Source organism: Rutilus rutilus, assembly GCF_951802725.1.
Source record: "Rutilus rutilus genome assembly, chromosome: 10".
NCBI classification, from domain to species: Eukaryota; Metazoa; Chordata; class Actinopteri; order Cypriniformes; family Leuciscidae; genus Rutilus; species Rutilus rutilus.
In genome coordinates, this window is record NC_140215.1 from 18,940,377 (window position 1) to 19,057,923 (window position 117,547).

General features: G+C 38.2%; 1 protein-coding gene across 4 annotated transcripts; it reads left to right on the plus strand.

Annotated features, from left to right (window-relative positions):
- The first annotated feature begins 53,905 nt into the window (after positions 1-53,905).
- On the plus strand, positions 53,906-112,831 carry tmeff2a (transmembrane protein with EGF-like and two follistatin-like domains 2a). Of its 4 annotated transcripts, none has more exons than XM_084420502.1 (10): positions 53,906-54,560; positions 61,976-62,085; positions 82,386-82,515; positions 87,928-87,954; positions 103,727-103,826; positions 109,693-109,841; positions 110,174-110,233; positions 110,352-110,475; positions 110,923-111,081; positions 111,925-112,831. In XM_084420502.1, exons 1-10 carry the CDS (start codon positions 54,377-54,379, stop codon positions 112,019-112,021), a joined length of 1,140 nt encoding a protein of 379 aa, XP_084276628.1. In that variant the 5' UTR covers positions 53,906-54,376; the 3' UTR covers positions 112,022-112,831. The 4 variants fall into 4 exon arrangements, with proteins under 4 accessions (XP_084276628.1, XP_084276626.1, XP_084276627.1 ...); XM_084420500.1 differs by having other exon boundaries at positions 54,241-54,560; positions 82,386-82,536; positions 111,925-112,134; XM_084420501.1 differs by having other exon boundaries at positions 54,241-54,560; positions 82,386-82,536; positions 103,730-103,826; positions 111,925-112,134.
- Positions 112,832-117,547: the final 4,716 nt, after the last annotated feature.

The following is a 117,547-nucleotide window of genomic DNA, read 5'->3' on the forward strand; positions in this document are numbered from 1 at the left end:
AATATCTGCCTAGGAAATCGCCTAGTCTTAATCTGCATTGCTATTTGTACTCGTTGTGAATACGCAGGCCACAAGAAGTAATTGTTTTTTTTATTTTTTTATTTTTTATCACTTTTACTCATGACATGCTAGCTCGGAACAAAGGATTCCATTCATTATGCTAAGCTAGCGGTGGCGCTTCCAAACTAAAACAATGCATGCACAAAAATGCGTTTGCCCACCTATCTAAATGTAGGCAAGACTGTGAATAAGCCCTATTTCAAAAACGGTGGAGTGTTCCTTTAATTGTTTCGTTGCTTTTTCTGTGAATTTTTTAATTCTGTGCTTTTTGCTCAGAATTTCTAAGCAATATAATTGATGCTACTATTTGGGTGCATATACTGTAAGAGGAAGGGCCATGGACTCTGTTTAGACTTTATATTACATTGAGATTAGATTTTAGACTACTTTTTTTAAACTAACTTGAGCTAGACAGATGTAGTGTGAATTTCTATTTCATGCCAACTTGCCAACAAGTTGCAGCTTAATAATAAGTATTAAAATACTACTGATGGCCTCTGAGTAATTTTGGAAACTGACTGATTTGAATGAAATTACGCCTTACGGTCTTTGAAGATGTGACGGTGTCACGATGGCACTACGGTCATAGTGCTAATGAAACTGTTATTTACGTCTTAATAGTCAAATTATCATGCAAGATTTGCACCCAACAACTAACAAGAAATCCAAAAAAAAGACAATAGTGGGAAGCACTTAATTTGTTATTTGTGATTCAGTGTACATGGGTTGGTTCAAGAGAGGCCAGAATAATATTGGTTTCGACTCGTTTTTTATGTTTTCCACTGTGCTGTTAACATAATTACACACAAAGAATAAGTATGACACCATTTTAGATTCATTGTTGAATGCGTACTATAATTTTATGCAGACCTGCTATCCGAAGCATTTTTTCTAACTTAATTGTGCAATAGATGCAATTGTAGAATCAGTGGTTGTAGCTTCTTTTTGTTGTTTGCAGAAACATAATACTGCTACAAATTTTGTTTTCCTATTTATCACAGAAATTAATCCAATTAGTCACGCACAAGACCTTGTGTTTAATGACTGATAATAGATCCCCATTGAATTGTAAGTAATCATTAGGCAGACCCTAATGAGGATTATGGGACGTTTGTGAGCAGAAGCTGCAGGGGTGGAGAGCACAGTGCCGTTGCTGCTTGACTGCCATTACTCAGCACAGCAGGAGGATTCTGCAAGGGCTTTGATAGAAAAATATTATTTCCTGGGTTAATTTATCGAATGGCCAGTTTCATTGAACTAAATCTCATCTCAAGAACTTTGTTTCATTCATCAAAGCACAGTAAGCCCTTGCTTAAAGAATGTCCTTGGAAAACATAAGCTAGAAATCTTTAAAATATGTCCTCTAGATAGTAATCAATGTAGTACCGTTCCATGAAATAAAAATAAAAAGAGAATTGTTTACATGAAAGTCTGACTGTTGGAATGACAAGTAGTTAGGGATGGTTTACTGACGGAGTCTTTGCCAAGTACGTTTGTTTTATGCACGTTTCTCACCTCCTTATTTTTAGCAGCACTAAAACTTGACTTTTAACCCTCACACAAGGGTTTCAATTTTAATTGCTCTGTCAAGAATTCTGAGGAGGAGGACCTAGATGCAGAATAATCAAGGGGTGTTATTTATTGACAACAAGTAACTGCACAAGATAGGTGAGGTAGGAATACAGTCCAAACAATAGGGCAGGGCACACAACTGGAGAACAGGTAGGTCGAAGGCACGACTGGAGAGCAGGTTGGTCGATGATGAGACTGCAAAGGCGTGAGGGCCAAAGATGGAGACAAGGCAGCGGCTCAGAGAATGAGGCTTGACAGTTGGTGATGAGACTGGACATAGCACCAGGCTTGCTGTCAGACCAGGAGAGTCAACGACCAGGGTGCAACAGGACGCAGGGCAGGAACCAACACGAGACCAGACTGAAAAGGCCAAGACAACAAGTAATAAAAAGCAAAATAAAACTGAAAGAGGCAAGAAAGATAAAGAAACAAAATACTTAAAAACTGGATCTAGCAAAATATAAACAAAATCTAGATATAAATAACTGAAACTTGCTTTCTTTTATTTACAGAACACAGAAGAAGATATTTTGCAGAACGTTGGTGTCCGATGAACATCAAATCCTATTGACTTATTGTATGAAAAACACTGACATTTCTAGCATATATTTGTGTTCCACTAAGAGGGTGCTTCTCAAACGGAAAGCTGCATCCTAGTGAGGCTACGTTCTTTGTAGTCCAGTCTTTTGGAGGCTTCTAGGCTAGAGTCCTCCTCAGAATTAAACACTAATGAGATGGTCTAGTAAGTGTGCATGGCTACGTCACACATGTTCCCACCCCCACAGTCATGGCACAAAAATATTAAAACTCAATTTTGGAAAAATAATTTTGTATAAAAATTTAACTGGCTTTCTATTAATGCAATGCAGTGAATGACAACCGTCTGTGATCTCCCAGTGGTTTACATTATTGGAAGTTTAATGTTAAGTGATTCATTTACACCAGAACAAAAGATAACTTCATCTCCGGAAACATTATTTTTCTCTTACATTTCATTATGAATTCAGACAAGCTCAGTGTCGACTCATTTTCCGGCAGTTCTTTTTCTTGAATTGGAATGTGTGCAATGGATTGCGGGTGACTGAAGGATACGAAGGATACACTTGATGCATCCTTCAAAATTATAATTATACTATACTTATAATATACTAATATCAATGTACTAGTAGTAAACTTCTAAGTGTACTTTTTCAATGCTGCTTGGGACAAAATTCCGATTTCGTCACTGTGGCGCGATGAAGGCTGTCCCAATTCAATTCTGCATCCTTCGAAGGCCGTATTCGAAGGCCGGTTGCGTCATCACGACGCGACGAAGGCTACCCTGATTCAAAAGCGACGCCAAATGCACCCTTCGTTTCCCTGTGAAAGGAAGGATACATAAAAGGATCCTAAGCGGCCTATCCCAGTGGTTCCCAATCCTGGTCCTGGGGACCCACAGCTCTGCACATTTTATATGTCTCCTTTATCAGACACACCCAGTTCAGTTCATTAGAGCTCTTTCCTAACGAGCTGATGATCTGAATCAGGTGTGTTAAATGAGGGAGACACACAAACTGTGCAGAGCTGTGGGTCCCCAGGACCAGGATTGGGAACCACTGGCCTATCCTACCCTATCCTACCCCATAAGTCATTGCGCGCCGGTGACGACAGCATTTACTAAGATTACTAAGAAAATTAATACACACATCTTTGCTGAAATGTATTGTGCTGTTGTTGTTAACAAGCCATGGTTCATTTGCTCTGCCCTTAGGATTGCAAGTGTCCTGGGACAGGTGAGGGTGTGAGTGGGAAACCCACTGCTGAAACTTGGCCCTGGTTTGTCCTCATGGATGAGGTGTTGGGACAGAGGCATTGCACCAACTCCCCTGTCGTCATTACCTCAATCCCCGAGGACACACCAGGGCCGAGTTCAGCAGTGGGTGCCCACGGTGAGGAGGAGCCAGGGGCAGCAGCAGCACCAACTAGAGAGGGAGGCAGAGGCGAGGAGAGCACAAGAAAGAAGGGAGAGGATGGACAGGCTGTTTTCTCTTCTTGAGAGAATGATTGAAAAATATATATTTTTTTTCTACATATTCTTGTTTAACTTTTTTTCACTTTTATTTTTTAAAAGGAAAGAAAAAATCTGTACATTATTTTTATGCAACTTTAAATGTGTAAATAAAAGATAATGAATTGTTCTGGACATTGTTTATTTTTGTAATGACAGTCATAATTTCTACATGAAACAAATTCTTCTATACCTTTTTTTATTTTATTTTTTATAAAATTGCTAAATGAAAATCATTTGTTCTACGGGCTACATTAAAGTACTTGTTCCAACTATTAACAACATAGGTTAAACATATAAAAAATCAACATAAACATTTAAATTTACAGTACATAAAATAAGAAAAAAATGATGTAGACTTTTATTCAGCTGAGCAGGGAGACCCTGGTGGTGCTGCTGGACTGGGATGGGCTGCCACAATAGAGAACCTGGTAAGGCCTCTCTGCTGGTGGGACATCATGGTCTCCAGAGTGTTTGAGTGCATATTTCCACTATCCACTAAGATGTCTACCAGCAGGTTTGCAGGGCTGACTCAATCGACGGCTGCCATGTCACTAAGCTTTTTTTGTTTTGTTTTTTTCAAAAAGAGTATATTTCTGAAAAAAGTACTAAAACCTTAGTTAAGCAAAATTATCTTGCATACTCTAATGTACTTAAAGTATCAAGAGTAAAACTAGAGGTATGAATTATGCAGTAAAAAAAAAAAAAAAACTCCTTTTCAGGGTTTTTATGATAGTTTTGCATTTATATTATGCTACTACTGCATTTTACTTCTGAATATTTTCAAGGTTGTTACATTTAAACTATATACTTTTGTGTAGTTTAATGTAAAATCATATGTGAAGGAAAAAAAGTACTTCAGTAGGTTACTTCACATTTGCACGTGAATACTAATGAAATATGCAGTTCCGAAAATAACAAAATGTAGGTCTATTGTCACAATATTAACAAATTGTTGCTAACTACAGCTGGGTCCCATATCAAAGGGTGCATCTGAAGCGTTCGGACCGGTCTAGCCTACGGAGGATTGTTCTTGTCGCCTGGCAACTGTGACAGCTGCCGATGACGAGCTGGAGAAATACTGGACTTTTATATATTCAATTGGGTTTTATATTCAAACAGGGCAAAACCGAAAATACATGACCTGGCAGCGCAGTGGCTGAAACATCCTCACCATGTCCTCCAGTAAAATATAAAACATAAAATTGGCAATAGCCAATTCTGGGTCCATAGCTGTTAACTCAATTATATCAAATTAATTATCAGGATGGCAGCTGTCCTCTCGTACCGTTGCTTGGCGCCAGGAGCGGTGATCAGAAACACTTGGTTGCGCAATTAGGAAATCCTACGAAGGCTATATGGTGCGTCCTTCGAAGGATGCAGCCTTCACATTGGGACACAGCTGATGTTTCTCATATGTACTGCATCTGTACAAGTGAACGTATAGGTATACTCAAGTCAACTAAAGTCACATTGGCAGGATGGAGAAAAAAAACCTTGGGAGAAACCAGTCTCAGTCGGGGCCAGATCTCCTCTGATAGTTTACTAGTCTAATATTTGTAGTACATTTTATAGTTCATGAAAGTACACTTCTCAGCAAACTACCAGTTTAGTAGTTTTATACTTTAAGTATGTAAGTTTTCTTTAAGTGAAAATAACATCATATAGTTTACTATTTATATATTATTTTTGCACTTTAAGTTAGGTATTATTTTTTTTATGCTTGAAATATACCTTTAACTGTATTAACTATTTCCAAAAAAAAAAAAAAAAACGATGATCAAAACATAGATAAAGTAGATCAAGTCCATCAACACCCCCAGATCATCACAATCGTTTCCTCTTCATGGGTTCGACATTTCATTTGGTTGGGCAGGTTTGATTTATATGCTGTTTAATGTTTTATTATTATATTGTTTTACATTTGCGCAATCTTCTACCACGTTTCTGCTTCTTCTTCACCCGTGTTTTGATCTGCAGATTCTGAACTCTTTCAGAAGATGTCTAATAGTGCAAAGTATTTAATAGGCTACTCAAGATTAAACACAACTGCAATCCAAGTATACTTAGAATACTTAATTATACTTGTAAGTACTGTGTACACTCTATCATACGCATAACAAATTATCATACGCCTGTTTAACCGAAGTTAATTTGGGTGTGTTTCTCCATCCCCAACGTCCCTGACGAGAACGTCGGTCTCCTCTGCCTTGAACCGCTCCTGTCGTGCGCCTGGCAAATCCGCCGTTATAATTGGAATCCGCTTTAGAACAAGCGCGCCTGCTCTTAAAGGGAATGTGAGATGTCGCTCTGATTGGTTTATTTCACGTTACGCCCAAACCACACCTATGAATAATGAAGCTACTTCAGACCAACCCCTTTTAGATTTGCGCCAGGCGCAAGAGTCATTTATCCCACCGGGAAAATAGCAACAGCGCCAAGACCCGCCCACAAAGTTACTTGCGCTTTGCGCTTTGACACTTGCGTTTCAGATCGTTAAAATAGGGCCCTTAAACTTCTTATAAGGTACATGAGGGTGAATGAATGATGACTGAATAAAATATTTATAGGGCACTATCCGTTAAACATTAAAGTATTAGGTTGATACTTCAGGACTTTATTAATCTAATGAGAAATGATTTTAAAAACTTTTTTTTTTTAACTTGATAACATGCTCCAACTGTCCAATTAGTATTTCTTATTGGGGTGTCAAGTCAATCTGAACGGAATATGAAGGTCAAGCAAACTTTAAACTGAATTGCACCGACACCAATGCTGGTCCAAACCAAACGCAGTGGTTAAAATCACTGGGCCGGATGGAGTGAATTTATAGGGAACAGGTGAGCGATCTCTCTCTGGGCATCCCACACATACATGAAATGAGCATCTTGTTAGAACTGACTTCCATGTCTTTTTGCAACATATAGGGAACATTTTTAGACTGCAGGAAGTCACTCATGAGTAGTCTATTTCCCCTACACAGCATGTTTATATTATAATGTACTTGCCAGACATCGTGTAATTAACAAACAAATGAAGTTATTTGACATTCATTTCCTGTGCCTGTGCGAATGACGTGTAGATTGTACTCTTTGACATTCTAAAATCAATGACTGTTCCTCCAGTGACATAACTTCAGAGTGTGATATGACGAACCACTACATGTGATATAGTGAAGCAGAGCTGTGAGTTCTAACATGTTGGTCCTTTTATTTATTTTTGGCCGCTGCTACTGTCATTCAGTCTGTAACACCCACTGAGGATCCAGGGTTTCAGGAACAAAACAACAGTTACCACACATCCTCTACCCAAGACAAAGCCCAGGAAGCACATATTATGCTTAAAATGTAGGTATAATTATCTAGGATGGGTACATTTTCTTGTCTTTATTTCAGTATTACACAGTCGCAGGAAGAATATGTGAACATTGTGGAGTGGAAGCAGAGCTGCATGATTTTTTGCCATGTGTTTAGCTCCAAGATTACTCTGATACCATTCCATCATGAGCATAACACAATCACATGCAACTGCATGCCAGCAAGAATTCACCATGTGGATCAGTGTTAATAGATACAGTGTTAATAGACTGTTAGTAGTCAGAATTAAGAAGAAAAAAATAATTTATCTAAATATTATTGAAAAACCAGTCATCAATATATAAACATATAAACAATATATAAACATTGCAAATATTTATAATAAAAACTGTCCTAAGCATACAATGCCACTGTTGTAGTGTGAGAATTCACATGCATAAAAATTGGTAGCAACCTAGTTTGTCCATTTACATTTACAGCATTTTAACATCAAACAAAGAATACTGTTTTGATCAAAATGATTGCTATAATTTAAAACAATTGCATTGTTTTGATCCATAATAAAAATCACACAATGTTGTTAGATGTTAAATTGACAAACTAAGCTGTGAACACATACTTTTTCCCAACTAAATGTTTTTAAAGTGGGTTATACTGTACTTATAAGTGTTATTTCAACAGCTTTATGCATACTTTGGCAAATTAGTTTGAAATGTTGTAAATATAACAGATGTCTTTACGTTATTAATGGAGACATTCAGGCGGTGATGGTGTTGACTCATGGCGCACATATGAGTGAGGATGCAACAGCATTTAACATGGGTGAATAACACAATCCCGTAGGAGTGCAAGCCTACATAACATTCTTCAATTAACGCTCTGAATGCTGCAACATGGATGAGTAATATCAGAGCAGAGATATTGATGTTGACAAGTCCCCAGGATTCTGCTGTTTACGTCAACAAAATGATACAGTGTGATACTTGTTAAATTAGAAAGATAACACACTGGAGTTTAATCATTAAAGCAAGATACTGTGATCATGACAATAATCGGTGATGATTATCTGACAAACTTTTAAGCTTTAGAACTATTTGCTTTGTCTATTTTCATATTGTTAAAGGAATAGTTTACCAAAAAATATGAACATTTGACTTTCTTATTCCCTGGAACACAAAAATAAGACATTTTAAAGTACAGTTATACTCCATGGGAACCATCTGGGTTTTGTGAACTTGATCAACTGACCTGAACCAGCTAATCAAGCTCTTAATAGGCATAGGCTGCATCCGAAAACGTAGGCAGCCGACTTGTTGCCCCACTGCCCTATCAGGCAATGACTTTCCAGGCAGTGTTTGCACATGAAGGTTCCTCACGAAACTGATTTCAGACAGACTTCTGAGGCAGTGTTACGGTTTAATGATCTACATCAAAATAGAGCAAGCTTTGGTTAAAACTCAGTGAATATTTAATGACTACAACAGTAATTTCTCACAAGAAATGAAATCATCAAAATCAAAATTTACATTAACACACAAACTGATGACCAGCCGCAACTTTCAGACACCATCTTTATTCTTCTAGCTCAACTGTCACAGAATGGAAAGCACAGGATTGTGGGATTTCATAGGCAGCAAAAGGTACATCTATGCTGCCTTCAAAAATGTATCAGATAAAGGTATCTCAGCAGACAGGAAGTGAAGCTAACATAGAATTCGGAAGTGCCTTGATGCCTTCCGACCTTGGAATGCATCCATCGAAGGCAGCATTCATCAGTTTTCAGATGCAGCCATACTTCCAGGCAGGTGTGTTCAGGCAAGTTGGAGCAAAACTCTGCAGGACACTGGCCCTCCAGGACCGAGTTTGGAAACCCCTGTACTAAAGCAAGGCAGTATTTGACTCTTGTAAGCGTATCCATAGCAGACAGGTGGCGGGAGTGGCCTTGGACGGCAATATGCTCAGTGCATTATGGGTGTTGAAGTTTTCCTACCTATTTGCCAAAAGGTAAGACAACAGTCTTTTTCTCTGTTTTCTCTAGTCAGGTAGCACCAATTTGACTTTTTTCCCCATCTCTGTACTCTGTAAGCAGCCAAGTTTTATTGAAAGCCCATTTTGCCAGCAGTGAAGTATACCCCTTTGAAAGAACAACTCACTGACTCAATTTGGTTGCAGTGGTTAACAGCTCACTGGAAAGGAATGGTTATCATCAGTATAGTGACTTAAACTTTGGTCTGTTTCTCACACCAGCTAATGTAAAGCTTCAGAAGATTTGGAATATTGTGTAAAGATGCGGTCACATTTGACATTGTTTGGAGAATTTTCACTGGTAAATTCCAGTCTAGTCCATGCAATCAGGAATTTTGTGTGAGGGGGAAAGATTTCACAATGAGTTTGCCGCTTTGACCAACAGAAAGCTGCTTTGAAATTGACATCTATGAGCTTTGCTTCATACACACATTTGCTGCTAGTACACTAGACAATGGATAGCTTTTGAGATAATTATTCCTTTTTGAGTCGCTTTCTAAAGCCAATTTAATGGGAAATGATTTAATGAAAAAGAGCAAATTCTTCAAAATATATTATTTTGTGTTCCGCAGAGGGAAAAAAAGTCATGCAGGTTTGGAACAACATGAGGTAAATATGAGTAGTGTACTCATATGTGTATTTAATTTAATTTACCTGCTGTTAGATCCAAATTTTCTAATTCTTCATTAAGGATACATTTATTCCCAAAGTGTAGCTTGAATATAGTCTGATCATAGGTTGTTTGTACTTACAGAACACCTAATTACTGGTTAATTAAGGATCGGGTAATTTTTTGAAAGTGAGACGGATGCATTGGGACATGACAGCTTGACAGCTGCAAAACTGCAAGATACCACAAAATTAGAGTGATATAAAGTCAAATCAACAATATATATATATATATATATATATATATATTGTTGATATATATATATATATATATATATATATATATATATAAATTTAATATAAAAATAAAAATTTCTTTAGGTTTCAGTCTTTGTAAGCATATAACTTAATAAACAGAGTATTGATGTTGCATTTATTAGATGTATTATTACCGTAGTCTTTACGCTGAAATTCCAGTAAAATGTTTGGTAACACTTTACAATAAGGTCCCATTCATTAGCATTAGTTATTTGCATTAGTTAACTTGAGCTAACAATGAGCAATTTTATATTTTTACAGCATTTATTCATATTAGTTAATAAAAATACAATATTACCAAATGTTTATTCTAATGAGTTTCTTCCAGAAACTCATTCCCCCTGCTCTTTTACTCAAATATCTCTGCTGATTGTAGTTAAAATAAAATAAAAATATAAAAACATAGATATTGAAAATGCCCAAGGCTCTGATGTCTGCACTTCTTGTGACACTAGTCTGTTCTTGATCCAGTGCCCTCTAGAACCCTCTTTGAGTTCCAGAAATACTGAGAGAATCCATTACCATCTTACGCATGCCTCGGGGTTTCACATTACTCACATAGTTTCACTGGCACGCACATAAACAAACACTGGCATACACACACAGCATAATACCAATAGCTTACCATGCCCGGTGTTCAGTCAGCTGGACCACAGACAGGGTTTTCAACGGGTTAGTGTCTCTGCACATCCGATCAGTGGTGTCTTTGGCCCTGAGGCTTCGCTTTTTTTAACAGGAGCTTTACCAGAGTTAACAGACCCACTGACTGCAAAGACACCGCACTGGCCTTAAAGATGAATTCTCAGTCTGTCTGTGTGTATCATCTGAATCAACATCTGAAGGATGGGGAGGTTCAGAGAGACATTTGCTTAGAGCTTCCATCTGCTATCAGCCACTCCAGGCTGTTTAAGATTACGATACAGACTGAAAATCACTAAAACAATCATGAGCCATATTAATAGTTCAACAGATGTTTTCACAATCCATTAACTGTTGCAGACTTTTAGAAGTTTTACACTACAGTGAGCTAAGATTTGTAGAATCAAATATATATAATATAAATAAACTGCTAAATCAATAGATACTTTTTATTTTTATTTTTATTTTTATTTTTTTAAATCTTATGTGAAAAACATTAGGTATGCAGCCCGGGTTGGTTTGCACACACATATTTTCAATCCAAATGAATCCAATCTGATTTCAGATTCTGAAAGTTTTTATATGAACCCTAAACTTCACACATTCCTTTACATGTGCATTACATGTATTGCAAACAAAACTTGAGCGTACATGCAGTGCCCAGTCACCACATTCAGAACCGGAGAAAACTGCCAAGCATAATGCCGTTGAGTCATAATGGTGATTTTGCTTTGATGACATACTTAAAATGAAAGCTGATATGTCAGAAGAGACATATGGTTGGCAAAGATTTAGTAAATGGTGAATCCACTTAAAAATCCACTGACCAGTTTGTATAAAGTAAGTAAATAAACATCTGCACATTCATAAGATGTGAAACATGCAAACATACACATCACAGCACTTTGCATGTATTGGTAAACATACACATCATGACATTTTGCATATACACTCACCTAAAGGATTATTAGGAACACCTGTTCAATTTCTCATTAATGCAATTATCTAATCAACCAATCACATGGCAGTTGCTTCAATGCATTTAGGGGTGTGGTCCTGGTCAAGACAATCTCCTGAACTCCAAACTGAATGTCAGAATGGGAAAGAAAGGTGATTTAAGCGATTTTGAGCGTGGCATGGTTGTTGGTGCCAGACGGGCCAGTCTGAGTATTTCACAATCTACTCAGTTACTGGGATTTTCACGCACAACCATTTCTTGGGTTTACAAAGAATGGTGTGAAAAGGGAAAAACATCCAGTATGCGGCAGTCCTGTGGGCGAAAATGCCTTGTTGATGCTAGAGGTCAGAGGAGAATGGGCCGACTGATTCAAGCTGATAGAAGAGCAACTTTGACTGAAATAACCACTCGTTACAACCGAGGTATGCAGCAAAGCATTTGTGAAGCCACAACACGCACAACCTTGAGGCGGATGGGCTACAACAGCAGAAGACCCCACCGGGTACCACTCATCTCCACTACAAATAGGAAAAAGAGACTACAATTTGCACAAGCTCACCAAAATTGGACAGTTGAAGACTGGAAAAATGTTGCCTGGTCTGATGAGTCTCGATTTCTGTTGAGACATTCAGATGGTAGAGTCAGAATTTGGCGTAAACAGAATGAGAACATGGATCCATCATGCCTTATTACCACTGTGCAGGCTGGTGGTGGTGGTGTAATGGTGTGGGGGATGTTTTCTTGGCACACTTTAGGCCCCTTAGTGCCAATTGGGCATCGTTTAAATGCCACGGCCTACCTGAGCATTGTTTCTGACCATGTCCATCCCTTTATGACCACCATGTACCCATCCTCTGATGGCTACTTCCAGCAGGATAATGCACCATGCCACAAATCTCCATCAACTGCAAGATGCTATCCTATCAATATGGGCCAACATTTCTAAAGAATGCTTTCAGCACCTTGTTGAATCAATGCCACGTAGAATTAAGGCAGTTCTGAAGGCGAAAGGGGGTCAAACACAGTATTAGTATGGTGTTCCTAATAATCCTTTAGGTGAGTGTATTTGCAAGGTATTTTTGAGTGCGAAAATAGTTGGATTCAAGTGTTTACATAATTTCATTTTACACAAGAACTTTTAATCGGATGTAAATTTTATTCGGATTGAGCTCAGTTATATGGATTGAGGTGTTAACATGAAGGCTTTTCAGTCCGTTTGAGCCACCAATCCGATTATAAACTGATAATTTGGGTATTTTGAAGAAAGTCATACAGGTTTGAAATGACACGAGGATGAGTAAATGATGTATGATGATGAAATAAATTTCATTTTTGAATTATCCCTTTAAGAGTCCAAAAAAGCAACATATACAAGATAGTTAAGTCATGTCAAGGCATCTTTAATTATATAGCACTTTATCCCATTCAGATTGTTTCAAAGCAGCTAAATAATGATGTCGTTCAATGCCGCTGTAAAGCAGCTCTAAAACAGACAATAGTAAACAGTCAATATTCAGTTGAAATCAGTACAAAGTTAATTCAGTTTGGTTCAATAACTGTGGAATGTTAATTAATTATGGAATTAGTTCAATTTATCTATAAAGCCGCTCTGGAGAAAAGAGTAATGCCATCATTCAGCTCAGCTCTGCTCTCATCCGAAAGTGTCAGTGCAGGTAAATCAATCAATATTGCAGAATATTGAGTGTCCCCAACTAAGCAAGCCAAAAGGCAACAGTGACACGAACCCCAAACTCAATCAGTGACAGAAATGTAGAGGAAACAAAACCTTGGGATTAACCAGGCTCAGTCTTCTGGCCAGACGAACGAACATGGAGTGGTTTAATTCCAGGCTGCATCAACATTCAGATTGTAGATTAATCATTCAGAAAATGTTCTGATGGTTTGCTCATTTGGCCAGAGCCAAGTGTAAATGTGTCAATCTCTTGAAAAGAAAGAACAGTGTTCATTTCAGGCCACAAAATTAGCACAGGATCAACACTTCGGCCCTGAGGAACCCCTTTTGATGTCCCTTTGATTTTGAGCTCAGACTGTTATCTAGGCCATTGTGCCCGTTACAGTCCTTTGCTTTGGTCTCCAAAGGCTCTATGGCTTTGTTCCTGAGACATGATTAGAATTAGGATACTTCCATGTTTAGAGATTTTTCACAATCAGCAAATAACCACATTTTATTGTATTCTATTATAAACTGTACTTTAACAAATATATTTTTAATTAATAAATGTTATACACATTATGATACATATCAGCTCTATTTAATACTTTCTGAATTACATTAGTCTTACTCGTTCAGTTTGTGCATGATGAATACTGAGAGAACACTTGAAGATACAGGGTCACCAGTTGTTTTGATTTATACCCTCTATTGAAAATCAAACATAAACAGAGACGGATTGATGCCTAAACTTTGTGCTGTTTTTTTTTTTTTGTTTGTTTTTTTTGTCTTCAAGCTGTAACAATTATTACAGTTCCTTTTGATTTATGTGGTTTAGTTTTTAGCTTAAAGAGAATCTATTGAATGTTAAACAGTGAGAGCTTAATTACCTGTGTTCATCGAGAGGCTTTTGAGTGTTGAGAAGCAAAGAGGTAAAAGTGAGGCAAAAATGTCATGGTTCATATGGCATATCTTATATAAGAATAGAGACGACAGTTAAAGGATAGAAATGCTGATTTTTTTTTAGCCAGTAGTAAATGTACTCCCAGTTGAAATAGCACCGTGTCTCCAGAAAGTAATTCAGACCACATGTGCATTAATAAAAATGACAGATGTAGGAACATCATGGACCGTTACCTTCCCTGCATTATAAACATCAAAGACACATGTTTTTAAACGTCTGATGAATTTCAGCTTTTGGCAGCAGACAGAAGAAGAATGGATTTTAAGCACGTTCTCCAGTTCAGACTTTATTTAATACTGGTGCATTTCCACAATAACAACATTGTTCTGAGTCACAGTGAAGGGGCTTGAGATCTGTCTCATCCAAAAACCTGAATTAGTTTCAATGAATTCTGAATTCTGAATTTTCAGCAAGTTTCAATGAGAAAACAAGAACAATTTAATTAACCTTAGTCAGGGTAGTGCCATATTGACAGGAATGGAAACTGTAAGGCTCACGAAGGCTTTGAGGAATAGAAGTACAGTGTGTTCAATGGATTTCCTAGTGAAAAATAAATATACTAAAATGTATTCTAAATACATTTATTTTATGCTAAGTATACTACAAATGCATTTACATATTTATGTACTTAATATACACTCACCTAAAGGATTATTAGGAACACCATACTAATACTGTGTTTGACCCCCTTTCGCCTTCAGAACTGCCTTAATTCTACGTGGCATTGATTCAACAAGGTGCTGAAAGCATTCTTTAGAAATGTTGGCCCATATTGATAGGATAGCATCTTGCAGTTGATGGAGATTTGTGGGATGCACATCCTAAAGTTTAATTATAATATTTATATGTGTCTGTCTCAAGCGATATGTCGTAAATATTTTAATCGTTTTGTAGTTTACTGTTGTATAACATCAATGAAATGCAATTACCCTACCTACTTGTCTATTGTAGACACCTTTTTGTTACACATATTTGGCGAAAGTACTGAATATAATGCATTGTTTACAATATTGTTATTTATTTTGTTTCTAAGAAATGCCTTATACGGTATTGGCAGAGATGTACAGTAACTGTTAGTTATTTGTGTGTGTGCCTATGAGACGGAGGAGCAGAAGTGTGTGTTTAAACAACAAGAGTATACTAGAAACCCCAAGCTGAGGACAAGAAACCCTGAGCTGAAGAAAAGAAGCCCAGAGCTGAGGACAAGAAATTCCAAGCTGAAGACAAGAAACCCCAAGCTGAAGACAAGAAGCACAGAGCTGAGGACAAGAAACCCCAAGTGGAGAGCTGAGGACAAGAAACACCAACCTGAGGACAAGAAGACCAGAGCTGAGGACAAGAAACCCCAAGCTGAGGACAAGAAGCCCAGAGCTGAGGACAAGAAACCCCAAGTGGAAGACAAGAAACCCAGAGCTGAGGACAAGAAACCCCAAGTTGAATACAAGAAGCCCAGAGCTGAGGACAAGAAACCCCAAGTTGAATACAAGAAGCCCAGAGCTTAGGACAAGAAACCCCAAGTGGAAGACAAGAAACCCAGAGCTGAGGACAAGAAACCCCAAGTTGAATACAAGAAGCCCAGAGCTTAGGACAAGAAAACCCAAGCTGAGGACAAGAAGCCCAGAGCTGAGGACAAGAAATCCCAAGCTGAGGACAAGAAGCCCAGAGCTGAGGACAAGAAACACCAAGCTGAGGACAAGAAGCCCAGGGCTAAGGACAAGAAACCCCAAGTGGAAGACAAGAAGCCCAGAGCTGAGGACAAGAAATCCCAAGCTGAGGACAAGAAGCCCAGAGCTGAGGACAAGAAACCCCAAGTGGAAGACAAGAAACCCAGAGCTGAGGACAAGAAACCCCAAGCTGAGGACAAGAAACCCCAAGGTGAATACAAGAAGCCCAGAGCTAAGGACAAGAAAACCCAAGCTGAGGACAAGAAACCCCAAGCTGAGGGCAAGAAGCCCAGAGCTGAGGGCAAGAAACCCCAAGTGGAAGACAAGAAACCCAGAGCTGAGGACAAGAAACCCCAAGTGGAAGACAAGAAACCCAGAGCTGAGGACAAGAAACCCCAAGTTGAATACAAGAAGCCCAGAGCTTAGGACAAGAAACCCCAAGCTGAGGACAAGAAGCCCAGAGCTGAGGACAAGAAACCCCAAGCTGAGGACAAGAAGCCCAGAGCTGAGGACAAGAAACACCAAGCTGAGGACAAGAAGCCCAGGGCTAAGGACAAGAAACCCCAAGTGGAAGACAAGAAGCCCAGAGCTGAGGACAAGAAACCCCAAGCTGAGGACAAGAAGCCCAGAGCTGAGGACAAGAAACCCCAAGCTGAGGACAAGAAGCCCAGAGCTGAGGACAAGAAACCCCAAGTGGAAGACAAGAAACCCAGAGCTGAGGACAAGAAACCCCAAGCTGAGGACAAGAAACCCCAAGCTGAGGGCAAGAAGCCCAGAGCTGAGGGCAAGAAACCCCAAGTGGAAGACAAGAAACCCAGAGCTGAGGACAAGAAACCCCAAGTGGAAGACAAGAAACCCAGAGCTGAGGACAAGAAATCCCAAGTTGAATACAAGAGGCCCAGAGCTTAGGACAAGAAAACCCAAGCTAAGGACAAGAAGCCCAGAGCTGAGGACAATAAACCCCAAGCTGAGGACAAGAAGCCCAGAGCTGAAGACTAGAAACCCCAAGGTGAAGACAAGAAGCCCAGAGCTGAGGACAAGAAACACTAAGCTGAGGACAAGAAGCCCAGAGCTAAGGACAAGAAACCCCAAGTGGAAGACAAGAAGCCCAGAGCTGAGGACAAGAAACCCCAAGCTAAGGACAATAAACCCCACGCTGAGTACAATAAGCCCAGAGCTGAGGTCAAGAAATCCCAACCTGAGGACAAGAAGCCCAGAGCTGAGGACAAGAAATCCCAACCTTAGGACAAGAAGCCCAGAGCTGACTACACCTTTGACTCAAATCTTAATTAAAGTTTTATTTGCCTTTATATTTTTGTTTATTATAAAAATATAATATGTAACCAATTAAAATAATTGTAATTGATTACAAAAACTGACTAACAAGGCTTGATTTATAGTGTTTTTAAAGACGGTATACAAGAACATACCACAGAGAAGTCTTCTGACCGAATTGTAAGTCATTTAAAATGCTTATAATTTAGGTCAGACTTGACTTACTTTACCTAACCTGAGAATAATAATAAAAAATAAAAAAAACGTTAAAGATGCACTATACAAAACAATACATATGAAATAAATGTATTTTAAATACATGTCCTCAGCTTGGTGTTTCTTGTCCTCAGCTCTGGGCTTCTTGTCCTCAGCTTGGGGTTTCTTGTCCTCAGCTCTGGGCTTCTTGTCCTCAGCTTGGGTTTTCTTGTCCTAAGCTCTGGGCTTCTTGTATTACCTTTAAAATGATCCTGACCAATCCTCAAAAATTACACAAACATTTGTCAAATAAATTTAGAAATGTTAACTGCATTAAAAATAACAACATAAAATGTATTAAAATAATTTCAATTCATGCGTCACATTTAAATCCACAGCATAATGCGTGACTTCAAACTGCCAAATCATTTCATTGCGTTTTACATCAGGAGCAGTTGTGCAGTACTTTGAGAGTTGAATCGCGTGGAGACAATCGACAGAGAAATGTTACGGATGGTTTTATTTCATCCGCACACACTGAGACACAAGCAATTTTGCATGTTCACATTCTCTCACCAACAAACGGAACTGTCTGTTTTTAGTGTGGCACAAGAATAAAACTAATGTTATGCCGGTTTATGCAATTGCTTTCTGCAGCATTAATGAAAGATCATGTCAGGAGGGAAGCAAAACATTCTGCAGATGACATTTAATGTTGTGTCTGCTGGCTTTATTTCTTCAACAGCTTCAAGTTTAACGCACTTTCGTGTTCTATACAGGCCGTTTTGCGTTTATTTTCACACACCGCTTGCGAAGACAGAGCTGCTTGTTGTCCCAGCCAACCCAACACTACGCCACAACTTCTCCATTCAGCCAGGTTCGTCATCCATAACTCCATCAAGGTCAGCCAGGAACCTTGGAGTTGTGATTGATGAACAATTGAACTTCACAGACCACATTGCTAGAACTGCCCGGTCCTTCAGATTTGCCTTATACAACATTAGGAGGATCAGGTCCTTCCTATCAGAGCATGCAAAACAACTCCTTGTCCAAGCGCTTGTTCTATCCAGACTGGACTATTGTAATGCTCTCCTGGCTGGTCTTCCAGCTTGCACTATCAAACGTCTGCAACTGATCCAAAATGCTGCAGCTAGAGGTCTTTAACGAGTGAGAGAACACGTCACTCCTCTCCTCACAAAATTGCACTGGTTGCCAGTTGCTGCTCGCATCAAATTCAAGTCGCTGACGTTTCCTTACAGAACAACCACTGGCTCTGCTCCCTTTTACCTAAACTCATTACATCAGACTTACGTGCCATCCAGAAACTTGCGCTCTGCAAGTGAACGTCGTCTTGTGGTGCCATCTCAAAGAGGCACAAAATCTATTTCTCGGACCTTTACCTTGACTGTTCCCTGCTTGTGGAATTCAACCAGAACTCAACCAGAGCTGCTGAGTCCGTAGACATTTTCAAAAAACGGCTAAAGACACATCTTTTTTGGCAACACTTGATCCATTAATACTAACATTTTCTCTTCTATTCTATATCTATTTATAAAAAATAAAATAAAAATAAAAAAAGTACATGTACTGCATTAGATTAAACTGAGAAGGGTCATAGCACTTGCATACTGTTGTCCTATAGTTAGTTTAACTGCTTCTATTGTTCTCATTTGTAAGTTGCTTTGGATAAAAGCATCTGCTAAATGAATAAATGTAAATGTAAATAATAGCTGTTGTCCTCAACAGATGGCCAAGGTCACATGTAAAAGTGTGAGGCTGGTACAGCTATGGTTGTTTGACCAGAAATGCTTCCATAAGCATTTGACTCTGGGTGTGAATCAGGCTGGAGATCTCTCTGGGAGAAAGATGCTTATGTTTTTTCGACACAGCAGAGTGAACTCTTGCACTCCTGTGTGATGCTGAAGCTAAGTGGCTAACAACAGGGCTGGGACTTTGGGACTCAGTGTGAGCATAAAACCACAGAAACTCACAGTTACGCTTCAGAGCACAAGGCTTCACTTTCCTTCATCATCCAACTGTTTCCCAAATATAAGGGGGATGAGAAAACAAAAAGTCATGACTCTAGGAGAAGGAGAAAGAACGGATGGTTACAATATACAATTTCACTTGGCTCACAGGAGATGTTCCAAGACATGAAGTCAAACATGCCAGGGCTTCTGTACCAAGTTGATTTTCACATACAATTCAGTGCAGTGATACAATATTTCTCATCTGCTGCTGTTGATGAGTAATAATCATGTGTTTCTTTGCTCTGACTGTTTTCCCTTTGTTTTGTTGAAGTTAGTTGAAAACTTTGCATTATTCATTTTAATTTGTTTAAATAGTACTTGCATCTTTGAAAATGTAAAAAAAAAATTAAAATAGCCTAGTTAAATAATTAAAAGGAGTGGTCAATAAAGTTGTTAATTCTGACATCACGCACCACAGTTTCTGGGTCCAGACGTTCCTTCAAATCCTAAAAGCAAATAACAGACAGTGCTAATAAACACTCGCAGTTTGCTGTAGTGCTACAGAAAAATCATGATCCCAACCTTTATCTTCATGCCGAAATTTAAGTTGGCCAGACAGTAATTCATCCTTTCTGAATCATTAAAGGATTAGATCACTTTAAAATGAAAATTACCCCATGATTTACTCACCCTGCTTAAAGCCACCCTAGGTGTATATGGCTTTCTTCTTTTTAGACGAATACAATCTGAGTTATGTAAAAAAATATCCTGGCTCTTCCAAGTTTTATAATGGCAGTGGATTGCAACCAACAGATTGAAGCTCAAAAACGTGCATCCATCCGTCATAAACGAACTTCACACAGCTCCGGGGGGTTAATAAAGGCCTTCTGAAGCAAAATGATGTCTTTGTGTAAGAAAAATATTCATATTTAACAAGTAAAAATCTAGCTTCTGGCCAAACGGCCATACGCAGTCTACTTACGCCTAATGCGCAACAACCATTGATCAATAGATCAATATTACAATATCATATTAATAAGAGCTGGATGATTTGTGTTGCTAAATGCCATGTAATTTATTTTAAAATATATTTCATGGTGTGTAGACCTCTTCGAAAAGTACCATGTCCAAATTTGTCCAATGTCACAGATTTGCAGCCCCAATGGATGTTCAAAGTCTTGTTTTATAATGTGCTGGGGAGTGAAGCAGTGTGGTCGATGATGATATGCATTCTAAAGTGCTTTCACTTTTAATAAAGATACAAATCAAAGGGGGATAAAAGAGTTCAAGAGAGCTCAGGAAAACAGAAATGGCCATGGTGTCCTTGAAGCTAGAGGTAGGTGCTTAGCGTCTTGTCATGACCTCATAGGAAAGGTACAGCACATTGCTGTGTTTATTAACTTCATGTGCCTCATTACATTCTATGAGAAGCATTTATTTTCTTCTTCTTTTTCTTTTTTTATGGCTACATAAGAAAAAAAAATTTAGCCTTGATGGCAGTTATATATGAGACAGGATATTTAATAAAAGGGTATGCTATAGAATCCAAGCTTTAAAGATTCCAACTGCCTAACAAACACCAAATTCCACTGACTGTTGAGTTTTGTTGGATCAGTTGTTGTTTGTGAGGGTGAACCGGACTTAAAGGCAGGGTAGGTAGGTTTTTTCTAAAAAACTTTTTCCCAAATTTGTTTAAACTGTCTTTATATACCAATACATAATTAAAATGTAAGTACTCTGAAAAGGAGAGTATAAAAATCGAGTGTCTGTAGTCCTCTCAGGGCTGCAATAAACACAGCTACTTATTTCCATTCGGAACGAATGAAATGATTGGCTGGGCGACTGTCTCTCTCCCTCGCTACCATGGAAATTCACCTTCATCACAGTTTAACTGATGGTAATGGGAAACCGTGTATCAATGCAACCTGTTTTTAGCTTTGCCTTATGTTACTAGCTCGTTACCGAATCAAACTCAATATATTTTAAACTTTACCAGTATTGATATGCTAGCTTGATAGTGAGTACTAACAGCCATGTTAGTTGTTTATATTCATAATGATAAAGTTAGGTATTTTATTACATGTGATTCTGACATGATGTCACTACATGCACTGCGCTCCTCTCCGCTCGGCGCTGGCAAACCGTCCTCCAAGCTGAGTGGTCGGCATCGCGCGTTCATGTGTTTTGGGGGCGTGGCTTTGGAAGGAGCCCAGAAGGGAGGGGGTGGGAGTGAATGGAAATAAGTAGCTGTGTTTATTGCAGCCCTGAGAGGACTACAGACACTCGATTTTTATACTCTCTTTGTCAGAGTACTTACATTTGAATTATGTATTGGTATATAAAGACAGTTTAAACAAATTTGGGAAAAAGTTTTTGAAAAAACCTGCCTACCCTGCCTAAGTCTGAATGAAATCACCCCTGAACAACATAAAACAAATCTCTGTTATCATTTATCTGTTGCCTGTTATTTTATTTAACCTCTGAGATCAATATATAACCATCTCCCATACACAATGACAAAAGGATAATTCACGACAGTATGAAGATTTTTTTTTATTATTATTCAATTATTCATACAAACAGGTTTACAGAAATGGAGCGAGCGACAAGTATTTGTGATGATTATCAGGGCCAGTATATAAAACACAAAAGCTGTGTTTACATTTACAAGTCTTCACATTTAGTTTTGCACATGTAAGCAGCTTTCTCTACCTTGAACGAGATTATAACGTTATTCCCAGATGCTGATGTACAGATCAAACGTTAAATCTGAGGTAGCAGAAATATATTTCTCTCGGTTGTTCAGTTTTCTTAATTGTATAGCAGCGCTGTGCTAGACTGGGGGTTCCCTCTGGATTCTCCCTCCTTCAGACTCTTAATGTAGCTTAATGGACTAATACAGTGATATAAAAGTCCAAACTCACACCTTATTGGTAATGTAGGCTATACTATATAGGCTACAGGCAAGCAGGTGGACTAAGGAGTTTCATGCTAAGTGTTTCCCAGTGAAATACTGGCATAAAGTTGGCTTGACATCGAACGTTTGATATTTGCAACTTTAGGGACCATCTCTAAAGTTACATATATGACAAGGGTACACAGGATTCTAACTTCAATAGCATTTGAAGAGAATGACTTACAGTCATAAAACCAACTGTAAAGTGTTCATGTGTCAGGGATGATGCACACCTTTTAGAATTTTGATATTTAACAAAATAAACTGCCAAATCATGTGTAATTATTGCTATTTTTTGACTACCGCATGATCTAATAATTATTTTCATGTCAGCAATCTAAAAGGTGTGCATCATGCTTGACACCTGAACACTTTACAGTTCGTTTTATGACTGGAAGTCATTCTCTTCAAATGCTATTTAAGTTAGAAACCGGAATACCAATGTTGTATGTAACTTTAGAGACTAATATCTAATAAACTAATATCAAATATCAAAAGTTCAATGTCAAGCCAACTTTACGTTTATATTCTGAGTCCATCTTTATGCCTGTAGCCTATATAGTATAGCCTGCATTCCCAATAAGGTACGAGTTTGGTCTTTTATATCACTGTGTTAGTCCATTAAGCTACATTAAAAGTCTGCAGGGGAATCCCGATGGAATCCCCAGTCTAGCACAGCACTGCTATAAAGTTAAGAAAACTGAACAACTGAGATAAATATATTTCTACTACCTCAGATTTAACGTTTGATCTGTACATCAGCATCGGGGAATAACGTTATAATCTTAAACGTTGTAACCGTGAAGCTGCACTTGCTCCTCCTGATGTCGACATCATGAATCGGCAATCTATTGATATTCCTGCAGGTCCCGGATGTATAATGTTGAATTGAACCACTGAATTTGTGGAAGCGAATTTGTAAAGTGAAATAAAGTGGACTAAAAATTGCCTGTCGAACATTATAGGTTGTATTTTTAATAAGAATGAACATTTTATGAGTGAAATCTGAAAGGTGAATATGGATTATCAATCAATCAATCACATTTATTTATATAGCACATTTAAAAACAACACACGTTGGCCAAAGTGCTTTACATACAGGCTACAGCCCAGCACATATAATCTAAGATTATAAAACAAAGTATAAAACAATTAAAAAATGTTAATTACAATCAAATGCAAGAGAGAAGAGATGAGTTTTTAAATATGGATCTAACATGGAGGGGTAAACTGTTCCATAAACGAGGAGCTGCAACAGAGAAGGCCCTGTCTCCTTTTGATTTAAGTCGAGACTTAGGAATGGTTAGCTGAAACCTTTGTGCAGATCTTAAAGGCCTAGAGGATGTATGTTGCTGAAGAAGTTCACTAATGTAACTTGGTGCCATCCCATTTAAGCCCTTAAAAACAAATAATAGCATCTTATACTTAATCCTAAATTTGACTGGAAGCCAATGAAGGGATGCTAGTACAGGTGTTATACTCTCATATTTCCTAGTCCCGGTTAAAAGTCTGGCAGCAGCATTTTGAACCAACTGCAGACGTGAAAGTGATGCATGAGAAATACCATAATACACTGAATTACAATAGTCCAATCTGGACGTAATAAAAGCATGCATAACAACTTCCAAATCATTAAAAGACAAAAAAAGGTTTCAATTTCGCTATATTCCTTAATTGGAAGAAGCTACCTCTAACCACTGAATTTATAGGCTTATCAAACTTCGATTTAAAAAGGCCTAATTGATTAATTATATGTTTGGTAGAACTCCAAACACTATTATTGAATTTTTAATAATGAAAATGTGTGTAAAATGTTTTTAATTAAAATATTCACAGCTTAAATATTCAACCATGTTAAATTTCAGCCAATCAAAATGCAGTCCCTAAAAATACAATGCATTAAAATGCAAGCACGGGTAATGCAATGCATATTTTGTTCAATTGGTGCAATTCATCAAGCTTTATTCTTTCAAAAACATTTGTCATTATTTTACTTCCATGCTCTTTTGGAAACAGATTGACAAGTTTCCCAGCTAAAGCTCGGTGCACTCTCTATGATTCACAATTGTGCCATCTGAAGCAAATGGTTTCTTTCATCATGTGAAGAAATTGTCAGTCTTTGCTTGCTTTGTGACATGCTAACCTAACTGCATTTGTGATGAATCCTTGCCTCTGACAAAGTGTCATCATGTAGCTGTGTGTATGTGTGAGAGAAAGAGACATTCACTGTTCATCTATATGATATACAACGCATATTATGTATTGTTTATACAGTAAAAATTACCTTTAGTTTGCTCTAAAAAATAAGTTTGTGCTTGTGCTGTTTCATTTTAATTGGATAACAAATCATTTTAATACGGACAATGGTGACTTACTTAAAACGTCCTGCTGTCCATGTCCAGTGTCGCAGATGCATATCATACAGTCTGACATTAAAGACTGTTGATGTCGCACCAGCTCATGTGTGACCCTGGATCACAAAACCAAGTCACAAGTCGCACGGGTATATTTGTGTCAATAGCCAACAATACTAGCCTTGGTTTCCCCATGCTGTCTTGCGTGCAGCGTGATTTTATTCACGCTGCTAGGCAGCCTGGATTCCATGGACCAGATTTTCGCCTCAGCGAGGGGACCAATCACAGAACGGGGAGGGAGCAGCAAGACAATGACGACGTCTATGCGACACACCGAAGCAGTTTGTTTATATCTATACATGCCTTCTACCCTCATGTTTGTCTTGCACAAACGGCAATAGTCGCTGAACGCCATCGTGTACACATAAATCTCTGACCCATCGTCTTCTTCCTCGTCGAATTTCTGTCGCTCTACATACGTCATCTGGTATAATTGAAATGATTGGCTATGAGCTACGTACAGGCGCATTTGATAGACATTCGTAGCGCCCAATAAACGGCTCTGGGCATTCGTAAACCACGCCTCAAATACGAGAAAATGAACATGTGGTTCCCAGACCACGTCTCAATGAGACTAGGTCTGACGTTAGCCAGGCTGCAACAATACATTGTATGGGTCAAAATTATCGAATTTTCTTTTTTGCCAAAAATCATTAGGATATTAAGAAAAGATCATGTTCCATGAAGATATTTTGTACATTTCCTACCGTAAATATATAAAACATTTATTTTTGTGAGTGAATGCAGCACAATTGCGAACATAAATGGACAACTTTAAAGGCGATTTTCTCAATGTTTAGATTTTTAGAAGTCAGATTCCAGATTTTCAAATAGTTGTATCTCGACCAAATATTATCCTATCCTAACAAACCATACATCAATGGAAAGCTTATTTATCAGCTTTCAGATGATGTATAGATCTCAATTTAAAAAAAAAAAAAGACCCATGTGACTGGTTTTGTGGTCCAGGGTCACATATCATATCATACGGTCTGAAAAGCAAAAAGCATCATTTAAGCTGTTCTGCAGACGATAATGGAAAGAATACATGCTGATCCCTGAACTTCATTGCTCATAGTTCCAGACTAACTGATTTTTGAGCTGCTTAACAAATTGAAAGTCGTGCTGCCCTTGAAGGTGCCTTTTTTTCAATGAGTATATAAGAATATAATCATATTCTGTAAATTAACATTAAAGTTCACACACACATGCAGTTTCTATAATCTAAATCTGCTACTAAAGAGTGCTACGTATTGATTACATTGGCTATGGGTCAGTCATGTCTGTGCCTTTTCAGGCTGACTTTCATCTCAAGTAATTCTGTGCCAATTCTGGAGTGTTTTAATGACAAGTATATAAATAGTCAAGAATGAGGACAAGTCTCAAAGTTCTTGTTATTTTTTTTTCTTTAGAGAGATACTGTGAAACTATAGCGATGAACAGACAGTATGGCAGGTTTAATCAAGACGTGTTGTTTTATGTATGAAGTAATACAGCATTCTGAATTTTTCTAATGGTACAAAATGGGTCAATATAAGTTATTTAGACAAGCTTAAGATACTCTGCAATCCAGTTAATGTTAAACAGTGGAACCAGATAATCAAATTCTGAGCACATATTTACTTGCTCACTTTTTTAATATTCCAAATGTATTTAATATGAAGCTTTATAAAGAGCAGTTTGAATCCATTCATTTACAATTTCTTTCTTTAGATGAAATATAAATTCAAGTCATGCACAATTCATTTGCTAATGACACTAGTTGCAGCTAATAGCCCAGTTGATTTCTAGCTCTTTTATGGGTGTAATGTAACACGTTTAATTATTAAACTTACAAATTTAGGTCATAGGTTACTGGATAAGAGGATCTGTCTGAAATAAGGCAAAGGAAGACTCATTAATTATGGCTTAAGCAATTAAACGTTTTTGTCTTTTTCTTTTTTTAAGTGTGAATGTAATTTTCCCACTATGCTTAATTTGACAGAATCAATGTTAAAATGCACACTTGATTTACATCCCACACTATCATTATGTAGGTGACTTGGGTCAAGGCATTTGCAAGTTGTTTAAAATGAATAAATCAGTGGGATTTCAGTCCTTGATAGCTCATTTAGTAAATCAACATTGAGTTCAGGTGTAAGATGGATGTGTTGGATGAATCAGGTGTAGTTTTAAGAACTATGGAAACCAAACAAGGAGAGAGAGAGAGAGAGAGAGAGAGAGAGAGAGAGAGAGAGAGAGAGAGAGAGAGAGAGAGAGAGAGAGAGAGAGAGAGAGAGAGAGAGAGAGAGAGAGAGAGAGAGAGAGAGAGAGAGAGAGAGAGAGAGAGATGTATAAATAATATCAAATGTATAAATAATAAATAAAATATTTATTAATAAAATAAAACATAAAATAGTAAAAAAAATAAAAAATAATAATAATAATATTAATGCATCTCAATGTTGAGTTTTGAACAATACATTTTGGTTGCCATTTGATGTGTAATGTAGTCGAATTCTCAAGCAAAACCAGTAGAGAACATCTGCACTACATATCATTATCTCTCTCTTCTCATCCCACATCTTTCTTTTCCTACATTCTTTACCATCTCTTTTTTGCTATCACCCCGATTCCTTATTCCTTCTCTTCGGGATGAAGGAGACGGATTAGGCGTGCAGCCCAGGTGGGGAGGCATTCATCTTTTCCGGCCCAAATGCCAGCTGGAGAGGTGCCCTACAAGCGCTTGAGTATATCAAAGGGGTCCTTTCTGAGGCACCTAGCATGGCGAATATGGATGACAGGGAAAGAGTTTCTCAAACTAGTGCACGAGAAGAGCTCAGCAAGCAACAAATAAATTGTATTATTTCACAGAGGGAATCGATGTGGAAAGCATATAAACTCAGATCTAGTACTTCAAGTGTGTGTCAATTCTATAAAGAATTCAGGTATTTATTCTTATCAATTTTCATACTTATCAGGAGAAGAAACTGTTAGACAAATTAACACCATGCGTGCTAATGTGAATTATTAGACAAGAGGCCATTATTATTCAAGGGACCACTTGATGAGTAAAACGATTTCCGCAAATGTGCTCAAGAAGCTATTTTACAGCCATTACACCAGGGATCCAGAAGAGAGAGGCATTATCAGCCTCTTGCCCAGGGCAACACAAACTCTCTATTAAAGCCCCCCCACCTCTTTTGATCCTACAGCAGATTTCCAGGGGTGCATTGAGCCAATCTGGCAGATGCAAGAAAGCCAGATGCCAAAACTGTGTGTGGATCATCTCATTGAAAGATTTTTGACTTTGAATGCAGATTTCCAGCTTTGTTAATCCACACGGCTTGGGTTCTGGCTTTGGCTAAGGATCTTTGATGATGGAAATGTACACCAATCAGGGCTAAAAACAGCACACAAATCTGGAGCTGAAAACTATGGCGCTCTCCAAATGCAAGAGATTGGCTAGAACGGATCGTGATTCTGTCAGACTTCAGAGTGAGTAAGATTCAGATTTATAAATGCAGTAATTACTGCTTCAATAGCCGAAACTGTTCAGAGATGAACTCATAGAACTAATTAAAAGAGGGTCTGAGTATGTCTTTCTCAGTATTTCAAGATACAGATGTAATGGCATGGCATGATCTGTAAGTATTCAGATCACAGTTCACATGTTGACTACTATCTATGACCCACTGGAGAGCACTGTCAGTGAATTAGTATGTGTTAGGTATGACTAGTATCATATGCTTCCAGACATTGGATTACTGGAGCCTTTAGGTTATTTGAGTAGTATCTATGTGACATAATTCAAGATTTGGAGACAATGTATGAAAATATCTGATTATTTTTCAACAGAACAGCTACTTGGTGTACTTCACTGAACGTCTTACTATTTTTTGCATATTTATATCTATTTTTTATAATGGTAAATTGCTTAATTATTTATAAATATTATTTTAAGAAGACTTATTATACATCCAACATTATTCATTTTATTCATCAAAATGAAAAATTATTCATTATTCATTATATTTATTTAGCTATATATTGTAACAAAATTTTGGCTCCTTTCCCAGAAAAAAAAAAACAAGCAAAAGTTTGCATACACAAACTGCATAGGACTCAAGAACAGTGAGTCATTTAAATTGGCAAGACAGCAGTAACTCTGCTATGCAGGTGTGAGTCAGTTCAGTTTTCATCTATCTATCTATCTATCTATCTATCTATCTATCTATCTATCTATCTATCTATCTATCTATCTATCTATCTATCTATCTATCTATTTATCTGTGTTGTTTGTGTGCTACTTTGTTTTCCCTTTTACTCTACAATGAAAGACAAACGAGGTTTCTCCTCTGTTCTTATCGTCTGTACCACAACTATCCTGAAATTGACCTTCTGGTCCACCTGGGAAATATATTGGCTTGCTGGAGGGTGCAGGCCTTAATACAAGCCCAGCGTAAGAGCTGTCAGCCAGCCTGATTACATTCATATACACAAACACCTGCTGCCATCACACACAAACTCTCCACCATCTCATCTCTGGGTTTCTGCTTCTGATTAGAACTGTACACAACTGAGCATGAGATATGTATATAGACAACTCCAATAAAAACAAATAATTGAGGCCTTGCACACATGCAGTGGCGCACTTGCATATCCATACATATTCTAAATATAAATGTTGATTATAGCCATGCAATTTATTACCCAGCACAAGAAGAAAAGTCCCACTCACACACACACACACACACACACACACACACAAACATACTGTACAATCTCTCTCTCTCTCTCTCTCTCTCTCTCTCTCTCTCTCAGACAAACCCGCCGTCTCCCGAGCAGAGACTGTCTGCCCCACTTTCAAATGGGCAATTTTTCATCAGGCCCCCTGAAAATTTCTCTATTCTTACCACAGGAAAGCTAATGCACATCATCTATCTCAGAGCAGCCAGCAGGAGCCAGAGAATCCATGCTTATATATGGTCTCATTAGCCAAGCAACTGATACCTCAACAAACTAAATATGTTGGTCGGTGTGATCTTACAGCAGCTGGCAGACTTTGAGGATGGTTACTCTTACAAAGAGACATAAAAAATTGTGGAACCTAAACAACAGACAACATTTTGGACAATAGGCAATTTTTTCACAGACATACCTGGAATTATTGTGACTGAGAGATTTGTGGAATATCATTTTCATGTGCAAACTGAAATGCATATGACAAATCCAACGCTATCTCACGATCAATTCATACGAGTGAGTAAAAGGTGGCTAATTCGTACTTTTGTCTAAACCCCAGTGATGGGTTTAGGGGCGGGGTCAGTGGTAGGTCATTCGTACAAATTCATATTGGGCAACTCGCAAAATTCGTACAGTGCGGTTGTATGAATTTGTACGAATTAGCCAACTCATAAAATTTGTACGAATTGCCGTGAGATCGGGTTGAACAAATCCTGTGTTAATCTGAGTGCAGAGCATATTTGTAGAACATAGGCTACTTGCAGCAAGAGTGTGTTTAGTTGAACTTATTGTTGACTGAATAGCTATTCAAAAATTAAACAATATCACTTAAGCATAAATAGGCTATCTCTTTAGGGGCCAAACACACATATTGTATTTTTGTATTTAAAAAATGCTGGGCAATGGAATAAAAAAAAAAAAATGCAACTAGAGAAAGTTTTTTTTACTTCTTTTAATTTGAGTGATTCCCTTTAAAACATCATATCATGTGTGCGAGACGTTGCATAAATAATGAACGCTGTAAGCACACGCGTCAAGCCATTTCTGCAATCGGCCCCGCCCCCACCTCATGTAACTTGCCCTGGAAAGACAACAGGGCAGCGTTCAGCCCCGACAAAACGTTGCACAACGTTTTTTAAACAGAAACGGTGATGCGTTGAACACACTGTTCTGATGACGCAAGAGTTGCAACTATGGCAGCTGAGAAGGCCATTCTTTGTGTTCTTTGTGAAGAATTTTCTGAGCCTGATGAAGTCGGTATAAATATGTGTTTAATAGACCTACTACAAAATATGCCCGATGTTACAGTTACTGCACTTGCCCCCCAGAACAAAAGAGAACATCCCAATCGAGTGAAGGGATTTGTGGAAACTGAAATGGAAGCACACATCTTACCTAATTCAGACTAAACCACATCTATTTAGCCTCACATACTGACTTTATTTGTAGTTCATACTGTTTTAATACCCTGTATTTTCTTTCTCATTTTTAGGAAAAGCACTTAATTCCCAGATAGCAGACCAACATTGAATCTACATTGAATCAATGTTAATGCATTAACCAAAAGATCATTGAATCAATGTTGAAATTTAACATTGATTTTTCATCAGGTTTGCACCCTGAAATAATGTTATTTCAACTATGAAAAATCAATCAATATAGTCATAAAAGCAATATTATTTCAACCATAATTAAATTTAAGCTGACCAAAAATCAACATTGATTCAATGTTTGTCTTTTCAACACTGAATTATCAACATTGATTCAATATTATTTTAACATTGAATTTTCAACATTGTTCCAATATTATTTTAGCATTGAGTTTTTAACATTGATACAATATTATTTACCATCAAATTTTCAACCTCAACCAAAATGATGATTCTGATGGAATTTCAACATTTAATCAATGTCTTCTAATATCCTCAGTTGTTGCGTATACCGATCTGCATCGAACACATTTGTAAATTACTTTCCTTGAACCCATTGTGCGAGTTCACTTTAATGCGAGTGCTTTATATACATGTTGCTGCTGATTGGACTGCAGTTCTGACACACCCACCAAACAAGAGAAAACGTATCTCAAACCCCGTTGCACACAGGGGGGAAGTAAGTCGACCGGAAGTTGAAGTCGGCCGCGTGTCGCCATCTTGTAGCAGAACTTCACCTGCAGTTAGCATCCCATTGACTCCCATTCATTTTGGCGTCACTTTGACAGCAAATAACTTTACATCTGAGGCGTTTAAAGACTCCATTTGTCCATTATTTATTTCTAAAGAAACACGACAATGTATAAAATGCTCCATTACCTTGTAGCTTATGTTATGGCCCCGTAGAAGCAGTTTTTGTAAAAGTAGGCTAACGATTGCGTCATAACCACGCGACTCTCTGTCGCACAGTAGAGAGATTACCGTATGGACGGGAGGAGAAGCTCGCGGGCAATCGGGGGGACGTGGAGGCAAAATGACAATATAATTAATCAGAATACCTAGCAAAAGTTGCTCCTGCTCCAAGCTTATGGACAGCTCATACTCACACTCTCCGTCTCTGCAAGATTCGGAAGGGAATGATTCAGATTTTTCTTGGCACAGCTACTAGAAGACAGACGGGTTGCTCACGTGGTCCGTGTAAAGCTTTGCTCGGTTTGAGTCTGCGCGTCAGGAAAGGAAGTGCTAAGAAATCGCTAAAAATGGGCTTCACTTGTCTCAATTGAGTTCCAATGGGGTCGCTGTGTCCATTTCTTTTACTGTCTATGGTTGCACACCGGTGCACGCCGTTTCCAAGAAACATGACGTTCAACCCGGAAACCGTAACAAAACGTTGCGCACCGTTTTGAACTTGAACGTGCCCCAGCTGTCTGGCGCTGAGAAGCTAAAAAGAAAAAAAATGAATCCCCTGCATCACTTTTAGGAGGTGTGTTCAGTTCAGATGAAGATGATGGGTGAGATTATGTGTTTAACGTTTATAATTAACAATAATTAGTTAATTATTTTAATGTGCTATGGATTGCATTTTGAACCATGGTAAAAATATTGATAGGACTGTCTGTCAATACTCGAAGTGGAGCATTACAGTGACAAAAATCCATGAACTTTCTAAATATGCAAATTGATGTTCACCGCGATTTCAAAATAAAAGTTTAAAACCTCGCTATGAGTTTGCATGTTTTGATGTCCACATGTTCTTGTTCGAGAAATGACAGTGGCTGTAGCATTTCTATCGCAAAGAACTGGACAAATATCAAAGATTAAGTGGACTTTTTAATTTAATTAAATGCTGTTTGGCCAAAAACAAGGATGGTGTATCATGATGTAAAGTGGAACAACAACACTCACCAAGACGTTGGCGCCCTCTGCAGGCATTTGTTATAATACATCATGTACATAAGTTGATTGTTTATATTATATACATCATGCATTTTAACAGTGTGGTTCAATAAAACCATAAAATTACTTGCTTTTGATACTTTCTTTAAATCAATTATTATGCCTCATTGTTAATATGCATTAAGTAATTTTAAATCACAACAACACAATTCTTCTTAGGGCACCCATTTGGCCAGCAGCGGCCCTGCGCAATTGGATTCCAAAAACACATTCTGGTCCTTTATGCATGCCATCATTTTAGTGTGCACCTATAAGTAAATAAATACCTCGACAGGACATTTGAGAATTACAGTATCTCTGATCTACCCACAGCAAAGCTGTGAGGCTTTTTAAAGAGGAAATTGGAGCTCCTACATTTTAAAAGCATATAAATCTGTCTCTTCTAAAGCTTTAACTAAGTCTGTTCTAGAATGACCAAAGATACCCTATTTCAAGATTTTAAAAAAAAGAAGAAAAAAAAAGCATTACAAAGTCAAATGGATAGCAGACATTCCAGCCGTCTCGCTCCTGCATCTTAAAGATTAAGACCCGAGAGTCAGTAGGTTGAAACGCAGGTTAGAACTGTCATTAAGCAAGTAATGAAATGATAATTTGCTGCTTGACTTATACCCTGTAGCTTAATTGAATAATCATAGGTTGCGTCCTAAATCACATACTCTCTTGAGTAGGTACTTACTTTGAATAAGTAATTACTTTACAACCACTAAAAAAGTATGTTCTATATAGTATGAATGTGTGTAGTATGAATGTAATCTAGACATACCTCATTTGCTATCATCACGTGACCTACCAGCGTCATATTCCCTCACGGGATTGTAAAGTGTCCACCGTATGCAAACTTCAGAATCTTGCTGGAAGTAGTAGGTACTCTTTTATGAGTGCTGTGAATCCGGACATATTACTTTTGTCACTATAGTAGGGGTGTTTCAGAACGGTTCAGTATGTGCTATGTTTAGGGAAAAAAAGGACTACTGTCAAATAAAAATAAAGAAAATAAGAATAAATAATCAAACTACAGTACAAGCACAAATAAATACAACAGAGCAAAGATACAAATAAAATAAACAGTGCTTTTCCAGAGTCTAACAGTAATACAGAAATCAAATGTAGAACACCATTGCATATAATCGTCACTCTTTAGATTAAATAGAGATTAATCATTGTTAAAGTTACAAAAGCTATTCAGTCAAGAGCTGAGTGTGATTCCGTTGTTTTTTGTTGTCTGATTATCATTAAAAACAGACAGCAGGAATATTAGGGTGCTTTCACTTAATGCAGACATAATGCACAGATCCAGTACACAAATGCTGATACACATGCGTTGTCTTTCTCGACTGTTTACATGCACTCATCTACTATGTTTGCTAGGATACTCAGCAAGACGGCATATTGATGATTTTTGTGTGAATTTGTCCGTTCAAGTACAAGACTTGAAAGAGAACCTATATTTGCACACTGTCTGAGACGCGGTTTAAAGTTTGCGCGCTTCAGTGCACACACACAAATCTTCTCACAGCATGCGCGCATTTTTTCTAATTTTTTCTAATTTTCTACCACTTTCTTCTAAAGAGTATTGTGAAGATTTGTTGTGGATTTTTGTGCTTTGCCGAATGGATGGATAGAGAAAGTGCTGGAAAAAACTAATGGCTGATTTGAGTATGTGGGATTTTCCTATTCATGAATCAGAGCTTTAACACCTGTCCCCTGGGGTGGCACACTTTTATACAAGCTAATGCACAGAAGGTCAAGTTGATCTACTAATCTAATGTTTCTGCTTTTGTCTCCTGCTAATCGTTCGATATTGCATAATCACATAAACATACACATTTTTAGTTGGGTGGACAAGTCTTATAAATCGTAACCCTCGGTGAGAGGACACACGCCCACAGAGCTCTCACTGCTGGAGCCCAATTACATCTCCCCAGCACATTAGCCAGCATTAGTGTGCATTAGCTGGGGAGCTAAGCCTCCAGTTCATCTCCTGGACTCTCGACCTCCTACCTACCAGAACAGCGATTAGCATGCCGGCTAATGTGTACTAATGTGAATGCTCCCCTATAGTGAAGCTGTCTCACTCACGTTCAGTGTAAAATTAAGACCCTCACTGAGCCTGTCAGGCTGATTTGAAATCTTGAAAGCAAAGCCACTTTTTCAGGAATAAGAGATAAAAACCAAGAAAGAGTGCTAACAAGAGCTGTTAGGACTGTTGATGAGAAGATTTTAAGTTATATAAACTTTAGCACAACTTATTAGGAGTTTTGTTTGGTGCTTTATTTGGGCAGAATTTTCTTGCTGTCACTTAAGCGTACAAAAGTAGTGTACTGTCATGTCAAATTTTATTGTAAAAATCAGCAAATTTAGCCTTCATTTCGTTTAATAACAGTGATTTCAAATAGATTTGCAGCACTTGAATGGCCACCACTGTCAGATATATAATATAGTGTTAAAAACATAATAAGATTTTGCACAGCGTTTTAACTAAGTGCAATAGTCCTTTTCCCCCCTCATGTTTGCAACTATAATTAAGCAACTGCAATTATATAAATTAAGGTAATTACCTGACAATCAGTCTACCAAGAGTTGATATATCTTGCAACTGGTAGCAAGTAAATTATGGAAAGATTATCTTGATGGAGGAAGGCAGGAAAAAGGCTGACTTTGTTTTCATAAATATGTGAACCCATATAAAACTAATGAAAGTATATTTAAATCAATATTTAAATATCCTTTTTTAAAGATGCATATATATTTGCTTTTCAGAGTTTATACATTGCCGTTTAAAAGTTAAGGTTTATTACGATTTTTTCAAATAAATTATTTTATTCAGAAAGGATATATTACATTTATCAAAAGTGACAGTAAATACATATTATAATGTTACAGATGATTTTTACTTTAAAAAAAGGCTGATCTTTTGAACTTTCTATTCATAAAAAAAAAGATCTGTTTCCCCAAATGCTGATTTGATTTTATTATCAATGTTGTACTACCTTAGCCTAGAAATCTAGACGCACCCTAGCGGCAGCAAAATTATTTTGCAGCCAGGGTGGGTCTAGAGTAGACACTCTCAATAGACCTTTTTGCTGCAAAAACCTAAATTGGGTCAGGCCAATCACGTCGTGTATAGAGTAGGCGGGGGCGGGCTTAACATATGACGACAGAGTTGCGACGGTTACCTGCCACTTGAAAACAAAGAATGGCTGCTGCGGATGGAGAACAACGGTCTTTCGAATCGGCTTTGGCCGCAACTCTGGAGGAGTTGGAGTTAAGTTTTTCTTTGAGAAAAGAACAAAGAACGGCACTTATAAGTCATTCTTAAAAAAACGAAGATGTGTTCGTAGTTTTGTCGACCAGATTTAAAAGTTGAATCTATCAACTAAGCTCCGCTGTTGGGAAAACGCTCTGGTTGGTTGAAGCGCTGTCCTATTGTGTGCAGAGGGAATTTGAAAGACAGCCGTTTATCCCGCCCATCAGATTGACCGTGTCTATGGTGAGTTGCCAGACTAAACATCTTGATGTACGTCTGGCTTGCCAGGCTAGTACTACCTAATATTGGTAGTGCAACATTGATAATAAAATAAAATCAGCATATTAGAATGATTTCGGAAGGATCATGTGACACTCAAGAATGCTGAAAATTCAGCCTTGCCATCTCAGGAATAAATTACATTATATTAAATTAATTGAAAACAGTTATTTTAAATTGTAGTAATATATCACTATATTACAGGACAAAGCACTTGGCAGTTCAGGAGACTACTTTCAAAAACCTTCAAAAAATCTTACTGACCCTAATCTTTTGAACAGTAGTGAATATATTTTAGTTGTGAGTTCAAGGACAGGTCATATTAGAGGTAGTGAGCAATCTATTGTCATCATTACAACAAAACAAAAAATACATTTGTGTTAAGAACATTCTGATTATATGATAGATTTCTATGTTGATTATTATATATATATATATATATATATATTCAAAACAGATGATAGCTAAAGTTGTGGGACATGTTTTATCTCATGTCATGTATCTCATGTAAGAATTAGTGTTGATATAACACTGTGAGAAACTTGCTTTAAAAGTGCTGATAGTGATGGGCTTCCCTCCTGCTGTTACTCACTGAAACTCATCTGTCACTTTGCTCAAAGTGAGCCTCCCTTTGATCGAGCACCGTTTTGAGTGACGTAGAACTGCTGGGCATGCAAACAATGTGCCTGTTACATGAAATGGATTGAAAATTTAATTAACCACTGCGTGGCTTCCTCTAATTAATTATGCTTCAAAGACGAGACATGAAGCACCGTATCATGATGGGCTTTCAGAAAATGTGACTACAGTTTCATGACAGGGAGAACGGCAAACTGTAAATTACAGGCACTGTATTGTTTACTGCTGTAAACACATACTATTGAGTGCTTGAGCGTGTCATTCTCCAGTCCCTTAGATTGCTGATATACTGCAATAATGTTATTTATAACCAACAAACTTACCAAAACACTTCTTCTAGCATTGGAAATCATCAACTAGAGTCATTCAGTTGCACTCATCTCCACTTCTTCTATTTAACTGAATACCAGCCAACAATATGCTGTTTGGTAGTTTATGTTAGCTTTGATTTATGAAGCACATCTTTCATAAATGTCAACTGCTGTCCATTCCCTTTCGTCTGGCTACGGTGATAAGCTAGTCGGGCTTGACTTGACATTCTCAGTTGAATGCAGGAGCACAGGTCACTTCCTCTTTTAATTTGTTAGTGCTGGAATTGTTTTGAACGGTTCGAGATTGAACTGCCAAACTGGATTTGTGGCTAAACCCTGGCTAAACCTTTGACTTGGTATTTGGCTCTGAGCCTCTTAGCATGTAAATGCAACAACTTACAAAAGGAACAAAACAGATAATGTGAAGGAAAAGGTATATTGTACAGGAAGTACAAAGATTTAACACAGTCTTGACAAGTTCGCTTTTTTGTCGTTGATTCTTATGGCAGGATATTGTTACTATGTGAGCACATGAAGCGCTTTACCAAAGCGTGTTATTGAAAAATGCATCTTGAAATGAGATAAAAATAGACAGTAAATCTGTAGTTACTGTTTTGATTTCTATATGTACTGCACATAAATATAATAATATTTGTTATTATATATTGTAATTTATTGTTGTAATCATAAACTGGTGGTGTATATAGTTTTAACATTTACTGCACATTTGTGTAATTAATTTAAAATCTGCATGTTAAACAACATGCAAAACACATGCAAAATAAACAGTGGGAGGCTTATTCACCGTGGATTCCCTTGGGAATTTCTAAAGGGTTTTTAGAATAACAGTTCCCTTTCAAATGGGAACTCACGCTGCGTCCCCTAGAGGGTTCTATGGGGAATGCTTCGGCATGACCGGTGTCTGAAGCATGAGTCCAAACACGACAATGAACTTGACATTGGCAGGCTGCAGCCTATGACGTCACTACTGGTGCGACCGTCAGTATAAAAGGGCACCTGTGAAATATGTCATTCTCTTTCTTATCTTCAGCAGGGGCCATGGGTGGCCAGTGCCACCCCTGATTGAAGCTTGGCCACCCCTCTGTCCACCCCTGTTGCACAAGCATTTTGATGGCTTTAACAGCTGTCTTTTCTCCGTTCAAAGAACTATGACACTGGCACAAATGCCATGTACACACTCCAGCTGAACAAAGTTGTCACTTCACCTATTAATATGGAAAAATAACAAGCCCCAGGGATGCCTATAATAAGTGGACATGGCAACGCTGAAAATTAGCGCTCGGTGAAGGAGCTTTACAAGCATAAACAAAATATTGCAGAGCGCAATGGTCAAACATGTACTTCAAGCGCATGTTTACATAGAAAAAGAATAGAAAAGTAGCGCAGTGGAATGGAAATGGACATGCTGTGGGATTTTTAATAACTTTTAAAAAACTTGAAACATTATTTTGCAATGTTTACTGACAACTACAAGCGTTTTGATCGGTTATAGGCTACTCAAGAAGCTCTACCTGTTATATTATGGATTGATCGCTTCCGAGTTGTTAGGCTTTGCGAAGCCTCCTTGGTAAGGTGTCCTGAGCGTAGGACGCCGATAGGCCTCCTCTCACTTTAGAGAGTCACCATATTCCGGCCTCTATCCCCAGAACTGGGCAGGCAGTAGTGCTGAGTTTGGGCTCTATTACCCCTTTTCCACCAGCATGAACCGGGTGCTAGTTCGGAGTTGGTTCGACTGACGAGCTTTCTAAGAACTGGTTTGCCTTTCCACAGACCAGAGAGCCACCACAGAGCCAGATCTTACGTCATTGTATACATCTCATGTTGCCCAGCAACGCTAGCGCGGCAGCGCCATACACAAACACACCAGGCTTGTTCGAGATGGTTCGGCTTCTTGCAAAGAGATCGCCGCATGACATCAAAGCACTGCGAAAGCAATCCAAAAGCACAAGGAGTCGTATGCTCTCCAAACACTCCCACAGCTCCGATCGGTCCGTGCTGCCCGATGCATCTCGAACAAGCCTTCCATCAACAATGGCAGTCGTAGCGTTGCTATTGATGCTCATGGTTTTGCGAACCTACATCGGCATCCAGACACGGCGAATCCAACGCGTTCATGTAGCTCTCCGTAACTTGCATAGACGGAGATTACAATCAAGCTGCTATTAGCTCGATTAGCTGCTATTTAAAATATGGCGGTCGCAAGTTTCTGTTCGTCTTGTTTTGTCACGGTAACCCCGCCCCCAGCCCCTGATGCAAGCGGTTCTTACTTCTAGACCAGCATTGTTTTGGTGCTACTTAAGAACCACTTTTCCTGGTTCAGAGCTTGTGCTTTGGGTATCGAAAGACAAAGAACTGATTTGAAACTAGGCTCTGGCTCTGAACCAGCACTCAAACTGCCTTGGTGGAAAAGGGGTATATGTGAGCCTTCTTGGCCACTGCTTTCAGAAGGAAACATCGTTAGTCCTCCTCTCGCAATTGAGTTCTCTTATGAAGCTTCCACTCACTTAGAGCTCCGCCTGAATAGCGTATCTGGGTTGTTAGGTTTTGTGAAGCCTGTCATCCTTCTGAGGCCTCCGCTTTCTAGAGCTCTGCGGGGATAGCATTTCCGAGTTGTTAGGCTCTCTGTGAGCCTCCTTGGGAAGCTGTCTCGAGTGTAGGGCATAGTAGGTCCTGCTTTAGAAAGTCATTATGCAGAGGCCTCCGTCCTTAGAGCTCAGCCAGGCAGTAGTGTCAAGTTGTTAGCCTCTCTGTGAGCCTCCTTGACTACTCAACTCCTCAGAGCTCTGCCTGGGCAGTGGTATCAAGTTTCTAGGCACTATGTGCGCCTCCCTGATGGGTAGTATTAGCGTTGGGCATAGTAGGCCTCCTCTCGCTTTGAAGAGTTGTCATGCTGAAGCCTCTGTCCTTAGAGTTTGACTAGGCAGTAGTGCCATTGTTAGGCTTTCCTGAGCCTGTTTCGCTACTGCCTTTAATTAAGCGTTGCTAGGCTCCTCTCGCTATGAAGAGTCATCCTTTGAGGCCTATGCTCCTTTGAGGCCAATGGGTTAAACCCCTACTCTTTTTTCGAAGGACATCCTGGGATTTTTAATGGCCACAGAGAGTCAGGACCTCGGTTTAACATCTCATCCGAAGGACGGTGCTTTTTGACTGTATAGTGTCCCTATCACTATACTGGGACGTTAGGACTCATACAGATCACAGGGTGAGCACCCCCTGCTGGCCTCATTAACACTTCTTCCAGCAGCTACCTAGTTTTCCCAGGAGGTCCAGGTACTAACCAGGCTCAACCCTGCTTAGCTTCAGTGGGAAACCAGTCTTGGATTACAGGGTGAAAAGGCTGCTGGCCATATCACCCTGTTAGGCTTTAGGGAGTCGTCATGCTGATGCCTCTGTTCTTTGAGCTCAGCTAGGCAGTGGTACTGAGTGGCAGGTTCTCTGTGAACCTCCTTGGTACTCTTGGGTTGGGAACGTCACTAGGCCTCCTCTCACTATAGAGAGTTGTTCTGTTAAAGGCCTACGCTCCCCTGAGCTCCGCCCGATATTGTGTCAAGCTGTTGGCCGAACGTCTCCTTCAGATAAGAAAGAGAATGACGTATTTCACAGGTGCCCTTTTATACTCACTGTCGCACCAGTAGTGACGTCATAGGCTGCTGCCTGCCAATGTCAAGTTCATTGTCATGTTTGGACTCATGCTTCAGACATGGGTCATGCTGTAGGCATTCCCCATAGCACCCTCTAGGAGACGCAGTGTCTCGTTCCACTTCTCAGGGAATCATGGTTACATGCATAACCTGTGATGGTTTCTTTTATTGTGTAAAATAAGGTCTTTCTAAGGTTTACAACATAAATGACACACAGTCATTCCTGAATTTTAAAGCTGCAAATAAGTTACTGCATAAGGACTAATAAAGTTATCTGTTTTGTCAAGTATGCAAACTTACATTCTTGTGCTCCCGTCCCAAATGGAACCCTAAGCTCTTGCATTCTTCTTCCAAGTCCACACTTTCATAACTTACTGCTGCTTTGACTGTCAGGTAGAAGTCTGCTGTGGAGGGTGTATATCGAGGGCATCGAGGGCATATATCACTCACGAAGGCACCCTTCTGAAACCTAAAATGACAAACGGGACATGCTACAGTCTTGTGGACTTTACAGACATGTGCACGCAGTGGCCATTGCAAGTCCAGAAGACGCAAGCGCACATGAAGTGTGCAATTTGGGACAGGGCTGTGGTAGTTGTAGTCCTTAGACGATGATTTATTTAGGGTTTTAGGACTACAAAGTACACAGTTCTATGTGTTCTCAGTGAATTCCCCTCATACAGGACTGTGGAACAGCTCAGAATGACTGTTTGTTTCTCATGTTATCACCCACTGATTCTATGTGTTCACGTTTTTATCTTCATGTCATTTGCTGGGGCTTTCATTGATATCCCTGGTGGTTTTCAGCTCACACCTCCAGGGCCTGCAAAAATAAGCCTGTATGATCAATAGCGCTCTTCATTCGTTTGCAGCTTGTGTGAAATTCACACAGGTCTAAGCAGATAATGACATTTAAAAACAAAAACTAGAAAAAACTCTCAACCAGAGATTGCTTAGTTTGACAGTAAAATTTAGATCCAAAGTAATGTGAGAAACAGAATAAATTGTAATTATAAGTGTCCATCTCTAAAATTCCTAAAAAATAAATAAAAAAATAAATGTAGATTATTGGTTTGAGTCTTATGTTCCCCGCATACACTGGTGCATGGATACATTATTTGGATGCATTGTTCTCATCTTGTGATGTCAAGATGTATTTGTTCCTCTATGACCACCTATTTGATTGTCATCCTTGTCCTCTTGTATCATGTACCATGTGTTGAGATCTGAGTGTGTAGAGAATTGTAAAGCTTCATGTGTCTTAACATTTAAATTACATTTTACATGATCCGGGTTTTTTTTTTTTTTTTTACTTGGACAACAGACTAACAAAGAGCAGACATAACGCTGACACTACTAACACTCTGATGAGAGTTAGTAGACATGTAGGTGCAACGTTACTTATAATAAATAGAATGTGTTAAAGGGACCATCAAAATAAAGTGAAACCGATAGTTCTTTTATCTCTGTCATCCTGCCTCAGTGTGTGTTGGATTTACTTTGACAACATTTCACCATATGTTGTAGATTTAATTTATTACCCTGATCACAGAGGGCCACCACCGATATGCATGGTTTTCTAGAGGGGTTTTCTTTGTAAATTACTCCTGGCACTCAGTAGTAATAACAAGTCATTGAGATATTTATTGGGAAATCCTTAGAATGTTTAATGGAAATAAAGGACATCCCATCAAATTAGGGTTGACTGAACCAAGACCAAGGGGTGGTTAGCATGGGGCCAGTTAGCCCCTGCTGGTAGATTATGTAATTACACTGTTCTCCAAGCTTCTTCTTTGACAGCCATATTCAACCTTTTGCAACCCACAAGGCAAAAAAAAGATATACTTATTTATGTGCATACATACATACTTGCATGTATACATTCATACATAGAGATTAATGAAAAAATATGGCTTTTCTACTTCAAAGTGCTATAGGAAGTCTAACATTTTCTTCTATTGAATATGCTTATTTCCTATTCTGAACAGATATTTTAATTTCATCAGGCTCTTAATGATTTATGTAATCTTTTTGGGATATCAGAAAGCCAGGTTTTCCCTATCAATCATTATTAGAAAAGAACACATTTTTGGTCCATAATTCATAAAGGTCCAGACTTTAAAGCTCTTGATTATATTTTGTACTTTTGCCCTTATAAAATGTACCATATTTCTTGTAATTGTGGCATTTGTTAAAGCTAAAATTAATTACAGTTATCACCATGCTGAGAACCGTAACTTATCATTAAAGCTCTGAACGCATGATATGATGCATATTAAATAATTCCTTATATGTTTCCTTTATGTATGGGGCTGTACCATCACCATACATGCTTATACACCTCTATGAGCAACAGGTCAGAAATGATAAGCTCAGGTGTAACATCCCACATTCTCTGTGATGGCAGTGGCCAAACTCTTTCAGTGACCTCTCTGTACTTGGACAGCTTTGACTGCCGCCACAACATCACCTGCTGTTTCGCAGAGGAGTGCTAATTAAATTTGGAATCCAATTACAGCAATGGTAATGAAATTTCCAAATGGGGAAACTCTTAATCTGTTCATTGAGGTGTTTAATTACTAGTGAGTGTGTGAGTTAGAGATAGACTGCACCGCTGCATTCCAAGACGGCCGTCGTAGAGAAACACGAAGAAACGTGCCTGTATAGGTCTGTGTCCAACATTTGACTGGATCCACACAAAGAGCTTTAGCAGACCTTTTTCACACCAAGGGTTTGGTATTTGATGCCAGGCTTTGAATATCTGCAAAAACGAGAAACTGGAGAAGCTTGGTATAAAAATTAAAAAAAGGATTAAAAAGGAGGTAGTCTAGTCTTAAGACTTTAGAGTTTAGTGATCAACTGTTATGAAAGATTTTATCTTTGCGTTTCTTTCTAATTTTTTTTCTTTCTTTTTTTTTTTCTCACCTTAAAATATGTGCTGCTAAAATGAACCACGCTGAAATCCCTTCTTTTAACCCCAAACTATATATAGTCAAAATTGTGTCAAATTTTATTCTACATTTTTCACAAGGTGATCTTTTTGTCTAACACTGTCAGATCAGATCAGGTATAATGTCTTTAATAATCCACTCAGAAGGTAATACAAAACAAGATAATCAAATGAAACCAACCGAAATGCGTAAACCTGACCAGACAATGGGTGATACAAACACAGCAACTTAAATAGCAAGGCAAACGAGGGTAATTAATGACACATCTGAACTGAAAACCAATCATATCTGTTAACATGACACCTAAAGAGTGGCGGGAAAACTGAACAAAGGAAGACAGGAAATGTGAAAACAACCTAAAAGTCCATGATAATGAAACTAAGAATGAGTGTCTGTGACACACTAGTAATTCATCAGTTATAGCATATTTGAACGTTTTATGAAATAAACGCTTTCAGATGTAGCTATTTTTATTTTATTTATTGTTTTATTAATAGGAAATTTTATATCTTAAAGCATAAATCCTTTTGAAATGTAAGTTCTGTGGTTTTCATGGCTCTGTTGGATATTGAGAAGAAGCCATAAACTGGTACTAAATAGCCCTATTAAAGGCAGTTTAGCGGCCCTCATATTGCTGTGTTGTTCGTGGTTGGCAGTCTTTGATTGTTCTCATGAAATGCTTGCTGTTTAGTGCACAATCCACAACACCTATTTGTAGTATGACATTTTAACTGCTGCTTTTACACCAGACCCTTAATAAAAGAGTTGTGCTGAATGCAAGCAGAGGCCATTTTCTTTTGTTCACATTAAGCTATTAAATGCTCCATGGTTACTATGAGATATGTCCTTGTTTAGACGTAGGCTATAAAGAAACATATTTAGTCCTGGTACTGATACACAGAGCAAACGTAAAGCTGATTCACAAGTTTTTGTAGGTTCTCTGAATAAATGCACTCACTAAATGCCTTAAATGTTAAACATATGTTTCATATAGAGTGGGAGGATCTAGGAGCAAAAAACATGAGTTAAAAAGTTCAGATCGGGGGCAGTGATGCTGTCGGTTTACATAATGTGTGTGGGGGCATGTTCAGCTCGATAAAACGAGCACATTTTTAAGAATATGGATATTACACAATATCTTACACATGTGAATATAGCCTTGCATATCATCTGTGTAAAAACTCCACTATTTTTACTTCAGTGAAATTGCATGTACTGATTAACTTAAATGAACAACTTACTAACCAATGCAATTTAATATATATTTTAATATCATTCAAACTTGATGCAACTTACAAGTGATGATAGGTATACTGTTTTATTTTGTGTTCACAAATGCTGTTGCAGTTCCTTTAATGTCCACAGGAGGCAGAATGGGATGCTTAAAGACTTCTGCAATAAACCCATGAGGCTGTGCAGGGGTTGATGGGTAAAGCCTGTGGAGCACAAAGGTTCGGGCAGATAAGGCTGTTGTGTGTCCCCATGGTGAATCAATATTTTTCATCGTAGCAGCTTAGCCAGAAAAAGGAGAAGGAAGCGTTGGATTTCACAGCCAGAGAGCGTGACATTTCTGCAGGCAGCTTGCTCAGCCTCACAAAGTATCAGAAAGCTCTATGTCGCTCAGATTTCGAAACGAACACTTTGCTGTGGTGGTTTTTCCCGCACCATGGATGAGTTACACTTGCTGTAAATTACACTCAGAAGGTGGCAAATAAAGAAAATAAAAACAGAAAAGTAAACATTTCAGCAACTATAAATTGACAGATTTAAAAAATGTGAAAGAGCCTGTAGCTTTTTCATAAATCTCACAGTATAATGATATAGCTTTTTAATTCAGATTCTTTCAAATGACAGGAACTTCAAATGACAGATTTAATGTAAATTCGGACCACGAATCTGAAGTAATTTACCTCAAAGAACATTGATCTTCTTAATCATGTGTATAAATCACCTCTAACTCTGTGGTAAGTTAAAATACCACAAATACCATAAATTACATTTCTGCTTAAGAACTTTCTATGTATAGTATCTTAATCTTAAAAATGAAATAAAAAAATATATATTCTAAGCCTTTTGTTTTTAAAAAGCATTTTTAAATTGTGGTCTCTGTTTGGGTATTAAGCTAATATACACTCACCAGCCACTGTATACACCTTGCTAGGACCGAGTTGGACCCCCTTTTGCTTTCAAAACTGCCTTAATTCTTCATGGCATAGATTCAACAAGGTGCTGGAAACATTCCTAACATATGAAACTATTAATGTCTGGTAAAATAATTAGCTAATCAGACATCTATACATCTCTGTCTAGAAGCTGACTCTTACTGTGAATTTCTAACATTGTCTTTTATGTTAAATTGACTGTTAACATATCAGTTTAAACCATATATGAATGAATATAAAATACATATTATTTTTTAATTCAGTTCTTAATAATAATGCATTCTTCTTGTCTTTGACTGAGTCTTTTGAACGTTAATAGATGTCAATGCCTGTCAACTCTAATTATGAAAGTCTTCTATCCTTCACACATTTGCTTTGCTATATGTCCACTACAAATGTGTTATCCAATTCATTAAGAAACTCAGAAATTTTGCCTTTCATCCAAGTGTCTTTTTTAAGGCTGCAGTGCTGTGACATTAACACAAATTTTTAGGTTCAAAACCTGAGTCGTCTTTGCTTTAAATACCTCTTGTACTGTAGAATCCATAATTGCAGCAATTATGCCACTTTATGACACATCATAGTAATTAGCTTATTTCAATCAATGATTAAAAATATAACGAAATATAATTTGCATCTCTGCTTTAGATAAGAACAGTTGTATTTAAAGTTATGATTATGATAACTCACCATCATGGCTGGAAATTGATGCATTTATAATGTGATTATTGATCATAATACTCTAAAAGCCAGATGAGGTCATGACGTCTTAGTGAGGGACTTTCTGATCAATAGATGACAAGCAAAAATAGATGCTGTGCAGTTTTAACGAGGTTATATCAAGTTATTGTTTACATGTCGGTAGTCCACAAATAGCAGTCATTCAGATAACAGCTTGCTAGTCAATATCTCTCATCTTCAGTTGCACTCATGCACAATAAACTGCAATGGATAAAACTCTTTTTCTGCATCCTTATTTGGAGTTTGACAGCCAGCTGTCACCATACATTCATTGTGCCTAATACTTATCTCGATCCAAACTTATCATAGTGTTCCCCAATAACTTGATGGGACCATCTCTGTGCTCGTATTTCACACTGTCATCTCGTATCCAGTGTGAAACAAGCACCTTCTCTGTCAGTCTCCGCCACAGCAGGACTTCAGGGCCCCTAGCCGACAGCTTGAAGTGGCAGTCTGCCAGAGGTCCTGTTATTTTTTACTGCTGTCGATAAGGCTCTAAACTGGCAGTAACCCATGACTACAGCTGATTGGCAAAACTCACCCATGGCCAAGTTATGGTGTGACAGTCCAATAATTAAAGAGCTCATGAAACTGGCCATGTTCAAGCTCGTGATCAGATAATGTGGTGCATCAGTGTAGATGTGAAGTTGCATGGTGGTGTGCCAACTGATGCTTTGATGTGATCATTTTGTAAATAGGTGAAGGCAAACATCTTTCTGATTCAATATGGTGGCAGACAGAATCATGCTACACTAGCATTCACATTTATTTACATTTGTCCCTAATTTTTCAGATTTTATTTTTGCGGTATATATGAGGTGTTTACATGAAAATATAGCTGCCTTTATATTTTAGGAACAGGGTCTCTCGCAAAGGGATAATCATATTTGGGGCATCAAAATATATGAAAACCCCCTAATTTAAATCTTTAAAATCTTTTAATCTTTTAATCTTTGTTTTTCTGGTAGTTTATTTAAAATGCTTTGGATGCCAACCTGCCCGTACACAAACTACTCCACATTTGTCATCTGCATTTTTTAATAGCCAAATATGTGACCATTACACCACTTATTGACAAATCTTCTCTGAAAGAAGTAAACATAATATTTTTTTAGCTAATTAATCAACTAATTGCTTATATTAGTTGCATCATTAATATCAAACATTTCTTAAATTTAACAACCTTGGGAAATTTGAGAAATTTAGCAACAGTCAGGTTTGCTCGTTGCGCAGTTCAAATCAAATACAGAAGCAAATCAATATCTCTAACAAGCCATATAATTTTCTTAGCATTTGTCTAAGATGTCCAAGAAGGATGATAGCAATCAATTTGTTACTGCTGAGAAAATCCACAGCTGTACTGAAATCTGTGTGTGATATCCAGCAGCAAAGAACAAAAACATCTGCTCATCCATATATTATGAGGGAGTGAGGTTTAAAAAACCTGTTCAGCTGGTAAGCAGGAGTTCAGCTGTGAAAATCAATCAATTCATAAATATCTCTAAATTATTCACTTCTCTATATGGATTATAGATTGCATGCGTGTGGCAGAATTATGTAATAAGTCATTTAAAATTGTCCTTATTGAGCTATTGATCTAAGGGGAATCTTGGGTATCAAAATATCAGATTAAGAATTTGCCTTTTTAATGTAATTTCAGAACATACATTCCTAAATGATCCCATGCAAAGCAAATCAATATCCATAATTTATTCATGTGATATGCCTGTCATGATTTTTTTGTTTGTTTCATATACAGATAAAGAGAAGAGCTACTCAGCAGGATGACAGAAGCACCAGCAGAACTTAAGGGAGCGTTTTAAAATGCCTGCATCATTAACGGATCCCATGCTGCTAGAAGACTCAAACACCACAAGCTCCCTCCAGAGATGTGACCTTCTCACTGGTCCCCAGGCAGCCTTCCTCATTAACCTGCTCACCATACTCCTCCAGCGTAGACTTACATAGAATGAAAGTTATGAAACCGTCTCGGGTTACGTTTGCAACCCTTGTTCCCTGAGAAGGGAACGAGACACTGCGTCGACAAATCTTTGGGGACGCTCCCTAAGCGTACGTCTCTGAAGTATGAATTAAACTATTCCAATCCTGATTGGTGTTGCGTCATGACATAACGTGACGGCATACCCGGAAGTATAAAGTGACGCCGGCACACACACGCGTTAACCTCGTGATGAAGCAGACGTAACCCGAGAGGTTCCCTTTTGAGGGAACTCGCACTGCGTCGTTGGGGAAAGAATGCCCACTATGCCACGCACGAAATATGCCTGCCCTAGTGTGACACTGTATCTGGCACAAGCTAAGACGAGAGCACTCGTGCACCTGGCGTATTGGGGAAGTGCAAACTATAAAACCTAATAAAGGTGTGTGGGGTAGCCCAACCAGATGCCTCACAGATCTCCTAGAGGGGCACTCCCGAGTAGAGGGTCCTAGAGGAAGCCATGCCCCTAGCGGAATGAGCCCTCACGGCCAAAGGTGAAGGCAGATTGCGCACCTTGTAGGCCGAGGTAATAGCCTGTACTATCCAATTGCTAATTGCTTGTTTGGATGCAGGAAGCCCTTTCTTAGGTGACCCAAAACACACCAACAGTTGGTCCGACCTCCTCCAAGAAGAGGACAGTGCTCTGACAGGACAGAGCACATGGAGCCTCTCTTCTTCTGCCGACACATGTGGTGGAAGATGAAAAGCCTGCAGAACCGTAGACCGTGCCATACTGAAGGGCACCTTGGGCACATAGCCAGTTCACGGATGCAAGATGGCCTTAACTCCTCCCGGGGCAAACTCCAAGCAAGCTGGTGATATTGCCAGGGCCTGGAGATCTCCGACCCTCTTAAGTGAGGTAATGGCTAGGAGAAAAGCCATCTTAAGCGTCAGGTCCTTAGCTGATGCCGACTGAAGTGGTTAGAAGGGGGCCAGGGATAACCTTTCAAGAACCACCGCCATCCCTTAGAGGTCCTACCACTCCGGTTAGGACCTCTTTCCCGAAGCCTTCTTCGCCTGAAGGACGGCCCTCAGGTTGCCCTTCTGGTCAGAGGACTTCGAGTGAGAGCGTTTCCTCTGTTGCCAGGCTCCCGAGGGAGGGGCTCTAGAGGCAACACTCTCCTTCTGTTCTTGGTGGTATGAGGAGCTCAATGACGGCTGAGGCTGACCGCTTTGTACAGCCTTTTTTGATTTGGGTCTTGAGCGGCGAGGGAGATATTGCTGGAACGCCGCAGATTGCTTCCTCACCTCCTGAAACCTGTCGACGACAGTATTAACTGCGTCACCGAACAGGCCAGAAGGCGAGAGCGGCGCATCCAGAAGAAATGGCTTGTCTTTTTCCTTAATACCGGATAAGTTCAGCCACAGATGTCTCTCCGTGGCTACCAAAGCTGCCATGGAGCGGCTGATGGCACGGGCCGTCTCCTTAGTAGCCCGGAGAGACAAATCTGTGGCTCTACGCAACTCCGCAATATCCTCTGGAGTTGGTCCCTCGCCCTCATCCAAATATTTTAGGAGGTCGGCCTGGTATGCCTGCAAGATAGCCATAGAATGCAGACATGAACCAGCCCGACCTGCCGCCATATAAGCCTTGTCAACCAATGCTGAGGTTTCTCAGAATGGTTTGCTGGGCGGTTTCCTCATAGGCGGAAACATGAACCAGTGAGTCTATTTCACGTTCATCCTCCTCAATGCTGAGCACATCCACTTCCTCAGAAGCAGACAGCTCGAGCATCGGGCCCTCGTCACGGGCAGAAGAAGCCGCAGCGCGGGCTTCTGCACCATGAACAGGGACCTCGGAACCTTCAGATGAAGAATGAGAAGGTGCCGCAGCAGTCTCATTCTCATCTGCAAGGCCCCTTTACGAACCCCACGATCTGGGTCTGGGCCCAAACCGCGGGGAACGCGAGCCTGGCCATCATCATCGAAAATAGCCAGGCGAGAGCGCAGCAGTCTAATAGGGAGTGCTTCACAGTCACCACAAGCAGCCCCCTCAAGAGCTGCCCGGGCGTGCTGCACTTCCAAACAATTCACACATGGTTGATGTGTGTCCCCACCCGTTAGGAATCTAAGGAAGGGGTGCACACATCTTCTGAATTGTTCACTCGCCATTATAATAACTCTTTTTCTGATACGTGATAAACAATACCAAATAGAACAGACAACAACAGAGAGCGCTTGCTGAAGAGCGAAAGCTAACGTGTGTGTGTGCCTGCGTCACTCCGGGTATGCCGTCGCTTTACGTCATGACGCAACACCAATCAGGATTGGAATAGTTTCATTCATACTTCAGAGACGTATGCTTAGGGAGCGTCCCCAAAGAGTCGTTTCTAACGACGCAGTGCGAGTTCCCTCGAAAAGGAACATGAAGTTCCAGTTGCCATGTCAACTCTCCAGGTATGTTCCACAGGGGATTTTTCCTGTCCGGGTTAGAGATGACATGTTAGATGTGATGTAAATGATTTACTGTATAAAATGTTATGGATCAAACTGGGAGGAATTGAACAGTGACCAACAAACTACAGTAAGTGTGTCTATACCCGTGAGCGGAAGAATATACTGAGAATATACTGCACTTGAAATAAGTCCAGGTTAAAGAGTCTAGAGAGAACAAAGACAAGCTTCTGTAAATGTAATTTATCATTTTATCTTTGACATCATTACTAGTTCATACACTTAATTAAACCAGCATTATACCGAGTATATTTCTTTGAAAATGTAGAATTCTTATAGTGTTCATTGATTTCGAATATTTTTGCTATATCAAATAACTAAAAGCAGCTGAGGGAGACGTGCCAAGACTCCTTTTAAACTGGTTTTTAATTTCATATGGCTCTGGAGTTGAGTCCTGACCTCTTTATTCCTATCAATGAAATAATAGTCTAGTCCTGTAAAACTCCACTCATTGCCTTTGGTTTGAATATCTTTAAAAAAATATTTTCTTCCTTTTTCTGAACAGGTCCTTATAGAGGACATTAACTTTTCCACGTCTCCTACAAATCTGAATGATTAAGTAATGTTTCATAGTCTTAATTACAAGGTCAAATCCATCATGTGATACATGATACCGCACTGAGAAAACTACAGAAATCCTATGGCAAGGGTGTGTTGTTTTATCTGTCAAGAGTGTCTGTCGGTGATAGCCCAGAGCTAGCTGCTCTCCAGCGGAGCTCTGAACCATGCTAATAATACTGAGCTGGTATGAAGCCAGACTCCAGGAAAAATGTGGGAATGATCAGGTAGAAGAGAAATGAACAGTCGAGAGTATATCGTAATTTTTTTTCTTGAGGACATGCCCAGAAGTCCACATTTAAACTGCTGAAGCAACAGGTTTCAGACCGTTTCCAAATGTGCTCTTCTCATAAAGAGAAAATACAAAAGTGACTATTCAAAGAAGTGTTATTTGGGGGTTATTATATAGGCATATATATATATATATATATATATATATATATATATATATGTGTGTGCATTTTTTTTGCCTTGCTGCTATGAATTTGACAGGTGATTCATGTCGGCATGTTGTCGGCATTTATTAGTGTTGCACTCAAACAGAGCTTAAAATTAGTTACATTTCTAAAGATTTTAATTTCATAAAGGCCAGTGATTGAAAAGGCGAATTAAAAATTCCAAACAAGGACCAAAAACACAATAAAATAGTCCATAAAAAGTGTGCAGTAGCCTACAAGCTCTTATAACATTCCAAATTGGTATTGGTATTGGTATTGGTATTGGGGGGGGGGGGAATAGTGGCTGGCAGGCTTGGTTTGATATTTTAAAGACATAATTTACAGCTTCAAACCCAAATTTTATTGCATTTTGTTCTGAATTAAAAAGTTTTGCTGAATCCCTCTGTAAATTAAATCAAAACAAAAAAGCAGTTAAAACATACCAGATTTTAAATAAGGTTTTGAATCACCAAATTGAGATATAATCTTTTGATGAGCTTTCCTACCCCTTACTTAAGTAAAAAGGTATTTATTTATTTATGATTATTTGTCTATGTATTATTATTATTTAATCTTTGATATAAGTGTTATTGTATTTTATTATTATTTTTTGTTGTTGTTGTTTTATCTGGTTTTTTTTTTTGTTATTATAAATCCCTCGTAACAGATTGTTTGTTCCTATTCATTGATATCTTTTGTTGGAATTTAATACTATGTTTTCAAATGTTACTGGCAAAATGTTAATAAAAATATATATATATTTTAAAGACATATTAAGTGTGCAAATATTTGTCTGCCCTGGGGGTTCAAAGTCGTTGACTTTGCCCTCTCTCTAACATATTTACATAGGCTAACATATTTCTCTTTAACTTCTCTCTGTATTTATATATTTTTAATATTATTAAAATTAAGTTAGCGAACTAATAGCCTAAACAAGATAAAGAAGATTTCGACCATTTCGCCTTTGGTCGGATATCATATTGTCCTATATTAACAACGGTTGCCGTGCAAAACGCAGCCTACATTGACTTTCTCTGATCATTTGAGTCAGTATGAGAAGGAGAAAACGCAGTCTAACCAGCTGTAGCCTAGCCTACTTCATGCAAGTCGGAAACATGCAACTTGCAAGTGGTGGTTGCGGTCGAAAGTGATGTTTTATTATCGTCGGTACGCCTCGCGAAAGTAGATTTTCTGATACGAAATGATACGTCATTAAATGGCTTCATTGCTCAGCTCGCGACCATTAAAAAAGCCTCTGCTTATTTATTTCCACCGCCGTGAACATCTGCGAGAGTCGTGAACTCTCATCGTCCCTCGGTTTTCTCATCTTATGCTGTAGGCTATAGGCTAGTCTTTTGTTTAGGACATGGGGATCATTTCACAACACTGCAAGTTTCCAATCGATTTCTGCTGCCACCGTGCTCGAGCAGCAGTGCTCAATTATAGGCTACTGGGAAGACTTTCCCTGAATGGCCCTTCGCCCACGCGTTTGCAAACCAAATCTCTGTTAAAGTAGACCACAGGGTACACTATTCTGCACTGGCCGTCGATAAGCTCGAGCTGGACCATCGCCTCGCTCCTGACACTCCTGCATCCCTATCGACCAATCAGAGCCGCGGCACCGTCCCGCCCCTCCCGATCCCTTCAGAACACGTGATGCGGAGCGGTCTGGAAACCTGCCGCTCGCCTTCAGTGCGTTATTGTGGTTCACAGGTACAGAGGAATGGCCCTCCGCGCTACTCTGATAAACTCACGGCTCTCCGCGAGCGCACGGACTGAGGACGGAGGACAGTCTCTCTAACCGGCGCTTCAGTGGATGTTGTAACTTCGGCATGTCACTCGAATGGGATATATGATTTTTGCCCCATTTGTGTCTCTCAAAAACACCCCTTGCGTCTTTTTTATTTTTGCCTTGCTTTCTGAACACCTCGCTTACCCACTCTCCTCCCGAAACCATCCCCTCCCCTGTCATCGCACCCAGACCTCTCTCATTCCGCATCTGCACCTTCTCGCTTCGGGCGGATCCTTGCTCTGGTCATCCAGAAACAACTGCTTCATGGGGCACACTCCTTTCGTCGGAAAATGTCCCCCTCTTGGCTTCTAAGCGCACAGGCAAAGTTGACAACATTAGGACCAGGGCGCGTCTGTGAGCAGTGTCGGGGGAACTGAGATGGGTGTCTCGGTGGCGGCGGCCCTACATGAGCCCCGAAGTCCGCACCAGTGGAGCCGGATAGTGGGACACTGGGTTTGGATTGCAGTCTTATCTTTTCTCGCCACTTTCCCTGTGCAACAACTTGGCGCTTTCCCATCCTCTCTCAGCGACTGTCAGACTCCAACTGGATGGAATTGCTCAGGTAAGGTGTTCATATAGTCGGCTGCTCCTTGGGTTGGAGGGAATACGGTTTGAAGTTCCCTTGACAACGGAAGACGGCTGTTTAATCGTACAAGTAGCATAAGTTATGGACCTAAATTGATCCTAATGTGTGGTGATGCACGCTTTTGCATTTCACTGCTGCTGTAAAAAAAAAAAAGAAAAAAAAAGATGTTTTAAAAAAGACCTGTTTTAGTGATGGTCAGGATCGTATTTGGTGTGTTACCGTATAGTTATTTCCTAATCGTCTTTTTAACCCTCACGTGAATGTAAATAATGATTTTTCATGAAAACAAAAAATGTATCGCTAGCCTACAGTGTCTGACACCACATTTCCTACATTAATTGACCTGTTTTTCAAGTTCAGTACGTTTAAAAGAAAACGGATGGTTTGTAGCCTATGTCAAAGTTTTCACCCATGAAGAGCAAGAAACATGTAAATAGGCTAATTAGCCAGAAAAAGTGGTAAATACTTGTCATTCTGTCTTCATATGTGAATCAAGTTTCTGTGGATGATAATAGGTTTCCGCCTTGAATGTGGGCTACGTGTAAGAAATCATTTAGAAGTCAAGTCATACTTTTCTTGGTAACAATTCCATCAAGCCAGCATAATAATCTCCGTGCATCAGTCCGTTGTAGACTCGGATATTAAGTGGGATTTGATTTGGATTGCGCCGACCTCTCACCCTCACTGTCAGAGCGCCGTTCAGATGATTGCGGATGCACGTGAAATAATCATCATGCGCGCCCTGAGGCGCGAGAGACGCGCGGAACTCACCGCATATTTCTGCGCAGTTTCCCGCTGTGGCGCCTGACTATCAATCAGCAGGTCACCGTGGGCAATTAGGTGTCGTTCCAAAACGTCTATCCTTACCTATTGCCTGCACTTTGGTTATACAACTCATGGCAATGGCATGCATGAGACGTGGGAAACTCCACCACAGGCATGCCTGAAGGCCACTTCAGTGTTTCCATGATTTACAAAAAGGTGTTGATAATGGGCTAGGCTGTATGATGTATTTTCCTAAATCCTTACTACAAATGCAATCATACAACCATTGCAGACTACGAAATATAACACTAATTGCCAGAATCAAGCACCTAATGGTCTATTCATTTTCAAACAGGTGTGACCATTGTTTGAATTGATAGTTTTTAATAACTTATCTGATTGTCATGAGTGTCTAAAAGCTTTTACTGACTGTTTTTTCAAACAGCTGTCAGTCACATTTGACCAGAATTTCTTTCTTCTGTGGAACACAAAATGAAAGTCAGTGAAAAAAAAAAAAAAAAAAAAACGATTCTTCAAAATCAATTTTGTGTCTTCTGACAAAAATGTTGAGGGTGAGTAAATTATAGTATTTTCATTTTTAGGTGAACTATCACTTTAATTAATTGCTGAATTAAGTGGATAGTGCAAAGAGCAAACAGAATGCCAATATAAATTGGCATTATTGCATTTATCAGGTCTGAAGAGAGGAATCCGTGGTATAAAACCTGAAGTTCCAACTGACTGAATATAGTTTAACTCACCAGCACTTAATTATGCGCTGAACACAGCAATAATGTCCAGCAAAACAAATGCAAGCCAGCTGTTTAGTCAACAATCCTAACTTGCGGCGGTTGGCAATGGACACAAGCGATGTGAATACTCTTGCAAAGTAAGGGCCTTTTTACTGAAATATCTTCCCTGTGCATGATTAGAATTCTGTAAGCTTTAATTTTATGTACCGACTAAAAACCCACAACCTTTTATTAATTTCAAGAGACACAACAACATTAACTGCCAGTTTTTAGTATTAAACTCTTAAAGGGATAGCCTAGTTCATTAAAAGTTTCAATATAATGTTTACTCATCATTTACTCCCCCTCATGTCTTTCCAAACCTGTACATGACTTTCTTTCTTCTGTGGAACAAAAAAAAAAGATTGTCAGTGTTTTTTATCCATACAATGAACGTCCAATGTTGAGGACTACAATTTTGAAGAACCCCATGGTTCTTTCAAAATATATTCTTTTGTGTTCCACAAAACAAAGAAAAAGAAAGAAATCATAGTGCAGAATGAAATGAGGGTGAGTAAATTATGAAGGAATTTTCTTTTTTTCAACTGTTTTTTTTTTAACATTTGCTGTATGTCTGTTTTTGTTTTCAAATTATCAAAGTATTTTCAAATTACTTACAAAGTGTCGAGATTTTTCAAAATGCACTCCATCTCTAAATAATGGTGTTGCGTACTAGTAGAGGATTCAGAACAGAATCTGTAGAGAAATTCTCTACCATTCTTAGAGATTTGTATTACATCTCAAACACAAGCTAAAAACATGTTTAACTGATAACAATGTCCTGGGGTTTGAATTCCAGCTCTGTACTGGCCAGACAACTGGTCTGATGTCTCACTCACGGAGTTGTTTATACTTCACCTTTAGAATATTTGTGTCTCTACCAACTTGCTCCTTTAAATTATTCACCTCAGTGCAAGGCCGAAATAACAATCTGCATCTCCCCTGATACTCCCCCGTTTTGCACATCGTGAGACGTAACATTGGCTCACACTTCTAGTATGTTTTGATAAAATTACAACACTCTTGAGGAGAGCGAGTAGACCTGCAATACCAGGTGTTTGAGCTAAACAACATTTCTTATTTCACTGCAGATGAAAGAAACAAGCAGCTGAAGGTGGCAACACTTTTAATTAGGATTGTTAGAGCTCCATTACTGATGAAGTGGATGTTGTTGGCTATAATATTGGAGGTGAAAATATTAATTAGTATAGTCTAGTGTTATTCATAAGTATGTTATGAAGTTCTGTACATTCTCTAAACTGAATGCATTAATCTGCCCTTCACCTTGTCACTATAAAGCTACAGCTGTAACTCACAACCCATTTGTTTTATATTGCCATCCATTAGCCACTAAATAGCTTTTATGCAAAAGTGGCCAAGCCATAGGGCAAATTATGCTGCTCCAAACACCTATCCAAAAGCAGTTACCAAGGTTATACTGATTATAAAGTTCTTTAAGGAAAGTTTTGCTTCAGAATCTTAAAATGACTTGTTTGTGGGAAACCCAACTTCTGGGGAAATATGCAAATCTGGCCTTATATGGGATGCATAGGATTCCACAATAAAATGAAAGTAGCGAAAGACCGTTTCTTCCATATTGTGACGCATTCCAGTGTAACGGATTATCAAAAAATATTTAAATAAAAACTAGGGCAGGGACTTGGTTCTATGAGAGATGTGGGTGTCGAATATAGATGTCTAAACAGTCTAAATGATTGGAGAAGTCCGGCATACAAGGTATGACATTTTGATTTTGATAGTTTAAAAAATATATAATATCATATATTAACATAAATATGAAACATATATATGGATGAATTGTTCACAATAAGATAGCATGCATTAGCCTATATAACATTCATTTACAAAATAGATTGGGTGCACAATCTTAAATCATTTAATGTGAAGTGTGTATTTTTATTTTTTTTATATTAAAATAGTTTCGTCTATAGTTAATCTGTCACTATTATGTTCTGTCCTGTCTGCACCTGTTCTTGTTTGTCCCTGATTAGTTCATCCTCCACCTGTGCCTGGTTAGTTCCCTCATTTCAGCCTGTGTATTTATACTCCCTGTTCTGTTTAGTCCTTTGTCAGTTATTGTTTGATGTAATGCTGTTCTTCACGTGAGTCACCAGTAAACTCTATTTTTTATCATATCCAGTGTTCCTTATTTTCCTGCATCGGCTAAACGTTACATAATCAGTGCTTACAGACAATGTAGCCCAATTCCAATTTAAATTCCCAAAAAACAACCAATGGCATGAGTTTGGGACAGGACTATTTGTGTTTGTGACCAATGTCAGAATGAAGTATTTGAAAATGTAGTCATTATTTTGCCAGTTCTGCTTAGTGACATTATAGTGGCACAGATATTTATTGATGGTTTTAACCACTTTATTATTACTTATTTTGTATCTTATAATACTATACTATAAACTCTATAAACCTTCCTTAAGTCTATATCATGTACTTGTGTTTTGTACTAAATGTCAGTATAAGGCTGTTTGTTGGGGGCTTAAATTATTTGCCTGGCTTGTGACGGTTCCAAAAAAATAAAAATAACATAAATCGCCTCCGCAAATCATTGTTGCGAAAAGTCATGCATCAACTGATCTTATTTACGGCCGTGTGTCACGCAAGCTGTTTGCACAGCACATTTTTGCTATACATACCTTGAACTTCATAAGATTTTGAACTTACAGGAAGTCTATTTTAGATTCAGGAAGAGTTGCTTTACTTGTTTTTTTGTGGGCCGTCAGATAGTAGAGCATCTTAGGATGAAAGATGTAATTTCCTGTTTGGCTGCTCTAATCATTGCTCTGTGACTTCAAGGAATGACTTTGAGGAATTTTTATTGAAATTTGCAGGATGTTTCTTGTTGTCCACACACATACTGTGCTTTCTTCGCAAAGAATAGAAAAACAGATGTTATCTATTCGTGTTGACAACCAGGCTACTGAAAGATTGTCCTGCCAGAGAGACTTTAAAGAGAGCAGAACAAAATTCCTTTCCGCTCATGGTAACTCGTCCCTGCTCAAAAAGCATTTTTAACAGACTTCCAAAAGCTTATTTACAGTTAATCATATTATCTGACTGATGTTTGGTTAAGTTTAAAATCTGGTTAAGCATTTAAAGGCCTCTCAGTGTCCTTGATGAATAAATTAGCGTAATAAAATTTCAAGGATGCCACTGCCTGTTTCCAGAACTCATTTCCTCTAGTGTAACCTTCTAACTTTCTTCAGTCTCTGTTTGAACTTTGACATCCCAACCTTATATGGCTTTGAACCTTTTGGTGGTCCAGACCAGGAGTAGGGGGTACATATATAAGCAGCTTCTTTTAAAGGGATAGTTCACCAAAATTTACTCACCCTCATGTTTTTCCAAACCAGTGTGACTTATTTCTTTTGTAAAACACAAAGAAGATATTTTGAAGAATGTTTCAACTGATTTTTTTTTTTTCTTTTTTCTTTCATACAATAATGAATGTTTGACTGGACAAAAAGCACTGAGACATTATTTTGTGCGAAAGACATTTTGTATAATGCTAAATGATATAACGTATAATGTATCCAGTAAAAGGAACACATTTCTTTTTCTTTTATCAAAGAAAGGGTGCTTCAGATATACTTGTGGGGCTGTGAAGGTTCATGTGACAAAAAAGGTTGGTAAACAAGTCCAGACTGTTGAATCGCTCTCACTATAATCAGTGTTTATTGTGTTAGACGGATTATCTTCTCAAGTGCGGTTGGTGGTTGACTCTTTTGTGTGTGCTTTTTACGTTTTCTGAAACGGTGGCACCTCATGTATTGTTTTTTAACGGAATTTGCTTTCTCAGTGTAGCCAGGATGCACTGCTTCAGATTAATTAAAATGAATGGAGGGATTTTGTGTCTGGTGAGAGAGAAGCTCCTGTGACTCTGTTCTTCTCCGATCCATTACACCATTTCCCCATCCTGCTCCTGTTGCCTCGTTGAATGCTGCACGTCTCAGACATGCACTATCGTGAGGTCAAGCTGTATCATGACACAGCTATGGAAGGGCAGCCAAGCAATAGAGGTGTGACAAAATGCTTTGCATCTGTATGACTTCGCAGAGGTAGTGCTCGCATCAATAATGCAAGCAGATGCATCATGCTCGCTCAGACCGACGAGGTAGAGTACTTGCCACATTAGATTTGTGTGCCAAGTGCAGCTTCCAGAACAATTGTTTGATAATAAAGTTGCATGAACACAAAAGAAAATATATATATAAAATAAATAAATATATATAGATACAACTTTTTTTGTTTTGAAGAAAGTCATACTGGTTTGGAATGGTAAATGACCACTTTTATTTGGAGTGGTAAACCATCCTTTTAAAGCACCAAGAGAGCCAAGACTTCTACTGATTCCGCCTTACAAATGGTCTGTGATCCCCCGGAATGCGAGGAACATTTTTTTTGTAAAAAGTATTAGACTCAAATTAAGGCATGAATTCTTATTTTATCAGTAAGCTGAGGGATTGATGATGGTTTTGACTAATTAGCTTTGGCAAATACTCTGACTTGTATTTGTTGCTTCAGTAAGCTGAATTGATTGAATGTCAGTTTATCACAGCTCCTTAAGAACAGATTGTGAACAAGATGAATTTAAATGAAACATTCCTGTTGCAAAACATTCGTATGAACAGCTTCCCTGATTTTACATGAGAGATTAGTGCACATATCAAGAGCCAAAATCATTTCTCAAGGTCTTCAGAACTGAGGCACATAATGTGAAAATTGCAACTGACGACTGTTCTTTTTTTCCTCCCAGTAGCGTTTGAGGTCCATTGATAATTTCCTTAGTTGAAATGCAAATAAGTGCACTAGGTTACGTAAGACATTTTTATGCACTGTATGTGGCCCTTTAGCAGGGGCCTAAAGTAGCTGCACACCCTCTGGTGTTGTCGTTACAATGAGCAATGTTCTGGTTCGTTCTAGCTTCCAGGGCTCACCGGATAACACAGGGTAAAAATACTGTGTAGCACTTGCAAGAAGCTTATTTGCTTTGACAGCAAAAATCCCAGGGCACACGAGCAGACCCACTGTTTTGTGTCGTGTAGTTTATTATGATGATGTATGGCTCTTTGAGTCGGAATATATGCGGGTAATATGGAATGGTTCATGAGATATTATTCTTTGCGTAATGTTTGTCATTTTTATGATATTAAGCAAATGATAGAGATGCTTATTCCTTACATAATTATAAAAGGTATCAGAATGACGTAGTGCGGGTAAATGGGTAAAGTCATTATTTTGAGAGCTTATTGTTAAATGAACAGCAGTCAGCTTCTGTATGCTGAATAGTAAAATTAGGTTTGGACTCAGCGGTGGTCTGTTTTTAGAAACAACTCATCTTAATTGTAATCATCTTAAGGAATCCTTGTGGACTTAAACTGTCTGCGAGCTCTTGATTTTTGATGAAGTGCAATTTTTCGGAGTCTGTCCAGCTCCTCAGCAAATTGAGAATATTTCACAGAGCCTGTACTCAGCTTATTATAAAAGCTGAATAAGGTTCCCATGCACCTATTCCAAGAAGTTCACCGTGTGCTGAATCATTATTCCTCCATGAACACTTGTTTCATTCCCGATAAGAAAATGTCTCAAGAGCAAAATATGGTCTTGGCAAATGGAGTTGCTCATCACTACTTGATGAACCCTTCAGAAGTCCTGCCAGCCATCCTGCTGGGATGACGTGTTCGCTCCGATAGTTCTGCTGAATTATTTTTATCAGAAGTGTCTGAACAAAAAGTGTTTTGACACTGCTGTGTTTATGCAGAAACTCATGATGTTTTCTGTCTCTTTGGGTTGTTGCAGGGGATGATGACCGGGACACAGATCTCTTCCTTTGTGACACCAACACTTGCAAGTTTGATGGCGAGTGTCTCAGAATCGGGGACATAATAACATGTATATGCAACTTCAAGGTAAGACCACTTTCACTATGAACCAGCATCACTAATCCAGGTTTAGTGTGTTGTGAAGGGTCAGGGGTTGTATGACAGATTTCTTTTATCACTGCGTCAGTATCCCATATTGTTACAATATTTTGGATTATATATTTAAAATCTATTTTGAATTGAATTGAATTTTCAGCAAAATATTGTAACAGTATGTGATACTGTCACAAAACCATGGTAATGCCTATCACAGTTAATTAAATACTTTATAAATAAAATCAGTTTTCTTTTTCTTGATAAACTTTTACAAGACCTATCATTCATGGCAACAACATATCACTTTAAGTAGAAACAAAACACTTAAAACTATAAAAGGATTAGTTCATTTCAGAATTAAAATTTCCTGATAATTTACTCACCCCACGTCATCCAAGATGTTCATGTCTTTCTTTCTTCAGTCGAAAAGAAATTAAGGTATTTGAGGAAAACATTCCAGGATTTTTCTCCATATTTTCTCCATAGTGGACTTCAATGGGTCAACGGTTTGAAGGTCCAAATTGCAGTTTCAATGCAGCTTTTAAGGGCTTTACACGATTCCAGCCGAGGAATAAGGATCGTATCTAGTGAAACGATCGGTCAAAAAAAAAAAAAAAAACTAATAATAATAATAATAATAATTATATATATATATACACTTTTAACCACAAATGCTCGTCTTACACTAACTCTGCGATGCGCCACGCATTACGTACTCACGTTGAAAGGTCCCAACTGAGAGGCGAATTTTAAAGGCTGAGCGGCGGTATATCAGTCTTTACCGGGTTACAGTAAAATAATGACGTGGTTACAAGGTGTGTATAATTTAAACTACTTAGTTCACAGTAGCAGCTGTTCAGTTTGCATACTGCTGCTCTCTTTCTTGATTAAAGCTCCAGGTGAAGGGGTTGCCAGTTATCGCAAAAATATTAAAACAAGCCCCTTAAAAATGCAGTATAATAAGCAGACATGGCAAAACTGTACCGGGGAACACATTTAAGCCATATCCTACACAATTAAAAGTAAGTAATTTATTATGAGTAGAATAGTTCAATATAAAATGTTTAGATATTATAAACTGATTGATGAAGTAAAACAATAACATGAGATTAATAAATAATTCAGCAACACTTTATTTAAAGTTTAATTGCAGCTACGAGTTGTATTTAATAACAATCAGTTGGGGTCAGTTCATCTAAAAGTTGAGGGGTTTTCATTTACTATATTTAGCTATCAATATAGTTTACCAAATAAATAATTTATTTCATTTCTAAAGTATTTGGGTTTATATATAAAGCCCTTTTTGTTGTTTTTCCAGAATAACTACATATTTAAATAAATATATCATGAAATATACCATTACGGTGAAATAAAAATTAGTTATACCGTGAAACAGAATTTTGGTCATACCGCCCAGCCCTAATGCCAGGGACACACTTAACGACTAGCTGAAACATTCTAAGACTGAACTGATCTCACTTACCGAATGTGATGTCGGTGGACTGAACGCAACTGTTTTCAAGTGACTATGATCAGTTGGAAGTATCAAATTACATTCATAATCAACCTTACAGTCGTTAAGTGTGTCCCCGGCTTTACATAAAGCAGTCTTAATGTCATCATGAACTCAAAATTGACTCTTCTATTTTTTATGGAATGTTTGCAGTGTTTATAATGAATGGTTTATCTGTGAACATAATTTGTTTTTTTTTAAATACGTGCCACTGTAATCTTTAATCATACACATTTACGTACAATCCCCCTCTCAACAACATTTCTTCTTTGATGATGTGTATGCCAAGTGCCAGGGTTGTCCAATGGCCAGATTTCTTTAATTAAAATTGATGTTTGAATCCTCTCAGAGCTTGTCTTTTTTTTTAAAAATTAAAACCTTAGGAATTTTTTTTTTTGAAAACACAATTTAGATGCAAGTCTTTGATGCCATGATAACTGCGATTTCAACTATCCTTCAGTATATCTGCCTTTCGCTGTTCTCTGTCTAACCTAGGGGACTACTAGAAAGTGGCCCACTTTATCTGCTTTGGCTGTGAGATCACAGTGAAATGAAGACAGAGAGAGTCGTTTCTAATAACATCTGAGTTTGGTCTAAATGAAAATGCATTAGAGTCCCTCCAAGGCACTGAGCACATAGGCACTCAATGAGTCTGTTATTTTTATCCCATTTCACGAAGGAACATTAGTTTCTTTGGAGAGATAAATGGCATTACCTGTTTGTCCAACCCCTCCTCTTCTTTTTTGGTCCAAATAGGCCTCAGACTTCTCAGACTCATGATGGTATTCTGTTTTTAGGACAAACCCCATTCTGTGTCTGGCCTCAGTGGGTCACATTGTTTTAATTTGTTTTCAAGTGAGGGACTAATGCCATCGGCGAGAAAAGGATAAGCTTGATTTAGGCATCCTGGACTGTGTGCCACATGTGTGCAAGTGAAGCTCTGACGTCAGCTAGCCTAAACCTAATAATGGTCCATGTCTTTATTCCATTAAGTGAAATAATTCATCAAAGAAGGATCGTCGAGTGGCTTGTGATGGGTATGAAGCCCAAGGGAAGTCTACAGTCAGGGAGGTAGTGTTGCTGAAGAGAGGAAGAAGGTTTGATCTGCCGATGAATAGAGGTCATTCAGCCCCTGATGTCCATTGAGTGATGTTTATTCACCTCACACCAGCTCTCAGAGGCGCCTAGCACATCACTCATACTGTGATGTTTACTTAAGATTGGCTCTTTAATGGTTTTTTAAGTATTCATTATGTCTGAATGTTTGGTTGAATTTTACTTTCAAGTGTGTCGTTATGAACCGTACAACTGAGAAAAGAAAAACCCCTCATTCTTTAAGGGAGATGGACCACTTTTACACTAATAAGTCTAAATTATTCTGTCCATCTGCATTATAATTCACTTACCAATGTGGCCACAGTGAAGCAGTAACTATTACATGGTGCTCATAATTGGGTTGGATTTAGTGATTTATTTATTTTTTTCTTTATGGGATGAAATGCAATCACTTTGGTCTTGTCTTGCATGTGCTGGAAAGTTTTTATTTATTTATCTATATAGGAGTAGTATATATGTAGTATATAGTTAGTTCAATGTTTTTGAAAGAAGTCTCTTTACATTTATTTTGCGTTTATTCATCTAGCAGATGCAACGAGAAATACAACAGTGCTCAGCAAGGCTGAATTTATTTGATCAAAGATAGAATAATAATATTGTGAAATATTATTACAATAAAAAAATCATTTTTATTGTATTTTTTTATTGTATTTTAATATGTAATTTATTCCTGTGATGGAAAAGCTGCATTTTCAGCATCATTACTCCAGTCTTCAGTGTCACATGATCCTTCAGAAATATGCTGATTTGCTGCTCAAGAAACATTTCATTATATCAGTGATGAAAACAGTTTTAACAGCTTAATATTTTGTGTGGAAACTGATTTTTATTTTTTATTTTTTTATTTTATGTTTTCTGTTTTTATTATGATCCATACATTTTTGAATAAGCATGTTGAAGTTTAAAAAAAGAAGTGTGAAATGTAAAATTGAATCTAGCCAAGAAAATGAATCAAATGCACCGAAGTATCCCTGCGGCTGACTGAAAGCAGAAACTGAGAGCAATGCAAAAATTAAAGTCAGTTCATTTACGTAAGTACTTGTAATACTTGTAAAAACTTTCTTCAGCACCTTATTGCATTGTGAGAGGTTAGTTAACCCCAATATCAATTTAGCCGTTTTTATGTGATTTTACCTGCTGGAAAATATGCAGTAAAGCAGTACAGTTTATGTAATGCAGTTTGTAGTATGTCTTTGGACCATGAATAAAACTTTGAAACCCAGGGGCACAGCATGAATCTCATAAATAGTTTTCCGAAACAAGTTTGACGTGGCAAAGCAACGTGACTATTAAAATTACTATTAAACATGCACGTCTCTGAAAACCGAAGCAGGAGTTCTGGAACAGTGATTTTAGGTTTTGTTCAGGATGTTTTCAAGTGTTTTGACTCCTTAAGTTTAGGGTCTTCTACAAGTTCTATAAAAACTTTATAGAACTGTATTCTATAATAACATTGAAATTTGCAGCCAGAATGGCATAATTACATTTTCTACCAGAATGAGCTTACAGAGTCATGCTAACCAGCCAAACTTTGAGCTCTTGGTCTCTTATATTCTTTTTGGCAAATCCTAGATCATTAAAGATTAACAAAACAGAAAATTGTTGTTCCAACAATGAAATGTTGTTCCAAGCCTGTATGACTTTTCTTCTGTGAAGATATTTTGAACAATGTTTCAAATGTTTTTGAATGTTTCAACTTACATAACAACATTGGGGTGAATAAATGAAGACAAAATGTTCTCTTTTTTAATATTTTGAAACTGTGCCATAGTTCTGTACAGACAACATTTTAGTGAAATCCAATTTCAAAAAGCCAGCAGAAAAAGAACTGCTTTTTTCCCTGTCAGATTTTTCCCTCTTTCTAGCAAATCTTTGATTGTCCTCATCTGGACATGTACCATCATGTCATAACGGATCGTGTTGTGATTCTGCATGTTCAGTCATGCCCGTGCTGATGACTCGCTGTGTTATGACACCTCTGATCCAAAGCTCTGATGCTCAGTCATTCATGTGCACTTTCATTGCCTACTCATGTGATTCATTAATGGGGGGTTATTGCTTAGCTCACAGACTGCCTGGGCTTTTTGTGATTCATTAATGGGGGGTTATTGCTTAGCTCACAGACTGCCTGGGCTTTTTGTTTTTTGGCTTGTTTGCAAGCTAGTTTATGGAATTGTCCCTTGCCTGTTGATGATGTGTGGTCTTGATTCAGTTTAACTGGATTGATCAGTTATCATAGCCATCTTCTCTCTGCTTGGCCCGTCTCTCAAGCACTGTTTCTGGTTGATACACTATCCCTCCGGCCATCATTGGATAACTGAGGTGTTGCCATTTTCAGATGGATGTGAACCGGTTGACGTAGCAAACAGCTTCTAGTTTGAGTTCTAGCCAAGGTGCTGCGCTCAAGTGAACTTACCCATGAAAAACTGCGTCTCCTTCAGTTCTCCTTTAGCGTGAACTCTGGGAATGAACTCGCAAGGCGCGCAGACAGTGGCAGAAGGTGGACGACTTCCCTCCGGGCCTTCTGCTGCCCATCATAAGAGCCATTTTCAGCCAGACCTCTTTGCATATATTACCATGCATTTGTGATCCTTTTATTCTTCAGTCATATGGTTTCACCGTAGCTGGAGACAGATTAAAAGTGGGGCTTTATTCCCTGGTGCCATTAGACAGTCCAACAAGACTATGACCATGAATCATATTGTACAGGTGCAATACCAAAATGTGCTTGGAGTGCCTGTAACTGCAAATTCCAGTGTCTTCTCATGTTTGTGTGGAGAAATAGGCCATGAGACGTTTTGTGTTACAGTGATTTCACTACAGGTAAAATGGTGTTTTTCAGCATGAGCACCCTATTTTCCTTACTTTGCAAGCACACAGTGTACATTAGATGACAATAAAAGGGTTAATGATGAAGGGATGACTTTGAATATAGTAATAAAAAGATTTTTCTTGGTGACTTCATATTTCTTTTAAATCTGGCATCTGTGGTACACCATCTGGAGCGCACACATGTTTGCTTCTTGTTTCTTGATTTTTCATCCATTTTGTATTACTGGAGTAAATCGAATAGAGTATCAGTGTACAGTCTGCTACTTTAATGTTTAGTATAACAATTGTTTTGGTGTTTTTAAACATTTTTAGGATTTTTCTAATGAGCAAATTGTATTATGACTGTTTTTTTCCCATTATTATTATATCCATTGTTGCAGAGTCTCCACCAAAGAACAAACAATAAAAAAAAAAAAATATATATATATATATATATATATATATATATATTGTTTTTCAGAATGGTCTTTGATTTAAAACTAAGGTCTGTTTTATGCAATAAAAGTTAATCAAACAACATTCCTTTTATAATGTAGGCTATTCCTTTTATAATGCATACCATAACAGTAAAATCATTATTGTATGACTAATGTAGAATTCAGGTTATGTGCAGTCACAGGTGTGTGGATTAATTGGCCATTTTATATTTTATTGTGGTTCCTCCAGTCAGAACTCAGAGTCAGAAATTAGCATTTTAGAAATGTGTTTAAAAGTAAAGTGTGTAATTTCTAACCCGTGGAAGATGGAGGTAGTGTTTGAAACCTGTTTAAAAATCATTGGTTTGGCAATTGCGTTTGGTGCCACTAGTGGTGTAGAAATCACACTCTTCTGCTTTAAATGACTTGCAGAAATGCATTTGAATCATTTTGGGTGACGAGCATTTCATGACAATCCATACATGAGTATTTTTTCATTCAGCCTATTTTTCTTTTTTTCTTTGCTCCTTTTTTCATGTCTTTCACCCCTAATAGCTTCTCTCCATGAGCTGCCACAGGAGATAACTTTCACCAATATATCAAAAATGAAGCAATTAAAATCCGGATGGAAGTTATTTCAGGGTGGAATTAGGTCCAGTTTCCTGTTTAAGTCAGTCTGGTGGGATTGGAAAATGCAGTCACACCGGCAGCATCCTGACTATGTTAGATGCGGGATGTGTCATACATCCATGTACACCGAGTCCCTCGGCTGGCATGTGCCAGACATGAGATTGGTTGGTGGTTTGGCAGCTGGAGAGTCGGGGGTGTGGGGATTCTACAGAGGTAGGTGATATTCGCTTGAGCCTGGTGCCACTCAGGATAGCAGCATCTGTATCAGTCCCCGCGTGGCTCCCCTCAGCCTGTCAGACGCTATTACCGAAGAGCCGTCTCCCCTGACAGGGCCCGGGAGCTCCTCGCTGGGAAGAGCGTTGCTCTAATCAAGAGCAGACTGCCAAGCGGTTACGGAGTGAGGCATGAGCCTTTCTGCCCTCCCCATAGCCTCCCCCCACCCTCATCAGAGGCAAACAGCTCGCACATGGGCATCCTGGGAATGGGGAATGTCACTCAGTCACACAATGGCAGGCATGTCTCTGTGTGAGGGGGCGCAAAAAATACATCATCTGGTGAGACATGCACCAGATTCTTTCTTTTTTTTTTCTTGTTTGTGCCTCTCCAGGATATCGTGGCTGATCTGCTTCTATTTTTTCCCTCCCATGACCCTGTTGGCCACCGTCCCTGAGAGCTGTCACAGATAATGTGCTTCTTTAAGAAAGCAAGCGTCGAATCCAAACGCACTTAGACATAGTTGATCTCTTACTTTCCCCAGATGAAACTGGAGTTAAATGAATATTCCAGGTTCAGTACAAGTTAAACTCAGCATTTGTGGAGTAATGTTGATGGCCACAAAAAAACTATTTTGTCTTTTGTCTTTAAAAATGTAAAGGTTATGGTGAAGCACTTAACTACAGTGAAGTAGATGGGGCCCATTGTTTCAGAGGATTTAAAAGCAAAAATGTGAAGCTTAAAATTGCTCTGAAAGCATTTACATCAATTTTCTATTAAACTTGTGTATTATTTGACATTTTCTAATTATCAACATCTGCTGATAACATTTTCAGTTTTGGAGAGCTGAATCGTTGTTATTTCTAATTAGCACTTCTCCGATGGTCACTGTCTATTTCGTGCACGCAATGTGGATAAGCTACAACGGGTAAACTAGGGCCAGGTTGACGATATCGGTTTCTCGTTTTTTATCAATCTTCATTTTGATGAGCCAAGATCGTTTTAGTCTTTGCTGTTTTCAGATGATCCATTAACAAAGCTTCACTGAACATTATTTGAAGTGCATCTACCATCCATTATTCACATAAAACATTGTGCTTTGTTATTTTGAAATGAAACAAAGTCTGAGCTTTCAAATTCAGTTAATGAAAACTTTGCCTTTCCATTATTAGTAGCAGAAATGCAAATGCTAATACTTTCTCTTATACCATTGGCATTTAACAAATACACATTTAACATTAACGTGTTTGAATATCTAAAGTATTTAAAAGCGAATACATTTGTTGCCTGCCTAGTGTCTAAAAACATGTGTACCTGCTCTTTATTTGAGAAAATGTGACTTACCAGACTACACTGTTGGTTACAAACTTTTGTGTGTGTGTGTTTTTAATAAATTCTTTTTTTGTGAGAAATTCTATAATAGGATTACATAATCAGTAAGATGCTTTCTAAAGTATGAATCAGAATTATTTTTCAGATTCATTTTTTTAATCAAGTTCAAATATTTTTTCATGTTGATTCATTTTTTTTCATTATGGAGAAACAGGTCAAAATAATTTTTTGTGGTAACCAACATAATGCCAAAAGTGCTGTTGCCTGAGCTTACCTTGAACTGTAATTTTCTTTTGAATTCATAATTTCAGATAGCTATCTCAAACCTTTTCTCACAAGGCATTTCAAAGTCCCTCCTCAACTGATACGAGCAACATTTTTGGAATGATGAGAGAACAAAACGCATGTGAGTGAACGTTCACCCTCGCGTCCTTGTGCGAGACTCTCCCGTTCACATTCCTTCACTGGTTTAAGGTCAACTCATCCCTTTGGTATGGGACTAATGATCTGACAGAAAGGCCCAGTTTTCCGTCGACATTCCCTGGAGCTTTTACTCTGTCACAAACGCTGTGCCAGACATCCATCACTCCACAGACCCAGCTGACAGGGCCACTCGAAGACGCTATCTCTGTCTTTTGTCACGAACCACAGGTGTTCCAGTGCCTGGAACATTAAGTCTTCTTAGTGCAAGTGCCACTCGTGACATCTGAGATTTTCAGATTTCAAGGTTCGGACAGCCTTGTGTTTTCCAAGGAAACGGTGGTTGGAGTAGTACCATGGATGTCACTGGAATTCAAACAGACGATGCCCTGACTTGTTTCTCCGTTCCTCAGGGCTTCGACTCCATCTTTGACAGATTTGTTCTCCTGATAAGGATCAGCTGATGTTACTGATGTTACGTTATCTTAATGGAAGAGAAAAAAAACAGACCGGGCAGACTTCTTGTCTGTGACTGTCTCTGTACATGTCAGATTGAGCTGTGCGCGCGTGTGCACGCGATGTCTGTTTGCTGTCACAGCCGCTCACTCATGGTGCACTTTGAGCATCGTTCTGGCCTCTCATGTTTCTCGAGTTGTGCTGTTTCAGCCCTCATAATGTGCCCAAGGGTGAAAAGAAATGCTACATAATGCTTAATGAATCAAATGGGTTATATCATGTTCCACAATGCATAATTAACTCGCTATGCCTGTTTCATCTCAAGCTGTTGTGTACCCACTGGAAAATAGACAAGTACACACATTTGCTTTTCTTACTCCGTATCAGATCAAGACTCCTTTAGCACTTCTCAGTCTGTTGGACCATATGGGATATTTTGCATCTGCACTCAAGAAACTCCGCTGTTTTAAATATGACACTCAAATTTCACAATTCCTCGTGGATATCCTTACATTGAGTTTCATTCCCTCACAGTGTTGTACAATAAACACATATGACAACCTCACTTCATTATTTGTGCGGGTACACTTAACCAAGATAGTCTCACAATCCTGGACATCCCAAAAAGTCTCAGTTTAGAAGATTCAGATCTTTGAATATTATCGTGTTGATACAAAGCACGAAAGTAAGTGACTTGTGGATGTTATTTTTTCACCTTGGCAGCGTACAACTTGAATTCACTTTTTTAATAATATTTCTATGATGCTTTTATCCTGTTGTTGGGACAAGAAGTAACCATTGAGAACATGAAAATAGCCACACAAAAAAAAGCTGCCATGATATTAAATTTGCTCTGTAGCAAAATACATTTTGCAGCAACAAAAAAATGTTTGGGTTCCAAACACCATGAGAGTGATTTAGTGATGACAATTTTCATTCTTACCCTAAATAACCCTGGGTAAACTAATGGAGTCCTCCAAAACCATCTGAATGTGGGACCAGAATGACTTCTGTATACAGCACAAGAGTGACATTTTGGTGGTGCAGGATACAAGTCGCTAGACTGCCGTTTTCTTATGGGAGTGTGTTGTCTTAACATGTCAGCCACTGTACGGTAGTTTTCAGTGCTGTTAGCGCTTCCTCGTACAGAACTGTAGACGCAGTATGCAGTCAGTCTTATCACCGCTCCGATCGCTTCTGCTGTTCACTGTGTCTGACTTTAATTGCCTGTCTTGGTTCAGTCTAGCCTTACTGCTTGAGAAGTTTCTTTGTGTAAGCTCAGGCAGTACAAGCGGTGCCTAGCATAGATGGATTGACTTGTCAGAAAGAGAACAGCTGATTTGTGCCACTGAATTGATGAATAGATCAACTAATAGATGGACTGACTGATGCGGGAATGAATGCCTGGATTTGGGAAAAAAACTGATGGATGGGTGAAAAACAAGGACATAATGGGCTGCCACTTGCTAGCTCTAATACTCACTCTAATAATGCTGCAACACTTTTCTGTTGGCTTCCTGCCTGTGATTTAGTGTGACATCAATTCTAGGTATAGTGTAAATGAAATGTTAAAACAGGGTAGCGCAGGTGTCTCTGAGTGATGTTTGTAGGGACTTTTTCGATGTTGCAAAGAAACACAGGCTTCAAAATAAGTAAAAGATAATGAGGGAAATTGGAGCAAAACAAGACCTATTTTAGCCAGAGCACAGCCCCACAGCAGCCCCTGCAGGACAAAACAGGAACTTCAGCACCACCAATGGAGGTTAAAATCAGAGGTATCAAAACACACAATGCATTACAATAAAGACTTTTAGTTCCCTTGAGCAACAAAGGCAAAATATTGTAAATATAATACATAAAGAATATTGTATACAGGAAAACCTGCTCACATATACACAAATAGCTTTGAAACACTGTCAAATCTTGGTGGTAGACTAAGAGACAAAATTCACAATGAGTATATGTTAGAGAGTATTTGGACCACTTGAGAGAAAATGTAACCCCCAATATGCCTAGTGGAGCACCGTCTTATTAAAAGTGCCAATCACCTGTTTGTTTAGTCTATGCACATTAACTGGATCGGTCTAAAGTAGCCTTTAGTGTAATTTGAGGTTAAGAGGCACAATTTATGATATCATTATTGTCATATTCCATTGCTATTTTGAAATACATTATTCTAGGTCAAGGTCAAAGTTTATTTATATAGCACCTTTTAACCACACGAATGTTGACCAAAGTGCTTCACATGTAAAGCAAAAATATAAACATTGTAAAACAGAACATGTCAAAAATTCAAACCAAAAACCTAAACAAATAAAAACAGAAAATGTATAATAAGCAAAAGATTATAACCTGGTCATAACCTGGAACATCACAAAAACTGCAATCCCATAGCATTTAAAAAATGCATACAAAATAAAACCGAGTTACTAATAAGCTTGAGAAAAAAGGTAGGTTTTAATTGATGCTTTAAAAACGTTTAATGTAGGAGAAGCTCTAATCATTAAAGGTAGTGTGTCCCAAAGTTTTGGAGCATAGACTGAAAAAGACCTATCTCCTTTTGTTGTCAAACGAGCTTTCGGGACATTTAATAGCAGCTGAGATGAAGATCTAAGTGATCTCTGAGGAGAATAAAAACAAATAGGGGCAAGTCCATGTAGAGCTGTAAATGCGTAAATTAAAACCATAATATCAATTCTTTGTTTCACAGGGAGCCAATGGAGAGAGGCCTGGATGGGTGAGATATGTTCCCTCTTTTTTGTCCCAGTCAGGAAACGAGCTGCAGCATTTTGGACAATCTGTAATTGTGAGAGTGATGACTGAGTAATTCCAGCATACAAGGCATTACAGTAATCAAGTCTTGAAAATAACAGAATAACAGTATCCAAATCCCTAAAAGTCAGAAGGTGCTTTAACTTTCGAAGTCGCTTTAGCTGGAAAAAGCTGGCCCTGACCACTGAATATTATTTGTCAAACTTCAGGTCTGAATCAAAAATGACCCCCAGATTTTTTTTTTTTTTACATAAGAGTGATTGTTTGATTGAAAATTCCCCAAGCAAACATTTGTCAATCTGCGGTTTGGAGCCAAACAGGACAGCCTCTTTTTGGAGAAAATTTTCATCCATCCATTCTCTAATATCCTTTAAACATGCAAGCAGGGAAGAAACAGAATCACTATCAGAGTCTAATGGTAAATAGAGCTGGGTATCATCTGCATAGATGTGATGGGAGATCTTTTTATGCTCAAAGATCGAGCGCAGTGGGAGCATGTAAAGAGAAAATAAAACTGGACCCAGGATCGAACCCTGTGGCACCCCATTCTCCAATTTTACAGATATACTCCTATTTGAAAGATAAGACTCAAACCACTCTAAGGCAGTATCACAGATGCCAACCTCGTGATTTAATCTTTTTAACAAAATACAGTGGTCTAAGGTGTCAAAAGCTGCGCTTAAATCCAACAGAACAAGGACTGCACAGTTTCCAGAGTCAACTGATAACAAAATATAATTTGTCACTCTTAAGGCGAGACACGGCAGGCAAAAACATTGATTTTTCATGCAGTGGTCAGTTTTGAGATTTTGGGCTAGTTTACTAAACAGACGGACATGCCGAGTTCCGTCTGTTTACTGAAGTCTGTCGTGACCGGTATCGTTGTAAAGCTCTGAGTCTCCTGCACAACGCTATGTAACCCAAATATGGGCATTTCCTTTCTATCATTAACCAATCGTGAATGTCCAAAGGGGGATTTAAAGCTAATGATGAAATCTAATTTAGAGCTATTTAAATATTTAAATGCCGTTTTCTCTAAAATGAGTTTTTTGTCATTCTCCAGTACAAACATCTCAGCCTATGTAGCACCTATGTACACCAAACTTTCCAGTTATACACTTAGCAGTATTCTGACGATATTTTCAGAGGGATCTGTTAATAAATCATTCCTGGCCTGGTTTATGTGACTTTTTTTATTTTTTAAATAAGGTGGAAATCAATTTTTTTAAGGACAGTGGACAGTATATTTTGATTTCCTAGGTAATGAAAGCATATATCCTGAAATCCCTTAGATATATATATATTTTTTCTTTTCATCTTGTGTGTAAACAAATGAAAAAAGAATTTTGCACCTGGCTTTATCATATGTTCAGATCTATCTACCGAAAATAAATGCAAAATCGTGCATATTTAATGAGATAATGCCTAATTTGCATAATTAAAAAAAAATTTCTAAAACGTGTAATACATTTTTTTATATACTTGTGTAAGTATATAAGGTGTATTCACACCAGGAAAGTCCGATAGTTCACTTTCTTTGGTCCGGACCGGATACAATGTTGATTTTTTTTTTTTTGGTACGGTTCGCTTTCACACTGCTCTTTTTGCAAGTGAACCAAAATTTGTAAACAAAACCACACGTGTGCTAAGGTCGTCCATTCATTGGACAGGAATTCTCAAGCAGGGAAAAGCAGGAAGTGCAAAAACAGGCTCAGCATGGAGATATTTTGTAATGCAATATTTGTTCTTTTACTGATTTGGTGTTATTCTCTACAAACGCAATATGAAGAAACTAATGAGCATCATATGATACAATGTCATCTATACGATGTTGTAATTAGGATTTTAAGAAGATGACGATGTGCTGCAAGACGGTTCCGGCGGAGAGAACATGCTTTTAAACCATTTAAGCGCGATAAGACAAACGAGAACGCTCTGTCTGTGAATGTCCTGATGCACACACAACGGGCAGAAAGACGCACAACAGTATCGTGTGCACAGACAGCGCGCCGGAATTCTCTTTCTCTTTCGCGCTTGAACAAACAAAAACACACACCATTATGCCAAAATGTCTGTTTTGTTAAGTATCCTCATAAGAGCAGTCAAATAAATTCTTAAAGGTGCAGTGCTTTTTGCAGTTGGGTCGGTTCTTGTTCACACCATAAACGAACCGTACCGAGACCACCTATTCAGCTGGATCTCAGTTCGGTTGTTTGGTCCGCACCCGAGTACGATTGCTGTATTCACAAAAGATCCGCACCAAGGGGGGAAACGAACTTGAGTTCGATTCAGTCGAACCAAACAAGGCAGGTGTGAATACACCCTCAGTCTCTCTAGACCCCTCCTTTCCGAGAGCCTACTGTGCTCTGATTGGTCCCAGTCTGTTGTGATTGGTCGACCGCTTATAGCACGAGTCAGAGACAAAACGATCATTACCATATCACAATTTCTGTTCCAGAGGCTTCCTCAGCGCATGATACACAGTATACGAACAGGAATGATGGCATCAGTTTTTCCATATCAATTCCAGCGTGAGTCTTCATCCTTTTGAAGTGCATGCAAAGTGGATTTGCAGCACTGAAAAGAGCGTCTCCTCTGCATTCGTTGGCAACACGAACCAAACTCTTCCAGGCCTCAGCAACTACAGTATTTGAAGGCGGGTCAAAGTAGACATTGTTCGCAGGCAGTCAATTAAGATCATAGCCTGACATTATGCAAATCTGTTACATTGTTACGTAGGTACATAACAGGACGTGAGACTGGAATTGCTGATGACTCGTTTCGGCAGTCGAGAATTTATTCTTTCTTTTAGGAGACAATAACTTTATTTGTCGTGCACTTTGAACTTTGCAGACCTTTTACAGTCACAAACAACTATATTATGCACTGCATGAAAGGTAGTATTTGAAAAAGCATAATAGGGGCACTTTAATCATTATAAACCAGTTTAAAAAGATGAGTTTTTAATTATTTCTTAAAGTTGGTAGTAATATTTCAGACTTCCCCTACTGAAGCAAATAGGAGCTGTACTTGCCTGTTATCTACATACACCTGCCTGTGGTGTTACAGAGATGCCAGTTCAGTAAACTGACTTGACTTAAAGGTACTTAAGAGCCAAATTGTGTAGTGAGTCATTTTGTTTTTTTGGGTGAAGACATTTGTCGGCCTCCACCATGAATGTTTGTGGGGCTGGCCTCTGTTGGGAGGCTCAATGCGTTAGATTGCTTTCGAACACATGCTGTCTGGCCTTATGTTCGTCACTTACATGTTTCTTTATCTCTGTGGTCTTTTTGCTCCTTCCTATGCCTGTCCCTCTCTCACCGTGTCCCTTACAGTTTCCTTTTCTCCCCCACTTTGTCTTAAGTTAACCCTAGAATGCAGGAACCAAAAAACCTACACGAATACTTAAAGAAAAATGACCTGTATTGGAATTAAAGGGACACTCCACCCATTTGCATTAAGCTTTGCATTGTTAGAAACCCAGTCATACTATTGAATGGTCGTGCAACACTCTCTCATTTTCCCCTGAGACGGGAGAAATCCGTTATTTACCTTTTACACTTCCTCCTACAATGACGCAAAAATCGTCATTTTGCGTCATTGTAGGAGGAAGTGTAAGAGGGGGGGATTTCTGTTGAGACTACAAGCACTCGTTCCTCATCTTTCCCAGGGGGCGGGACCCGCTCACGCTACAGACCTATTACAGATCAGTGGGTGGGACTTTACTCTCTGAAACTGAAAGCAATATCCTCCATCTTGTTTGAAGCTAAGCTAACAGGCGCTGTGGAGACAGATGTAAAGTTATGACAATAGCGGATGAGAGTGCTCAATATGATATAGAAGAGGATTTCGGAAGTCTGATGCTTGAATCAGGTGTTTGTGGCTACCTTTACAAGCCGCATTATAGCGAAGAGCCGCCGAGGCAGAAGACCTGCCTGCCGCGGACGAGGAGCCCGGACTGACTCGAGTTAGGGCGGACTGGTGGCGCCGGTGATCTCACTATGCAACTACGAACACAGAGATAGAGACCGTCTGCGGCAAAGAATTTCAACGATGACAATTTCTCCTGGACGAAATCTCTGAATCAGACGAAGACACGGACGTTTGTGTTGAGAACTATCCTAGTTTCGCACCGCATATGTTCTGACTGAACATCCAGGTACCATGCAATAATTCACCTTTTCGAAAGAAATACAAACGAGGAGTAATGAGTTCGCCAACTAACTAGACATTTTGTGTGAATGTGAAATGAATTTCAAGCTCTGGTGGTAGCTAGCCTTGTAGACGGAAGAGTGATTTCTCTTATAGGCAGATATGCGCTTTCTGGATTGGTGGGAGTGGCTTGCGGAGCTGTGCAATGTGGTGCATTGTGGGAGTTGTTGTCTTTCATACAAATGCGTCCTGAAGTTATTTTTTGTCTTTCCTCGGTCACGAAGGCACCAAATTCAAAATTTATTTTACATTTCGACTACATATATGACCCACTTTAAATAAAAAACAATGTTCAAATGGGTGGAATGTCCCTTTAATGGTTTTCTTCAAAAACATAAGTGTCCTATTAATTAAATAATTAAAATAATAGAAGATACACAAAAGTTTTAATATATCAAACATGTTTATTTGTTCACTTTCCTTTTATATACTGTATATGCATTACAAAATATGAAATTTATTATTTTTAAAGTGCAGTTGTACTTTTTCCAAACAAACTCTAAACTAATTTAGGCATATTTGGTTAGATTAAAACAAAATATTAAAGAAATCTCAGCATGCCAGGTCAGTTTGAACCCCTTTATGGATAGGGTTAAACTGGTATTTGTAATATTATTTACATTTTATTTTTGAAAACACACTGTTTTGTAATGTAATTTTTTACCTGTTCACTGGACTTTGTTATTTTTCTAATCTACAACCGCTAATAAAGCAGAAGTCTCACACTTCTGTATTGAAACCGAAGGTGGATGAGGAGGCAGACGGATTGGCAGTATCTTTTGGTTTATACACCACAGTTGTGAACCATGATTTTCTACTTGCTAGTTAGTTGCAGGTGATATTTATAATTTAGGGGGTTGGGTCAAACTCTTTCTAGAGCTCATCTGATTGGACAAAAATCTGTGTAGTGCAGGATGAGTCATCTTTATCTTTATTCCATATTTGTTCCATCCCGTTTCGGTCCATTGCTTTTTAAATGCAAGAACACCAGTGTGAACGGCGCATTAGGGGCTGATGTGTAGTTTGCGTAATTCAGTTGTCTGCAAACAAGAAAAGGCTTGTCTAATGCTATTTTTTATCATGGGTAACTTTTGAAAAGATCAAACATTTGCTGCAGTGGAATGGGACAGGTATATGTGTATTAAATCTATCATAATGCTTTTCAGTTTTTTCGAGGTCCTTTCATTCATCAGAATGCTACTTCAATCCTACTCCTCTGACCTGCAAGTGAAAAGCTGTTTTTTGTTGTAGCTGAAGTGTCTGTCTGCTCATTTAACTGTTAGTGTGTCAGAGAACTGAGAACTGAGAACTGTAGTGTGTCAGAGACTCATTGCTTGCCCTCAATTTATTTCAATGAACTTCATCATAGCTATAACTATTAACTATTATACTATCATAGCTATAACTTTTCTATCATAGCAAATAACTATTCTATCAACTTCTCTATCATTGAATTTTTCCTAAAAAATGAACTGCTAATGCACTCCTTCCCCTCAAGAGGTAAAGTTAAAAGGACTAAACCGCAGGGGCTCTGCAAAACAGGCGTTTCTCGGGGCATGCTGGGGGCTGTCTGGGGCTGGCCAGCCTTTCTCACTATTGCATCATGCCAGGCCAAAAGATTGATTGAACACTTGAAGCTGTAAAAATGTCACAAAAGGAAAAGATTTAAAAGGGGGTAATATCCATTTCACTCTCTCTCTTCCTACTCCTCCTCTCATTTTTTCTATGTTTATTTCAAGATCATCTCAATGCTTTGCTCTTCTGAGATTTCACTCGGTTTTTCTGTTCGGGTGTCTCGGTTGCATTTTACTGTCACTCAGTCTTTTCTAACACTCTCCGTCTCAGGTGTGCTAGTTGTGGATTATTTTTATCAAAGAGAACTCAAGTCGCATTTGACCTTAGTTGAATGAGAATTTTTTTAGTTGGAAAACAAATCTGTCATTGCTCAAGGGCATTAGATCAAAGATTGGCCCTTGCTATGTACACACTTCACACCTACAACTTTTTGGCTATCGACCCAGATCTTTAACCACTATGGCACACCAACCCCATATATGAATGTTTAGTCATATCAATCCATCCATTATTCATATTTAACATTTTAAAATAATTAACTACAGTGAGTGTTTTTCTGAATGAGTCATTGAATTACTTACTTGACTGATTCATTCAAAATCACTGACTAATTCGGGAACGAAATTTTTTTTGTATTTGCTTTGACTTTGACCAACAAAAATAGTACCAAACAAAGCAATGTGGTCTACACCAGATGCGAGTGACGATTCAGTAGTAAACAGAACCCATTATAATCATTGAATACTGTCTTTTGCAACGCAACAAGTCACCAACAGTAAAAAGATGACCAATTCTATTTCTGGTTTCCTCCACGCTCTTGCATTTCTGACACAAAGGTCAAATGGATTTTGGTCGTTTGCTTCGACACGTCCAGTTTAAACAGCTTCGGGAGCCGTTCACACAGAAATTATTTGTGCATTCCACTGCACTATACTTTTCTATTGATTTTCTATGCATACATGCGCTAGAAGGACGTGTTTGACAGAGTTTCATGTGCTTTGCAAAGATGTGGCGTGCAAGTTAAAGAACGTATCCATAGACTTTGCATTGTTTTCCTTCCCCCACCCTTCTTCTTGTGTTTTTAAACACAATACACACACACACACATTATATATATATATATATATATATATATATATATATATATATATATATATCAATTCTAAAATGAACTTAAATTCTATATGTGGCAAAAAAAAAATCTATAAATTCATTCATGTCTGTCTTTTTCCTTTTTGCTGTATTCCACTCATTTCTATTCATCCAGTATAATCATCTCCTGTAGACCTAGTTTTTCCCTTGTTCCTCCTATTTCACTCCACTCTCTCTGGATCTCTTGGCAGTGTTGGCTCAGAGCTTTCCCATCCTGCATAATATTGCTTCTCAGCCGATAAAACAGCGAGTACAAATCCCGCTCCAGAATCGATGGGCACAGTTATTCCTGTGACCCCTGCCAACTAGCTGGCTTCCAGCCACACAGTCCCTCAGCCAACATGTGAGCTGACAGGCCACTGCAGCCCTGCACTGTACCTGCCTCCCCAGGGGCCAGACAGACCCTGCCTGCTGGACCAGACACAGTGTGTCTCTGTGTGTCCAGGTGCATATGTGTGTGCGGTCTGGTCAGACTCATCCAAAATACCTGCGTGAGGTTTGGAACAGCTTCATTTTCCACCAGGCCACCCAGTGATTTTAAACTACCTGCTTCTCATGAAGTCAAGCTTTGGTGGGTTTTAAAGAGATTCACTGGAATATTTGAGAAGTTTTTTGGTGGATTGAAGTAGATTTTCTTTTGTCTTTCATTTTGAATCATTTTGTTTGTCATAATTCTGGGGATGAACTGATAATAAAATTATTTCTGTTACAGATTGAATCAATTTAAATCTGAATTAATTAATTATTCATTATGTTATGGCCTTAATGGCCTTTATGTTATACCCTGTTATGGTACAAATCGTTGTTTTCACATTGATGTGTAATTAATCCGTTGTTGTTATTTCTGTCAGATCATTTTAAAAGTCTGCAATAGCATTATCACTAAATTATTTTATTGTTTCCATTGTTTGCTTCTATTGTTTATTAGATTTTTTTGGATAACATTTTTGCGTATATTGTACAAACCTAAATTTCCTCTTTAAAAGTATAACCTTTTATAACCAAACAACCTGAATCCATAAATTTGCAAATGTTTCACGGGATTTTGTGATATATTCCTCCCTGGCGTTTTCTTACACTGTAATCTTTTTTTCCACCTCTTTGGGAACGTGGGCAGTGTAGTTGGCAGACTGTATTTCGACCCTTCAGAGCTCACAGTAGCTTAATTCGCATTCAGATCACACAATTCTTATTCTAAGCTCATCTAAAACTCCCAAAATAAAGCGGTGCAAAAACATCACAATTAAGCTGTAAGAGATATGTAGGTCAGTTTCATGCTTAATTATTATTCTTGCGTAATATAATACAACATGTTCTTAAAGAAAGACTCCTTTGTTCCCATTTCATGCTATACTTACATAAAATATGATTTGGAATTTATACTTTTTTTTTAAAGCTACTCGTAATATTAATACCAAGTATGTTTCAATGAATGTTTGATTATGTATTGATTTTTATTATATTTAAATGATACAAATAACATAATCAGATAGTTGTAATACTAAAAACGTATAATATATAATCGTGTTTATCCAAATGTTTTATGTTACTAATGCTTGTAATCTTTGACTTGAATTTTGGCCCCATGTTTTCTTAATCTAATATTGTTCTCATATATTTTCTAATGCTTGAAACCCCTCTTTTTTTTTTAGTGCAACATCGATTATGTTCCTGTGTGTGGCTCCAACAACGAAAACTACGACAACGAGTGTTTTCTGCGGAGAGACGCCTGCAAACAGCAAACCGAGATCCTGGTGGTTTCTGAAGGATCCTGTCCAGCTGGTACGTTCAGTCGTGGGTTTGGTGCGTATGTCTCTTGAAGGTTAATCCACAGCCTAATAATTTGCCAATTACATTTTTAACTGTGAGTATGAAGTTATCAGATTGAGCAGAATTTCAATTTATTCATCCCTGTGGTCTGAAACAGACAGAGAGGCATATCTGTGTTGTGTTAAACATGTTATACTTCAGTCAGACAATACCCATAATACCTTTAACAGGCTAGAGCTGTGTATTACTGCTTTGTGTAAAGCTTTGCTATGTTTTACAACCTAGTGAGCTGCATTCTGAGCTTTTTAAGGCATGAATGCTGTTCCACAAGACTGGATTGTTAATTGTTAGAAATGATTTCAGATAAACATCCCCCTTTTTTCTTTTATATTATGTTTGTGATTGTGAATGGGTGTTGCATGTTTAAGGCAAAGCAAAAACCAAATGATACGAGCGAAAGTGTGCTCTGTGGTCAGTTAAATGGTATATTGCAGAGAGTAAAGCAGATGTTTGGTGCTCTGGGAGTTGCTGAGTCAGACTCCATTAAACAGTGCCTAAACACACTGAAACCTCTAAAAATGATCTCTAGGGAGGAGAGGGAGTGGGAGGCGAGTATTTGTGCTTATGGAGCATCCAGAGAATGAAATGTTCTCTTCTCGTCGTGTGTGCCTGTTTGTGTGTATACAGGTAAAGTCATAATTCAATCCCAGCAGGATGTTGGTTCTCATTTATTCCTGAATGTTCGAGCATGTACTTGTCTGTAGGTGCTCTGTAAGGTAAAAAGCTAATTTACTGAAACAAGACGCAAAAAACAAGAGTCTTTGTCTCTGTGACGCTTGAATGGCGCCACTGAATCATCTCTCTGTTTGGCTGTCTCTCTCTCTGAACACTTTCCTGTCATCTTTTGCTTTTATTTCTCTCTTTATGTTCATGCATTGAGTGTACATCAGACCAGTCCGGTTTAAGTACCTCATGGATATAAATCTGAAAATAAAGCTACAATTGCAGTTGTGATCTTGTTTACTTCCACAGTGTTTTTTTTTTACAAATATCTTTCAATGGTTTGATTCCATCAACCTCACAAATCGGGCAACTAGTTCTTCTGAATTGCCTGTAACACCTTGGTACTTTGTAAATATTTCTTCATTTCCTTTGTTTCCTTCGCTATTGTATTGAGGAATTGAATTAACTACATATATTTTTGCAGAGACAAGTTAAGTTCCTAAATGAAGATCATTTAAATACATTACAATATTGTGACTGCGGACTTGCAGTCCTTATTATGAAATCCACGTACAGGTCAGGGGTTTAATTGCTTAAATTATTTATATATTTCTAAAAGTTATTTACATTACCATTCAAAAGTTTGTTTTGGGAAGATTTTTTTGTGTGTTTTTGAAAGAAGTCTCTTATGCTCACCAAGGCTGCAGTAATAAAAACAGTAATATTGTGAAATAAAACTTAAAATAACTGTTTTCAGAAAACAATTTATTTGAAATAAAAATCTTTTGTAATATTATAAATGTCTTGACTTTCATGTTTAATGTTTGAAATTCTAACTATGTTCAATTCAGAATTAATAGTGCATTTTACATGCATCATTATGTCAAAGATTAAATCTGAAGAATTTTTGGGGGGATTTCTGTCCAAAAAGAGCTTTATGTTAGACCAAAATAATATACCCGCAGCCGGATGAGTTTTTCACACTTTCAGCCCTGAGGGCGTTGAGGAAAGAGACAGAGAAATGGACTGCCTCACAGTTCTGATGCTTGTACCAGCTCATCTAACTCTTTGACACTGATTTCCTCTCCACTAATTCCCTGGCAAATGATCCAGCAGCTGACAGATGACCTACAGAGATAAGTGAAGTGTATCACACTCTGCTATTTTCTTTATTTCTCCAAGGCTGGTTGCAACTTGGCTCCTCTGTCTTCATTCATACATCAATATCATAACTGAAAGTGAGCACCTTCATGCACCAGGAAATAGAACATTGATTGTAATAACTGGAGAGAGTATTAAAGGCGTCATATCACATCATATTACATTTTTATAGTATGTCATATTTTCCACTCTCTGTGTACTCTTAGTATTAAATGCTGCTCTTCCTTTAAGAAATGCCATTGGCACGTAAACACGGACAGTCATGTGTTAAAGCATTCATCTGTCACAGTGTTTTTTTTTTTTTTTAGTTAAATCAGACTGCAATTGCTCAATCATTTCACAGCTTTACAGAGATGCATTTATATGTATGTCCACTACCGATCATGAGTTTGGGGTCAGTAATATTTTTTAAATGTTTTTGAAAGAAGTCTTCAGATTTGGTTCTGTGTTTGGTGCTCTCCATGGTGCTGAATACCATTCCGCATGTGTTGAGTGACGCTGAAAGGCATCAGAAGCGCCATTGTGCTTGTTAGTTACAATCCTTCAATTCAAAGTATTGTAAGCATTAAAAGTTTAGGTAATATTTAAAGTCTACAAGTTACTAGTCACTAAATTTAGCTGTAATCCCATTCACCAACAGTCACTTCCAATACTGTTTGGTGAAATCCTGTTATTCCCTTGTTCCGCTAAGTAATTTCACCTCCATTACTGTGTCAAACCTCCCCTCCATCACACTTGGCTACTAAAATGCTACTAGAGTGTTGCTTAGTTTCCCAAAATGAGTCCTTGATGTGCTCCGCTGACACTGTGCCAAATATTGAGAAGTATCACAGAGGTGAGTATATGCTTCTCTCTTTTTTTCTGGCATTGATAAGTGGGCTATTTACCTCACAAACGGTAGCGAGTTCACCGCTGTGCTGCTGTAAGATCAGTGTGAGTAATGCACTGATTAAGGAGACGGGCCAGTGCTTATATTGAGTTTTCAGTGCGGCACAGGGCAGCTAGCCATTAGCTTAGTGGTGCGTAACTGTAGAGAGGAGTAGGCACTTCATTTTCGACATTAGAAATGGAGGTTAAGATAGCCTTTCTGCGTAATCGCACTCCACATAGTGCTAAAGTATCTCATATGCAGGGAGTATGCTTCATATTCCAAGAAATGTCTATTTCTTTCTCAAAACATTCACATAAACTGAGGACTGCAAGCTCAACAGGCTGTTTTATCAATTATTCTTTGTGCCTGGTACTGATGTTACTTGATGTACATGTCTGTCAAGCGTGCTGTTCTTGAAATAGGTAATTGTGTGTTGTAACAGCGGCCGTGGCATGTTAAATCACAGCTGCATTTGTCTCTGCTGACAGAGACCATCTGCCTCTGAGCCACGAGCTCAAGTTTTGTTCAACCCGTGGCATCGTGGGAGCCCGAGGAATAGTGCAAAGTCACCTCATCACACATTCTTCCTGATAAATGACAAAGGCAGAGGAGATGCGTAACCCGCTGATACCTCTGAATGAGAAGCAGGTCTCTTACTTTAAATAAGACTCCTGCCATTGTTTCATGCCCGCAGACTCAGCAGAGTCCAGTCTCACAGGAAGAAGTGTGCCGAGAAACAGGCTGTTCGTCTCGCTTTACTTCCATCCTCACTGTGAAATAGTCTTTTTGATGTACTAGGGAACTTCTTGATTTTTTGAGGCTGTGGAAGGTTTTCCACTTTTTTGATCCAATGCTTCTGGACAGATTCATTGGTTCTGTATAATGCTTTTATGTTTTTGTCTTTTAGGTCTTCAGTTTCTATCAGGAATTTTGAATTGAATACAAGGATGGAAAATTATAATTGATGATTTATGTTTATGCATTCTTGATTGTAGATTATATTTTAAATAGTTTTAACCCTATAAATATACTAACATATAGATATATAGACCCCATATAGATATCATATTTAAATATAGCTTTCTAATATTCATTTAGATATATTTATTTCAGTCATCAAACATGATCATCAAAACATTGTTTAATGTACTGTATACAGCCTGCTCTCTGTTATAATAAAAATCAGTTCGATTTTAATAATATTCTTGCTAACATATTAATTAATTATTCGTGATAAATGTACATGTTTTTTGTCTACATTTTCAATAGATAGTTTGATTACAAAAATATTTTTTCTGACTATTATTTATATGCCAGACTTTAGAGAGTTAACTAATTTCTAATTGTATACACGTACACAGGTGATACTGTTGTGCAAGCATATCAAATATAGGCTACAGGTGAAAGTATTTTGACAGGTTTAGACCTATTTTTTGTATTAAAGCCAAAGCTGAGCGTTTAATGTCCAGATGGCTAGAGAGCATCTTTTAGATGGTCAAAGACAGATTGTGGGCGACATGTCTCTGATTCAAGAACGTAACTGTCAGGCAATTAGAAAAACTGACAGCAAATAAATCAGTTTGAACTTCTGTGTGTGTGTGAGTGTGATTCCGTACTAGGTTATTTTCTTTAAAAATAGAGCATTTTATTTTGTCTAAGGGATTGAGGATGGTATTCATGCTTGATCTAACACATAGCCCTACACAGGTAAATTGTAGTATGTATGTGTTTGAACTTTGAAGATGCATATGGTTTTATCTTGCTATCAAATCCAAATCTATTTATAAAGCACATTAAAAACAACAGTAGTTGACCACTGTGCTGTATAAAATCTTGCTAAAAATAGACAAAAAAAATGCATATAAACAATTTAGACTGCAATGCAATAGAGTAGAGTCCTCAAAAATAAGAAACTAATCTGAGGGAAACCGGAAGACTACCCTTCCCTCATTTTCACTTGAGTGTCATTTTGTACCTTCATATCCAGTCAGAGGACATACTGTAATTTACATTATAATACTTGATTTAGTCCCAAATATTGTGGCAATATTGTGGTTATAGTTTCTATGGTTTCAGTTGAAACACTGAATCTGAATCAGACTGTGGTGAATTTGAGTGTATATGCATTTGTATTATCTCCCTCTTGTATCATTTGTACAGCCCACTTCTGCCTACAGAAGCCAAATGGGTCACATATTCACCTTTGATCCTCCCACAGTTCAAGCACACAGAACCATATCTGTAATGTATATTAGAATAGTATGCCCGGACTCCAGAGACCCAGATGAGCAATAATGTACATGTTTTAATCCATCCATCCATCCATTCATTTTCCAATTCGATCGTTTTCCAATATTTCTGTTGTAAATGGTTCTCCAGAATTGTAAAATGTTCTGCACCCCAAGAAAGAAAAATACATATTTTAGGAACCGATCACTGAAAGGTTCTTTGTGGAAACCAAATAGGTTCTTCTATGGCATCACTGCAAAAAAAATAGCAACTTATAAATGGCATGCATGAGATTGATAAAGCACTAGAAAATGCTTTCTAAATTAGTTTTACATGCAGTAAAACCTGTGTGGATTTTGACCCTTGGTGGATTCACTAAAATGATATAAAGACTTTGGAGAAGACATTGATCTAATTATCTGTTTTTTTGTGTTTTATAGAGGCTGGTTCAGGATCAGGAGATGAAGGTAAGGCAAACCAGCTCAAACATTTTCCCATTTGGACACATGAATTTGTGTGCATGCTGCTCATTAAATCACTCTGCACTTGTTTACACTTCCCCACAAATGATGCTCATAAACACACACTCACTTCCTCTCGGCCTGTCAGCAGTCATCTGCTCTCCTCCACAAGCCGCCCACTGAAACTGAGATTCAATTACACCCACTCACGTATTGTTCAGATAAACAGAATTATTACACTCTTCCCCCAAAGTGCAATGTCTGACTGACAGTAGAATAGTCTGCGGCTCAAACTGTATATTAGCTTCGTTTGAAATGTGTCACTCTTCTTTGATTTAATCTCTCGCTCTTCCAGTCAACCCTTTTATTCCTCTCTCTTGACCGAACAGGCCACATCCGCTAATTGAGTAGTGTAACCTCCCCCTATACTGCTGCTTATTGTGGTCTTATTTTGCCAGCCATTTCCTGTTTGCTCGATGTGGTCTGTGCTTTTTGCAAATAGCAGCAGCATGGTTGGTATATGTGTCATTTGGACGGGACTATTTTCCCTGAGGAGGTTAGGTAAATTTATATTTCACAGTACTTGGAGTTTTTAGAGAAATTGAATCCCACCCGGATAGGAATGTCTGTGATTGAACACTGTAACTAAAGCTAAATTGTTGTGCTGCCTGTTCTATCTTCATTATAAAATGAATCTTTTGCTAAATTTTAATTGTTGGTGGGTCAATTGTGTCAGAACATGAATTGTAGTAGCAGCATCAGGGATGAGATTCTCACACTAATTTCTCCCTTAATTGTATATACATCATTATAATTTCACATATACACTACCAATCAAAGGTTTGGGGTCGGTAAGATTTTTTAAATGTTTTTGAAAGACGTCTCTTATGATCACCTAGGCTGCATTTATTTGATTAAAGAAACAGTAAAAATACTTGTTTACAACACTATAAATTTAATGCAATATTTTCAAGATAATACTCTAATAGTTAACGTTGGCTTCAGTTCAATAACAATATAAAAGTCAATTATTTTGCAAACAGCATGTTGTCTTAAAAATATTGCACTTAACATTTTCTTACACAGTATAAATAGGTGTTAACAGCAACCTTTATATTTGGGTTCCATGACAAAAGTTTGTAAGTCGTGGTTTAGAAAACTTTTCCTCCTCGAATAGTGCTTATGAAGGACTTAATTCATCATGAACTTCTCATTTAACAAGTATCCCAACTAAGAATGTGTAGATATTTGTTAGACAAATGCCTTAATGCCTTAATGTTAGTAGATGACAATAACTAACTCTCTACAGACCAGAAAAATAGATTCAATGCAGTGAACGTGGAGAAGACAATATGATGAGGGGAGAGGAGAAAATATGGATAGAGAGACAAAAGAAGAGTGATAAGAGACCGGAGAACGTGCACATCGATAAAATGGGTGGAGAAAGGAAAGGAGAGGGAAAGAGAAATGGAAGGCTGATAAAGAGAAAGATAAGTAAAGAGGAGGAAGAGAAAGATGAGGGCGATAAAGGCTGGGGTAAATGATTGCAGTTTATGGATGGAACAGAAAGGGAGTGAGAGAGAAGGGCATTAAGGTAAGCACAGCACCATCGGTGTGATAAAAATCAAATGTATTTCAATGGCTGCAGATAAATCATATGGGTCGCCTACTGGGCCTGGATGTTGCTGGTCACTTATGGCAAAGCACAGAGAGAAGCTTCTCAGGCTGTTTGAGTGTGACATGCTACATACAGCAAAACACTATTTACATTCTAGACTAATGAAATATATAGAGAAACAGATGATTATTGTGGTTGATGGCAAGAGATTAGGCTGTTTGCTGATTATCAAACATTTCATAGCAGTTGATATTAATTCTGATTCTAATGAAGCTTATTCACCAAGTTATTAATATATTATGATTCTCATCACCAGGTCTTTATTGCGCATTTGCACACAAAAATTGCATTCCATGAATACACAGATAGTTTTGAATGGTCATTAATGGTAAAGCATGCTGTTTGGAATCAGATGGTGAAGCTATGCCATCTAGTAGCAGGTGCTAATGGTCGGATTTGAAGAAAGACTGCAAGACATTACAAAAGAGAAAAGGTCAGAGGAATATCACTGGAAAAAGAAGGGTTATGATCAGGCAAGAGCTTTAGGACCCGCGTTAATATTAGAAAAGCTTTCCAGCGCTGGAGAGACCTGAGGTTGTGTTGTTTCTGCTCCATATACGAGTAACATTGATTTTGAGTTTGTGCTGCTGGTGGCTAACATGAACTCTTGCTTGTATATACTCATGTACTGTATGTTCATTTTTAACAATTTGTTCGTCATCTTCGATTTGGGTTGATTTCAGATATCAACAGTGTTCAACAATGATGTTCAGAAATCACTTAACTCAACTTTAAGGCCTGGTTTCACGGACAGGGCTTAGATTAAGCCAGGAGTAAGCTAGTTAAATTAGGACATTTAAGTATCTTATATAAACATGCCTTTGGAAATAAAAAACATTGCTGGTGTGCATCTTGAGACTAAACAAAGGCACTGACATATTTTAAGATATCTCAGTGCATGTTGCTTTCAGTCAAGACAGCTCAAACATGCATTTTAGTCTGGGACTAGGATTAAACCTTGTCTGTGAAAGCATGTATGATATTGTTGTTTAATTTAATTGCAGTCCTAATGTTTAAATTGTGTCATTAGATCTCAAAAGGCCTTTATCACACTTCCGCATTCGAAAAGCGGAAGCTTCAAATAGGAGCGTAAAAAACTTCCGTTGCTGCCTGTATCAATGGTTGTGCCCATAGCACGTGATTGTTGTGATTTATTTATGTAAAATTCAGCACAGATACTTCTTCTAAAGACACACCAGTTCCGACGCATATTTCGGGATTTAAAAGTGGGCGCTCAAGCTATACTCGATGTGTATGCACAATACTTCAGAGTCTGATCACCTTATTTTTTTGCAGAACTGCAAGAATACAATACAAACATCATATGACATTAAAGAGCATTAAAATTAGACAAATATTAAAATATTAATTACAACTAAAGTCTATTTTGAGGGGATTAAATTAAAGGTTTGGGGGAAATTTATTGTATTAAACAATAATGTAAAAAAAAATTCATGCTCATACTTTACGATGCAATCATTAATAATTAGATCAAATTGAAGTTTTAAAGAAATATTTTCCGCCCATAGATGATTATTAAGAAATAATTGGTTTGATCATCTTAAATGAGTCATATCCTCATGTCTGAGTGCAACGATTGTATAGCATTTGTATAGCAAATAATGGGTGGGAATATAATGCAGAAATAAACAAAATAACATTAAAAATAAAATGAGATCAGTCCGATGATTCCTCGGGTAGTAACTTGAGCTGCGTGCTGCTAGTTCATTTCATGACTGGCAGAACACCGGCAGTGTCTCTTACATAATGTTACAATAAAATAATAAAATGACTACATAGTAAAGTCTAAATAAACAGGTTTAAATAATGATGACGTTTATTGTTAAGTTCAACTAAACTTCCTTAGAAATTCCTTTACGCTACTAATCGGAGCAGGATGTCACGACAAGCGGACTGTGACAAAAAGCCCCATTATGTTCATTTGCTGATCGCTAGGTTTCTCCTTTTTTGGGGGTTCTCCTGACAGAACTAACTACAAAAAAAAAAAAAATCTATCTACCTTTTTTATTTTTATTTATCTATTTCTTTATTTATTTGTTGGTATTTTTTTTTTTCTCTCTCTTTTAATTCAAGAAGCAAATATCTGTGTTCCATCACTGTAAAGCAAGGAACGCCTGATTTTATTCAATGATTAATCGCTGTATCACTTCAGCTGTCAAAACTGCAGCAGTACGGCTCCACCAGCACTTCATTATTTATAATTACCTCCAAATGAAATCCATTTACTGTGTATCCAGGGCTCTGCTTCAAGGATCCATTATGTTTTTAATTTTGGTAGATTTTCTATAATCAATACAGACACAGGAAGCAGTCTTTAAGGGAGTTGGTTTGTGCGCTTTGGGTTTACATTGTGTATTTATTTGGTCTTTGCAGCTGTGGTTGACCGTGTTTGATCTTTCACATAAAATGGTTGTTAAGTCATGCCTTAAAATGTTCTAAAACACTCCGCAGCTTTTACCAGAGGGAAATTAATGACCTCACGTTCCTGAGGTGACGATAGTCAGCTGCACAGCCGTCTCCGGGTGAGGACCTTCCTCAGTCACCGTGGTATCACCATGGTAACAAGCTTAGAGGAATGAGAAAGAGAATAATCTAATCTCCCCATTTCAGCTGCTGCGATAAAGGCGGGCGCAGTGCCGTCTGGAATGGGAGGTGAAGACTAAGGAAAAGTGTCTAGCTGTGCTCAGAGTTTGCGTGCTTAACATTCAAGCTGAGTGTGAACATGTGCACTGTTTCTGTACTGCAGTCCTCACTGAGTTAGACATGGTGTTTATCAGTATCTGGCATTGCGGCTGGAAAAGGCTTTTAAAACATCACAACGGAAATAATTTATAAGTTCGTCTGATATAAATGCCCTATTGAAAAGCTCTCGGACTGGTATGTCTTGTCCATAACCTAGCTTCAATGAGAGGATAGTGTTTTATCATGGATTACTGAGTTTATATACTGTATCAAAGACTGAATCCAGTGCTTAATTTAAGCTGGATCCTGTCCCGGTAAATGTCAAATTTTGGATTTTGGGTATTTGTTTTTAAATGATGTGGCATTAACAAGTGCATTTCAAGGTAAAATAATGTGTGTGTCAGTGGGACAGTGTAAGCACAGGTTTATGCCAATGTATTTGGGGGTTATGTTTTGCTGTTGGCTCTCAACGTACTATATATATGTTTTTTTTGACCAATCAGCTTTCTTAAGTTCAAAACCACTCTCATAGGTTGGTGCTAACTGCTTATTGTTTTGCGTGCAGTGAGACAATGCCAATTTTTACTTTGGAGCTTGGGGAGTGTTCATTTTAGGCCCTGCTAATCAGGATAGCAGGAGACACAAGCAACAAGAGTTAGATCAGACAGAAACCAATGTAATGGAGGCAACATCGTCATCGGTGAAAGAGAGTATCACTGAGTAAAATTAATATTATCATAAGAATTATTTCTGTTATGAAAAGATGTAATATTTTCATCTGTTATGTAACAATTTATTTATACTTAGTATAGGAAAAAATTCAACCAAATTCTCAATATGGCCCTTTATAGCTCAAACCAAATTATATATGATTTATGTCAATATGTGACACAATGCATGAAATCTTGGCTTATAATCGATTAAAACATAAAAGCTACATTATATTAACTAACAAAACATAAAGAGGAAAAACAGATATTCAAACTTTAGACAGATATTGTATTGAATTACTTATGTGGACTGGTTTTTGGAGAATGTTTCCTCTCACCTTTATGTGGCGCTACATTTATTTTGAGCTTCCATAGCAAAGATGTTGCTAAAGCAGGAATGAACTCTCTCTTATTTTATTTCTCTCAGAATAAATAAAGTGCAAAAAAAATTAAAAATTCCTGCTTGTTCAGTTAACTTGGTTAAACTGAAGCTATTTTCTTGATTGTTTTGTCACAACTTGCGGGCCATTTACTTAAAAAAAAAATTTTAACTTGATTTGAAGAGTAAAATGTTGAAATTTAGAAAGGGGGGACTTTAATGTCCAATTATGATTTGATTTAGAACAGTTTCCATGAAGAACATTGCTTTAGTCAATGAGCTATTATTTAGCATGCGGTAACATGCTGTTTCTAGTTGGTAGATAGCTAGGTAGTAATCTAGTAATATTACTGAGTAATGTGGCAAATGAAAATGGATCATGGCGTGGGCAAGCATAAAGGCATGTTGAGGTCACTAAAATATAATTATTCCATTCCACAATTCCATCATGTTGAATTTACATGAACAAGTTATGTTTTCTAACAAATCATTATTGAACTAAACCGAGAAGGAAAACAATAAGTAAACTTAATTGATTTGTGTGGAATGATGTGCGTGATCAAATCATGTAAATTCAAAGCACTTTTTTCTGTGTTCTTATTGTCCATAGCTGAATGAAAGGGATTTAGCGCTTCCTTAAAGTATGAAAATTGAAAATAACATTGAAAATAGAAATGACTTCATATTCCACTTTGTTCTTATCACAAACAAGACATAGATTTGCCCTTGTTGCCTTTGTGAAAACCCATTTCAGAGACTAAGCTATTTCCAGCCCCAACAAGAGAAAATGCAATCATTTTATGGCAGCATCTACTCATTCGTGATTCGTTCCGAGCTCTGACAAATACCTCCGGAGTTATTAATATAGTCAGGGTCTCCACAGATGAAATGTAAATCTCAGGCACACGTGGAAGGAGCCAAATCAAATGAGACAAAGGTGTATTGGGGCTGTTTGAACCTTCTGTCGCTCAAAAATAAATTTGCTGTTTTAATGTGGGTCATCCTTGGGGTAGAAGGGGATTTCTATTAAAATGTATTTTGGGAAATACAATATAATGATACGGGCAGGCTGGAGAAAGTGGGAAAGTGGCAGAGAGGATGAACAGGAATCACACTAGACACAAAAAGATGAGCCGTTCACGGTAATGGTGGGATTATATGGAGATTAGCGCTCTAGACGGGTCAGGAGACATTGTGATTGATGAGCTGTGGCAGGAAGTGACAAAATGGCCCCAAGGTCACAAGAGAAAGTGAAAGAAAAGAGCAGAGTTCATTTTGGCTTATATACATACAGTAGAACCAAACAGAAATGGCAGACAAAGAGATATTTCAATTTTTTCTGCAAATAGACAGAATAAATTATATCAACATAGAAAATGGAGATTTACAGTCCAGGAGATGAGAAAGAAATGTATGGAGAAAGAGAAAGATAAGGAGACAGAAGGAAACACTAGAAGCATTTATACAGTAACTGGGGAAAATAGAGTAGTTTTTCAGCGGCTGCATCTATGAGGAGTTTAATCCCTTTCCAGTCATGGATCTTACAAGGACACTATTCTCTGATAATAGTGAGCTTCATTTCTTGAGTGCCACTAAAAACTAACCGACTGCAATCTGTTCTGGTTAAAATCAGTAAAGCATCAACCCTCAGTGGTGCAGGAATGCCCATCATAACAGCAGTCTCCATCTCCCAAATTACTGGAACTAGCTAAGCCTGAACTCCTTGGAGACAAACCTCTGTGTTTGAAATGTAAACATCTAAGGGCTTGGTTGTTTATAGCTTTCAATTCTTAAAGGCTCATTTATCCTGGGATGCATCTGCAAAATCCGCTGAGGTTGGTGGTTTGTTTATCTGTCTTTGAATAGAAAATCAAAATAGAGAAGCGAGGAGCTCCGCTGGGCTTGAGTCTGGAGTTTGTGCTGGAGCTGGGGGTGTTTTGAAATGGAAAAGAATTTCACATTACTGCTGTAACATGGTAGGGGTTATTTGTGGGCTAGAGGCATAATGGATGATTATATTTTAACATCTGTTGTCCACTTTCTTAAGGCTTTTTGCAGCTGGTTCAGGATTATTGACTACTAGTGCCTTCTGTTAATAGACCCTGTTTCTGTAAACTGATCAATGGTTACTGGTGCAAATGGGCTCCAAAGTGATCAAATCACTCAAACCAAACAGTGTGTCAGAAACATGTGACCACGTTCACAAATTATAGTGTAAAGCTACAGTATAATGCATAGCAGCGAAGGACCACCTACTCGCCTGTCAATCAGTTGCTTTGCTAAAACAAGTGTTAAACCTTGCTGATTACATCCCACTTCAAAAGAAAATTATAATCCGAGAAGCATATATACATGCATAGAGGAGAATGGGGATGGAAGTAACACTTTTTGTTTAAGCATCAGTAACTCAGTGGTTGTTTGTTATAGATCTCTCAAACTTTGATACACATTAGCCACATTTGTCTATTACAAACAAAACTCACTTGGATGTGTACTACACAATTTTGGGCCCTATTTTAACGATCTGAAACGCAAGTATCAAACGCGAAACGCAAGTAACTTTGTGGGCGGATCTCGGGCGCTGTTGCTATTATACCGGCGGGATAAATGACTCTTGCGCCTAAAATGCACCTAAAAATCTAAAATGGTTTGGTCTGAAGTAGCTACATTACTCATAGGTGTGGTTTGGGCGTAACGTGAAATAAACCAAACAGAGTGTCAGAAACATGTGACCACGTTCACAAATTATAGTGTAAAGCTACAGTATAATGCATAGCAGCGAAGGACCACCTACTCGCCTGTCAATCAGTTACTTTGCTAAAACAAGTGTTAAACCTTGCTGATTACATCCCACTTCAAAAGAAAATTATAATCCTAGAAGCATATATACATGCATAGAGGAGAATGGGGATGGAAGTAACACTTTTTGTTTGAGCATCAGTAACTCAGTGGTTGTTTGTTATAGATCTCTCAAACTTTGATACACATTAGCCACATTTGTCTACTACAAACAAAACTCACTTGGATGTGTACTACACAATTTTGGGCCCTATTTTAACGATCTGAAACGCAAGTATCAAACGCGAAACGCAAGTAACTTTGTGGGCGGATCTCGGGCGCTGTTGCTATTATACCGGCGGGATAAATGACTCTTGTGCCCGACGCAAATCTAAAATGGTTTGGTCTGAAGTAGCTACATTACTCATAGGTGTGGTTCGGGCGTAACGTGAAATAAACCAATCAGAGCGTCATCGTCATTTGCCAGGCGCACACCAAAAGCGGTTCACAGCCGAGGAGACTGACGTTCTCGTCAGGGCCGTAAAAGACAGAGAAGTGACATTGTATAGAGATGGGAGAAACCCACCCAAATTAGCTTAGTTTTTTTTTTTTTTTGGTACGTTTTCACATCTTCATGGACTCTTTTTGCTGAACCACCCCTGGGAGCGCAAGTTCATTCCCTAATTTACCGACGTGCGTCTGTGGAGGGAAAAGTCCGCTGTGCGTTGGGTGCAAAATAGGAATGATACATGCAAGACAGGGCCCTATGTGAGTTTATGTCAAATACAAAGAGTTCTGTTGTTACAATCTACCTAGTACTGAGGTGAGTTGTACAGTAACACAAGCTGGGGAGGCAATTAAGATCCACACTATCTAATTTATGCAAGAACTTTATTGAAGAACAAAGAATAATCAGTTTTGAATAACGTGAACGATTTAAAGTGACAAAAAACGTATTGTATTTCTTTTAGGACTTTAAATTTAGCACAAAAACAGTTGCGGTGTGTGTTTGTTTGAGTGTTTGTTAGTGTGTACTGTATTCCTGTCACATAAAGGTTCAGTCACTATTTTGGGATATCACATAAAAAAAACACTGAATGGAAACACTTGATACATCAAGTGTTATATACCCAACTTTTTCCATCTAACCATGTCATGTCAACAAATGTAAAAGTCAGGCAGCTATATTTATTATCATGTTAATTATTGTTCCTTTCTCCCCAACAGCAGGGGCGCCTTTTACCCCAAATACCATACTTTTACATATTCTCCTGTTATTGGAAATCTGTTGCTTTAATTACCTTGAATTTCTTTTTTAAATCATTAACAAAACCTTTGATGCTTTCATTTGTTTTCATTTGTGTTTCGTTTGTGCATCTGTTGGGTGTTAAAAGGTCCCTGGCGTGCAGATGTTGTTAAAGGCCAATATCTAAATTTGGTTTAAGTCTCTGAGCAATGACTTCATATTCCTTTGAGTTGTGAAATGACCTTTAACTTGATAGAGAGAAAAAAACTAGTTGTTCTACTGAGGTGGAAAACCTCACGTCGTCCTTGCTAAATCATTCATCGTCAAATGTGTTCATAAGATCTGCTTCAGGGAAAATAACATTGTTTTTTTTATAAATATACAATCAGAACAAAGTGAATGAAACATGGCATTTTTATGAAAGAGATCATATTAAGTTCTATCATATTTTATGGAATCCTCTCTGCAATAGCCTATAGCAGCTAGAACTTGTGTACCAGAAGCTTGCATTGCACTACTGATTTGGATCTTTTCTAAAGATCAGCGGGTAAAACTGGAGTGAAAGATTGGCACTGTGGTGCCAGAAGGATTAGTGGGGCTTGATGGCAAAGATTGGCACCAACAGTGCTGGAACATCTCAACTGCTCTCTGTGCCACCCCACTGTGTCTGGGAGTTCAGATGGAAAGACAAGGTGCCAGCATCTTTCTGCTCGGACAAACATGATTCACTGCAGCAGGGGGTGTGCTGGGAGAATTTATTGGGGGGCATAAAGAGGTAATTGTATAAGGAAATCAAATGCTCCTTGATCTTTTAAGACACAAGCTTTATGTTCTTAATCCATTTATTGAAATTAAACTGCAAAGTCTGCCTGTTTATTTCTGAGGATCAAATGATCAATGAAAAACTATACTGTATATATATATATGTATCCTTTAATGGACATTTCAACATTTCATGACAATAAAGACCACAAGGAAGTGGAAACACAACAGTTTAATGTAGGCTTTGTTAAATAGCAGAAAGCTGGAGCCCATCTTTCTTCAAAGTTTCAAAATTCAGCTTTTTCCACAGCTATGCATGTAAGAAATCCTTATCAAATGTTTTTTTGTTGTTGTTTTTTTATCTGTGGTTTTTTAGGGTCTCATATGAGAGTCTGGTTTAGGGAAGGTCATCCAGTGGGTAAAGCACTAATTGATATAGCCATTCATTCAAATGTTAATTTCAGCCTCAATCCTGGTCAGATCCCTTCATCAAGGATGGCTTCTTAGCTTGCAGAAAGTGACACTTTATTGACTGTCCATCGACCGCTTGGCTGCTGGAGATGTTTTCTTCTGTCCCTTTGTGTTTTTTTTTTTCTCTTTCAGTCTGTCTCTTTGTCTCTTATTCTTCATCTGTTTTCGAACCCTTTCCGTCATTGTCATGTTTACTTGGTTGTATTGTTTTTCTTTCTTTCGTTCTCTGTGCTACATACCACAAACATCAAATGGTGTTCATTTCATCCTGTTTTTCCTCTCATTTCTCGTCATCCTCTACTTTTCATCTCCTTTCCTTCCCCTGCACTCTTCTTCCATTATATTACTGAGAGTGGCTCCATCACGAGTGCTATTATGGGTGCCATCAGGGGCCGATCATAGTCAGAGCTGGAGATCAGCACACGTGCTGGTTTGTGTGTGAATGTAAGAGGCTCTGAAACTCGTAGCACTTTTCATGGGAGTATAATGGAGAGCTCTAGAGACACAACACAGCTGTATCAAATGCAAGTGAAATGGTGCTTATGTGGGGGGTATACATTTAATTTATATGTGATGGTAAAAGTCTTTCTGAGTGATATGGAATCTGTGTGTTTATTTTACATGGTTGACCTTAGTGCACTGTAATAACCCAGAGTGAAACTGATTCGTAGATCTTCTGCTGGGTCTTATAGGCGCTCAATGGAAGACTTTCAGCAAGCAGCGCTTAATCTGGTCAAAGCTGGAAAAAATGAAGTTTTAAGCCGTAATTCCTCTCCTAATTCTTCTTCCCTAATCCCTAGAAGAAGGGCAGCCCGTTTCAGGCCTTCTTTCCTGAATTTCGCACGTTGGCTCTTACTGCTCTTGCCAATTCAAACCCTCATCTGGCTTTCAAAACGCTCTCCAAAAGCTGTCAGCCAGTGGAAGAAAAGAGCCTTGGGAGCACTCAACAAAATTAGACACCTTCGCTCTGCGCCACCGTCGTCAGCGGATTGCTGTAATTACATGCGCAAATGGGTCATTGGCAAGGTCTTCTATGCTGTCAGGTGTGGATAGAAGTGGCAAAGTGCCAGAGGGGGTTTTACGACATGCTTTTCCCAATTGGACGGGGTTACTCACAGAGCCTTATTTGTGTGAAGTGGGTTATAATGGACCCAATGTGGTGAAGACTCAGTTGATGACTACATGATTGGAACATTGAGAGCCTGGTTACTGTATTTATCAGACAAGTTTGCAGGTCAAATGTAGAAATATACATCCTTTCAAAATGTTTAGTCATATATTACATTTTAGGGATTTTTGTATGTATGTTATACTCAACGACAAAATTATCCATCCAAAATATGAGTAATCAAGTCCTCTGAAAGTAAAATAAGTTAAAAAAATAATGAGTAGAGATGACAGATATATGAAATTCATATGGAACTAGCAGTAATGGTTAGCAACAATGCAATAATGGTAATTGAATATTTTCAAACAAACAAAAAAGACCATCCCTTTGTTTCGAAAAAAAAAAAAAAAAAAAAAATTAGGTTAAAAATAACATTTGTATTCAGATACCCATAGCTTAGAAACCAATTTGAAATAGTATCATTCATTACACTGATGCACATGTAAAAGCTCTAAAGTAATCGATTTACAATATTTGTTTTTACTAGCCGGATTGAGCTCAAGTCAATTACTCATCCACATGCCTTTTTTTAACGCACAAACACTTTGTGATTCAGTCATTCCCCGAATTTTGCAATCATTGCCAGAAGAAGAAAAAAATATACATTTTACTGCAATACAAAGGGAGGGGAAAAAAATGCATCACTCTGAGATTCTCTCAAGAAAGCAAGTGTTAAGACGATTCTGTGGATCATGCATAATGCTTAAATGTCACATTAACCGCATAGAAGAAGCATCATTAGCTCGTAGAGATCAGTGGAAATCCAAAGATCCTCTTTCGGGCTATCATCTTTCCACTGTAAGCATTATGCTTCCTACATTCTCTATTGATTCAAAGATGTAATGTGCCCTCTCCATCTGTGGAGATTCACTTGACCTTTCTGTCCCTCAAGAGCTCATCGTGTTCTTGTGTGGAGCCATCTCTTCAGGGAGAATAGGGAATACAGGCTTTTCTTACATTACACATTTGTTTTTTCATAGTAGGCTAATAGAACATTGCATTTCAGTAACATGTTAATCACATGTTAACCTTTAATCTGCAAAGTATATGCATGATAAAATGTGACCTTTTGGAGTCCCAGAAGAGCCTAACATAGAGAGTCTCATGATTCTTTTTGTTTCACCAAATGTTTAACTGCGTTGATCTAAACTCTTTCCATTTCACAAATGGTGTGTGTGTGCGTGCTCTGAGCTGCTTTTTGTTAGATGACCCAGGAGTTATCATCCATCCATTCGTTCATTGTGTACATTGCAAGGAATACCACTCAAAAGATTCATTTTCATCTCATGTTCATGAACGAAACAATACAATTTTTATTAGAGCATTTGGTGCAAATGGGGTAAAACAGTACAATGTGCTCTGCAAAACAATAATGTTTGTAAGCAAACCACTTAATATTATTAAAGTTATCATGTGAAAAATTGTAAATTCTGAAAGCAAAACTTTTATGCAGTCTTGACTATGGAGCCCCACATTTAGATATTGTGGCCATAAATAAAAAAATTGGCCGGTGGTTGTTTTGAATTGTGCGTGCAATAAACCCTGCCATTCAGCCAAATCAAATGCAATATAAATGTGACTCTTTCCCATGGATTTATGGCCACATTTAATTAATTGAGTTAAATCATGACCATTTTTTTTTTTTTTTTGCTGGGCTCCAGACTTCTCAAGTAAAACTGATCTAATTTTAAGGATGTTGATATGTATTTCACTGGAAAACAAGGTAAATATACTGATTAGGAAAAATATATGTTCTAACCAGTCTCTTGGTGCTGTTTTTACTTCTCATGGTGTGATCTTAGTTCATATACACCTCTTCCAACCCAGACTGGAATGTTACACTCATTCTTGCTATCTGTTGTGAAGGTCAGTTTCCATACACTGTGCAGGAGATGGGTGGCTTCATTCATCATCTGTCTGACAGCCCATGTTGTGCCCTAAATCCACCCCCACCTTTCTCCTTAGGTTCTGCACAAGTAGGTTTGTCCCATTAAGAGCCATTTTCTTGGACACTCACCATCTGTCTTCTGTTCATTTGAGTATATCCTTTCCATCTACCATTTAAAGCAAAACCTATTCCTCTGCTCAGCGTGTGCTCAGATTGCTACATTTTAATGTATAAAGCAAAGACATTTAAGGTTATGAAACATTAAAAGCACTTTAAAGACAACAACAACAAAGACTTAAGGATTCTACCATTATTCACAAAATATACAGTATATTAAATCAATCATTGACCTTGGGTGTTCACACACAGTGTATCATAAATATTCTTAAACAGGGTCAGAAGCAGGATTTTTTTTGTCAGAGGTTGTACATAAAAGCAGAGGGGGTTGGTGATTGACTGTGTTTCTGGTCAGGGAAAATCGATTCAGAGGGTCCATCTAAAGCTGGAGATAACCGTTACTGCCCCTTCCCTCTGACACGTCTCTCATTTCCAGACCCTCGGTCCATGCAGCCGCAACTCAGGGAGAAGCTGGGCACTGGGTTAATCAGCTCTGGTCATGATGCGGGACAAGAGATGTGTTTGGAGCAAAGCTTTATCTATTAGTGCATGCTTGTGGTGTTAATGGTAGCATTGTCTTCACACCAAGTAATCAAAAAAAGTAAAATTATCTTATACTTACTGTTTTGAAGGGACATTTATTTTACTCTTTTCCATGAATTCACTTGTACTTTTCGTTGTACTTGTGCTTTTCACCAGTACTTTTCGTTGTTTGTGTCTCTCTGGTTGTCTGTTTTTGAGCTTACAGACTGTCAGTATTAGTGTATTAGTGGTGGGCATTTTTAGTGGCTCTGCAGGTTGCATCACTATGCCAGTGGGTGTCTTTTGAGTGAGTCTTTGAATCATTCTCTCAAGTGATTCGTTCTAATCACTGATTTGTTCAGGAACAAAACAAGTGGCTGTTTTTAAAGTGAGTGAGGCACTGAATCATACTAACTCATTCAGGACAAAAAAAAAAAAAATTGACTTTTCAATTTGATGCCAAACTACTTGTTTCTAACTATTTTCATTGGTGGAGCAGAATGCACAAATGAATGGCAATATTGTGTCCAAAATGTAAGTTACTTAACTTATGTTGTTAATGATGTTATACTGTTAAAATGACTAAATATTAACAGTTTATTGAACTGTTGTATTGAGCAGTTGTACTAATTCTCAAATTGCTGAATTTAAACAGTTTAAAATAACTTAGCATTATTTTTTTCTTTGGTCTGTGAAAAAAAAGAAAAATTTCAAAAAGATTCAATAGAAGGACAAAAAACATAGCAAAATAAGGACTGATACACCTGTTACTTTAACATTGTTCTTAGTATAATTCTCTTCCTTTTATCCTTCTGCCTTTCTTTTCTCATCTCTCTGTCTTTGCGGTATAAGTTTTAAAAATAGCACCTCATAATGGAGGGTCAGGATCCAAAGGGGAATGATGATCCTCAGAGGAGGAGACGTAATTTAAATTCCATGGCGTACGGGATTGCTTTTCCCCGTCCACTGATGAGGGCAGATATGCGATAGCGAGGGGCTTTAAGCTCCGGCTCCTGGGAAGCCTCTATCGCCAGGGAGCAGGAGCGGCATATCAGAAATCATCATGATGAAATGAGGGGTGAGGCTGAGGAAAGATCAGTGGGGGATTTGAACTTCTCATGAGAGCCAGAGACAAAGGCAGAATGAGAATAATGTCTGTCCTCTGTCTCTCCATCTATTCATGCATGTTTGCGTGTGTGTGTGTGTGTGTGAGAGAGAGAGAGAGAGAGAGAGAGAGAGAGAGAGAGAGAGAGAGAGAGAGAGATGGGCTGTGATTGCCTGCTCATCTTGCCCCAAATAATATTTGTCAGACCTTTAATAGCTTATGCTGTCTTGTCTCTTCTTTGTGTATCCAAGCAGGGAACGAGGGTTCGGCGGAGAATGGACAGAAGGAGACGTCCACCTGTGACATTTGCCAGTTTGGAGCGGAGTGTGACGTGGATGCAGAAGATGTCTGGTAAGCACAAAAGCAAACTGTAGGAGAACTAATACAGAGTAAAAAAATACAAAAATAAAAGATGCCCAGCCAAGCATTTCTTTAGTGAATTAAAAAAACGAATAAATCATCATATACTCACTGTATTGTCATTCTAAACCTTTATGACGTAATTTCTTCCGCGGAACACTTAAGAAGATAATTTGAAGAATGTTCACACTGCTCTATTTCATACATTGAAAAGCTGATGGGGAACAGAGGCTGTTAAGCTCCAAAAAGGGCACTCTGTGTATTATATACTAGCCTATACATGTTCTGGGGCATATTAATTTTTTTTATGTTTGTGAGAAACTGTCAAAAAAAAATTGTCATTCACAAAATTCTTGCCTTGAAAATCTTCCTTGACAGCCCTGCTGTCCATATACTTTCATTGTGTTGAATCTGTTCAAAAGTGTGGGGTTGGTATCTTTTAATGTTTTTGAAAGTCTCTTGCTTACCAAGGCTGCATTAATTTGATCAAAAATACAGTAAAAATATTACTACAATTTAAAATTCCTGTTTTCTATTTTTCTATATTTTAAAATGTAATTTATTCCTGTGATGACAAAGTGGAATTTACTCCAGTCTTCAATAAATTGAGGCAATAACTGTTTCTTTAATGTGACTGCTTTCTCTGGTCAGTAACAACGAGATTTGTTGGTTGTATGATTTGTTGGTACTGTAATAGCATATGGAATATGGGACACTATAGGGCAATATGAGATTCGTCCACATACTTCAAAGAATCTCAGTTCTTTTAATTTGAACTCTGAGAACTTGCCCGAGAGAAATGAGCAATAAACAAGGCCAATTATGACAGTTTCATCTCTGCTGATGAATGGCTGTTTAGCCCTGATGCTCCAGCTCTGAGAACTCTTTAATATTCAATAAAAAATAAGCAGAAAACCACTATAAGCTGTCAATTTGCTCTTCTATCTAACAACATCTTTGTTATATTCAATGAGAAATGGTTATAATTTCGAGAGAATCTATTTGAGTTGTAAACAAAATATCCTGACTCACATCATATATTTAAAATCCACACGTGGATGTGGAGAGGAGGTTTTCATTGCCCTGGGCATCAGTGAACAGCTCAGACTGTCAGCAAGAAGGAACGAGACTACTCTTTAATCCTAATAGAAGTAGGCCTCTCTTCCTCCCTCCTGCCTATCTCTCTCAGGGCGTCTGAAGGGAATTACATGTCGGCCTTGGCAAAGACAGCCTGTAGATTCACTAAAGATTCAACAAGCACTGGCTGGAGAGCTGGGGTGTTTGGAGGCATCAGAATGAAACAGCCCGGCCTCTCCCTCCTCAGAGATATCAGCACAATTTGAGGCATTTATGCCTGAGTCGTAGGGATGGTCCCATGACAGGCCCCTCGCTCTGATACACTTGACTGCAGATGACTCACTCACCTCACTGTTCCTCCACCAAAAAACACTCTACCTCTATCAGCAGTCCTTCTTTTTTTAGTCTCGCTCCATTTTTTCCATCTTCCTGCGTCATTTGAAAGGATTACTGAAAAAATGAGATCAGAGATTATAAATAAAATCAGTGCTAGAAGATGCATTAATAACATGTCAGTGTGTGTTTGTGCACTGATTGTGTGTGTAGTGACAAGCACCGGATTTGTTTGGCTGTTGTTTAGGACTTAGATAGATAGATAGATAGATAGATAGATAGATAGATAGATAGATAGATAGATAGATAGATAGATAGATAGATAGATAGATAGATAGATAGATAGATAGATAGATAGATAGATCGATAGATCGATAGATCGATCGATACTATCTACACTACTAATCCAAATCGAACATTTGAAACATTGGGTTAAAGAAACAAAGCTAAACTACAGATTACCCTGAAAACTAAGATTGATCATCAACAAGTACAGAATCCATCATCATAATCCAGCCAGAGAAAGAGAGAGAGAGAGTGAGAGACTAAACTAAAGTGTTTGAGTAAAGGGCAGCTGGACAGACAGGAAGCCCACGGGCCATGCTGGAAAAGTTTAGATAACAGAGAAACCACATGGCTCTTACAAATCAATAAGACATATCCCCTCACTCAACAAGATAAACACACGCTCACACACACACAGAGGCTACCATCCAAACAACCTACATTTTTAAAGGAAATCTCATCCCTTCAGTTGGACTCACTCGCAAAGCCATTTTTACTTGATTTGCTATTGGAAATCTTTGATGTGTGTGTGTGCGTGCGTGCGTGTGTGTGTGTGCGTGTGTTGTTGATGCAGTGCATTTGCAGTGTGTGTGTCCAGAATGTGAGAGTCGACATTAAATATTCATGCTCTCAAGACACATTAGCCTTTATGACCACTACAGACGGTCACATTGGAGAGCAAGTGTGTGCGCGTGTGTGCGCGTGTGCTTGTGTGACCATTACCAGTGCTTCATAATAAATACATCTCAATATCATTGCGCCTGTTTGTTTTATCTCACATTCAGCACTCCCAGGCATTTATCTAAATTACAATGCATTACAGATCTCAATTAGCAATGGCAAACAATCAAAGCTGCCCTTGAGTGGACATCATACCATAGTTCAATTCAGTCAACGTCTCTATTTAAAACAGATATTTTTATCTGCACATTTGTAGTCACTTCACATTATTCCAGTAGTGCCAGAATACAAAACGACTCCTTACTCCACTAAAGCTCACTGGCAGGGTGGAAATATTAAAAAGGAAAGTTGAAGAAAGAAAAGCACACACACACATACAAATAATGACAGATTTATAATTATACTGTCGTCCGTTTGCTGCAGTGAGAAGTGACTGGGGACGGCAGTTTAATTGTCATTTCTGCTCAACATGTGCCTGCAGTGGCACACAGATGACTCATACACACTTTAGAGAGAAACTACAGCAGAAACACCTGAATGCTGAAGATACAGACCACAAATTCATATCTGTCATGACAACTATTGGAGAGTTTGGCCTTGTAATGAATGTGACAATGTTAATGTGTTTGGTCTTGGCGGAATAGATCTGCTATGCTGCTACTGCTGCTGTTGTTCATAACTACTGATGCTGTACAGGCATACATGAATCACCCTGCAGCAGATCTATACAGGTGGAGCTGGGGAAGGTGGAGGGTTTCTGAAAGCACGCTGCAAACTGCTGCAGCAAATGATAGGCAAGTATTTGAATGTTGAACAGCGAGCTCATTGGCTACTGATGCAGCAGAAACCAGTCAGCTGTGCCCAACAGAGAATGATGTGACTGCAAGCAGATTGGTTCAAGGACCTATAAGCATGTGCCATCTACAGTTTCATGACAGAACTTTGTATATCAGCTCCTCTGAGAAATACCAAATAAACTCACATAACATACACAGTAAAGACAAGATGACAGATTTTTTGTTCTCTCAGGCAGAAATGAATGACTTGTTCACACACGAATACAAAGTCTGTGTGTGTTGCATGCCTGTCGCTAATGTAAGAAACTTTGTCTGTTATTCAATGCGTCTTTGTCTCCTTGTCAGAAGCGCATAGCCTTTCATCCGTGCATACGCACATGCACGTAAGCGCTCATTACCGTCACTAATGAAGGTATGTGAATAAGAGCAGCCATTAAAACGAGCGAAGGAACATCAAAGCATTGAAACTCATCATTCCTCTTTGAAACAGAGCGTCGTATTATTCTCCGCTGATGTGTTCGCAGCGCTTTGGTTGCTAAGCCAGTCCTCTGTGCTAGTTATTAAGCCCTGAGATGATAGTCTCAAGAATGTGCTATAGGTTGAAAATCACTGCTGCATCCAGTTCAATCCCATCCACATTCATTCCCGTGCTTTCCCTTCTAGCTTCACGCTGATCCGAGTTGATGAAAAAAGACTTTACTCATTACATTTGCAATCTTGACACCCTTATCAACATTTATAGAGTAGACAGATCATAAAAACACTGTTGATGTTGGTGTTAATCTGTTTCTAATGGTAATTCACTCAGCCTCAAGCCAAATGGGTAATTATGAATGTCAGTTAATGTTTATGTGAGGTTACCGTTCCCGCTGATGCAGACCTTTTGTAAAGAGGCCTGTATTTTTTTACCATTGTAATCTGTGTATGTTGCAGCACTGTAGTCTCGCAGGATGAATGTGAAAATGCTGAGCTTAACACACTCATGATGGAGAGGTGTACATTAAAGTCGTAATGTTCACCCTTTGCAGAACTGGCTCTTACAAAAGCAATTTTCTTGTAGGCATAAGAACAAGTGTCCGTGTGATTGATTGAAACTACCAGCAACAATAGAATACACAAAATACTTAAAACTGTCCATTCCTGGCAGGTGTTGTTTGTGGGACAGACTTTGCTGTGTAGATGTTCTTTATATTTTTCTTTTATATATATATATAGGCTATATATATATATTTTTTTTTTTTTTTTTTTTTTTTTTCTTGACACCAAATGAACATATTATCATATTATGATTTCTGAAGGATCATGTGGCACTGAAGAGTAAAGATGCTGAAAATTCAGCTTTGCCATCACATGAATAAATTACATTTTAAAAATATATTACAATAGAAAACATGTTTTAAATTGGAATAATACTTAATAATATAACCGGTTTTATTGTAATTTTGATAAAATAAATACAGCCTTTTTTAACAAAATAGACTTTCTTTTAAAAACAATTGAACATCTTACCAACCTTTTGAACTATAGTGTATAAATGTGTTTTAGGGATGTCCCGAGCCGATCTCAAGGATCGAGATCAGGGCCGATTTAGCAATTTTTCAACTGATCGTATGGGCTATCCTAAGTCCAAGTGTCATGCTTTCTAACCTTAATTTCACTTTTTTTTTCCTTGAAAACAAAAAACAAACCTTTGTAACATTTACATCTACCAATGTCTTTATACAGTGAGTGCATACATACATTATATATTTATGTGTGTGTGTGTGCGTGCGTGCGTGCGTGCGTGCGTGCGTGCGTGCGTGCGTGCGTGCGTGCGTGTGTGTTAGGCCTATGATTACTGTAGTAGTAGTTCTATTGGAAACACTATGTAGTGATAGATGCCCCTTTATTACATTTAAGCCCCTGAGAAACTCTCTGCACGGCCCTGTATACATTGGATTGATTTTAATAACTTGAAGTGTGCACCAAGCACTAAGAAAATACAAGTATCAGATCGGGACTTGGTATCAGCAGTTACTCAATATTCAAAGACTCGGATCAGGGGCACAATAAACCTGATCAGTACTTTGTTTATTTTATTTTACTGTTATAAGTGCATTTGCTGCAGGCCATAAGAAAAGTTTAAAATCTGTATTGATTGTGATGCATTATAAAGACAATGTCCCACAAAATAATATCTTTCTATTAAGTCAGAAGAGAGAGAGAATCACTTTCATGTGTAAGAAAAATGGACATTGATATATAGCCGAATGAATTGGAATTTAACTGAATTGAGCTTGAGAATTAAAATTGAATCAGGAAATCTGCAATGATACCCAGCCCTTGAGCTGTGTTGTTGTGCGCTGCTCATTTGGCCGGCCGACATTCCAATCCGACGTTTCTTGGATATTTCCTCCTCCCCATCAATTCCTGTCCTCACTCTCCTAATTAATATTCATAAAATTGGTAAAAGGCCAAAAAAGATGCATTATTTCCAAAGAGGCCATTAAAGATTTTGCTTCAGTATCAAATGTGAAACATTGAATTCCCTCCAGCAATTATTTTAAGTCCCAGTTTGCATGTCTGAAGTGTTATTCTTAGCTGACAGCTTGATCAAACAAGGTGTGACACTTATTTAATGATCTTTTTCACCGTCTTTGATTTGACAGTAATTGGCATTTACTGTGTTGTTTCTCCCTACACAGGTGCGTCTGTAACATCGACTGCTCCCACATCAGTTTTAACCCCGTGTGTGCGTCAGATGGCCGTTCTTATGACAACCCCTGCCAGGTAAAAGAGGCGTCGTGTCAGCGGCAGGAACGAATCGAGGTCAAGTTCCTGGGTCACTGTCAGGGTAAGAAGACCATTTTGAAATCATTTATGATTGCTTTATATAATGTATTCATTTCTTATTATTGTTACATGATGTCTTCTTCCATTTAATTTGCATTTATATAAGACAACAAGAGAGAACACATGGAAAGATGAACATTATAAATCACTGTTACATAATCAAGTCCATTCATGTTCATATCATTAGTCTCTGGAATATAGCAATTTTCCAAATATCATCTTCAAAATGACAATGTACAAATGAAAACAAAAAACATGTTTTATTATATAACCAGCAGACTGGCAGAGGGAGATTTGTTCATTTTAACATCTGAATTCATTTCTATCCTGTAGGCGACATGATTACAGGCACCAAAGCAGGAGATGGACAATATGCCAGGACAGACTACACAGGTGAATGTGTGTTTAATAATAAAAAGTCGATTTTAACATGTATGTGCTGTGGTTCTGAAAATGCCCTTGGATTCCAGTTGTTCTGACCCACTTGTGTGTGTCTGTGTTTGAATTATAGAGGAGAAGCCTGAGGTTTCAGAGGTGGCGAGAGGATTGTACATCCCTTGCCCTGAGCACTATAAGAACTATTGTGTTCACGGAGACTGTGAATATCCCAACATGCTCTCAACACCGTCCTGCAGGTACACACGCACACACTCATGATGTGTCTGATCACTCAAGCATATTTCGTTTATAAAAATACCTTGTGAATACGTGTGTGTGTGTTTAGGCACACAGCTTCTTATGATTGTGTATGTAACTCTATATCACAGAACTTTGTCTCCCCCTAGTGTTCAAACCACGAAAAATCTGCCTCGTTTAAAAAATGATTGTTTTTATTCATTTTTATCTAGTTTTAGATTTAGGTATTTCAACTAAACGAAAATTAGAATTTAGAATTAGAAATTAGAAATTAGTCACTTTTTTGTTTGTTTGATTTTAACTCAAGTATGAAAATGTGTTTGTGTGTGTGAATAGAGATATTACAGAGACCGTGTGGACTCTTTGAAACAACCTAAATAAGTCCACAGAGTACTAAAACACATATCTAATCTAACGAGTACATAATGCTGTGTTTCTTTCCTCAGCTGTCACTCAGGATTCAGCGGTCCGCAGTGTGAAACCAAGGAATATAATGTGCTGTACGTGGTGCCTGGCTCTGGAAAGCTCCGCTACGTCCTCATCGCGTCTGTCATTGGGGCTCTGCAGGTGGCCATCATATGTGTAGTGGTGCTGTGTATCACCCGGTGAGTATAAACACACTACCTCATGTAGATCCCACACACTCGCAGCTCTTTATAGAGTGCGAGGTCCCTGCCAGCAGGAGTCTTTTTACACTCTGTGAAAGGTCATTGTTGAAGGATGTGTGTGTGGTAGTGAAATCTAAAGCACTTCTAGTAGCACTAAATAACTCACCCATCTACTGAAATGCGCATCAGAAGAGCGAGTGTTATCAGTATGTTCATGGATCATGATTAGAAGTGATGGGTGGATGATTAAACCGCAGATCTTCAGTCTACATACACTACCAAAAATAGTAAGCAGCACATAGAATGATATTCAGCATATTAGAATGATTTCTGAAGGATCATGTGACACTGAATACTGGAGTAATGCTGCTGAAAATTCAGCTTTGCCATCACAGGAATAAATTACCCTTTAAAACATTTTTTTAGATAGAAAACATTTATTTTAAATTGCAATAATATTTCTCAATATTACTGTTTTTACTGTATCTTTGATCAAATAAATGCAGCCTTGGTGAGCATTCAAATCATAGCTGTGGAAATCTGTCTGATGAATACTAATGCAGATGCATACATGAAACATTCTTTTGAAAACTCTTAATAAACATTAGAAGAGCAAAAGTTCTGAAATATGAGTTTTTTAGATTAAAAATATGAGATTATAAATAATATAGAGCTGCTTGGTGGAAGCAAGTTACATGTAGGCTATTGTTAAAAAAGAAAAACAGCAGGTTGTGATGTTTTTCATATATGCCATGCACATATTGTCACTTAAAAATCTGCTCAGTAAAAATATACATAAGTTATATGTACGATAAGGACGTCCTTTTGCTTCCTCCACAGGAAGTGCCCACGGACCAACAGAATCAACCGGCAGAAGCAGAACACAATGCACTACAACTCTGAAAACACCCTGCGCGCCTCCACCCGCCTCATTTGAGCGCCGCGACCGCTCGTGAGCAGAGAATCATGGGAAACGTAGTTTGGACAGAAAATAAAAACACTCAATCTCCGTCCCCACAGAGACACTGCATCCTGCTGGATGATGGGATGGAGGGACGGGGGACGATGGGTTCTACACACGATGCCTTGCACCTGTGGCACAGGACACAAACAGAGAATTTTAGGACAACATGATAGGACAAGTCCTGTTATTTGGTTAAGTATGGGTAATATTTCCAATAGTTAATTTGTTTGTCTTGATGGGGTCCTTTTTCTGTAATGTAAATAAATAATTTATATCACAAAGCACTGTGTGTTTATTCTTTTGTGGATGATATGACTTTTGAAGGATCTGGCTTGAAGGTCATTTCAGGTGATTCTAGTGGGACTGGAAAGATGATTTTCTACAGATAAACATTGCGAGGCTTGGTCAGGCCCAGTAAAACCAATCTCAACAATTATTTTGCTGTTTTTAATGTAATGTAATCATGTACACTACTGTTCAAAAGTTTGGGATCAGCAATTTTTTATCATTTTATTCAGCAAGGATGTATTAAATTGGTCAAATGTGACAGTTAAGACATTTATAGTGTTACAAAAATTCTGTTTCAAATAAATGCTTTTCTTTTTAATATTCTGTTCGTCAAATAATCCTGAAAAAAAAAAAAAACAGAATGTATCACAGTTTCCACAAAAAAATATTAAGCAGCACAAATGTTTAAAATATTACAATATAGAACAGTTATTTCCAATTGTAACAATATTACTGTTTTTATTGTATTTTGATCAAATAAAATCAGCCTGGATGAACATAAGAGACTTCTTTCAAAAACATTGAAAATAATAGTGGTACATTTCAAAATTAACCTCTTAATAAATAAACAAGGTGTTGAATTAGCTGAGCTATTCAAAAGATGAGAATATTAGTGACCTCTAAAGGTCATGTGGAGAACAGGAAGACCCTTGAGGACTAAGAAATTCCAGACATTCCTTGTCCGGGGACTTCCTGTCCTGTCAGACAGTCTGTGTGCCACAGGGGTAAGAGAGAGAGAGATCCTTAATGAAAATGAGCATACATGTGTCTATGTGCACAAATATGTGTTTGCATTCTGCTTCCACTTAGCAGAATCTTTATCCTCAGACGCATGTGTCTTCAACAACGCAGGAAGAAATTGAAGCCCTGGTGACACTGTGGTGCCGTAAAAACTGAATTTGCATACAATGTTCCAGTCAAACAGTAAAGTGCAAGATTCAGGTACATAGTAGACATACTTCGCATTTTTAGCAACACAGAATCAATTTCCAAGCCATGTGAAGAAAGCAATATCTGATCCATTCCAAGACCTTCATAGCATCATTTCACAATTAATACATGTGCTTTTAAATGAATGTCATTGTTTCATTGTATCTTATCATCAGACAGAACCATTTCAAAATTTGGAACCAAACCATAAATGTGTTTCTTATATTATATTTCTCTGAATGTCATTTATAGCATTTGCATTACTGATTTTAAAGTGGCTATTTTACAGTAGGGTGAATTGCCCTAATGTGGGACACTGCCTAATGTGGGACACCTAAGGTCTAGTGTTTGTAGGTCCCCCATAAATACATGAATGACAGTGAAACTATGGGTTAGACAAAGCTGTGGTGTCATGTGATCAAAATCACATGACCTATCAAATGTCCAAAAATATTTGAGGGTGGAGCAATCATCAAACAGGAGGCACCTTGTGTGAAGACCATCCGAAGGCCAGTGACATAGAGTTTTAACCAGTTTGATATTAATACATTTTAAACAATGCAATCCTGCAACTTTTTAGCCTAATATGCTTATGAAATGTTTGTCCATCAAAAAATAGTCTAACTTTGTGCGTATCAACTATATATTTTATATTTTTATCAAATTTCTTAGTGTCCCACATTAGGAAATGTGGTTTCCAAATCCGGGACAGTATGATCAGCCTAATGTGGGACAGTACTTCATTGAGTCAAAAATGTGTGGTGGGGCATAGTTTGTGGGACAAACATGGTTATTTACATGGTTTTAGTATCACAATATCACAATACTGTTAATGCAGATTTTTACAGTCATGTGAATTTTTTATTCTTGGAGGGCGGTTTGAAGGCTCTTTTGTGCGTGTGCATGCCTACATACGTGTGTGTGTCTCTCTCTATCTCTCTTTCTCTCTCTCTGTGTGTGTGTGTGTGTGTGTGTGTGTGTGTGTGTGTGTGTGTGTGTGTGTGTGTGTGTGTGTGTGTGTGTGTGTGTGTGTGTGTGTGTGTGTGTGTCATGTATGTGTCATGTATGTGTCATGTATGTGTAAAAGGTATAGTTGACTTAAAATTTAAAATAGCTCTGAATTTAAAAATGCCGTAGAAAACCAATAAAGCAATTCCACTTTATTTTATGCATCTGATTAATTCAATGAAATGCATTTTAGATCACAATGGTAAAGGTGAGAAAGACAGGGACAGATTGTCAGATGCAGAAAGAGAGGCAGACACAGGTAAAGGATAAGAGAAAGAAACTTAATCAGTGGAGGCAGGACAGGATGAGAGGAGCCATAGAGGAATATAGGCAGATTGTTGAGGATGGTGGGGTCCCTCAGCTGAGACTGTTGGCCAGGGCATGGAATGTCCCTAAATCTACTCTCCAGTGAATCTAAAATAAAAGGTTTTACTATTCTACATGTATCAATGTGATTTTTTGGTGTTTTATCATAGATTTTTTCAGTGTCCCACATTGGGGACACGTTCTGTCCCACATTAGGAAGCTGCAGTTTTTCTCAGACGACTTGCAATAAGAGCACTAATATGTCTATAATTTATCTTATGAATGGGTTATCTGAATTTTCTCTTTTGATTTGATTAGGATACATCCTGGTTTTTTTTAAATGGTATTGAGTGTGGATTTAATGTTTTGGTTACACATCGAAATATTTCACAGAAGTCTAAAGTGCAAAAAATGTCCCACATTAGGGCAATTCACCCTAATTCACTTTTAATATAACCCTGGTTGGGGAAATCTGCTTTAAAATATTAGACAACAATTATTTGACTCTTGTTGTTGCATTCTTGAAGAACAAAAAAGGGTGAATAAAATCAATCTAAAAGTGTCAAATCTTGCCAGGCTGAAATGCAAGGCGAGAAGCATTTCATGTGGGTGGTTGAGAAGGCTTTGAGAAACACATTTCTTCAGGGCGTTTAAGATCTGAGGAAAATTGTCAAATTATCTCTCAAATGTCTTTACCATCTTCTGCTTTTTTCATCACTGGTCAAAAGGTCCCAGAGACGAGAGAAAGAAATCTGTCAGCTATCATTCGGCTAATGAAGGCTGAGGTCTTTTCCTTTCTCGTTACTGTGAGCAATCTCTCACCAGAGCCAGAGTTTACACTCATATTGGAAAACCTGTTACCAGTAAAGCCATCCAAGATTTAAACAAAGGTAGCAATTAAATGCAACACAAGCATGGTGTGCTCTGCAGTGACATGTTTCTGCATACTCTGGAATTTTCCCATGATGCTGAAACACAAATCAATCATGCAACACTATGAGTAACATCTCAATAACAGTCTCGAATAGAATGAAACTAAAGAGAAAGACGATCTACAGACTCTCATTAAAAAGAATCAACAACAGGATGTTTTTACGCAACGGACAGGAAACGCTACACATTATTGAGATGTTTTACAGTATCATTATCCCACTCAGTGCGTCGTGCGTTCATTAAAGTAAATTCAATTACTGAAGTATGTGGTCCAGCTTCCAGTGTTAAAGTGGTAGTGATAGTGAATTAGGTTGAGGTGAAATAGTTCCAGGTTAGTGAATTTAATGGTTTATTTTGTTTTGTTTTTGTTTTATTTTATTATTGTTGTTTTCTTTTTTGCAGTAAGTACCTTCTACCTGCAGAGGTCAGGCCTCACTGCACTATATAATGGGTGATTATGGAATCTCTTTACTGTAAAGCTTTTTAATGAGATACCCAAAATGAGAATTCAGTCATCATTTACTCACCCTCTTGTCATTCAAAAACGGTTTGTCTTTCTTTCTTTAGTGGAACATAAAAGAAGATGAGAAGTGTGTGTGTGTGTGTGTGTGTGTGTGTGTGTGTGTGCATGCGCGCTTGTTTTTCTATCCAAATGAGGACTTCAGCCTGAATGCACACTGACTTATGGGTAACGTTTTTTTTATTAATTTTTTTATTAAACTGCATAAAGTTTTTTGTGATGGGTAGGGTTAGTGTAAGGGGAGAGAATATACAGTTTGTACAGTGACCTATAAAAACCATTACGTCTATGGAGAGTCCCAACAAAGACAGCAAACCACCCTGGAGGGGACATTCTCGTGACCTTGCGCAACGTTCCCTAAAAGTTTTCTAAAGGTGACAAAATCCTGAACCTTTACAGAACATTAGGGACGTTCCTAAAACGTCCTCTTTTGTTATGAAAGTGCTGCAGTTCAAGGTTCCTTATATGACAGGGGGACATTCTATATCAGTTTTTTTATGGTCACATAAGAACGTTACAAAGAGGACATTTGGGACGTTAATAGAACGTTCCCTCATGGTCAGTGGCGGATTAAGACTCTTTGGTGCCCCTGGATACGTCGGATATTGACGTCAATCTGACGTTGTCAACCCAACTTTCATTTCCAACCAAAATCCAACATCTATCTGACGTCGGATGTTGACATCAGTCTCACGCTGGGTTCGGACGTCAACCCAACTTTCGGCACTGACACCTAGAGTGTATAGTTCATATAGTGAGGCGGGAGAGGCCGAAAACACTGCGAGCCCCACGCGTGCTTCAGTGTGTGTGTGGTACATGAAACCGCGCCTCTGCGCCATTCATTCACACAAAGACAAGCAGAACATGCAGGATTCATATTTAAATAGTCTTTTTGTGGTTTAATATTCACAAACACTATATCGGAATATATATCAATACAGAAATGCTGGTATCGTCACATTTTTTAAATTTCAGTACCGACTTGGTACCGATTACTGGTACTTTTGACAACCCTAGTAGAGACCTAGAGGGAACTCCCTATAATGGTCCCCTAATAGGCTGTTGTAATGGTCCTATAATGGTCCCCTAATGGCCAAATAACGTCCCCCAACCCTTAAAAGATCTCTACATCGTGACCATCTAGGAACGTTACCAGGCAACGTGCTTGACACCAGCAACATTCTGGGAACATGGTACCCTAAACATTCCGAGAACATCCTGAATGTTCCGTGAAGGTCCGCTAAATAACGTCCCCCAACCCTTTAAAGAAATTCACATCATGACCATCTCGGAACGTTTTGGGAACGTTACTAGGCGACGTCCTTGACACCAGCTGTGACGTTCTGGGAAGGTAAAATTTCTAGTGGGGCAGTGTGTGTACCTGGTTTTCCCTACATTGACTTTATGTTTTGGTCCCCATAAGGAAAACAGCTTATAAATCATACTAAATGAAGTGTTTTTAAAATGTTAAAATGCAGAAAGTTTTCTATGATGGGTAGGTTTAGGGGTAGGGG

Bases quoted from the DNA above. Each gene is read 5' to 3' on its own strand.
- tmeff2a (XM_084420500.1), top strand. From the start codon at position 54,377: ATGGGTGTCTCGGTGGCGGCGGCCCTACATGAGCCCCGAAGTCCGCAC. The intron at 54,561-61,975 runs GTAAGGTGTTCA...GGGTTGTTGCAG, and splicing joins AACTGGATGGAATTGCTCAG to GGGATGATGACCGGGACACA. The intron at 110,476-110,922 runs GTACACACGCAC...TTCTTTCCTCAG, and splicing joins CTCTCAACACCGTCCTGCAG to CTGTCACTCAGGATTCAGCG.